General features: G+C 32.9%; 6 protein-coding genes, 1 long non-coding RNA gene, 1 other non-coding gene and 1 pseudogene across 10 annotated transcripts; 5 read left to right on the top strand and 4 right to left on the bottom strand.

Moving 5' to 3' along the window:
• Positions 1–6,458: 6,458 nt before the first annotated feature.
• Positions 6,459–31,803, top strand: LOC132714764 (calcium-regulated heat stable protein 1-like). Its single transcript, XM_060697682.1, has 4 exons — positions 6,459–6,612; positions 28,750–28,882; positions 29,943–30,077; positions 31,459–31,803. The coding sequence occupies exons 2-4, from the start codon at positions 28,755–28,757 to the stop codon at positions 31,634–31,636; spliced, it is 441 nt and encodes a 146-aa protein (XP_060553665.1). The 5' UTR covers positions 6,459–6,612; positions 28,750–28,754; the 3' UTR covers positions 31,637–31,803.
• LOC132714771 (uncharacterized) lies at positions 7,732–9,444 on the bottom strand. Its single transcript, XM_060697690.1, has one exon. It carries the CDS (start codon positions 9,442–9,444, stop codon positions 7,732–7,734), a length of 1,713 nt encoding a protein of 570 aa, XP_060553673.1.
• A 402-nt stretch (positions 31,804–32,205) lies between the features above and the next one.
• On the top strand, positions 32,206–37,541 carry LOC132714765 (uncharacterized). Its single transcript, XR_009623603.1, has 2 exons — positions 32,206–34,363; positions 34,428–37,541. It is a non-coding gene; the product is annotated as an uncharacterized LOC132714765 (long non-coding RNA).
• Positions 37,542–46,507: 8,966 nt separating this feature from the next.
• Positions 46,508–46,578, bottom strand: Trnag-ccc (transfer RNA glycine (anticodon CCC)). The gene has a single exon. It is a non-coding gene; the product is annotated as a tRNA-Gly (tRNA).
• Positions 46,579–46,778: 200 nt separating this feature from the next.
• On the top strand, positions 46,779–50,260 carry LOC132714767 (mapk-regulated corepressor-interacting protein 1-like). 2 transcript variants are annotated; one of them, XM_060697683.1, is made up of 6 exons: positions 46,779–46,932; positions 47,043–47,127; positions 48,540–48,667; positions 48,995–49,039; positions 49,714–49,761; positions 50,044–50,260. In XM_060697683.1, exons 1-6 carry the CDS (start codon positions 46,869–46,871, stop codon positions 50,115–50,117), a joined length of 444 nt encoding a protein of 147 aa, XP_060553666.1. In that variant the 5' UTR covers positions 46,779–46,868; the 3' UTR covers positions 50,118–50,260. The 2 variants fall into 2 exon arrangements, with proteins under 2 accessions (XP_060553666.1, XP_060553667.1); XM_060697684.1 differs by having other exon boundaries at positions 46,815–46,932; positions 47,046–47,127.
• Positions 50,261–53,521: 3,261 nt separating this feature from the next.
• LOC132714770 (uncharacterized) lies at positions 53,522–62,450 on the bottom strand. The gene is made up of 5 exons (XM_060697689.1): positions 62,063–62,450; positions 59,925–60,121; positions 59,481–59,661; positions 55,549–56,100; positions 53,522–54,866 (listed from the first exon to the last, which is right to left on the bottom strand). The coding sequence occupies exons 1-5, from the start codon at positions 62,346–62,348 to the stop codon at positions 53,584–53,586; spliced, it is 2,499 nt and encodes an 832-aa protein (XP_060553672.1). The 5' UTR covers positions 62,349–62,450; the 3' UTR covers positions 53,522–53,583.
• Positions 62,451–62,520: 70 nt separating this feature from the next.
• LOC132714769 (uncharacterized) lies at positions 62,521–76,284 on the top strand. The gene is made up of 5 exons (XM_060697688.1): positions 62,521–62,925; positions 63,585–63,784; positions 65,228–65,429; positions 66,256–67,830; positions 75,931–76,284. The coding sequence occupies exons 1-5, from the start codon at positions 62,646–62,648 to the stop codon at positions 76,227–76,229; spliced, it is 2,556 nt and encodes an 851-aa protein (XP_060553671.1). The 5' UTR covers positions 62,521–62,645; the 3' UTR covers positions 76,230–76,284.
• On the bottom strand, positions 68,866–75,419 carry LOC132714768 (uncharacterized). Of its 2 annotated transcripts, XM_060697685.1 has the most exons (3): positions 75,072–75,419; positions 69,679–74,847; positions 68,866–69,456 (listed from the first exon to the last, which is right to left on the bottom strand). In XM_060697685.1, the coding sequence occupies exon 2, from the start codon at positions 73,744–73,746 to the stop codon at positions 70,390–70,392; it is 3,357 nt and encodes a 1,118-aa protein (XP_060553668.1). In that variant the 5' UTR covers positions 73,747–74,847; positions 75,072–75,419; the 3' UTR covers positions 68,866–69,456; positions 69,679–70,389. The 2 variants fall into 2 exon arrangements, with proteins under 2 accessions (XP_060553668.1, XP_060553669.1); XM_060697686.1 differs by having other exon boundaries at positions 69,679–75,419.
• A 3,601-nt stretch (positions 76,285–79,885) lies between the features above and the next one.
• Positions 79,886–115,019, top strand: LOC132714772 (RAD50-interacting protein 1-like; annotated as a pseudogene).
• Positions 115,020–116,857: the final 1,838 nt, after the last annotated feature.

Raw genomic sequence — 116,857 nt, forward strand, 5'->3', positions numbered from 1 at the left:
AATTTTATTTTTTTGGGCCTGTATGCATTGAGTGACACAACCTTTTCAGCTCACCTATCACATGACGTGGTGAGCTATTGTATCGCTTTTTGTCCGGGTCCGTCTGTAAAACTTTCTTTAAAGACAACTCCTCATAAACTGCTTACTCAATTTTTCATCAAACTTCAAGAATGTTCCATTGGTGGGTCACCTTTAATTTAAATAATAAAGACTGCACCCAAATTTTTATAAATTGAAAGTTACAGATCCATTCCGACGGATAATTACACACACAAAAGCAAAGAAACAATCAATATTTAAAATTATTTCATTATAGGCGTCCGCCTCGTCTCGCGAGTCACGGTCCGCCCCTTTAATTTTGTCCAAATATACGTCCGATCCCGTCCAAACACCGGGCCCGCCCTGAACGGTCCGCCCTGGTACGGTCCGCCCTGTCTCACGGTCCTCCCTGTCCGTAATTCGTTCCTTAATAAATGTTCAATATAAGAAGGGTGTCGGTCCTTCTTCAACATCAACATTATCCAAGTAAAATAAGACCAGATGTATATTATGTTTTCCATCTATATGCTTGAGGTTATATCAATTTCTTTTATCAACCTACACTTTATATGTGAACAATGAAACTAGGCATGACTTTAAACGGATCACATCAAAATTTTACAGAACAATTCAATTCAATACTTTATTGTACAAAGAGGCCTCCGGGCCCAACACATGTATACAATATACAATACAAATTGGGCAATACGAATTTTAATACAATTATAAAAATACAATCTGAATTAATTAATTCAAAAATTTTAAGAAAATTATCCCTTTTTTTCATGCATAAAAATATACATAGCAACATTACGTATCACATGACTCGTCTTCAGTTTGCCATCAAAGAGTAGAACTTTTGAACATCGGTTTGATAAATATTACAAGGTATATATAAGAACGTAAAATTTAAATAAAGAACACACAATAAGAAAGTGATATTCGTCCTCTAACTTGATTACAATAGATGTACATACAATCACGAATGTTCTCTATCAATATTAAAAATGTCTACCCTTTTCAACCATTAAACAAAGTAAGAGCTTTCTAAAGCTAACTAGCAAAAATTTTCTATATTTGTCAATATCTATAAAGAAATATATTTTTCACTTTAAAGGTAGTCTAAAACATAAACATAATGATTTAATAATTTTACATTTTCTAGACATTTTAATTGCCAAATTTTTTGCACAAACTGGTCTTTTAGACGCTTTGTCATATTGCACTAATAAATAATTTTAGGAATTGGCTACAACTGTGCCCCTACATACGTATCCAAATCCTTTTTATAGGTTTTAATCGTATATCAGTCAAGCCAAATTTTTTGTATCCATACTGTAATAATACATCAGCATTTTCATAACATAAGCGTGTATATCTTATCTCTAGGGAGATTTATAAGTCTCAACCAAAATCTAATACAACGTTTTGCAGCAAATATAGGCCTATCATTGGGTAGCTACTAGATCGCCAAGAATAGCGTCATTCAGGCAGAAACATTGACTTAAAAAAACGTTTTACAAGCATATAATTGTACAGTTTCTATAACATTTATTGTCTTTAAGACCCGCAACAATTTCTGATCCATATAGGCATTATGGATGCTACTTTACAATCAAAAATCTTAAAAAAAATGTTTTATGTGGTAAACAAGAAATATGTTGAAATGAACTGAGAAAATACAAAAGTACTTTTTTCGCTTTTGGTGGCCATAGCCTCAGCATTTTGTACAAAGATAATCTGTTACTAAAATATATTCCCAACATATGTGAAACCACTGAACAATTTTTCTAACTGGTTACCATTATACTGCCATTTTTCTCTTCTAGATAACTGACCACCTCTTTTAAATACAATTACTTTAGTTTTTTCAATATTAACTACAAGTTTACTACTAATGCAAAATTGTTTGTAACAAGTTTTAGTTGTTTTTGTAGACCGACAATAGTATCTGAAAAGTAATGCTATATCATCAGCAAACATAAGTAAAAATACTTCAACAATATCAGGAAAAAGTTGGATACCTCTGATATCATTTTCCACCATTAAAATATACAATTCATTAATAAACAAAGCATAAAACAAAATTGGACTCAAACTACAACCTTGACGAGAGTCCTTTTGGACATTCAAAAATATTTGAAAGATTCCCATTTGAACGTACACATGATTTAACAGAAAAGTATATACTTTGAATTGTATTATACAATTTACCCTTAACTCCATCTCTTCTTAAAATATCGTATAATATTGTGTGGTCCACGGAATCAAAAGCCTTCTGAAAATCTATAAAGGCTACATATAAAAATCGACGTTTCATATTAAAAATACCTAGAGACAATTGATTGCAATACAAATGCGTTATCAATAGTACTATATCCGGCTCTGAATCCTGCTTGGGATTCAGAAAGTTTATTAAAAGCTTCGGCGTAAAAAGTAAGCCGTTTAGTAACAATTGTAATATACACTTTACTAAGTACATCAAGAAGTGCAATGCCCCTATAATTATTGGGATCATTTAAACTTCCTTTCTTATGTAAAGGAATAATAATTGAAGTTGCCCAACTAGTTGGAAATTCACCTTTCGTAAAAAGTCTATTAAATAATTTACGAATATACGGTAATATATATTGAATACCGTAGGCAAGTTGCTGCGGCAAAAAAGATTACCCCGAAGCTTTCTTAAGTTTAAGTGATTTGATACTTGTCAGTATCTCTTCATCATGTGTGTTAAATCTACATCTTCTGAGCCGGTTTCACTATGCTGATTTTGTATTAGTATTAGAAAACAAATCTCTAAAATGATTATACAGTCATCTAATGATATGTTAGATTCAGTTTTAGATTTAATAAGTACACTTTTTATTTCCGCGCCAAAATCTACGCGGGTCATGAACACATGAGTCTACTTTTAGATAAATACTTTTTAGTATATAACCAATGTTTATGTTAACATAAATTTCTATAATATCGTTTACTTTTCTAAATAAACTTTTAATGTTTCATTACATTTTCTTTTCTGAACTTTTTAATCAATATTTTGCGATTTTCGTTTTGCTTCTCTACAATTTGAATCAAACCATGCATTTTTTCTCACTCTATATTTTTTTTCTTATTTTTTTAAACTCAGTACAACTTTTATTTATTGACATTTCAAATTCTTGTATAATATCATTAATATCACAATTGTCATTATTTAACATATTGTCAACCGACTGGAAATTACCCTGTAAAATATTTTCAGATAAATTCCTGCGGTATTCTTCGCAATTGCACTATTTAAATCATAATACACAACAGTCGGATACCACATGTTTATCCCTGCTTTGCTTTTGTGACGTAATCATTGATAAAGACAGTGGAAAATGACAACTTTCTGTATTTGATTTGATTTCAAAATTTTTTTACACGATCCATCAAACTTTTTGTGAGAATATAGTAATCTATTGTACTGCATCCATTTTGATTTACAAAAGTATAACCATCACTACCAGTACTTCTGCCAAATCTTCCGTTAATGATATAACAAGAAAACACTTTACAAAAATCTATTAACTCTCTTCCAAACTTATTAATTTTAGTATCACAGTTTTCTTAAACGTTAAATTGTCAATTGATATCTGATTTCTATCCTATTTTACAACATGAAGCGTACAAAAGTTGTTGGTGCTTTTTTTCCTGGGCGCCCTGGACACCTTATTATAATACAAAAATCTACCACGAATCTACCACATCATTATGTACATGTAACATTATTGATAGAAGGTCAAACATAATCTTCAACTTGATTGGACCCCTAGGGTTATTCAATGGTATAATAATGTTGGACTTAGAAAAAAACAACACCAAAACATTTGATTTTGTCAATGATAATATTTTGTCTGATAAATTACATTTATCAGGTGACAAGTATATTTAAGAAATAACATCGGCCTGAGAGGTGTATATCGGCTATTTAACACCGGTTTGGAGTTTTGATGCGTAGGAATTGACCACGAAGGCCGTAGGCCTGAGTGGTTAAAATTTGTCGCATCAAAACGACAAATTTTGAATGCAGATGATAGGAAAATACTGTTTTGCACAAGGATCAAAAAAAATATAGCCCAAAAAGCTCTGATTGGTAAATTGATTATAAATTAAATCAAAAGTTAAAAAAATATTTTTTTTTCTATTTCACAATGAAATCTCTGTCTGAAATTAAATATCTTAGTTTGAATATCGATTTTTCCCTACCATGATAAAACACTGAACATTAAGAGCATTCTTTCAAAGGTGAATAAAAAAGTGATACCTCGGAACCATTAAAACCAGCAAAATTACATAAAAATTGCAGACTCGGTTTGATTGAGTCTGTACATGAGGGATAATGAAACAGTGCAACATCCTCACGCCTCTAGGACAGAGTTGAGCGTTACTCAATTCTCAACACTTAAAAGTCAAGTGCTGGACTCGATGATTCCAAAGGACAAGAAAATTATAACAAAACTGAAGTGATGTATGGGGCAACTTCTTACGGCTGCTACACAGCACTTGACACCTGCTGTTCTGGAGCACAGACTTCGAATAGCTCAAAATTAGGTGGTGCGTTTTATAAAAGACTATATCCGGAGGAATTTTTTTAACAAATTTTTAATAATGTGTCTGATCTTAAAATATCGAATGTCAGCAAAGAGTTAGACAGTAAAGACTTAACCACATTCATAAAGTATACTATAAAAAAGCCCTTCTCCCTTGAATAACTTGCTTATGTTATGTAGAGAACTAAATTTGAGATCTAGTAAATTGAATTTTGTTTTGCAAAAAATTTTTTCATGTTGTGTTGCAAACACGTTTTTCTACGGTTCCACAAAAGACTAAAAATATTTAACAGACAGCATTAGGTCAATTAAAAATACTCAAACAATAAAAAACGAAAGTTAAACTTTTTCTTAAATAATGAAAATGACAAAAAAAGTGAATAATATATATGTTAGATCAATAAGCTCAGGTATACATATATATAATTAATTCACTCTTTAGAAAAGATGGATTTAAATACAAACTGTATGCTTGTCAAAGATACAAGACAGAGTATTATCTCCCTTATGCCATTTCCTCCATATGAAAGTTCTCCCTAATTTTGAAAAATGCATACAGTCCCCACACCCAACCCACCCCCAGAAAGTTAATTTTTATATTTGATCATTTCTTTATTGGTATATATACTCGTATAAATATAAAAATAATGGTAGCAAAATTTCAGACCCTGATATGCTTATTTGCAAAATCCGAAAGTAGTATATTTGATAAAAGAGACAGGGCATTGTATCATAGATAACCTTGTCCTCTCACTATTTCATATATATGATGCTTATATCAAGTCATTGATGTTTTCATATACATTTTATATGTATCACATACATAATAGACTAGATATGTTATAATGAATAAGTATTGACTTTTTAATAGACCTATTTTATGTATAACATGCTATATCATGCCATTGCTGTTATGTAACTGCTGATTGTATTATTACTGTGTACTGATGGGCATATTGCCTTTGTATGAATAAAGTTTATCTATCTATCTATCACGAATTCCTCGAAGCGGTTACTTCCCGTTATTCCCTACACTAACGCCGAAAAATTAAGGGTAGATCACTGCGTAAATATTGTCAAATGACAGGCGCATTAATTTTCAAACCTCTAAGGGACGAAAAAATAGTTCCTGATTGATCGCAGATTTCTAATATTGTACGTGCAATTCTTTAACATTTCCGCAAATTTAATACCGGTTATAGATTCAAATAATTTTGTTACGCGGATGAATATAATTTTAATCAATGAAAATAGCTCAGCTATTTCTGTAAAGCTTCGTATTGTTGTTATTGCCTAAATGAACATTTGTTATTTAGACTTTCTTTAAAATAAAGTAAGGATGTTGAATCTAGGACAGGGATATGGTTATTTACATCAGTGTTTAACAACAAACCCTGCTTCAGGCTGACTTATTATAACTTCCCCTAGTTCCAGGGGTTACACGCAGAGGTCTGGGATTCGAATCCCATATAAGGCAACCATTTTTTTTTTTATTTTTTTAACTGTTCAAGCAAAATAAATATTGAATTGAATATCAGTGTTGCAATTAGCCTTATTGCCAATTTACTACAGTTATAACACTCGAAACAGCATTGCTGACACTATACAAAAACAAATTGGTTTATAATTTCACAACCTTCACCTTTCTGACATTCTGAGACCCAAACAAATTCAGCGCCTTCTGTGCTTTGATTCTATAAAGGTCGGCAATCCAAATGCGGTAAATGGTGCGATATAACAGATTTTAGAGAAGACATGAAATATAGTCTCTAAATAGTATAAATCCGTAAGTTTTCACTTTAAAGTGATATCAATTTTATAAGAAGTAGTAATTTTTTTGTATCTTTTATGAATATTTTTTATGATATATCTATAAATTTTGAGATATTTTCTCATTAGAGTATTATTTTGTATTGGGTTTCAAGGCTATTAACAAAAAGTGTGACGAAAAGTTGAAATATAGAATTTTCATTTGTGAAAACGCTGGATTCAAACGGTAATTTTAATCATGACTAAAAAATAACGAATTAAGACGTTATTGATTTCTGTTGATTGTTTACTAATACCTGTAAAATTAGAGTTACTAGCGTTAGAAAATTAGATCTAGATTCTATTCATACTTGTTGAAGCGGGTGGGTGGGGCGTAGTTTAATACATTAAAATTATCATTAGGTGCGTTGATTGTATTTCAATACGAAAATACCATTGATATCCAATACATTGTAACACTGATATAAAAAAATATTCTAAACAGATTATAACATTTGTGCCATGGATACCAGTATCGGTAATCCTATAACTTAAGATGCTTCCATTAGTATTTTTGGCGCAACTCTATTACCGACATACTCTCAGTATATTGTGTAGCTAAAGAGACTTTATTGAACAGGTTTTATAGTATCCTGTTTTCTCGTATTCTCGGGGGGCTAAGGATTAAATTATAATTTGCAAAAGATTAAAAAAAAAATCTGAAGGAAATTGATGTATATGTCCAACAAAAATATATATTTATCAAATCTAATACGACAAAACTAGTGAAATTGTAAGTTAAACAAGTAATTTTGATGTTACAAATACTGACCTTCACCCTCTTGATTAGCCAGACGCTTTCTCATATTCTCGGGGATTCTGATTGGTTGCTATGGCGGTCGCTATGTGTCATTTACATTCTACACTTCAGTTCATAATTGTTGTGCCACAAGTAATTGATAATTTGGGAACAAATTGAAGAAAATAATTTAAGTTTTAAATGGCTTTACTTTAGATTTTCTTTGGTATCAATGACATTTGAATAATAAATTACTTAAAAATAATAATTATTTTCAGAAAAATATGCCAAATTAATTAAGATAAAATATTTTATGAATATTAATGTTTTTGATTGTGGTGGTGAAGATGTTGATGATGTTAATGATGATAAAATGGTAATATAAATAATAATAATAACAATAACAATTATAATAATGGTAGTAAAAGGAATGATAATTATGATGTTGATAACAAAAAGGATGATGATGATGATATTGATAACAACAAGGATGATGATGATGATATTGATAACAACAAGGATGATGATGATATTGACAAGAACAAGGATGATGATGATGAATTAAATCTATATTTGACAATGAATGCATTTGAAATTGCTGTGACGTCTAACAACACGAATTTCTGTGCAGAAACGTAAATGCACCCAATGACTGCAATTGTCACACTGGGCCCAGGAAACAATTTTAATGTCTGGATTGTTTCGTAGGGTTGGTGGAGTAGTTTTTCCACATACACAACATGGAACATCATCTATGATCTCATCCTCAGAATCAAAATCTACTACAACTGGATCTCGTCGGACATTTACACCACTTGTTGATGGGCGAGGGCTTGACTGTGGTAGTACTTTAGAAAGTGCAGTACTTGTTCCCTTTTTAGGAACCATGTTTTCTTTTTCAGCTTGTTTATCAGTCTCATATTTATTCATATCATCAAGGTAAGTGTCTTCTGTAATTGCTCTGCCTCCTGGTTTTGGTTTCACAAACAGTTTACGTTTGTGACAATGGCACTTTGAGGCATCTGGTTCAGGTGATTTAATGTTCTCAGCTTTCAGGCGTAAAAATTCTTGGACAGCCTCTTTGCCAGATTTGATTGCACATACCTTTTCAATAGGTTTCTCTTCTCTAAATGTTTCGCAAGGGAATAACTTGTCTTGAGATACAATGTCTCTGTTTAAAGGAAGGATACCCGTCTTCCTAAATGCTGACTGTACATTCACTGGGCTCATTGCTTTCAAATTGGCTCTACAAGAAAGCTGTGCCATGTCATACCTTGAGATTATTTGTCCCATGTTCCTCTGCATAAAAGAAGCACATTCCTGGTAATAAAATGTTTTGAAAGGACCAAATACTGCCACGTCTAGAGGTTGGAGAACATGTGATGTATGGGCTGGCAAAACAAAGAGTATAAGATGCCTCTCCTTGGCCCATTCAATTAAAGATGGTGGGACATGAGAAGCATGACCATCAAGAATCAATAAGATGGGGTCATCTTTGGTTCCGCCTCCACCAATAAGTGGGAGAAAATGTTCCTCAAGATATCTTTTAAAAATAGTTGAGTTGGACCACCCAGAGTCTGAAACTACACCACGACTACCAGGACTTGCACCTTCAAGCAGGTCTTCATAATAACGCTTCCCTTTGAAGATGAAATATGGGGGTATGGCATTACCTAATGCATTTGCACATGCAATTAAGGTAGTGGTAGTTGACCTAGGTGATGTTACTGCTTGAGGTTTGCTTCCTGGCGTAGCAATAACATTTGGTGGTCTGTGATCAGGCTGGATACCAGTCTCATCCACGTTATATATCAGTTGGGGTTTGGACTGCAGATCATATTTGGTCATTATCTCTTCTAAATTCTTGAAATAATTATCAACTGCTTCTGGTGTTGTTGATTTAGCACGTGTTGACTCCAACTTGCGTGGTGTAAGAGAAGCTAAACGATGTTTCCATCGAGAAAGGAAAGCATACAACCAGTTATTGCTTAGTGGTTTAGTTTCAGTTCTTCTTCCAAGGTGATTCATTAACTCACCAGCCATCACTTGAAATTGACGATTTGAAAAACCATAACCTAATTCTGCCATAACTTCAGCATGAACCACTAAAGTTTCCTCTTCTTCATAGGTCAGGGTCGTTTTAGGACCTGTTCTGCAGGAATAGGGGTCTATTGCACCTCTAGTTCTATCTCTCAGAGTTTGGGCTGGTACACCAAAAGACCTTGCTGCCTTTTCAACATTCCAACCCTTCTCTTTGACAGCTTGATAAGCAAGTATCATATTCTTGGGGTCATACTGACGACTCTTATGAAGTATTTGATTTGGATGATTCTAAAAAAAAAGTAAAAATAAATAAAAGTTTTGGTGTTGTTAAAATAAATTCAATGCATGTTGACCATGATATTTTTTAGAACAAAAGAAAATGATTAAGAACAAAAGAAAATGATAAAGAACACAAATTTTTTTTAATTGATTTTTAATTGGCGTTTTGGACCACTAACATTAACAGAGTGGAACAGATATTTTGAACAGAACTCTATATATAGTAGTGTTCAACCTAGGTAATTTTACAGCGTCTACCATTACAGATCAGTTTCCTGTTGCTGCGGTAAGAATTTAAATGATGAAATAACGTTAATTTTGGTTTCTATAGCAAATATATACTGTTTTTTGGAGATATTTTAACAAAATCATGACATATTTATAGGTTTTACATGCTTCTGTCTCATTTTCTTTATTTTACTGTTGAATAATGATAAGCGCAAGAAAGTTGATGCGTTTTCGGATATCCGAGATGGTCACGAGCGTGGATTCCTTCCGTTTTTACTCAGTCACGAGAATATGAGAAACCCCGAGAATACGAGAAATAGGGATACTGCTAGACCTGTTCCCTTAAGCCTATTCTGTATTGAAAGTCAACCAGAACTGTAGTCCAATAGATTAGACGTTACAGGCTTGTTATAGTTTTATGTTGGTCAAGCCTGACGTCTAATAGTTATTGCTCATAAACGCGTAGCATTTTGAAAAATTAAAAAAATGTCTGTTGACTTGCCTTTCAAGCTTTATTCAAAAGCTTATCTTCTGTTCTTTCAATTGCATGGTCTATCATTAACAAAAACTTTCAAACAATGAAATTATCAATTAAAAATAAAATATAAATATCAGTCTATTTTGCTCATCGGCCATACTGGTTAAGTAAAGCGTTTTACAGATTGTTTCCAATTTTTTGAACGGAAAAATATATTCGAACCCACGGTGCATGGGCAATAATTTGTTGAAAAAATATTCCGTTAGAAACTTCTGGAATCATTTAAACGCTTGCATTTGAATTAGCCAATCAGATTTCGCGCACTGTATGGCGGTCATTTGTATATCGGCTGTACAAGGAATTTAATTAAATGAGAGGATTTAATCATGACTTTTCGGATGTGACAGTTCAATTTTTTTGTTAAAAGGTATTCATTTTTTACTTTTGTTCATAAATAGGTCAAAATTAATGTAAATACACGCTGTTTTAATTGTTTAAATTCATTAGATCTAAATCGATGTCTAATGTCAATTTTTTGCTACACAATTTTGCAAAGATCTGTTCAGACCTAACGTAACATGGAAAATGAAAAATGTAAAATATCAGATTAATGAATGATAAATATGAAATAGGTTACGTATAGGTCTTATTATTAGGACTACCAGAACTGTGACATATTTATGTCATGCTGTATAAATTCAATAAATTTGTGTGATCTGGACAAGGCTATTTTTATACAGGTAGTTAGATATATTTAGTGCACTTCATTCTATCTATCTTAAGTTAATGCCAAATCCCTCCCGTGGACATATAGTACAGCTCAAGCGATTTTTGCACTTTCCGCTTTCTCACCATGGACATTTTTAACGGGGAGTGGAAAATAGCTTCACAGACATATTATTGTCAGTCACAGTGGAAAATCACCGCTGATAATATAATTCCTGCAATCCCTGGTGGAAAATCACCGAGATTTGCTGTGATAAATATCCCATGTAAATGTTCACGTATATGTACAATGTAGTCTTTTTAGAGAAAAATCATAACAATTATCTATCCTTTAATGACAACCATAACATCATCTGTATATTAAAAAAAATCAGTAGTTTTGAAGTTCCATTTGCGTAAAAAACTATCAAAATCAAAATGCCATTATGATCAATAATATGTCAGTAATTGACACGATAATTAATATGAAATTAGGTGCTACCTATGGCGCGGAAATATCTTATGAACTATGATTTGAGCATAACATGTTTAGTGTACATGTAAACCAGATCTTTCTTGCAGGTATTTTGTACTGTAAATGAAACAAATAAATTGGTGGTGTTCAACCTATCGTCGAACCGCTCAGAATATTCCGAAAATCTCCGAACGTAAAGGGGGACCACTGCGCACGCGTCGGCGTTTGGAAAATCCCGTCCACCATTTTTTGTTAATCTCTAATCACAGTTGTTGTTTTAACGTTATTTTTAATGTGCTAATTTATCAAACAGGATATGTTAAAGTAACTTTTTATATTTATAATCGTTACTATAGTTCTTATCAATGAAATGCATGTTTACTTTCTGATTTTGCACATCATTCTCTCACCGGAAGTGTTATTTAGCAGACGCTAGCAATAGTCTAAATTATGTAGACGCTCATTAAAAGCGCTCTGATATCTATATTTAGCTCAAAAGGATTTCAATTCATTTGAATTGATACGCGTCATACATGTTATCTAAGAGCGCTACAGCCCTCGCGGGGCCTTTGGCCCCGCTCGGACTTTCCGCGTATTAATTTACTTTTGTGCAATAATGAAAATGTGTAATTGTTTCTTGGAGAAAAAAAGATGATAGTTTTTTAGCTCGACTATACGAAGTATATGGAGAGCTGTCCTACTCGCCCCGGCGTCGGCGTCCGCGTCCGCGTCCAGATTTTAGATTAAAGTTTTGGTGCAGTAAAATATTTTTCACTATAACTTTGTCATTTCTTAAGGTATCAACTTCAAACTTCAAATATATGTTCCTTATCATCAACCACATCTTATGTGACAAGGTTCATAACTCTAGCACCAATATTTTCAGATTTATCTCCCCTTGAACTTAGAATTTTCCTTAAAAAATACTATTTTTTACTGTTACTTCTTTATTTCATAAGGGATCAACCTCATACTTCAAATGTATGTACCTTATCATCAACCACATCTTATGTGACAAGGTTCATAACTCTAGCACCAATATTTTCAGATTTATCTCCCCTTGAACTTAGAATTTTCCTTAAAAAATACTATTTTTTACTGTTACTTCTTTATTTCATAAGGGATCAACCTCATACTTCAAATGTATGTACCTTATCATCATCCCCATCTTATGTGACAAGGTTCATAACTCTAGCACCAATATTTTCAGATTTATCTCCCTTTGAACTTAGAATTTTCTTAAAAAATGTTATTTCTTACTGTTTCTTCTTTATTTCTTAAGGGATCAACCTCATACTTCAAATATATTTACGTTATCATCCTCCCCATCTTATGTAGCAAGGTTCATAATTCTAGCACCAATATTTTCAGATTTATCTCCCTTTGAACTTAGAATTTTCCATAAAAAATATTATATTATTTACTGTTACTTATTTATTTCTAAAGGGATCAACTTCATACTTCAAATATATTTACGTTATCATCATCCACATCTTATGTGACAAGGTTCATAACTCTAGCACCAATATTGCAAGAATTATCTCCCCATAAACTTAGATTTTTTTACTAGAAAAATGTTATTTTTTATTATAACTTTTTTATTTTTAAAGGTATCTACCTCAAACTTCAAATACTTATTCCTAATCATCAAATACATTTTATGTGACAATGTTCATAACTCTTGAAGCAATATTTATAGATTTATCTCTCTTTGAACTTAGGATTTTCTTTAAGAAATATAATAACTTCTTTACTTTTTAAGGTATCTACTTCAAACTTCAAATATATATTTCTTATCATTACACAAATGCTGTGTGACAAGGTCCATAACTCTAGCATGACTATTTCTAGAATTATTCCCCTTGATCTTGGAATTAATGTTAACAAATGTTATTTTTTTACTTTAACTTAATACATAATTATACATAATTGATTTTTCTTTCATAGTTTTGTCCTCCTTACTGCGTCCAGTATTTTATTAGTCGAGCTTCGCTGTCTCCTGTGACAGCTCTTGTTTCTGATATATGAAGAAGTTTGGAAGTCAATTGAATGTGGATACTTTTTTGATGATTTGGCAGGTGTGTAAACATCAAAGATTGACAGATTCTTTTGAAGAGCTAACTGTTCATTTGTCAGAGGTTATCTCGTGTGTAAATTTTGTGTATATTATTTAATAATGGAAATATTATATTTCATTTATTATGCTCACCGAAAAATTTCAATTTCATCTGGTTGTCCATCCGTCCGTTCGTACGTCCCGATTTTGTGTCCGGCCCATAACTTTGTTATTTGAAGTTGGATTTTAAAACTATTTCACAGAAATGATCACCATATTGAGACAATGTGTCGCGCGCAACATTTGGATCGCTACCTTGAAGGTCAAGGTCACAGCATGACCTTGCAGCAAAATCGTGTCTGGCCTATAACTTTGTTATTTGAAGTCCGATTTTACAACTATTTCACAGAAGTGATCACCAATTTGAGACGATGTGACACGCGCAACATTTGGGTCGCTACCTTGAAGGTCAAGGTCACAGCATGACCTTGCAGCAAAATTTTGTCCGGCCCATAACTTTGTTATTTGTAGTCCGATTTTACAACTATTTCACAGAAATGATCACCATATTGAGACGACGTGTCGTGCGCATCATTTAGGTCGCTAGCTTGAAGGTTAATGTCACAGCATGACCTTGCAGAAAAATTGTGTCCAGCCCATAACTTCGTTATTTGAAGTTTGATTTTACAACTTTTTCACAGAAATGATCACCATATTAAGATGAAGTGTCACATGCAACATTTGGGTCGCTACCTTGAAGTTCAAGGCCACAGCATGACCTTGCAGCAAAATCGTGTCCGGCCCATAACTTCGTTATTTGAAGTTGGATTTTACAACTATTCCACAGAAATGTTCACCATATTGACATGACGTATCAGGCAAAACATTTGGGTTGCTACTTTGAAGGTCAAGGGTACAGCATTACCTTGCAGCAAAACCGTGTCCAGCCCATAACTGTTATTTCAAGTCAGATTTTACAACTTTTTCACAAAAATGATCACCATATTGAGACAAGGTGTCTCATGCAACGTTTGGGTTGTTTTTACACTTTGAACTTTGTCTGTGACATAACTGACACTGCAAGAGGTATACCTTCCTGTGTCCAAAACCTATTAGGGGAGCATCACCCGGTTCAACCGGCTCTTGTTTATGGATGCTACATTGTGCATAAGTGTTTTTGTGTGTTTTAGCTCTATGGAATTTCAACAATCGGCGATGAATTTCGGTAACTTACAATTTAATATTTTAACATTTTTAAAACAGGCGTGCAAATATCTGCCATTTAGAAATTATAGGGGACAAATCTTGCGTGTGTTATTTTTTTGCAGACGCAATTAAATATGTGTAATAAATTGATAAATGGTCACCAGAGAGAGCAAAATGTCCCTGCAACATTTCACAGTGATCCACGGTGGCGAATTTCACCTGATCGGGTGATGAGCGGAAAGTCACAACTATCGCAGGGAAGTCGCAGTGACAATCCACACGTAAACAATCGCATGGATCGGCAGACTTTGAAAAAATTGTGAAAGCTGTATTGTAGACATGACTGTGCAAAAATCGTCAAAAATTTACAAAGAATTGTTTAAAAAAAAAGACGATAAAAGAATATTAAAAATGTTAAAAAGAGGGGGCTGGAAAACTAGGGTGAGACATGTTCAGTGCAAGCTATGGATGCACTGAACTTTACAATCAGAAGATGATCCAGATTTATTAACCTTTTTAAAGGCCCAATTTTTTTTTCTGATCAGTCTCTTGACATATTGGTAGACCCATGGAAGATAATCCCCAATTGTAGTTTTTTGGATGGAATCCATTTTTCAGTAAGAGAGCTAAAAGTATATCAGGGTTTGAATTTAAGCTTGCATACTGGCAAAATGCCAGTAAAAATCTTAGACTGCCAGCAAAAAATACTTTAGCTGGCATTTATTTGCAAGTAATTGTTCATATTGGACTTTTTATTATTTTGCATAACTTATCTTCTGCACATGCTTAGAAACTGCCTGCTGCAGGAACTGATGATGTTTACTGTGCCAGAAAACTAACTAAAGATGGTTTCTGTAAAAATCTATTTAAGGTTGGTCTATTCAATTTTTCTGTAGATATATTTAGATGGACTATTTATATTATAACAGGCAAACACTATTGGTTACTTAGCCCATCTAAGTTGTTTTATCAGGGTCGAAAATGAGAAGCACTTGTCTGTAAAGTTTAAGTGTTTATTTTTAATTTAAGAACATTAGTACCTCTAAGTTTTGAGTCTGTTGGTATTAAATCAGCTGGTCAAGTGTGCTAAAATTGATAAAGGTCCCAAGAACTTGCATAACATGAAAGTTTATAACTGTACATTATATGTCACTGGTGGTTATAAGTCTACAGGGCTCACGCTGTCGGTCGCCATAGTCGCCATTTGCGATTATTTTATAAGATTGGCGATTATTTTTGCATTTTGGCTACAAAATCTGGCGATTATTTTTTACTTCCAACAGTGTTTATATAAGGTGAAAAATCAATAATGAATGCAGTAGACCCAATTAACACCAGCGGGGTGCATTTAATTGAGTGTCAACTTTTTACTGGTCACGTGCTGCTAACTATATTGCCCGAGGTGATAAAATACATGCGAGATGTATAATTGTATTAGCTCTTTAAAGATATTGTCCAGCATTTATAATGGCCATCAAATATCCGTCAATTAGCCACAAAAATCGTTTTAAAAATGATAAACTGGATATTGACTTACCCAAAATTTACCGTGAATTCCAGTAATTGCAAATTTTGATTTTTTTTGTTTTAATCTACTTGACTAAATCGCCAGTGGAAAACAATGGTAAAATATTTAAAAAGTATTAAATTCCAAACAACTATTTGCACAACAACCAAAATTGTGAATATTTCATCAGAAAACAGGAAAAATCCGATTGTCACATATTTTCGCGACACCGATAATTTTGATATTCATTTAAAGGTGAAATAAGCTATGTTCTGTTTAAAAATCTTTACTACTATGGCAGAAAATTTGTATTACGTTGGTTATGATGATATTTTTCAGTAAATTATTCAGAAAAAAGGCTGCATTCTGTGAATGAGTTTGCAAACTTGTGTTATTTCTATAGGCTAATATGACCTAGATCTACCCCAGTTCTGTGTGAAATGTGGAAATTGACAGTGGTTATAGCTGACAAAATTTGATTAGAACAAACAAAAAAAGTTGTCTGATAACAGCATTATGTAAAGTTATAATGAATCTTTAATATTATTGTTATACAGTAATTATACTAATTATAACGTTTTTCTAGATAGACAGGTGTTCCTCTAATATATATTTAGACCACAGCTGTTTTCTCTCGGCCAATCAGAGAGGCTTAAAAGTGTTTGATATATCCCACACATCACAGTAAAGTGTTTGATATAACTATCATGTTTGTATTCAACTGAAAGGAAAAACCCGTTATGTGCACGCTTTATGAGGGAAAAATTTCTATGTATATTGTAAAGTAAATAGTGTAATTCCCTTCTTAAAAAAACAAACAGATAGCAATAGTCCTTTGACCAATTTATTTCGACATTTCATCATTTTACAAGAATAGTTACTGTGTTTGTAAATAAGAAAAAACTAGCAATAATGAAGTGAAATGCGTTTATCTATCTATTTAAATCTATATATGTATCTAAATTTTACGACGGCTTTTGTGCTAATATTTTCAGGCACTGTGATTTCAATAATCGCATCCTAAATTATGCCCGGCTCACTCTTAATAGCAGGCACTGTAGATGTACATTCATTTACTGGTTTGGGAAGAGAGGATTCCGAGGGTGGGCAAGGGGGTGGAGTTTCCGAACGATGACTGGGCTGCGGTTGCAACGCTAAGGAAATTCTATGCTTTAAGGTTTCAGAGGGACGTTTTTAATATTTTTTCAGTTCATGAATGAAGTAAAAAAGTCAATGCAGGATGTATATAAAGCATACAAGAAATAAACGAATCTATACGTTAAATAAAATATTTTCAACTTCAGCCGAACAACCAATAAATATCCTGAACCTTAGAGTTGTTTAAGCATTAAGGAAAACATTTAACGAAAGTTACCTGCCCGTTTCTCCAACGAGTCCACTCTTGATAAGTAGCCATCGCCCATGATTTCTGTCTAATAGTATATTTCGGTAAGCAGTCTTGCTTCCAAGCGCTGTGCACGGTGTTATGTCATTAAATCATTTAAATGAGGAATCAACAGGAATAACAACAAAAATCTCCCAAGTTTCGAAATTATAATGTTATCACATTCAAAAATGTTAAATTCTTCCCAATTTTCTCCTGACTGCACCTTTGCGATAGAATGTGAAATATTAGATTGTGTATTCAGTAACTTATGAAAGAACATGAATTATGCCATTTTCTCGTGCATTTTTGCCTACAATAAGGCCATATATATTGAATAAGAAATATTTGGATATCCATATGTAACTGTCGGAGAAAAAAAACGTTTATGCATGTTTAATCTTCACCTTAAACAGAGAAAACTACCTGTGGTCTAAGTCAGATAGATCGCTCGTACCAGTTGGATGTGAGATTTATCAACTCGCTTCGCTCGTTGATAAATCTCACATCCAACTGGTACTCATGATCTATCCTATACATTCCTGATCCCTAAACAAATGTTTATAAATGAATGTGTTTTTTGTTTTTGTTTCATTACAAGAAAAGATCAGTGTTTACTAGTGATAAAGATGTTTCTGATATAGACATGTGTCTAAATAACATTTGTCAGTGTGTATAATAATAACAAAAGATATGTGATCATGGAAATGCCAGTTGACTACCTCATATTGCCAGTTAAACATTTGGTTACTTGCAAAAATTAGCAAGTAGAAAATATTGCTAAATTCTATCCCTGAGAATTTTTGGTAACATTTATGTTTTCGTAAGACGAGCACTTCCAGACTGCTATCCCAGCTGATGAGTTCCCAAGTATGTCATATAGCGTGTTACTTATGTTTTGGCAAATGGCATGAAACGATTCATTGCACATGCCACACTGGATCCCTTAACAGTTACAGGTGAGAGGCTGTTGACAATTCCCACGGAAAAACTGGAATTTCCTTCCAGATATATATCTGTTTGTACAGGGCCAGGATTACTCTCAATGTTGTGTGATAGAGCTGTAAGGACGAGGCATAGTATGTCTGTCTTGATGTCTGTCCGTCTGCAAAATTGAATCCCACACTAACTCAAAAAGTACTGAAAATATTTGTATGAAACTTGATACATGGATAGATGGCAGTCTGGAGATTATACACGCCTTTTTTTTTCTTCCTATGTTGAAAACTTTGGTTGCTATGGCAGCAAATAGACTGAAAATATGGCTAATTTAACACATAAACTTGATCCCGCGATAACCCAAAAAGTGCTGAAAATATTATTTTGAAACTTTTTTGAAACTTCTTCCTTTGTTGAAAGATTTGGTTGCTATGGCAAGAAATAGGCTTAAAATATGGCAAATATAACAATATTTGTCATTACTCAAAAAGTACTGAAAACATTTTTATGAAACTAAAAATATATGTTTTTGATCATTAACCTCATCATATGTGATAAGGTTTACAACTCTAGCACAAAACATTTCAGAATTCCCCCCCCTCCCCTGAACTTAGAATTTTCATGAAGAAAATGATGATTTTTTTTTATAACTGCTTTATTTCATAATGTGTCGACTATAAACTTCATATATATGTGTCTTATTCTTACTCAAGTCAAGTTACTCAGCTTGACTATTTCCAGAATTATGGCCCACCCTTGAACTCTGATTTTTTTTCTAGAAATTATTATAGGTACCTGGTGGGCATTTACTTGGTATATTGGAAATAAACTTGTCAACAACTCCCAGCATTAAATTACTATATGTTTACATGTCTAGTTTCTTAGTGTAGGTTAGACTGAAATACCATATCCGTTTTGTGTATTCATTCTATTATGTTTGAGATCCGAAGACTGAAGGAAAGAGACGAAAGAGTTGCTACTGGAAATTTTGCTATTCCATTGCTCGGGCAGATTGTCTTTGAATATAATCATTTGTTATATAAACATCTCAAGAACAATCAATGAAGGACGCATTGCACCAATTTTTCTTTAACATATTTTAAAAGGCTTTTTCTTGTTTTAACAATAAACATTAATGAATATTGCCAGCCATAATGTACTTCTTCAGTGCTTATTTCTATAAACAAGTTTTACTGAGGAAAATTGCAGCATAACAAAGCTTTTAGCTGTTATAAAAAGTCTGATCAGTATTTTTTTACAGGAGAGTAGTCTGATGATAATCATATTTGTTAATACATGCACTGTACATCAACATGAGCACTATACACAAATTTCTATTACTTGTACTTGTATAGGACAAAGAATCTGATTTGTCGATATGTCAGGGAAATTTTCATGTCCAATTAATATTTGCAAAATGTCCTCTTATAAAAGGAATATTCCTCTGGGCACTGGACTAGACTTATATTGATGGGTTTTATTGTCTCCCTGCTATTGTTTGACATTACCATTTATAATAGTGATGTTTTTAATGTGTTTATATTAAGGTATATGAATGGCTTAAAGCTTGTAATATTTTAATTGTAAAGCCTAAAGGTTACAGTATAAGTTATAATTTGTATTAATGAAATATAAATGGTGATTAAATTCAAGCTAACAATACAAAATATATAAGGCAGCCAATACTTGATGTTCCCAATTATCTTTCAGTTGAAATCAATACTTGTTGACATTTTCTTAAGACCTGAATGTTAGCAGAAACTAATGAGAAAGCAGGCTCTGCCCTTAAGTATTCTCTTGTGTAATAGACATACATGTACATATATAGTGTTTTATCTGGTTCTGCTTGTAGTCCAAAATGTTTATTGTGAAATTTCACTCTTATTTCTTACAGTTAGTAGCAAACTTTTATAGTTTGAAAAATTTAGTACCAGTAATACTAGCTTTCCAGAGCTTTTCCTATGAAACATTTTAGTTTTAATGTTAAGTAAATGAACCATTTGGTTTTAGATAGAGCCCTATGTAATTTATGTTGCATGCTTTCTCTAAGAAAAATAAACAATAAAAATGCTGTTTAAGGAATTGTGTCTTTGAAAGAAGATTGTATTGAAACCTGTTCAATGACAATTTTTTTTTTCACTCAAAAAGTGTATCTTATAGAGCCTTAGAACTGAGATACCTACCATCATGGAAATTTATGCTCCTTGGTATTTTTTTTTTATCAAATTTAATTGAGACTTTTAACTTTATATTACTACCAGAGACCTTAAAAGGCCTCTTCTCGATAGAAATTTTCTGTAAAATTATGCAGTTTTTCCAAAAATAAAATCAAACTTATAGCTCCTTTTTACTTTACCTAAATCAGCAAATTTTAGCATTAATTCTTCCCAACATCAGGAGTCTATTAAAGATCTCTTCCCAATTAAGAAAGAAAAAAAAACTTTAAAATTGTTGGATTAGTAAAGTTATCGGCCCTGATTCAGTAATTTAGTAAAAATGACTTTTAAATTGTTGATTAGTAAAGTTACTGGCCCTGTTTTAGTAAAAATGAGCATATTTGGACTTTCATCATGTAGCTCCAAAAGTTCATATGCACCAGAAATTGATTGTACAGATTTTGGTTGTGATAAATCAGTGGAATGTTGGGGCATTTGTGTCCTGTTGATACATTTCTAGTTAACATTGAACTCCACATGTTATATAATAGAATTATTAATTGATCTTGTTTGTACTTTCTATAAGGATAAGTATTAAAAACCATGGTGAGCACTTAAATTCTAATCAATACACTTCCGTAACAAAAATCACAGTTTATAAATGAAAATGTCATACCACATAATGATATATGTTTCTTGATAGGGAATGCTTTAAGGAAATAAAAGTGACTACATGTATAATAACTGGTTTTAGGTTCATTATAATCATGGTATGACAAGATTGATTGAATTGGTATGGTAGTGAGGAAGCCTAATGATAATTACTGGTCTTAGACCTTGTTATATGATAGAACAATGTCACAGATACTGTTATTAGAAAACGAACTTCATTAATGATTGATGTGATGTGTTTGTGATAGTTGGATATCTTCTTATAGTCAGTGATAAAAAGTTAGGCAGGTGGGTAGTTTGAATATCTGTGTATTTGTAAACCACAGAATATTTTACTTGTTTAAATGACTTAAGTATGCAATTCTTATGTAATTTTATTGTGATTAATGCTTCTGAGAGGGGTCACCCTTTGTCCAGATTAAAATAAGTTTTTCAAATGAGACTAAGAAGAGAACTAAATTTTCATATTAAACCTTAGTAATATTTCTTTAATATTATCTAATTCTTTTTCAATGCATTTTACAATTTAAGTGTCACAGTTTTTTCAAATTTTATCTTTTTGTCCATTGCTGTACAGGAGGATAGCCTTTGCTGTATTTATATCATTACAATTTTTTCCTATTTGACAAAATATTGTGATACAAATTCCCAATGTTGAATGTTAAGGCCTCTTCTCAAAGTCTAGGAAAAAAGCCGATGTAAATGCTCAACATTTTTCATGTGCAGGGACTAAAGAGTTCGTAGAAGAAGAATTTAATACTTTTGTGTTTGCATAACATTCTATATACCAGTAAATCTATTTATTTATTTTCTTTTTTTTGTAAGTTAAGCTATTATAATTGTGTCTCAACCCATTAATTGTATTTTTGTGATCCTGTCAAGTCAGAGTTTAACTAGCATGTTCTGTCCTAGTTAGTTAGTTGGTTGTATCATAAAACTTCATTAAAGTTGTCATGTTTGGGTAGTACATGTATATAATTAACAGTGAATTCATGATTTTTAACCTGTATGAATAATTATAATGTCATAGTAACATGCGAAATAACATGTTTATTGGATGTTTTAAGATACGGCTGTCCATTTAGTTGTGTTATGAACATTTATTCACTTACACATTGAAAATGACCGAGAAGTTTGTAGATAACTGGAATTTCTAACTGTAGGAGAAATTAATTTTAAAATAATTGATTTTCTCTTCAAGTCATTACCAATTAAATAACAGACACATGATAATAAGAAGCATTTTAAGTACCAAAAGTTAGTAAACATACTTTTAGGGTTATTTGGGTAACAAAACAGTTGATCACAATTTCCCCATACTGAAGCAAACATAAGTTTAATATCTTTTCAAAAGAAAAAAAAACACACCCTGCGCCAAAGACCACTTCCAAATAAAGACCAAGTTAAAAACTTAAATAAATATTCTTCCAATAAAGGTCAGGCGTTACTTTTATCTCCCTTCCGATCAGTTACAGATAAAAATCTTGCTACTGCTTGTAGAGACCACCCAAAAAAAAGACCATATTTCCTTAGTTTGTTGTTTATTTACAGGATTGAATGGAAGGTTCTTATATATTTTGATTATGAATCATTATGATACTTGTTGCTGAAAGTTTATACTTCAGACTAATTTACAGATAGATGAGATTTATGTGCTTCATTAAACAGACTGTATTCCTAGTAAATGTCACCTTGATTTCACTTTGTAAATTGATACAGGAACTACAGGAAAGGTTAATTGTATACACCTGAGAATTTTGCTGTGGCTACCATCAATGTTTGAGATTACAAATCCTATAATACCATATAGAAATATTGAGTCACCATGATAATTAAAGGTATTGCAATTGATGAAATAATAGTTTCAACATGTGGGATTGATTGAATTTAAAAGCCTGTGTCTCTCAGTAATACATTATTAATTTTTATGCCCCCGCCATGTAATGGCCGGGGCATATAGTGTTACCCTGTTCCGTCCTTCCGTCATTCCGTCCTTCCGTCATTCCGTCCTTCCGTCATTCTGTCATTCCGTCATCATCAGTTTCCGTTCATTATCTTAGTAACCGTTGCACATATTCAACTCAAATTTGACATATGGATATGTCATGAGAAAATACAGGTCAAGTTCGAATTTGGTCATGGTTCGATGATTTTTGGCAGAGTTATGCCCCTTTTACTTTGAAAATAATATGAAATTTTCAGTTTCCGTTCATTATCTCACCAACGGTACAACACATTCAACTCAAATTTGACATATGGATATGTCATGAGAAAATACAGGTCAAGTTCAAATTTGGTCATGGTTCGACGATTTTTGGCAGAGTTATGCCCCTTTTACTTTGAAAATAATATGAAATTTTCAGTTTCCGTTCATTATCTCCCCAACGGTACAACACATTCAACTCAAATTTGACATATGGATATGTCATGAGAAAATACAGGTCAAGTTCGAATTTGGTCAAGATTCGATGATTTTTGGCAGAGTTATGCCCCTTTTACTTTGAAAATAATATGAAATTTTCAGTTTCCGTTCATTATCTCCCCAACGGTACAACACATTCAACTCAAATTTGACATATGGATATGTCATGAGAAAATACAGGTCAAGTTTGAATTTGGTCATGGTTCGATGATTTTGGCAGAGTTATGCTCCTTTTACTTTGAAAGTAATATGAAATTTTCAGTTTCTGTTTATTATCTCCCCAACAGTACAACACATTCAACTCAAATTTGACATATGGATATTTTTTTGGAATGCCAAGGTCAAGTTCGAATTTGGTGATGGTTCAATAATTTTTGGCAGAGTAATGCCCTTTTCACTTTGAAAAAAATATGAAATTTACAGTTTCTGTTCATTATCTACCCAACAGTGTTACATATTCAACTCAAATTTGACATATGGATATGTCAAATGAATGGGCAGGTCAAGTTGGAATTTGGTCATGGTTCGATGATTTTTTGGCAGAGTTATGTCCCTTTCACTTTGAAAATAATATAGATACATCTTAGGAATAGGCAGTTTAAGTTTGAATTTGGTCGTAGTTCAATGATTTTGGACAAACTTATCTTTCTTGAATATTGGAAAAAATTTTGAACATTCAGATTCAGCACTCATACTTTTGTGGAAATGTATGTAGCCATTATTTTGGCTACAAATATGAAATATGCTATTTTCAAAAGGTTAAGACTGAATAATTTCAGTGCTTTGAACATTGTATGAAAATGGTTTGTGTTAACATTGAAAAGTTTTAAGGGCTTTGAACTTAAAATGAAAACAATAATTTGTGCAAACAAATTTGGAACTAAATATAATAACATCTGAAATTTTGGCTGCATGCGGGGGCATCCGTGGCATGATGACACATTTCTAGTTTATCCAGGTTTTAGTAGGGTCTGTGCTAGTCTTTGAATGAAATTATGTTGAATGTTAATGTGTATCATGTTCAAACTATGGTTGTCAAAACAAGTCAGTATAGTCATTTACTGAGTCAGTGATCAATTTCAAAAGTAACATTACATGAGAAATATATAGTATATGAAATAAAGAATTACATTATTGTTGCATCTTTTGTTCCATATAAAATTGCAACAATTATTTAGTCAACTATGATGTCAGTTATCCTCCTTAAATAATCAGTGACCAAAATTACTATCTAGTAACTGTTTACTTTATAAAACTTAAATTATGTTAGTGAGCGCTTCTTATTAGACAAATAGTTTCGAAATGTTTGTTTATGAGTAAGGGATAGATTTCAAGCATAAATAGTTACACTTATTATTATCTAAATTATAAGATATTTACAACCTCTACACAGTATTATTTTGTGAGAACTGTTCAGAAGCCATATCTTATCTTCCCTGTGGTGATTTGCAGTAGAATCGTAAAATATATTTTACTGAAAATGTTCACATTCCTGCACAGAAAGTTAAGATTGGAGAAAAAAAGAGAACAACCTGTTGATAAATTTTAGTTCTTTTCTGAGAGATAATGCTCATTTGTTGGCAAGAATGTTTTTCAATTTCCAAAATATTTAGCATTTTAAGAAATTGAAATATTCAATCCTGTACCACTGCTTTATGTTTGGTAGCTCATTTATTGACCCCTACTGTACTTTGAAGTTTGTAACACCGGAGGTTAGCCAAAGTCATCTGTTGCTGTTTCAGCACCATATGACCTTTACTGTGTTGGTGCACCATAAAACCAAACAAACTGGTGCAGATGATAGAAACACTTTATATATCAGTCTGATAGTCTATGACTGAAATACTGGAAAACCCAACATTGGAAACTTTTACTACATCTCCAAGTTTGACAAAACACTGTGGGGATATTTATAGTTGACATTCCTGGACATTTTAGACAATATCTTATTACATATCTCCATGACAGCATTATAAGGAAAATGTGATTATTTTGTTTGACTATCTAATATGACAGATAGGTGTTGTGACAATTGTTCAATACTTTGGTACATTCAAAAGATAATCATTCTGCACAAAAATAGCTTATCATGATTATTTGAAGCAATTTCTTAGAAATATTGCATTTATCATGACCTTTAGCATAATAAGCCTGAGAATTATCATGTTATTTTCTGCTATCTCTGATATGGATTATAGAGTCAGAGTTGTAATAAAAAACTTTAAGAAAATGAATTTGTCTGTATTTTTATCTTACACTTAGTCTGTTTAAGAATTTCAAACATTTTGATCATTTGAGGATGAGGAACTGTTACTTGCAACTTTTAGAATTTGTGCTTTGAATCACTGTGATATGAGTTTGCATGTAGAGCTGATTTGGAAGCAAAAGTGGCAAATTTTATATGAAAAACCAGTAAAAATAGATTACTCAATAAAATGAATGGTTCAGTAATAAGGAAGTTTAGCTTTGTGTTAATGTAGGGAAAATAAATATCTGTGTGAGTGTATCACTCTATAGTACATACAAATAGGTAAGATTGTGCTATTCCTGCAAGTGTGTTGGGGAGTTACAATACTGTCAGTTTTTATGGAGTAGGAAATATGAGAAATGACAAGAATGGCAAAGTGCGTGCACATGGATAATTGTTTCTACAGATTTTACTGGAGACTGATAGTAATTACATTGAAATTATATTGTTATGTGCCTAACTTTCAGCTTCTCATACTAAAAATAGGTTGAGGGTTACATAAAGCTATTAGTACAGACTGATATAAACTCCTGCATCAGTAACAGTGTTCTCCACTAGGTGTGCTATTCTGATTTACTTCAAACATAATGTATACAATTGTAGCATCCATGTGACACAACAGCAATATGCTTATTGTGCGGGTCTTATTTTGATGGAGGTTGAATTTGAGATTTTAGTCTATAGTATGAAGAATAGAATTGAACAATTCTTATTTCCTCACATTGACTATTTTAATAATTATTGATATTATGTTGATTTTTAGATTTTTCCCCGTAGTTTTCAAGGTGTTTCAAGTTCAAAATGTATATTATTACCTCTTACTTCCTTTATTCTTAGAAAGTCAGTCTATGAATAGAAGTACAGAAATATTCTCTAATAAATATCACTCATATATATTAGCTATGATATCCTCCACATACCTTACACAAATGAAATAGAAAAAAATAACTATAATTGTGCTTGAGCAGATATGATCTTTAACTCATATTAACTATTGTGTGTTGAATTTTTTGGAGTGAGATTATTTTAAGATTGAAGGTGATGATAATAATTCTCCCACACCCACCTCCATTTCCACAAAAACTTGCCCCTGTGACTGGCAAAATTCCTGGTGAAAGGCCTGTGATTGATGTTTTATTTGTAAGCATAATTTATGTTGGCCTGGTCAAGAAAAATTTGCTCTCTGATATTTTTAGCTCACCTGTCACAAAGTGACAGGGTGAGCTTTTGTGGTCGCTTTTCGTCCGGCCGTCCGTCCATCGTCTGTCCGTAAACTTTTGCTTCAAATGACATCTCCTCATAAACCACTAAGCCAATTTCATCCAAACTTCACAGGAATGTTCCTTTGGTGGTCACCTTTAAAAATTGTTCAAAGAATTTAATTCCATGCAGAACTCTGGTTGCCATGGCAACCGAAAGAAAAAACTTTAAATATCTTCTTTTAAAGAACCCAAAGAGCTAGAGCTTAGATATTTGGCATGAAACATCTTCTAATGAGTGTCTACCAAGTTTGTTCAAATAAAAGCCCTGGGGTCAAAATTGGCCCCGCCCCAGGGGGTCATTGATTTTCCCTATATGCATATAGTAAAAACTTAAAAAATCTTCTTTTAAAGAACCCAAAGAGCTAGAAGTTAGATATTTTGCATAAAACATCTTCTAATGAGTGTCTACCAAGTTTGTTCAAATAAAAGCCCTGGGGTCAAAATTGGCCCCGCCCCAGGGGGTCATTGATTTTCCCTATATGCATATAGTAAAAACTTAAAAAATCTTCTTTTAAAGAACCCAAAGAGCTAGAGCTAAGATATTTAACATGAAACATCTTCTAGTGAGTGTCTACCAAGTTTGTTCAAATAAAAGCCCTGGGGTCAAAATTGGCCCCGCACCAGGGGGGTCATTGATTTTCCCTATATGCATATAGTAAAAACTTAAAAAACCTTCTTTTAAAGAACTCAAAGAGCTAGAGCTAAGATATTTAGTATGAAACATGTACTAATAGGTGTCTACTAAGTTTGTTCAAATAAAGAGCCCTTGGGTCAAAATTGGCCCCGCCCCGGGGGTCATTGATTTTCCTTATATGTGTACAATAAAAACTTAAAAAACCTTCTTTGAAAAAATCCCAAATAGCTAGAGTTTAGATATTAAGCATGAAACTTCTTCTAGTGAGTGTCTACAAAGTTTGTTCAAACTAAAGCAATGGGGTCATAATTGGCCCCGCCCCAGGGGTCATTGATTTCCTTATATGTGTATAGCAAAAACTTAAAAAATATTCTTTGAAAAAACCCAAATAGCTAGAGTTTAGATATTAAGCATGAAACATCTTCTATTAAGTGTCTACAAAGTTTGTTCAAATGAAAGCCCTGGGGTCAAAACTGGCCCCGCCCTAGGAGTGTCATTGTTTTTAACTATATGTGTATAGTAAAAACTTAAAAAATCTTCTTTTAAAAAACCCAATGAGCTAGAGCTTAGATGTTTAGCATGAAACATCTTCTTATGGGTGTCTACCAAGTTTGTTCAAATAAAAGCCCTTGGGTTAAAATCAACTCTGCCGGGGGGGGGGGGGAGAAGGTCATTGTTTTTCCTTATATGTGTATAGCAAAAACTTAACATCATGAAACATCTTCTAATGGGTGTCTAAATTCCAAGTTTGTTCAAATAAAAGCCCTGGGGTTTAAACTAGCCCTGCTTCGGGGGCCTATATACAGGTGAGCGACCTCAGGGCCATCATGGCCCTCTTGTTCTTCTAACAAACAGTAAGAAATAATATTTTATATTTTGATATAATTACAGGAAAGATGTCATCAGGGTTACCAGATACCCAGGCTGCTAACAATGCAAAGATTTCACCAGTTGGTTCACCCATTATCAACAAGTTTAGGGAACCAAGTCCTGTACCAACTAGAAGAAACAGAACTTATTCACAGTAAGTTATTAATTGATTAATTAATTGATACTGGGTTGGAGTGATCCATAGATACACATTTCCTGTTGTCTGATTAATTTCACTTGAAAATGGGGTGTCTGTTGCCGAGTTGTTAAAGTTGATGACTCTAAACCACTTGCTTATCACCAATGTGGGAACAAATCCTGACAGAGACTTTGGATTCTTTCATGTGAGGAATATATCCAGCTAGCTTAAGGAACATCGATGGATCTACTTAGGTGCCCATCCTTGCCTGAAATAATGTCAGGAAGGTCACCTGAGGTCATCCTCCACCAGTAAAACTGAAAAAATGCCATCATCATATTATGACCTATACTGTAAAATACAACAAAAAAATTCACAAGAAAATATAAGGCCTAATGTCAGGGTGGTCATTGAAAATATGTTGAGGAGGCTTTAACATAACTTGTGGAGGCCAGAGCTTGATAACTTTTTAGTTCTCAGGTCAAAAGGTCAATTTAATCTTTAATTGAAATTATGTCTTTATCAAGAAACTGTGCAGTTTACTATCCAGCACTGAGAAAAGTCAAGCATGATGCCAAGTGCAGTCTATCATTAAGCATTACAACTGCTTGAATAAATTACAACATCATAATCATGTCTTTTCTATATATCTTTCTTTAGACAGTTTCAGACAACTTTATATGAGCTTAATGTTTTATATTGGTGACCCAAATATCTGTTATCCAAATGTCCTATTTCTAGATATGCTGATTTTACACGAGATAATATATGTTGATGAACTTGTCGCTTTTCCTTACCTTTACATCAATCCAGACTTGATAATTAAGTTTGTGCAAATAAGTTTCCAGGAATGTACTATTTTGATCTTGGCTTATTTCAATTCTACAGGGGTCAGCTCTGTCAGGTTCTTTAATTTGCAACTATTGTATAAGTAATGAGATCCATTAGGAGAATTGTTATTGCTTTCTATATCAGTTGTGTAATGTTGCCATCCCTGTTGGAAACAATCAATATAGAGAGAAGGAAACAAAGATATTTCTTGTCTTAAGATTAATACATGAATTTTCTATTTCAGGACAAAGACAGTTGAGAAATTACGGGAAAGTCCAAAAGTACACCATGGCATTGTGAAAGAATTTTGTAGAAACAAAGGTCATGGATTTATACTTGACACTGAAACAAATCAAAGAGTATTTGTACATGTATCAGAGTAAGTTCAATGCAATTCTAGAACTAGTATGTTTACTATGTTTAATTATAATTAAGTTAAGAATATAAAGCAAGAATCTGGGCAGGTTTGTTCACTTGGTACCATGAAAATCTTGCCCATTTATTTAAAAACTGCCTTTAAGTAGAAAAATATCTGGTATGGAAACATGGGTTAGGTTATGTAGAGTTATAAGATAAACTGTGCTAAAAATAAGATAAACTGTGCTAAAAATTGTCTCCATGTACTCTTTAGTTCAAACCAATAACTTAAATGTTAGGCATGTAGTATCAGTTTGTAGTCTTGTACTAAAATTATATTTATCATCAACCTGAAATTAAAATTGGGCCCTGCCCAGGTGTGGGGAATGTGGGGGGACAGGGTCCGCTTACTTTATTTAAACCAATGTATAGGAAAGTACATCTAATCTTTCTGCGTAAATAATATAAAACAATTTTTCAGACAAGTCTCATGTAGTTCAACTTAATGATAGCATCATCATATCAAAACTGAAAAGGAATAAAATATTTTGGATTACTTTTTTTCGTAAAAAGCGGGGAGCATTATGTAATTGGTGATACATCTGTCATACATATGCATTTCCTCAGCCTGGTCCTGCTATCTTGTCTGATCAATAACTTGAGAAGGATAAGCCATGGTTTTTGAAGGGACATTTCCCAAAGGCTCAGTGACAATGACAAATCCTTGACAGTTCAATAACTTTAGAAGAAATAAGCTGTAGTTTGTGTAACTTGATAGGGACACTGCACATAGCCAGTAAATGTTTTTCCGGTACTGAGGTTATTAGGTCATGGTTAAGACAAGTTAAGGTCTAAGAGACACTTTGTAAAATTTTTGTCTTATCAATAACATAAGGAATAAGCTTAAGTTTTTATAAAGATTGATGTGGTTATTGCCCATGGTCAATAGATGACCCAAATTGATTTTCAGGTAATTAGGTAAAGGACAGTGACACAATATGATTTTATATGTTTGAAATATGTTTGTGTTTGTATGTAAATATGCCAGTGTGAAAGGCAAAATAAGTGAGGCCATAAGTGTCCTATGGACACATTTGAAGATGATAACAATTCTCTCTGTAACCTTGCATGGTTGTCATAATAAGTGCTTGTAATATCTTAAATTCTTTCTTTCAATTTCTTTCAAATTTATTACTTCTTTATAATGCATTTTGTAGTTTAAGCTTTAATAGATGTATATTTGCTCTGTTTAAAAACTTTACATGTTACCCTTGTATATTTTGCTTGGCTATCTTACGCTTAAAAACCACACAAATTAACAAAAAAAGGTAGTTTTTATTATGTGCTTAAATGAAATAATATTTTTGCATTTTTGTTCTGACAAAAGACTTGTTTGTTTTCAGTATCGAAGGCGAATTTGTACCAAAAGAGAATGATGATGTAACATTCAAGATATTACCGTTGCCGTTAAATCCAAAGAAGGAACAGGCAGTACACGTGAAAATTACTCATTTAGCTCCTGGTGTCACGCACGAGACATGGACATCAAGTCCAAGCCCCACACTATCACCCAGATCATGAAGTGCTCTTCTATATTCATATTGACTGACTGTTTGAAATTAAAATGGAAAAATAAGTACGCAAATGATATGCAAATTAGAAAGTTGTTTAAACTGGGACTATTGATTGAATTATAGCATATGATTTAGTGTTATATCTAGAAAAATAAAGGACATGTCTGAAAAATAGCATTTGTTTGATATAATTGAATATCTTTTTGTCTGAACTTACATAAATTTTGATTACATTGATATTATTTATCATTTAAAAAGTTTTTTTTCCAACAATATAAAGCTCTAACTAACAATAATGTCTTTAATTGGATCTATGATAGGAAGTTAATTGAAAAGTATTAGCATTGAATCAGATGTAATATAATATGAAATATTGATTTTACCAGGCAATGTGGATGATATATTATAGACACTCATGACTCTTGTTATAAAAGAATATTATTGTACGTAGGAAATGTTTGTGTATTGATAAAGTTTATAAATTTAAATTAAAATTTACAATGCTGCCTTGACATTAGGGAAGTTAACCATATATATATATGGGTTAGTGTTTTTGTTTTTTTAACTGGCATTTCAAAATTGTTTTCAAGTCTTTTTTAAATGACATAAGATTCCTCAAAGGTTTAAACATTTCAATTTTAATGTTGTCATCAAAATTTTGAAATATACTTTATTCACTTTTTTTTCTCAAAATGTAAGACAGTGATAAACATGAATTACAGACATAGTTTGATGTAATATCATGCTCAAATGTTATCATCACCTTAAACTATCCTGTCATGGATTCTCAGGGTGTTAAAACATTTTCATACCCTTTTCTGTTAGCATGGTGGATAATCATTGAGTTTAGAGTGTTGAGAAAAGTGTGTGGTCAAATAGCATCACATAGACACTGTTCTTGGAAATCAATTCAAATGAATAAGCAGATAAGTTGATTATGAATTTAAAAGTAAACTTTGACAGCTTTTAATTCTGCATGTGCCCGAAGTTTGATTCTAGACATTACCAGTTGGTCATTATAGTTCTTTTGTAAGCATGGGTATACTGAACATGTCTGGTAAATTCTTGTTATAGCGTTGTTGCCTTGGTGACGTTTATGAAAACATGACATACCTGGTATGATGTAACTGTTAAACATATAGTAAATACTGGTAGTAGATAAATAGTTATACCAAGCTAACCATATGAATATACTTGTAAAACTTAGATAGATTCAGTTGTTATTAACAAATTGCCTTAATGTTTTTTATATGCCCGAAAGAATTTCGGACATATAATGTTATACCCCCTGGCGTCCGTGTGGCCGTCCGTACGTCCTCCGTCCGTTAGCAATTTGGTTTCTGGAGCATAACTTAAGTTCCATTTGGCCCACAGTATTCAAACTTCATAGGATGATTGCCCATATTGGGTAGAAGACCCCTATTGATTTTGGGGTCAAAGGTCAAGGTCACTATTACCATAAAACTGAAAATGGTTTCCGGAGCATAACTTAAGTTCCATTTGGCCCACAGTGTTCAAACTTCATAGGATGATTGCCCATATTGGGTAGAAGATCCCTATTGATTTTGGGGTCACAAGGTCAAAGGTCAAGGTCACTATTACCATAAAACTGAAAATGGTTTCCGAAGCATAACTTAAGTTCCATTTGGCCCACAGTTTTCAAACTTCATAGGATGATTGTCCATTTTGGGTAGAAGACCCCTATTGATTTTGGGGTCACAAGGTCAAAGGTCAAGGTCACTATTAGCTAAATACTGAAAATGGTTTCCGGAGCATAACTTAAGTTCCATTTGGCCCACTGTATTCAAACTTCATAGGATGATTGTCCATATAAGGTAGAAGACCCCTTTTGATTTTGGGGTCACAAGGTCAAAGGTCAAGGTCACTATTAGCTTTATACGAAAGTGGTTTCCGGAGCATAACTTAAGTTCCATTTGGCCCACAGTTTTCAAACTTCATAGGATGATTGCCCATATTGGGTAGAAGATCCCTATTGATTTTGGGGTCACAAGGTCAAAGGTCAAGGTCACTTTTACCATAAAACTGAAAATGGTTTCCGAAGCATAACTTAAGTTCCATTTGGCCCACAGTTTTCAAACTTTATAGGATGATTGTCCATTTTTGGTAGAAGACCCCTATTGATTTTGGGGTCACAAGGTCAAAGATCAAGGTTACTATCACCTTTAAACTGGAAACAGTTTTCGCTCAATAACTCAAGCATTAATCAACCTACAGCTAAAGTACTTTCGGGCATATAATGCCCCGCCTAGCGGTGCTCTTGTTTACCATTATGTCTGAGATTAGGCCATATATTTCCACAAAAAAGTGTTATTTTCATTATAATTATTTCCAGTCATAAGCAATAAGCAGTTTTTTAGCTGTATCCTAAATAAATCTGTAACACATAATCTCTTCAAGTTACAGGACAATAAAGTAGGTACAAACTAAAGTATATTAGAGTATTAATTGAGAACATTAAAGTGTGAATGGGTTGTGTACCTGGTACATAGTTGGTGCAGATAGTAACACTAAGTCACATTTACCTCATTTCTATTTATCATTCTTCTTATTATATAGACATGAAATGAAAGTTGTACTTAATTTTTCTCATTGATCCATTCTTATTTCTAAAAACACAGCACTTTATGAATAATCAAACAAAAAACATATTTGAAATTGGTATGTAAGTAATGGTATAGCTTTTAACAGGTCAGTAAAGTCAATATTTGGTATGGTTAAAGCAGCACGTCTCCAGTTTGATTTTATTGAAATAGTTTGACTCATCTGGAGGCATGAAGCTTTAAGAACTGTAAGCACACATGGCTGTTGTATAAATATACATTGAGATCATTACATTGATCGTAACAGCCCTCGTTATATACATCTTGTACCAAGATATTGATGTTGTATGCTATTTTTACAATGAAACATTAAAAAAAGAAGATATTTTTGTATGTATATATTTGTTGCTGTTAGTGACTACTTGTTTACATGTTATATGATATTCAGAATTTGTTTACTGTCAAAATATGTTACGTTAAATACTTCATGTCATCTTTAAGCTTTGAGCATAAATTGAACTTACTATTTTCAATATAGAATAAGAATATTACATTAAATTAACACTGTATTACATAAACCAATACATGGACATAACAAGATAAAGTTAAACTGAGATAAACAATGTTTTCAGCAAATTAAAACATAAATACTATAATGATATGGTATTACTGCTTAATATGAAAAAGCCAAAGAAGCAAAATAGAGTCATTCTGCTTTTAAAAATATAAATTTTGTAATAGGATGTTGTGCTGAATTTGAATGAATTATGAGTGATAAGTATTGTCTTATGATTATAAAACTGTCAACACATTATCTACCTTTTGAACACAACGATGATAATGGCAAACCAGTGTCAGCTATGTAGAACCAGATCAGCAGTGTTACCAGACTTGATACATCGAGTCGCTCTCTTTTAGTATTTAAATGCTGAAATCCACTTAAGTACTCCTGGAATTCTCTATTCTCAAAGTAGAACATGTTCATTATACAAATTCAAAAGTGATATGGTTTATTTTTGTTATTGTACGTAACTTATTCTAATGAAACGGTCAAACTCAAAATTTCTGGGAAAAATGGCAACTATTTTGTTTGTTTGTGTGTATTACATATATGGTTGACTCAAATTGTTTGAAAAGTATTGCTTGTTGTAAACACCGGTAAATTTTACATTGGCAGCTTTAAATGTTTCTGTTGAATCTTTCCTGGCCTACATGTTAAGTGTGGTGAATCTAGGCCTTGATACATTTTTGCCAGTTTTATATTTGTTTTCAGTTTACTGCTGACAACTCATACAAGGTTTGCTGAAAAGTGTATTTACTAATTCTTATTGTCATTTTTTATGTAACTTTTTTTGTTAGGAAACATTGGAGTGTCTGTATTTCCGTAGGTTATATTTAAAAAAAGATACAAAAATACAATGTCTTGTATTTATATTTTGGGTTAAGTTGAAAATTGTTTAAATCATTTTTAGACTTTCAAGGCAGACTTATCAAACTTGAAAGTTGATATATATATGCACTCATCGTATTTTTGTAAGCTGGAAGTTAATGGTGAAGAATTTTGATTTTATTTCCCATATATGAAAGATATATTATAAGGAAACAAAACAAATTTATAGTAACATGTTTCATTAATCTTAGTGAAACTTATATACCATTTCAGAGCTTTTTGGTCGAGAAGCAAATTATTACTAATTAGTGATGGTGTATTTATATATCATTTTACAATCTAAACCAATAACCTGCTGCAAATGTGTAAGCCTTTGCAACTGGTACAATGCCAGGCAAGCCTGTTCATGTAGTCTGGTCAGACTCTGTACTATTGTCAGCTAAAAAAAAGTTGTATTTTGATATTAAATTCCCCTTAAATTTAAATGGACTGTTCTAAATTTAATGCTTGTCAAGTCCATTATGGAAATTCTGCAGGTTAAAGATTCTTTTATGGTTTTATATCATAAATGTGATGTATCAATATTGTAAAGCACTATTTGTAAAGATATTACCGAATTTACATTTCATGTAAATAAAGGGAGATAATTAGAAATTTATTTTCGATAAAGTCTAAGCCAAATTTTTCAATAAGAAATGAATGCATAAATTTTAATGATTACTTATAATGCGAATAAACATATTTAACATATTCTCTGATGTTTGGAAATTGTTTTATAAGAATAATTATATACATTTATTAAATTTCACCTAAGTTTTGTTATGTCTTCTTCACTGGTATTGATAAACTTGATATGATTGTTGTTTCATTTAGACATGAAAAGGGAGAGTCATTCTGTGTTTAAATTAAGTCTTAGTCATTAACATTTGATTGTGTATATTGGTTTATTAACCAATTATTTTCGAAACTTTACTAATAATACAGCAGTAGTGATGACAATATAAATGATATAATTACTTTATGTATATCTTTGAAAATAGTCTTAGTGTTTATGTTAGACAAATAAATAATTTCTCATAACCTATGAAACTTGTTAATTATACTCTTCTTTTTTTCTCCTGGAATTTGATTTCAATTCTTGGTTGATTAAATTGATTATCATGATGGAACTCAATCATAGTGGAATATAAATAAACAATGTAGGACTCACGCAGATGCGCAGGCTGGTCTGGATCCATGCTGGTGGCAAACTCATTATGTTGGTTTTGTCGTGACGCGGCTCATATATCATGCATTACTGTCCCATGTTAAATATGGCAAACATTAATGTTGTAATTGTTTCTGTTCACATTCATTTTAACTTGAACATAACTCTTTGAAGTCAAACTACATAGAGCCAAGTCAGTCTACATATATGTGTAGTATAACCACGCAATATTATAGAAGCTTCTAAAGATTTAGCAATTTGTTGTTTAAAAAAACTCAAATAAAAACATCATTATTATTAATAGACAGTTCAAAAGAACAAGTTCATTACCAGTTCACAATATATACAATATAGCTGATTAACGGTTAAAATATATTGCATTGTGTCCCTGATATACAATAACTATACAATAACAATATAATGGTAATATTGATTTGTAACTTTACAGTTTGTTATTATGTTGACCATTCTATAATAATATCTTTAACTTATTTAGTAGGGGATATTTAAAATGTTTTAAAAATATGAAGAGAAAATCTGATTTCTTCTACCATGATTGACTTTCATTTTAGTAATACATACATGTACTAGTAATTACAAGAATAATTATTATTCTGTGACATTATTTTCTTTGCATGAAAACATAGTTTAATTTTGAGGCTGTTCACATTGTATTATATTTATAAATGTGTCGGTTAAATCACCACAATTACACTCATCTAATAAAACATTTGCACAATTTGTACAGAAAAAATTGCTTTTATTTGTCTTTGTCCACGGAGTACATAGTACACACATTGTAAGCTTACTGTTACTTAATCCTTTGTTATGCTATTATCTTTTTCTCTTGCACCACCTTACCAATTATGTCCAATTTCACAGAAAAATTTGTTATAGTAAGCAGACCTGTTGGAGATATCTTGCTGAATATAGAGTTGTTACATACATGTACTTCATGGCAATGGAAATGGAAACCTAAAAATCATTCAACAGAGACTAGCTACATTTCAAAACGAGTTCATTGTTAGATAGTGCTTGAAACGGAATCAATTTGAATTCTTTATCAACTGGATACTATGAGAATATAGAAGATATGATATATCTGGAAGTTTTCAGCTTTGAATAACTAAAATATTATCCAAAACTTCGCTGTAATTAGCTCACCTGTCACACAATTACAAGGTGAGGTTTTTTGATCGCATTTTGTCTGTCAATAAACTTTAACTTTAAACAACATCTCATAAATCACCATACCAATTTCATCCAAACTTCACAGGAATGTTAATTTGGTGGTCAGCTCAAAGAATTTAATTCCATGGAGAAGTTGGGTTGCCATGGCACACCAAAAGGATAAACTTAAAAGATCTTCTTCTAAAAAACCCAAAGAGCTAGAGCTTAGATATTTGGCATGAAACATCTCCTAGTGAGAGTCTACCAAGATTAAAGCACTGGGCTCAAAATTGGCCCCGCCCCAGTGTGTCATTGTTTTCCTTATAAGTATATAATAAAAACTTAAAAAATCTTTTTAAAAACCCAAAGAGCTAGAGCAAAGATATTTAGCTTGAAACATCTTCTACTCTGAGTGTGTACCAAGTTTGTACAAATAAAAGCCCTGGGGTCAAAATTGGCCCCGTCCCTGGGGGTCATTATACCCCCACCACAACATGTGGCGGGGCTATAATGGATTCGCTTTGTCGTGTGGGTCAGTCAGTCGGTCGGTCCGTCTCCATTTTCGTGTCCGCTCTATAAATCCTACACCAATTGAAGGATTTTCTACAAACTTGGCTCAAATGTTCACTTTAACAAGGGGATGTGCAGAACCCATGTTGCCCATGTGCCAGCTCAAGGTCAAGGTCACAGTTGAAGGTCAAATGTCAAACAATCAAATATTAGACAGTATGTCGTGTCTGCTCTGTAAGTCCTACACTAATTGAAAGATTTTCTTCAAACTTGGCTCAAATGTTCACCTCAACAAGGGGATGTGCAGAACCCATGTTGCCCATGTGTCAGCTCAAAGTCAAGGTCACAATTGAAGGTCAAATAACAAACAATCAAATATGAGACAGTATGTCGTGTCCGCACTGTAAGTCCTACACTAATTGAAAGATTTTCTTCAATCTTGGCTCAAATGTTCACCTCAAAAAGGGGATGTGCAGAACCCATGTTGCCCTTTTCCCGGCTTAAGGTCAAGGTCACACTTGAAGGTCAAAAATTGACTTAGAAAATATCCTTAAATTTTAACATGTATTTGAATATTTCTGAAACTAGAAAAGGTATTTGCTTGAAACTTAAAATATATTTGACATGTCACAATTAAGATATGCTGATCAAGTTTCATAACTGTATTGCATTTTGACAAAGTTATGCCCCTTTTTAAGTCTTTAAATTTACATACACTCAATACTAGACAATATGTTGTGTCCGCTCTATAAATTCTATACTAATGGAAGGATTTTCTTCAAACTTTACTCAAATGTTCACCCCAACTGGGCAATGTGCAGAACTCATCTTACCCTTGTGCCAGCTTAAGGTCAAGGCCACACTTGAAGGTCAAAAATTGACTTAGAAAATGTTTAGTACATTGGGAAAATGAAAGGTTATTTGTAACTGTTTCGAACATGATTTGACAATATATATTTGTACTATTACCTGTACAATTAGTCTTTTTTTCACCAAAGATAATTTCTTTTTATGTATATGTATTTGTGCCACAAAAGTTATTCCCTTAACCACCTTTCCAATTCTTCTCCTGTCAAGGACATTGGTGGGGGTATCAATCGAATTCAGCGATAGTTCTAGTTGTTTTTCCCTGTATGTGTATAGTAAAAACTTAAAAAATATTCTTTTAAAAAAACCCAAAGAGCTAGAGTTTAGATATTTAGCATGGAACACCTTCTAATAGGTGTATCAAGATTGTTCAAAGTCAAAATTGGCCCCAATGGGGGGGTCATTTTTTTCCCTTTAATTATGTGTATTGTAAAAAATTTAAGAAACCCAAAGAGCTAGAGCTTAGATATTTAGCACGAATCATCTTCTAATAGATGTTTAATAAGTTTGTTCAAATAAAAGCCCTGGGTTTATAATTGGCCCTTACTCCGGGGGTCATTGATTTTCCTTACATGTGTATAGTTAAAACTTTTAAAAAAAACCAAAGAGCTAGAGCTTAGATATAGAGCATGAAACATTTATTAAGTTGATCAAATAAAAGCCCTGGGGTCACAATTGATTTTCTTTATATTAAAAACTAATGTTTTTACACATGCACTATTTCAGATACAAATATGAACTTTGTAATATCAGTTTAAGATTTAGATTTGATATTTCCTTTTGTTTATAGTTTACATAAGTTTAATAGATACTTGGTTAAAAGATGTTGACAGTGGAAAAATTATAGGGACTGTATTTTTAGACTTAAAGAAAGCCTTTGATTTGGTTGACCATGAAATACTTTTGCATAAACTTAAACTTTATCATTTTTCTGAAAATGCCGTTAAGTTTTTTTATGTCAAATCTCTCTAACAGAATACAACTGGTTAAGATAGGTGATCTACAATCTCAGACAATGAAAATAATCTCCGGTGTTCCACAAGGCTCAATATTAGGACCTTTATTATTTCTAATATACATAAATGACATAGCTTTCATTGGTAATGATATGAAAATTGATTTATACGCAGACGATTCTACTCTTTATGAGTCCGGAGAAAATATATCAAAAGTAGAAATAAAACTTCAAGATCATTTAAATAACATTGACAAATGGTGCAAAATAAATAATATGGCCTTAAATCCAGATAAATCAAAATGTATGGTAATAGGAACAAGACAAAAAGTAAATATTATGAGAAAATTAATTCTTAAGATAAATGAAATAGCTCTTGAAAATGTATATGATCAAAAAGTCTTGGGTATTTGCATAGATAACAACTTAAAATGGCACTTGCAAATTGACAATGTTTGTAAAAAACTTAACGAAAAAATTGCCTTATTGAAAAAAATATCGTATTTTTTGCACTTTGATATGAAATTATTGTTTTACAATGCATATATATTGCCCATTATGGACTATTGTTGTATTATATGGGGTAAAGGAAACACAAACTACATAAATAATGTTTGTAAGTTACAAAAACGAATTGCTAAAATCATTTTACAGCAACCTCAAAGATCTCCGTCAACAAATCTATTCGAAACTCTTAATTGGTTACCGTTCCTTGACAGATGTAAATACCACACGGCGGTGCTTGTTTTTAAAACTTTAAATAACATGGCACCGACGTATATGACAGAACTGATGACTTTATCCGACAACAAAATATATAACTTAAGATCTAGGTCACGGAAAGATATTGTATTATGGACAAGACCTAAAACAAATTATATTAAAGACACATTTTCTTATTATGGCATGAACATATGGAACAATATACCTTTAAATATTCGTAATGTTAATAACCTTAAATGTTTTAAAGAAAAATACAAAGCATATCTTGATGTTCATATGAATGAATGAGTGAGTGAATGAATGAATGAATAAATATATGAACGAACGAATGAACGAACGAACAAATGATGCAATATACATATATGTTTAAACAAAAATTGTTGAGTGCCTGTCGAAAGTATATGAGTTGTACTATTCTAAAAATTACATATTATACATTCATTTTTCTACCTATGCATGTCCTGTTGTTGTTGTTGTTGTTGTTTTCTTTTTCAGAAGGCCACTTTGGAAATAAGATATATATGATTGTTATTGTATGTTCTTAATGTGTAACCTTCTTTAAATAAAGATATTATTATTATTATTATTATTCCTTATCATGGAGAGTTTCTATATACAGGTGAGCGATTTCGGGGCCATCATGGTCCTCTTGTTTAAAAAGTTGTTTGAGGAGCAAAATGTGATACAAGACAAGCTTGGAAGTGAACTAACACGGACAAAGCACTAGAACAACAGCACTTAATTTGACATAGACACCTCATTTACGCCTTTCACGATAATTTCTTTAATAATATAATCATTACATAAATAACCATTAACAACTCGCTCTTTTATTTCTCTTACTCAGTGTAGCTGTAACTATTATAGTTACGATTCTTACTCATAATTATTATTAAAAATCCCTCATGTAACAAAACGCACAACGTTCTGAATGTTCGAACATTGTTTATTGATATGCACGATATTTTTAAGTTTCTGGTAAATGTTCTTAGCTAAAGAGACTTCAGCGAACAGGTTTTATAGTACTGTTCGCAATGTCGTAGTAAAAGCGACGTATAAAGTTATGGAAGCCAGAACTTAAATGTAGTTGTGTTTTCCCCTTCATCGCACATAGTTTATAAGTCACTGAATATATTGATTAATAAACCAAAAATAACGTGAAGCTTGGAAGTTCAATTCTAAATCTCGAATCCTGAACCCTAAATCTTGAATGCTGAATACTCTAGGAATGCCTTTAGAAGATTTTGCACCAGTATTTATAGAAAATACCTTATCTCTCTTGTTACGAGCCAGGCGTAACGAAAAGAAAAGCCAGCAAGCAAACTTAAGTGAACAAAACAAATTTATTACAGAAAAATTATTAAAAAAAAAAAAAAAAAAAATAACTTTACAAATACCTGAAGTCCAAATAAAAATTACAAATGTCTAGTCTGATCCTAGAATGATCCTTTTTTAATAGCACAGTTAAATCCAAGTTAAATCCAAGAACACTTTAGAATAAAATTCCCACAATAAAATCCACAAGAATAATTAATAATCCAAGCTCCAATAAATCACTTAATTTCCAAGTTGAATAATACTCCAAATATATTGATTTCTAAAAGATCACTGATGACTTAAAAGGTAACTGATGACTTAAAGAGAAGATTAATGAAAAATGTCTCCTTATATTATATTAACTAAGAAGTTTCCAGAAAGGTCTATTATGTTCTCAAGTAATCATAATCTAGCAACTTCAACAATAAAGATCATTCCAGAAGTTTCTATCTAAATATAATGCATGAGTTTTCTACAACGGTTAAGAACCTTCTAGTACATACATGTAGTTTATGTTCTAAAAATAGAACAATGATAATATTGGAAATACCAACTGGTCAGATATAAATTATATACATGTAATATGTTGAATACATAACACTCTATATCTGGATGTTACCCTAGTTTTATTTATTAAACTGACAATGTAAGTATTCTATATTTATGTCGACAAGACTTGTGTTGACCGAGTTACCATACCAGAATCAAACAGACTGATTTCTGGAATATTTATGATGGTAACCGATGATTGCGTTACCTTAACACAACAATTGCAGGTCTCTTGTCAAAAATTTATGAAGGTAACCCTTGACAGCTAGAGTAACATACTAAAATCTCACAGACTGATACACAATCTAGTCACAATAGATTTATAGTAATAAATATAATGACAACACAGATTATTATAAGTAATAAATAATTAAAACAAATGAGGTCTCAATTCTCAAACAATCTCGATCAGTAAATCAAACCTTAACCAGGAGCATTGCTAAAACAACCAGTCACCAGTTACTAATAATGTAAAACAACAGTGTTTATTTGAATGAAATCTACATGAAACAACTGGATGGTCCTCTTAACATTTGTCCAATGTGACCTTACCCATGTTGTACTGTTGATTGTGTAAAACAGTGTTACAGCTTCCTCCTCAGTATGACAGCATATCGTACAACATATTGTCCATAAATATAAACATACTAGTTAGACGTTGTGCTACAAATGCTCATTTTTTGGGATCGAAATGATTTTTTTCATCATTTATAAAAGAAGCAACTGGAACGTTTTTCCACATAATGAACAGCGAACCACTAAGAATTTCGAAGGATAATATGAAACTCCAATTACCACAAGAAAAGGCGATGTGTAATAGTTATAGTAATTGAAACGAGTTGGTTACGGGGTATAACAGTGGCTGAGGCGACATCGAGTGACCCCCACCCCCCTCCTCCCACCCAGGCGAGACGATGTTTTTGCAGAAACTTCCCGAGATGTCGCCCCATCCACTGTTATACCCCCGTAACTTACGAGTTTCAAACATGTATATTATAACTCTTTTTATCGCATTTTCATTTTTTTTTTGTAACAGAAATCAGTAAAAATAAATAAATAAATAATATTATATGAATTACCCTCTCTTGTACGGAATGCCGTTAGGGCCATCGCCTATGAATGTGTTGATCTAAAACGCGATAGTCGATAGTACGATGGTGAAAACGCGAAATCACGAAACTACGATGGTGAAAACGCGAAAGCACGATGATGAAAACGCGATAGTACGATGATGAAAACGCGACAGTACGATACTACGATGATGAAAACGCGATAAACTATCGTGTTTTCACCATCGCACTGTCGCGTTTTCACCATCGTAGTTTCGTGATTTCGCGTTTTCATCATCGCACTGTCGAGTATCGCGTTTCAGATCAAACCATTCATTGGCGATGGCCCTAACGGCATTCCGGAATGCCGTTAGGGCCATCGCCTATGAATGTGTTAATCTGAAACGCGATAGTCGATAGTACGATGGTGAAAACACGAAATCACGAAACTACGATGGTGAAAACGCGATAGTACGATGATGAAAACGCGATAGTACGATGATGAAAACGCGAAAGTACGATGATGAAAACACGACAGTACGATGGTGAAAACGCGATACTACGATGATGAAAACACGACAGTACGATGATGAAAACGCGATAGTACGATGGTGAAAACGCGATAGTACGATGATGAAAACACGACAGTACGATGATGAAAACGCGAAATCACGAAACTACGATGGTGATAACGCGACAGTACGATGGTGAAAACACGATAGTTTATCGAGTTTTCATCATCGTAGTATCGTACTGTCGCGTTTTCATCATCGTACTTTCGCGTTTTCATCATCGTGCTTTCGCGTTTTCACCATCGTAGTTTCGTGATTTCGCGTTTTCACCATCGTACTATCGACTATCGCGTTTCAGATCAACACATTCATAGGCAATGGCCCTAACGGCATTCCGTACTCTTGTGCCCTTTCACTTTTGTTTCAAATGGAAACACCAGATAAAATGAACCAATACCAGCTAATTATGGTGGCTGATTTGTGCCATTTCGCGTTTTCGCCCCGCGATCCCGCCAAGCGAAAAGTCGAGAATTAACAAGTTAAAATGGCGGGGGCGCGGAGCGAAAACACGCTAATTAGCGGGGTCGCGGGGCGAAAAGTCGAGATTTAATTGTAAAACCGCGGGGCCGCGAAGCGAAATATTTATTGTTATAGGGCGCTAATTAGCGTGCTGTTGTTCGCGCCCCCGCCAAATTATTCTTTAAAAACTCAATTTTTCGCTCCGCGCCCCCACTAATTAGCGTATTTTCGCTCCGCGGCCCCGCCGTTTTTGTAGTTAAAATCTACATATATAAAGAATAAAACAATATTAGAAATCTTCGACCATTCGTGAACTATTTTGCTTGAAAATTAATGCGCCTGTCATTTGACAATCTTTTCGGCGTTAGTGTACATATAAAGGGAAGTAACCGCTTAAAAAAAAGCGGACTAATTTCGGCATTTGCAATTAACAGCATCAGGGTCAGAAATTTCGCTACCATTATTTGTTTGGTCTGACGACCCAAACATCGGTTACTTTGTAGCTCTCTCTCTGTTTATGCCTGAAAGTCGAAAAAGTTGTTTTGGGTGATGAGTTCAATGGCCGAACAGGTACTATAATACCTTGTTTTCAGTAAAAGAAACGCATTTTGAGCAAAATTAACAATGACATCTTGTGCACAATTGGAAGTTTGCCCGTCAAGAACAATTTCCATCCTTTGTAAAGTTGCATAACGAAGTTGTGCATCTTTTTAAAAACGAGTACAACCAATTAAATTTAATGAGTACAATGGCCGAACGATTTTATTGCCTGTCCTATTTCGTTAAAATTTTCATTGAATTATGCTTGTTTCTTGCTTCTTGGTTACTTTTTTGTGGGGTTTCATATTGTGGTATCTGGGAACGTGGTAGTTCTGGCTTCCAAAACTTTATAAGCCGCTTTTTAACATTTTTGTTTTTCATCTGATGCGGCATCACGTCATGTCATAGTATATAAACGGGTACGCTGAAGACCTTAAGCTAGGAACGTGGTTTTATGTTTGACTATGATACAAAAGAGAAAGAACATCAAAAAACTCGGCAATCTGATTTATACTCGGGGGCCTCTCGTATAAATCAGATAGCCTCGTGTTTCGATTCTCTTTCTATTACTTAATATAGTTATCATTGAAATAAGGCATGATAGATTTACCGTGCATTGGATTTCACAAGCAATACATCCTGTAATTAAGATATTTGGAGATACATGAAGCAATTAAGAGACCAAAAGAGATTGTCTTTGTTTGTTTGCTTTACCACCAAGTATCTATATAATTATGTTGCCAGAGATTTATCAAAAATTATCTATCTCCCATCGCGATGAACATAATGAAATGAACCAAAACATATGATTTATATACAAAACATTTCAAACTGTAATTAAGAATTTAGAAAATGTGGGACAATTTTATTCCTTGCACTCATTTGTATTCCGATTTTTCAAGAAATGGATATTTCTAAAATTAAATTCCTTATTAATACGTCATTAGGATTTTGTAGATGCAATTGATATGAACAAAGTATAAACAGGAATTAAAAAAAAATAATAATTTGCGCCGCCCGGGAATCGAACCCGGGTCGCAAGAATGGGAATCTTGCATGATACCACTACACCAGCGGCGCTGTTGGCAATAACGTGTTCTTAAAAAAGAATATAAAGTTATAATTTAAAAAACATTTTTTCGCATTTGACGAATAAAAATTGGTTTGTCCAAGAAAATTAGCTTATGACCTTAATTAAAGCTTTAATGTTTCAGTATCTCTTTATATTTTCGTTAAAATCAATCCATGTACGTATATTTAAGATCTTAAACTGTTTAATTGGTACTTCTTTTCCGTTTACGAACTAATTGAAATAAATGTATAGAAACAAGAACCAGTCAGTTTTAGTTTGATAACCGGAAGTCACACAAATGGGACGGGGAATGTATGCATTGCCGAGTAGACCCAACAAAATTGTTGCAAATGCGCGCATTGGTATGTTAATTTTAGATTTTCTCGGTTGTTTTTTAACACAATTTGATAGTTTTTATACGAAAAGAAAGCACGTGATTCAGAGACGCTAATTAAATTGTTTTTTTCCTCAGTAGGTCCTTCAAAGACATTGAACAACCTTGAAATTTCGAGAGATACAGAGAAACAACAGCTGTCACATGATACAGTGGGGATGAGGTATACATTTTTTATCGTTCAAAATGAATTTGAGTGTAAAAAAACATGGTTATCAGTTAAAAAACCCATTTTTTATCATTTGAAATTGAGTATTATGCAACCGCACTTCGTTCAAGATCTGTTTGTAAACAAGTTTGACCTAGATAATCCCCACATGGCACTTGTATGTTAATTTTAAACCTACTCGTGATTTTGAATAATAAATGGGCTAGAGCTAATAATTCCTTCATAAATTGAAATTTATTGCTCTGAAATAAACATAACTATTTAATTTAACATCTGAATATACTATACTATACATAATTATAGTACAGAATAGTACAGTCCCACAAATACTAGGCGTAACAGTTAGTAAAGATCTATCCTGGACCAATCACATAAATAACATAACAGCAAAAGCAAATAATTCACTCAGATTTATTAAAAGAAATGTCAAATCTTCAAACAAAAGAGTCAAAGAAACTGTCTACAAAACTAATGTAAGGCCCCAGTTAGAATTCAGTAACGTTCCACGGTTTGGCATCCTTGGCAAAATATCTGGTTTAAAAAATAAAACAAGTTCAAAGGTCAGCTGCCAGATATGTATACAACGACTACAATTACACCAGTAGTGTATGTAAAATGATAAGTGAACGTAATTGGCAAACCCTGAAATAGAGGAGCAACATCAGCTCTGTTACCCTCCTCTACAAAATCCAACACAATCTTGTTAGGGTCGACTAGCACCATCTGACACCCACTAGAAACCTGAACTTCCTAATACCATATTCAAAGACACAAAACCAGTCCTATTCATTTTTCCCCAGAAGTATTTGTTTGTGGAATGGCCTACCCCTGTCCTTACCAAGCTAGTCCCAGTTTAGACGTCTTTATTGGACAGCTGCATCCTTTTTACCAGTTCTAAGCCAGCTTTGCTTTTAACTTGTAGTTCTTTTTAACTTGCTTTTCCCTAAACGTCTATAAATTTGCACATAACATATTTGTTTTTAACAGCTATTCCCAGACAATGCGTGTGCTTAGTGTAATCATAACGATTTTGAAGCAGTATATAATGTAGATGTAGAATATTCAAACAGTTAAGCTGTTTTCAGTAATAAATGGAAGAGGAAATTATGCTTTAAATTCACTTTAGCTATTAATTGGTCATTCTATATTTATTCATTTTAAGGTTGGAATATTTTCATTAGGTCTTGATCTTGCCAAGTAAATGAGTAAAGAAATAAAAACTATATGACCCCCTTCTGTGGACTGACAAAATAGGTGGAATAGGGGTGAGGGCATCTGTGTCCTAATTAACTCCTTTTGACGCATATAGCTTTTTGTGATACATGTATTTTTGTAAATTTTTATAACAGGGAATTGTTTTCATTGAAAGTGAATTATTGATTATTGGGTACATTGTACATTTTCAGCTCCCCAAAGCCAGTGTTTAATGGAAACAGGAATAGATCATATCCTAATCCTATGAGACAGAATAGCAACCCACAGCAGCCACAATATACTGCACAACATGAGGAATTTGTTAGAATATTATCTGATTGTAAGTATTTACCTTAAATGTACTTAATTGCGTACATGACATTGCATTTTTAATGAAATATTTAATGTAACAATAGAAGCAAAAAATTACACGTTTAATCTTTATTAAATGATATTTTGGTTTTTTTTTTAGGAAAATGTGTTATCAAAAAAATTTAATATACCCATAAGATATGACTTTTGGAATAAATTAATTTTTCATTAAAAACATACCCATGCATACAAGAGATATGAGTCAGTTTTATTTCAGTTATTTTTCTAGTGAATAGAATGGACTTAATGGTATTTGATATATGATCACATCAATATTGTTGTTGTTTTTTTCCAGCATGGAACCGAGTAAATCATGAACTTGAACGGAACCAAAGAGAAGGTACGAATCTTAAACTAAATTAATATCTCTTGGTCCACAATACATCCATTTCTATAAGTTTTGTATAAAACAATATAGAGAGTATTTTTTTGTCTCAGTGGAAGATTGTGATATATATTTCATTGAGTGTACATTTGATGTAAAGTCAGAGTATCTTAGCTACAATTTGAAATTTTAAGTAGTGTTGTACATGAATGAAATGAATAATTTAATCATTCATGTAAAACAAACAAATTTTCCATATATGCCATACTTGTGGACAGTTTTAATATATTTAAAACTGATTCTGCCTAAAAAAGTAGCAATTTCATGATCTCCCCACTCAATGTGACAATGTTTTAGTGTTTAAAAAGTTATTCAGTAAGGAATTGCAAGTATGGAATTTATAGAAAATTTGTTTAAACAATATTGCTCAATGAATATTATTTTTTGCAAGATAATGTGTCAAGTGCAAAAGCCCAGATCATGTAAAGGCACAGTGCATTCACATTTAATATAACCTTCAAATTGTCAAAAATGTAATTTTGTGTAACATACCATGTAGCTTTATTTTATCTCTTGGTTAAACTTCTAGTTTAATCTTAGATAGGTATATTAAATGTATTAATAAAATTGAATTCATTATTGCTAGTAACATAACTATTGTCTCAAACTGAACTTGACTATGTTTTCAGGTGGACCAATTGTATACAGGGAAAAGAATCCAAATCCAATGCTAAATGGTTTGTACTTTTGTTTAAATCTGCTTTTAGATATTAATGTAAATAATTACAGCTTCCTTCATTACATGTAATTAACTTATTGATGTTTTACTCCCTAATAAGTTAATTGATAATTATTCTGCAAAATGAAATTAAAAATCAACTTTTAATTACGTGTAGTATGTTATGATTACTTACACCATTTCAAAACGAGGTCAGAAAATGTATAAATATTTAAGCATGCAATTATTTTTAGGTATATGTACATGTAATAAAACTGAGTTGTGATATATTTCATTTCAGGGTTCAAACCATTTGATCTAGAGCAGTTCTGGGGGGACCGGTACATGCAGCAAGTGACTGGCTCAACAAGTTGACACTGTTGCCTTGGAAACAATATAAACTCTGTGATTACAGTATTCACATTCATATTGAATCGTCCTCATTACACAGTCATTATGTTATTGTAAATAAAGTGCAGTCTGCTATTTGAAGTGTAAATAAAATGTACAAAGTCTTATTTCGCTATTTTCATTTTCTTGTATATTTCTTCAAAAACTGGACATTTGTTAGTCAATCTGAATTTCTATCTTGAGTATAACTTTAAACTTAACAAATGTTCACCTCATGAGTCAATGCATCATAAGCAATAATCCAGTGATCAGGTTCATAAGACTGAATTTATTCTTAGCTTGACTTTTTTCCGAAGATTTAAAATAGAGGTATTGTCAAGTCCATGCAACTTAACGTTGATCATAACTTCTAAAGTTAGTGTTTTATTATCCTAATACTTGGCCACAACAACACCTATAAGTTGACCAGACTTAACTTGACTTTCATTCATAAAAGACCTTGACCTTGAAGGTCAAGTTTCTAAACATGCTTGATTTTGGCTATTAGTTGATAAAACTTAGTTATTTTTGAATGGATTTTCTTCAAACTTGAACACAGCAATCTTTTAGGATATGCCAACAAATAAAGCAGACAGATCTGGACAATCACTGACAAATGACCTTGACCTTGAAGGTCAAATTTTTTAAATTTTCTCTATTTAACTCACCTGAACTCTCCATCATCGTTCACATTTGTTCGTTAATTTAGTGGTCACATTTTTGCCTAGATCATCATCAAACTTTGTCAGGATTTTTGTCTAGGTAATTGCTTGGATGAGTTTAAACATGGGTCATCTCTAATGAAAAACTAGGTCACATTAGCTAAAAATAGAAAAATCTTGTTATCAATAGTGGCTACTATTTGATCCAAATATGTTGGAAATTGGTCTGGAAGTATGTTTCGATGATTTCTAGGTCAAGTTTGAATATGGGTCCGTTTGGTTCAAAAACTAGGTCACACTGCCCAAATATGGAAAAAACCTTGTTAACACTATTGGTCACTTTTTGCCTCAATCATCATTAAACTTGGTCAGGATGCTTGTCTAGAATGAGTTTGAACACCCAGTCATCTCGGATGAAAAACTAGGTCACAGGAGCTTAAAATAGAAAAATGTTAACACTTTAGTGGCTACTGTTTTGATTCAAATACTTGGATTTATAAAACAAAATGTGAGTGCTTATAGCGTCTCCTCAACATAAATCCCAGTTTGTATACTTACAATGCAGAAACATAAGACAGTGTAAAGATGTTATTCTTATTGACAGAAGTTGCTTCCATGTTAAGTATGGTATGTATTTTTTTATAGTTTTTAAAAAATAACTTGGCGCAATTGATCATCATTATAAGAACATGATTGTGCAGAGCGCAGTAATTGGGTTGCCACCCCAAGGTCAAGATCACACTTTAAGGTCAAATGTATAAAAGTCTACATTTCGTGTCCCCTCCATAACTTTTAAACATCTGTTGCTTTTTAAATAGCTTGGCACAAGTGATCACCATTATGAGACAATATGTAGAGCGCAATAATTTGGTTGCTATCCCCCAAGGTCAATGTCACACTTAAAGGTCAAATGTTAGAAAGTCTACATTTCGTGTCCGTCCATAACATTTAAACCGCTGCAATGTTTTTAAGATAACTTGGTAGAAATGATCACCATTATGACACCATTGGCAGAGCACAATAATCAAGTCACAACCCTGAAGGTCTGGGTCACACTTGAAGGTCCAATGTAAAAAAACATCTATTTTTCATGTCCAGTTATTGACAATTCTAAGGTTTTAAAATAACTTGGCTCAACGGATCACCACCATGACACAGACTGCAGAGTTCAACATCCAGGATGCTACCCCCAAGGTCAAGGTTATATGTACTCCATAACTTTGTTTACTATGTGGAAAATTTTAAATTACATGGCACAAATAATCACCATCATGAGCCTATGTGCTTATGATATTCATGGCATAACATCAAGGTCGTGGCTGGTAAAAGGTCAAGAAGTACACATTCATGTTCATTGCGGAAGGGGATTAAGCTGTCATTCAGACTGCATTGTTTACTTTTACCTGGTCTTTCTCTCTTTTTTTTACTTTCACATGTGGACTCACAATTTACACTTTGATGGGCATAACGTTATTCTGACGAATTTTTAAGCTCGACTTTTTCTGAAGAAAAAAGGAGCGATATATATTAATTGCTACTGAACAGTCATGTTGTTGTCCGAAAACCTTTACTTTGGTCATAGTTGTTTTTAAATTTCTCAGTGGATTGCTTCTATACTTGTGCACTACAACCCTTTAAACAAACGTTGAAATTGTCACCATACTGAAATTGACCTTCACTCACAAATGAACTTGGCTTTCAAGGTGAAGTTAAATGTTGCTTGATATCTGCTATAATTGGCTATTACTTCAATATTTATTAATGGTTTTCTTTATAGCAAAACAAAAGAACCATTATGGTTGAATAATTCAAATATGACCTTGACCTTTATTAGACATTGACTGCCAATGTCAAACTATTGAAATTGATTTTAATTTCCATAACTTTATTTATTTTAAAAATGATTTATACTTAGACAAATTAAGAACATGTTGAAGATGTCAAGATCAAACTATAAAAATGCTGTAATAACTGTTATTTATTTACAAATTTGATTATACTTGGACAAAATAATACCTATGACAAATACGACATGTTGAATTATTGTAATATGACATTGACCTTTAATTGAACTTAACCGTCAAGGCCAAATAAGTGAACTTCGCTTTGTTATTTATTTATTGATTTAATTCATTTTTGGATGAACGAACACTTATGACAAAACTGAGATGATGATTTCTTTGCAAATGTGACATAGACTTTTGATTGACATTGACTGTCATGGTCAAATATGAAATTTGAATTATATATTGTTCAAGAATTTTTGATTATTCTGTTTACTACTCTGTTCCTCCTCCGATGTGTATGACTTAAAAAAGTCGAATGTTATCCTCTCTTGGCGATTGCTCTTGTATTTAATATTGGCCGCGAAAGTTAGCTTAATTTCTTCACACAATCTTACCTTACAGATCAGTTTCATGCTTCTTCCACATGTTATGTAGCACAGCCGGGCTGGATAAGACGCTTTGATCTGATATATCCCCTACTGCTTTTAAATGTGGAAATTGACTTTAAATCATATTTTAAGGGGTTGTTACAGGGACTGTGAGGGAGGGGGTAGCGGTAGGGGATACTGTTAGTTCAAATCGCCATAACGATCTGTCTACTGTAAAATTTTCAGTATAATGTCATCCGTGAGACATTTTTTTAAATTTGTTTTTGTTAATCGCAACACATGATTTAATAAACTCATATGTACCATAATAATAACAAAATGATAGATTTTATTTTAAATTTTTTTATAGTTGATTTTCACAATCAATTTAAAATTGATATAACTTTAAAAACTTTTATTGATGCACTGAATACTTACTAGAGGTAAATACTGATTTTTTAGTAAAAGTCAAAGAAACCAAGGTCTTGCCATTGTAGTCAGAGATGACAATTTCTCTTCGTACCACGAAATCTTTTAAAGCTCTCTCTAAATTTTCACAAAAAAGATCCATTGGATAATTATTAAACAGAGATTTCAACTGTTCACTTGACGGAGTTTTTGCTTTCTCATTTGCCTCTAGAAATGCAAACTTTTTCAGTTTTCCGACATTCACAAACGCATTACATTCTGGTTCAATATTTTCAGAACTTTTGGGCGTTTTCTTCTTTTTCTTCTTTATACTGGTGCCGAAAGGTAGACCAGCAACAGATGATTTGTGCCGTTTCTTTTGTGGCCCACTAAATGCTTTAAAGACAGATTGCATGCGGCAATATTTTTTCAATAAATCATATATGTGACTCTTATTTCTCCTTTCCTCTGCCCTTATTGCTGCTTTCACTTTCCTCATTCTCTCTGTGCTGTATTTAATGTTCAGTTTTTTTGAATTGAACTCACCTTCATCGATATCTTCAGCGTCTTCTTCTGAATCTTGTTCGTCTGGAGATTCCATTTCGTTCGAAGGAACCAGTTTAATTTTTGGAAATTTAGGTCCTGTCTGTCCTATGTATGCTAGATGTCGTTCCTCTACATTCTTTTTCTTCAGCAATGGTGTACTTACTGGATGTAGAAAGGTAAGCCCCGACGGCGTTGATATATAAACAAGTGGAACTACAATTTTATTTGTTCTTTCAGGTACCTTCTGTTTTTTCTTCCTTGCCTTCATCAGTGTCTCAATCATAATCATTCTTTGTGCGGAAGTTTTATTATTTAAACTTTTCACATCTGTACCAGCCTTAAGACCAGTAAATGAAAACGCTATTCCAAATTTACCGAAATTAATGGCACTTTTCTTTGCAGTCCTGCTTGCCATCGCTTTATCTTTGAGTCTTGCTTCGCGTTTTAAGTCAGCCTCTAAATTTTCAGCATATTCCTCAAGTGTTGGAACTGTCTCATTCTTTGGTACTGCTATTATTTGTGGTACTTCATGATCTTTCACGTACTTCTTGACGTCAAGTTCAGAGAACTCAGGCATTATTTTGTCACCACTTTGCTTTCGTTGAGCAATGAGACCACTTTGCTTTCGTTGAGCAATGAGTTGTTTCTTTTTGTTACGATTTTGCTGAACAATTTCTTTTCTTTTTCTTAATTTCACCATTGCTGACTCGGGTACGTCCCCTTTGACTGGTTTATCGGCACCACCTTTAATCACAAAAATAAGGTGATCATATAAAATCTGATAGCATGTGGTGAATGATACTATATGTACTATTGCCATACGACCATAATTTAAGGTACAACTTACCCGTTTTAGTTTTACCATATGCTGACTATTGTAAGTATTGTTTATTCGCAGTTATAAATTTAGCATACTTTAATAATATATTTTTATCTTATGAAATATTTTCATAAACTTTATCAATAGTAAAAGGATATTGTTTTTTATATAGAATAAAATGTTCCGGAACAGAATATTTTGTATGGTTACGCTTTGATTTCGTGCAAGCGCCATTTGATTTTAAGGCAACCTACTACCACATTAAATTTTATTTCATACATTTTTGTAATATCCCTTTTTAAAAAAATCAAACAATATTTTTTTGCAGCAAAGATATTGCTTTATCTACTTTAATAATATGTACAGTCTTTTTTAAAATTTTAATTTATTGATTATTAAAGAATTTTACTGTCACTAAAAAGTTTATTAAATTTTGTAATTTGAAACTCAGTAGACGGTTAGAAGTGTCAGCCCATGCACTACGTCTTGTACATAGATACCAGTCTAAAATGCGTCTGCGACAAATTTATACTTAGCATGAGTTTATTTATTTATATACTTGGCATGAGTTTACTTATTTAATCAATGACAGAAACTTAATCTTACCCAAGTAAAAATACTGTCCAAAGTTCTCATCGTCGTCATTGTCATCATCGTTGTAATCGTCATTATCGTTGTCATCGTCATTATCGTTGTAATCGTCATTATCTTTGTCATCGTCATCGTTGTCATCGTCATTATCTGTGTCATCATCATTATCGTCATTGTCATCCTCTGTTGAGTCTTCTGGTGGCAATTGGAACTCTCCAAGGTACACCGCTGACTCTCCTAAATACGAAACTTTCTCGGTGCAGATGAAATGATTTAGATCAACTTTTGGAGGTAAACTCTTGTAATCGTCACTTGCGTTACTAAAGTTGCTGCACGTGTAACGGTAGTTACTGCCACGTTGTATTTGAAGATTTGGTAAAAAACTGTCATTTTGGGATGTAAATCTTGACATCGATACTCTTTCATTTTCTAATCGAAAAAATGTTTTACTCGACGCCCTAACTCGCGCCTTCCTTGGATGATGATTAATACTGTTTACCTTTATTGGTGGAGGAGAAGGCGACTTTAAATCAGACGTCCTTACACAAATGGTTGAACTTGTTTCACCTTAAACATAAATATAAATGTTCATTCTTAAACATTAAGTTAGAGGAAGAGTAATGCTGAGTACCAGTTAATGGTACACTTATGATAAATTAAAAGAACAAGAAAAAAAAAACGCAGCTCAACTGAAATGTTTGCTATAAAGATTTATTATATTATATACTTAATTACATACTTATGAATGAAATATTGAGAAATATTGATGAAATAAAATGCGTATTTTCATTTTCCGTATTTCACTTTAAAAAATATTTTCCATTGCAGTGGAACATAATTTCCGCATTTTCACTGGTGTCTTGCTGGACTTCTTTCTTCTTATTTCTGCCAGTACACAATATTTAAAGGAAGGTCTATCAAATTCTAATATCAAAAAAGAAGAGAAAAATGTTTATAATACACATAAAATTCAAGTTTTTTTTCTGCGAAAACATGATTTATTGTCATCTTGTGGTATGAAATGATTATGCTTCACTCGTGGCTACCGCCACTCATGAAATATTTATTATCATACCACTCGATGAAAATAAATCTTGTTTTTATAGAAAAAAAAACTGGAATATTCTCTATATATTACAATTTTGGCACAAATAAAAGAAACCTTGTGACTCATGCATGGTTTTGTCACTTCATTATATTCGTGAAATCTCTAAAGTGTTTTTTATTATATTTCAATTTAAGCAACTGCTTAGCATAGAGCAGAGGCCCAACTTTTTCCAAAACCATCCGGTGAAATGGAGATACAGCAACACAGATATCAAATTCTAGCTAAATGTACATTAAAATCTGATATTGTTCAATACTTAATTTTTTGAACAATTTCAATGAAATTATAGCATTCGGGATATATAGAGGATATTGCATGAGTGTGGGCTCAATACTAAATACGCGTGCCGATTTTGCGACTCCGTAAAAATGGTATTGCACGGCCGTGACGTCATTTGCGTTATACAAATATAGTGTAAAGAGGTGCTTTATACTATATGCGCGACCATGAAAAATAACTCTTTTTTTTCACTTTTAACGGTTTATTTGCGTATGTGATAAATAGAATTTTAAATTCGTGCAAGTTCAATAAATTTAGTGAAAACAAAAAACTACACGGAAATAATATTATATTATTTATATATCCAAAAAACAATAAAATTTAGCATATACGTGCCGCTTTTGCGGCTCCGTAATAATGGTTATGCACGGCGTGCATATATCTTGACGTGACGTCATTTGCGTAATATAAACATAGCGTTAAAATAGCATTAAGACGCGCTAAATGTTAGCGTTATACTATAGGCGCGTGAATGAAAAATGGTTTATTATGCTCACCGAAAAATTTCGGGGGAGCATATAGTCGTCGGGTTGTCCGTCCGTCAGTCAGTCCGTCCGTCCGGACGTACGTCCCGAAATTCGTGTCCGGCTCATAACTTCTATATTTGAAGTCGGATTTTTAAACTATTTCACAGAAATGATCACCATATTGAGACGACGTGTCGCACGCAACATTTGGGTCGCTACCTTGAAGGTCAAGGTCACAGTATGATTTTGAAGCAAAATCGTGTCCGGCCAATAACTTCTATATTTGAAGTCGGATTTTTAAACTTTTTCACAGAAATGATCACCATATTGAGACGACGTGTCGCGCGTAAAATTTGGGTCGCTACCTCGAAGGTCAAGGTCACAGCATGACCTTGAAGCAAAATCGTGTCCGGTCCATCACTTCGTTATTTGAAGTCGGATTTTTAAACAATTTAACAGAAATGATCACCATATTGAGACAATGTGTCGGGCGCAACTTTTAGGTCGCTACCTTGAAGGTCAAGGTCACAGCATGACCTTGCAGCAAAATCGTTTCCGGCCCGTAACTTTGTTTTTTGAAGGCAGATTTTACAACTATTTCACAGATATGATGACCATATTGAGACGACGTGTCGCGCGCCACATTTTGGTCGCTACCTTAAAGGTCAAGGTCACAGCATGCCCTTGCAGCAAAATTGTGTCCGGCCAATAACTTCGTTATTTGCAGTCGGATTATACAACTATTTTACAGAAATGATCACCATATCGTTATTTGAAGTCGGATTTTAACTATTTAACGGAAATGATCACCATATTGAGACAATGTGTCGGGCGCAACTTTTGGGTCGCTACCTTGAAGGTCAAGGTCACAGCATGACCTTGCAGCAAAATCGTTTCCGACCCGTAACTTTGTTTTTTGAAGGCAGATTTTACAACTATTTCACAGATATGATCACCATATTGAGACGACGTGTCGCGCGCAACATTTGGGTCGCTACCTTGAAGGTCAAGGTCACAGCATGACCTTGCAGCAAAATCTTGTCCGGCCCACAACTTTGTTATTTGAAGTCGGATTTACAACTATTTAGATCTCATTGAGTAGAAGTGCAGTGCAAAGAACAGTAACTCTGCCTTGGAATTATCACTCATTAAACTTTATCTGGGACATAACTCTGAAACTACAAAAGATATACTTTTCTGTGACCAAAACCTAGTCGGGGAGCATCACCCGGTTCAACCGGCTCTTGATTTTACTCTAAACGGTCTTTATTATTGGTATGTGATAAATAGAATAATATGAAAAAAGGCAAAGCCTCAAAGCGAGCTCGATTTACTTTTAATGTGAAATAGTATAAATTAATCGTTCATTTTTATTTTACATTTTCCGTTTTAAAATTTACACACTGCTTCCGTTTGTCCAATTATGGATCTCATATAAGCGCGCAGGACACAAGTCTACGCTTCCGTTTTCAATCAGAATACCTCGGTTCTATGTAATAGAAAGAGCACCGAAACACGAGGCTATCTGATTTGTACGAGGGGGCGTAGCCCCGAGTATAAATCAGATTGCCGAGTGTTTTGGTGTTCTTTCTCTTTTGTATCATAGTCAAACATAAAAACACGTTCCCTGTTGTCACAATTGTAAACCCCGGGAAAAAGTAACCAATGATCGAGCATCTGAATATGATATTTCTGCCGCTTTCCCTTTCTCTGCCGTCACAATATGTAAACCCCAGCAAAAATGAGCCAATCAACGGGCATGATCTGGAGTGCGGGTAACTGATACCTGCACTCCAGTTACCGCACTGTGCATGTATATGTATACGATTTAACTCTGACACTTTTTCAACAGAAAGGTCCCCAAACTATGATACAACTTAATCTTGTAATTCGAAAAGTTGCGATGTGCCAATTCAGTTTCAAAACCATCACTATCTAGCAGGTACTCGCGTTACCGCAAAGCTCGCTTTGGGAGCAGCTCTTCGAGCTCGCTATAAAATCCGTGTAAGTAATGACGTCATGTCAAAACATATATATGCACGGCCGTGCAATACCGTTTTTACGTAATAAACGTTATTATGAAAATGCCATACCATAAACTTTACTGTCTTTGGCGATTGCCTCATGGTGCCAGGAACTGTTTGTTGCCGTTGTTGTCATGTCGGGATACCCAAGTGAACTCTCTTGGTCGAAAAAGGTTGGTTTAACCACGTGACCGTAATATATAAACTTGAGAAGCAACGTCTCTGTACAAAGTATTTGATCCGCTTCTGTCTGAAAGATTATATCAATTTTTGTGTGGAAATATAATTTTATCATCCCAAACATTATTTCATTATTTTCCAATTTAAAGTTTAAAAAAAGAACGAGAAAAAAAAACAACAACAACAAAAAATACAACCCAGAGCCGTTACTCTGGTCGTCGCAATCTCATTTAGCAGCAACCTATATGTCTTTTTTCTAAGTTAATGGGGGGGGGGATGAAATATATGTTTACAGTGAAAATCGGCTAAATTGGCTGAAATTAATATATCTACCTTTTTTTCTTGTTTCATCGTGGAATATTTTAGTCGTTTGTTTTTTGCGAAAGCTTTGGTTTCGTGTTGAACAACTTTATAAGAGTGCGTCAATGACATGAGACACGAAAATATCATGTCCAGGAGCTGACCTTCAAATACCCGCACATAATGGCCGCTTGACCAACTATCAGAGAACAAGAAATCCCAAAATTCACCTGAAATAGAGCAAAATAAAGGTTCATATATATGTAAAAATGTAAAAATGTTTCGAAGCCAATTTGCAATGCAGACAATGATGCTACGGATTAGACGGATTAATAATTTTAATATTATTTGTAATGGTCACACTATTGAATCTACTAAGACAGTCAAATATCTTGGTTTGAAAATTGAAAATTTTCTGTCTGGAGAAGAAATTGTTAATACAGTCATATCTAAAGTAAACACTTAACTTAAATTTTTGTACAGAAACAGTAAATGTCTATCATTTAACTGTAGAAAATTGCTTTGTTCTGCTTTAATCCAATGTCATTTTGAACTAGAAACTGCAAGTAGCTCAAAACAAAGTCATAAGGTTTATAAAAAATTAGCATCCAAGAACTAGTTTAACTCCTTCTGATTTTACAGATTAACATGTTAAATATTGAAAACAGAGTTAAACAATTAAGACTTAATCATATGCATAAGATTTTTTTTATAATAAGTGTCCAACTTATATGAAAACAAATTTTGTTCGGATGTCTGATATACACAACTACAACACTAGATCAAATAAGTTTAATTTTTCAATTCCTCTTTGTAATAAGACATGTAATAGCACCTTTTTCTATAATGGTATTAAAGATTGGAATAGTTTGCCAGATGATGTAAAATGTATATCAAATCCTACTTTATATAAAAATTCTGTTAAAAGCCATCTTGCTTCAATATGGGCTGCGCAACATCAAAGTGACTTTTTATATTACTAAGTACTAAGTTCACCAAACTTTATTATTTTTTAGTTATCTTATTTTTTCCTGTGCCTTTCTTTCTGTGATAATGCAAAACTACTGTGATTGAATAATTTGAAGGTTATCTCATTGTCTATTTTTATTTGAGGAATGAATGTCTCTCTGGTTTCATCTTGTTTCCATCTATTTGGTTAACAGGACCCCATTGGAAATAAGCACACCAGCTTAATGGGCTATCCTTGTAACCATAGATCACTATTAAACTAAACCTTTGTATTGAAATTCTATTGAAATTCTTTTATTTCTTTTATATCATGTTTATTAGTAACTTTAAACAATATTCTGTGATAATTATAATTCTGACTGTTGTAGTATTAATCTGAAATGTGATTTTATTAATTTATTTATTTAATGTTTTTGTTGTTGTTTTTTTTAAATACATTTATCCAATGCCTCATCTGATCTCAGTCATTAACTAAATATGTTTTATTTATTATTATATATATATGTCTTATTATGTAACTGTGACCTATGTTGTTGCTTAAATAAATAAAAAAATAAAAAAATAAATAAAAAATAAAAAAATAGACATCGCATTATATATAGTTGCGTCGTGGAAATAAAATATGACCTAGTATTGTCGCACCACTACTACACCTGTCTTTTACACGGGGATTGAACCCGATGTGGATCTCAAAATTGAGCATCGGTAAAAAATATATGTGAATTTCCGCTTCTCCAGATTATACTGTGTATACTGCACATGTTGAGCAGCGGAAATTCACATATATCTTTTACCGATGCTCAATTTTGAGATTCATATTGGGTTCCATCCCCATGACAGGGCAAGTTTTCAAAATTTTAAACATTTATATAAAATTCAAAGCTTTTTTTAAGAAAATAGAAATGTGATTCTACCCTCCTGGCTTTCCTCTATATTTACCCATTTTTGTTCGGGCTCAAAATAAAGGAAATTCCAGTCGAGCTTCATAATTATGTGCTTGAGAGATCCATAGGTGATATAGGAAACCATCTGCAAAACTACGGATCACTTTTATATAGTAATTGAATAGCCAATCTAAAGGAACAATTTAAGTTCCGTAGCATTGACTGAAAGCACATTAGTCCGTAAGTTTGGTAATTAAAGATCACTACCTCAACTGGCTAACTAACTATCTGTAAAAGAAAATTAAGAATATCACTTACTGATGTTGAATTCTTTGATCAGCTGTGGCGCGTCGCTGAAATAATCTTCGACAATGACTAAAGATTGCAACAGTGATAATTCAGTGTCATTTTCGGGATCATATCGGTCTATATTCTCCCCTTTTCTGACTCCTTTATCTGTGCACGGATTCAAACGAAACCATGGCTTTTGCTTGTAACGCTGGTTGAAGCTGTTTCGAGCGCCGCTGTATAAAATATTATGTTTATCATTGAGCGGAGAGTAGCTAAGATAATTACTTCCAGATATATCCACAGCCACTGCCATTAAGCAGCTTATATTTCGTGTAAATCTGGCATTTGTATTTTTGAGTGTTACATTTTACTTTATGCGACGCGGTAACTATGTTTCCTGACGTTAAACCCAACAAATGCCCACGTCACACGTCAACAATAGTACCGTCTGCGCATGTAATATGCGCACCGCATGTTTTGATGATATCATAACGTTGCTACCACTTTAGCAACAGTACCATCATACTTAAATTGTACATTATTAAATTTGTTACAGGAAATTAATTACTATGTAGAATAGAGAACACATATAGGCCTGAACAAACGGAATATGCGGAGGGCGGTGTCAGGTGAAAATCTGACACTTAAACCAAAGGTCCCCTCAGAGAAACATGATGTGTTGTTTTCTAAGGCCAGATACTTTCTAAACCAGAGACATATCAAACGGCCCTGGTTTAACCTGAATCCTTTCTTGGAGAAGACAGATGAAGATATAGACCTCGAGAATTTTCTACCAGGAGAAAGCAAATATATTCAACCACTCGAGTCTCTGGTTTTATGTGAGAGCGTTCATAGTGAGAAGCCTGTAGACACAAAGGAAATATCTCTTGGCAAGTTCTTTTCAAATTAATTAATTTAAGAAACTCAATTTGTATTACTTTATCAGATATATAAATATATCTTAATTAATTGACCAGTGATGGATATTATACACTATATTATAAACTGAGTGTGCATGAAAATGATTAAGCTGGTTGCTTTGCACTCATTGATAATTTATATATATATACATTTTATATCTAGTATTAAACGTTGTTTTTATTAATTTTGAATATAAAGGTTTTAATAAATAACTGTTGTGAAAGAATGGAAATTGACGGATCCCGGCGGTATTAACAAACCCTTTATATACATATATGTACATGAAGGGGAGGGGTTCCTGAAAACCTCACGAGCTAGCATGCGTAACATTTTATTTATTTTAAAGATAACAACAGACTATTTTATAAAGCTCATGTTATACGTTGCAAATTGATGTTTTAAACATTGGTAGACGGTCATTTATCAAATAATATTTGTTATTTTACTAAAAATGCAAATGTTCTAAATAATGCGCCCGGACTTTTATCGTGGAGGGCGAGGACTTTACCAATGGTTTAAACATTCGAAAGTCAAAGTCCCCGCTCTGCCGCGGAATTAGGGGGCGGGTTACAATTGAAAAGTGGAAAGTCTTTAGCCCGAATATGATTCTTTTATTCTGTGATTTCAGATGTCTTTTTCCCTTACCTTTTTTCCACTGCATGGGACAAGGGCTGTTCCCTCCGGATTCTAGAAGGTCAGCTCCTTGATGAGATTCTCCTCGGACTTTATCGTTTAGAAAATGAAGAGGAGGCGGTCCGACACACCACACATGCTCTTGCTAAGAACCGACGCCCAAGATCCGGGTGTTACAAACTGCATGATGAAAGGGTATGTATGTTGTCTGTAGTTATACATGTAGTTGGCAATATGTATATGAAATTGATAACAATTACGATATATACAAAAAATAAACGAAAGTGAGGGCTGTTTTGCATATGCTGAACACTTTTTGGTACTTTTCGTTGATTGTAAGTGCCGATTGCAATATGCACATTACTTTATTTGTTTACCTCACATTATTTTACTTTTAAATACATTTCCAAAATATTTGATGAAAACTAACATGAATCTGGAGGCGTATACATAAATTAAATACAATAAAAATGAATATAGAATCTGACAGACAAGTATTTGTTTTGGTTAATTTGATGGACATTCAATAATTGTAATTGAAAATTTGTAAAGTACTATTTGGCTAATGCTTGTTTTTATACGCCCATTAAAAAATGCTTTAATATTTATCTGTTTTATTTTTTTTATTCTTTGTTGCAGTTATAAAACAGTTTCTTCTATTGCTCATTTGCAATTGGTGATTTAGTATTTGGTATGGAAGTCAAAGTGACATTAAATTCATTTTTTGTTACATGTTGCATGAGCATCATTAGTTATGTATCTCAAAAGATTGACCATCAAAATTATTATTTACCAAAAAAAATAATAAAATACAAATGTTGAGGAAATAATCACGCAAATTTGCATAAAGATAAAGACTGTCGCATCTTTTTATCAGCTAGTTAAACTTAAGAGATATGTTCTGAAATATATCTTTAAAGTTTTCCGTAAGTCACGCGGGTAATTGTTTTTTCTGAAGTAGAATACAAAATTAAAAACAATTATTACAAAATGTTTTTGTTGTTGTTGTTTTTTTACTTTACTTTTACCTGTGCTCTCACCTCGACATAGAGTCACTTTAAATTTAAAATACTGCTTTCTATACATTTTGCAACCTTTACGACACATCATTAACATTATATATTATTTAAACATGATTAAACTTTTGACCTTTCTAAATGATTGTTGAGACATAATTACATTGTGTAGGACCGAAAGTAACTTAGTATATAGTGTAGTCTGACGAGGTTGTCTAACTTTATATTTTCATATCTTCATATCTTTCATGATTCATATATTGATATAATGGACAGTCTGGTCAAGTTCGCTTAATAAATTCAACAGGCTAAGGATAAAAACCCTAACAAAACAGTTTAATTAATTGAAAGTAAATTGCAACGAAAAAACTTTTTTGAAGCATATAATTCAACAAGTATACAATCCAAAAAGCAGATTTGATAAATATCTGTAACCAAATTAATAAACTCGGGATTTCTACTAAAACGCTATGTTGTTGATGTGCACAAAGAACAAAATGGTTGACAAGGACCCCAACAAACTATCGTAGAAATATGGACAATGTTAAATTGTTATTGTATAAACAATCCCTTTTGATGAAAGTAAATATGCCACTATTCACTTTGCATTTTTCTTCTACAGTATGCGGGCAATATAGAAGAAACGCTGTTAATTGAATTTGCACATTTTGGACGCTTGATAAAGGAAACACCGAATAAGAAGACACTGGATGCATTTGAATACCTGAAAACTGATCTAAACACAGAGGAAAACACATCTGACACACAAACGCTTCCAAGACTCTTAGAAAAGACCGAAGAACCAGCCAACTGCCAGGGAAAAGGTATGTTTTAGCTCATCTATAACACAAATATTGTTGTTGCTTTAAACGATAATTTCTCCTAAACAACTGAAACATTACACGTATGGTACCTTGGTACGATAGTCTTGTGCAAAAACTTAGCGGCAAAAATCTTTACAGTCTACTGATATTTCAATCAATAAAATAAAATAAATAAATAACAGAGCTATATTCATTTCGGTCCATTGAACAATTAAGATGGCTGCCAGATGTAAATATCCATGTGGTCATTGCAAAATTTGATCAATTTTACAAGGATTATCCTTTGTTGGCCCTATACAAAAAATAATTGATATCGTTTTGTCCTTCTTAATAAGATAACCACCACTGCTGATATTGAAATAAGCCACGTCACGACAAAACCAACATAATGGGTTTGCGCAGGCTGGTCTGGATCCATGCTGTGCGCAAACCCATTATGTTGGTTTTGTCGTGACGTGGCTCAAATAAGCTTCAAACAAATTCGATTTATTTTGAGATGAGTTAAACCATAAAATCCCTGTCTTCATTCTCAGAAGATCTACCTTGAGCTCTTTGGTTCCTCTTGTTTTTATATGGCTGTAATTACCAGATTTTGTAAATCTACATATATTAGAGGTATTTTCCACAAGGATGATTGCAAGGCTGTATTAATGATAAATCATACATAATAAATATCAAGTGTTAGCTATTAAGCATTCGTAAGTTTTGAACTACCACTTGCCCCACTTATGACATGTAAAATTTTCATACATGTATTGATATTGATGTCTTTAAAAAATACCGGCTTTTATAAATCATAAAACATTTTTATGAATCACTATTTCAGGAATTGACATAAACCAAAAGAGGGAAAATACAACACGTTTAGTTCCACCTAACGAGTCGCATAAAACCAAAACGGGCATCTGTAAGTCTATGATAAACAAACATGTGAAAGCGATGAGTTTCTTGAAAGCAATGGCTCCTAATAATAAGCATCAACCATACCAAGTCCTGCCTCCAATTCAACAAAGCAAACATTATTCTCACAAGTCAGTTGATCCCCAGCCTTTTCGTCTTCAAAATTCTATACCCGGTACATCGCCGTCGTCTGAAAGCAGACAACACTCTGTCATAGACAGGTCATACTTTCCATCAAACAGACGACATCCTCTTGCGGTACCCAAATCTGTATCGGAAAGAGCACAATTGACCTCTAAGTATTTGGATCAGAAGAGGCAAGGAAAGGCGAATTCGAATAGCTTTGACAATCAGGACTTCAAATGTAAAATATATTCCATCAACTTTGATGACGATTGTATATCAGAAAAAAGTGGTGTAATAGAAGAAGAGAACCAGCAAAAAGAAACAAAGGATGAATTCTTCGGTGAAGAGTTTTATCTTTCGGACCATAAAGGAGAATGCAATAAGTATATTAAAAGTGCCAAACTGATTCTTGAGAAAAAGAAGATGGAACTGCAAGCCCGGCGCAAAGAAGCTGAATGTCGTAAAAAGATAGAAGCAAAAGGTAGGAATGTTCTCAAGCTCCCTGAACTACCAAAAATAGATATGGAAAATCTAGAGCCATACAGAATGTTCAATGAAACGATAAAAATGCCTGATGAAGTACCTACACTTGAAGAATTTGTTCAAATTCTTAAATGTGACGAATACTACGATCCAAGATACAGAAATAAAGGCCGTCAAAAGAGTAAGAAAATTGCTGACAGGTACTACATGGCTAAGGAGATGTACAGGCCATCCAAGGTGTGTAACACTGACGAATTAAGAAAAACTAATGCAAGTCGCCGTGGTTCACGCAAATCAGTTTGTTCAATGTCAAGTAAAATGAAAGATTTGAATGAGGATAAGAGCAAAGGACGCCCTGTTCGCTTACCAGCTTTGCGTGACTCGTGTCGATCTACAGACAACTCTCTTAAACTACCTGATATAAAGGAATCACGCTCTATAAAAAGTATGAATAAACGTGGACTAGAAGTTTTGGGAGTTACAGGCTCTGAACCATGCAAAAATCACTTCATAAACTGTAGGAGACAAACAAAAGCTTTCGTTGCTGGTCATTCTCATGCATCGATAAATGGTAAACTATTTCCAAAGATGATACAGATTGTGTCCGATGGCGACATGGAATCTTTAGATACAGACTCAAATGAGTCATTGAGTGCAGAAAGTTTAGAGGAGGAAAATTTTGATACTAATAAACTTAACATGAAATACAGCATTGAACGCATTAGAAAGAAACGACGCGGTAAAGCGAAAAAGAAAGCGGGAATCATCGGAGCTCTTGCTAAATATTATAACATGCAGAATATGTGTTATTCGTTGAAAAAAAGTCCTGACAATAAAGAAAGTAATAAGGGGATAACGAAGATGAAAACGTTTGGCAGGAATAATCAACAAGGTAAACTTTTGGTGTTCTTAATTTGTATAGGTCATGATAATTTAATGTGCGTTTGCAGCAAAAAAGTCTTTGCCCATTTCAACAAACCACATTTTTGTCTTAATCATACTAAAAAGTGTTATTTGAAATAGAGTGATAAAAATAATATAAAAAAACTAATAAAATACGATAACAAGTTATCGTTTAAACTTTATACATATATGGTAAATCGTCAAACCGCAACTTTTAAATGGACCTCGTACGTTAAGAGAATACTTGATTTAGCTGGCCGTTCATACCTGTGGTTAAATCAATTTTATACAAATATACCGTTAAATACACGTGCATTGGTAAAACTCACGTTAATAGATCAGTACAAGCAACAATGGTACGGGAATTTGCAATCTTCTAATAAAGGCAAAATATATAATTCATTTAAATCCACATTAGAATTTGAATCATATTTTAACTTATTGCCGCATAGTGACGCATTAAATTTGTTTACATTTCGGTCTTCTAATCATAAATTTCCTGTTGAAACCGGCAGGTGGAACGGAACAGTATACAATGACAGAAAGTGCACACTTTGTGACCTAGACGATTTAGGCACCGAAAAACATTATTTATTAAGCTGCCCTTCCTTTATATATCAACGGTCAATTCTTACCAATAAGTTAAATTTAGCAGTTTCAAACACTGACAGTTGTTTTAATAGTTTGTTGAATATGAAATCACCTGACAAATTAAAGCATTTGTCTATTTTTTGTAAAACCTTAATGGCCAAATTTAAGTAATTATTAGAATATAGGCATAATCTTACATTACAGTTCACATATTTTTGTTTGTTTTTATACAGTATCTACCTATACGGATTATGTTCTACTTTCAAACTTTATTACGGTCTCCCCCAATGTATTACTTATACACCTTTGTCAAACTTAAATCTGTGTTTTATTATTATTTTCCTCATACTGTACTTATGTACCTGTGTCACAAGTCAGAGATGGCCAGAGTGGGTAGTTCTATCATCAAAATAACTATTTTACAAAAAAGACCTTTTACATTTATATACACATTTATTTATACAATAAAATTCAATACATTTACTAAAATTACATAATTTTATCAAATATTAAAGTACTTGTTTGATAGTTATGAAATTCTAAGTTCACTTAAGTAGTTAAAAGAATTTAAGTATTGTCACTGGAGAATATTCTTAGAAAAATATATCAAAACACATAAATTGTCTCTAATATCGTTGTTTCCACTTAACAATTTATTTTGCCGTCCAAAACACTATATAAAATGCCACACGAAGTTATCAACTGCTCCGACCTTAAAAAGGTCAATATTCACACTAATTTTGAAAGTCAATCACACCGACCATGTAAGGTCATAATAATAAATGTTACCTCCGACCTATAAAGGTCAATTATTGTAATAACAAAATGTCACCTCCGACCAACAAAGGTCAATGTAGAACAGCAAAATAAAAGGTTACGATTCTGCGTAGACGATACAATTAATGTTGATCCACTCTCAGCATAATACAAAATACTGTGTGGTATTCAGTTGCTGGTACTTCACGCTAATAAACCATAGCACCATGCATGCTTTTGACATTGACACGTCCTTCAACACCATGACCTATCAATGAAGACATTTTCTTACTAAATATTTTACACACATTAAATTTGAGTAGTAATACAAATGTATGAAAGAAAAGTATATGAAATAAACCCATATTTACAATTAAACTTATTCAACTTATTCAATATAACAACTTTACTTTTATCAAATAATTTTCCATGTACAAAGGAAATCAATGAAAACATTTACAATTTGCAAATAATTAAATATTTCACTTACCCTGATATCTAGGTAGACAGTCACTGTTAAATAAAGCTTGTCATTAGAATGGCTTTATAAAATGAACACCATTTTCATTAAATTTAAATAATGAATTCTGCCAAGCTCTAACATCATAATTCTTCATAAAACTGAGCAAAACTGACTGAGTGTAAACCTATATGAACTATAGATAACAGTACATTTTTAACACATTGGCCAACTAACTAATACAGGTAAGTGTTCACTCAGGTATGAAGAAAACTATTTACACTGGTCAGTATTGTAACTGTCTATCCCTAGAAACAGGTTTATAAGATATTATATTTAAAAATAGATAAAATATAATTGATTTTGTGACATATCCCCCTTGTTAAGCAGTGTTCACACTGTTCAAAACACAAAATCAAAAATACTTAACACAGTACGTATATACTTTCTAAAGACGTGACAAACAATCAGCACCCACATTATCTTTACCCCTTATAGCTACAATACGGAATCTGTATGGCTGTAACAGTAAAGCCCAACGCATTAATTTTGGTGTTGGTCACTTTACTACTCCTCAAATAAACTAACGGACGATGATCAGTTTCGAGCAGAAACTCTTTACCATAGAGATACTTTTGAAACTTTAAAACACCCCAGACAAGGGCCAAACATTCTTTCTCAATTGTTGCATAATTAAGTTCTGCTTTCTTAAGCTTCCTACTGGCATAGGCTAATGGTTTCTTAATACCATATTTCTTCCTGTAACAAAATTGCTCCTATACCAATATCACTACTGTCTGTCTGCAAAATAAACATAGCATCAAGATCAGGCAATTTTAAAATTGGAAATGAACATAGAGCCCTTTTCAAAGACTCAAACGCCTTTTGTTGTGACTCTCCCCATATGATTCTGTTCGGTTGCCCTTTTTTGGTGAGATCTGTAAGCGGAGAAGCAATTGTAGCAAAGTTAGGAACAAATCTCATATAAAAACCAACTAAACCCAAAAATGATCGAACCTGTTTCTTTGTAGTTGGTATCTTGGCATCTCTTATAGCTTCAAGCTTATCAGGTAACGGTTCCAAACAACCTTTCCCAATAATATGACCAAGACATTCTGTACTTTGATAACCAAAACAACACTTACTTGGTTTCACCGTCAAATTAGCTTGTCTTAATCTCTCTAACAAGTCTTTCAACACTTGTAAATGATGAGAAAAAGTCTCAGTGTACAGGAAAATGTCATCAATGAAATTTTCTACTTCTGATATTCCATCTAGAAGTTTGCGCATCAGCCTACTAAAACTTGCACTAGCACAAACTAATCCGAACGGCATAGTTCTAAACTGAAACAATCCAATTGGAGTACGGAAAGCTGTACAAGCCTTCGCAGAATCTGTGAGAGGTAATTGCCAATACCCTTTGGTTAAGTCAAGTCTGGAAATGTATTTTGATTTTGACAGCTTAACAAAGATTTCTTCTGGGTTCGGAATCGGCTCGCAATCAAATACAGTAACACGGTTTAGAGGACGAAAATCTATACAAAACCTATTTGTGTTATCACGTTTTTTAACAATCACAACATTACTACAATACTCACTTTCAGATGGTTCTATAACTCCTAACTGAAGCATTCGTTTCACCTCTTCAATGACAGTCTGCCTTGTAGCAAAAGGTACTGGGTATGCTTTGGCTCTTATTGGTTCATCAGTGGTCAATTTGATGTCATGCTTTGCTAGATTTGTAAAACCTGGTTTGTCAGACAAAACATCAGAATATTCTTTTAGAATTTCATTCAACTCATTTACCTGCTCAGGATTAAGGTTATGAGATATTTTACAATCTTTAAATGATTCAGTAGGCACCAACGATGGAGTATCTATTTCAAAATATCCATCTACATCAGGATCGATTTCTGAGTCACAGTTTTCATCTACAACTGCTACATTTACAGTAGCGACATCTTTAACACTGACACTAGAACGAACATAGTACTTCTTTAACATATTTGCATGGAAGATTTTTACTTTATCATGAACTTGCACTTTATAATCTAAAGTACCTACCTTCTCTACAATAGTATACGGACCTTTCCATTGCATCAATAATTTGTTGTTATCTGTTGGTAACAACACCAATACTTTTTCACCAGATTTCAAATTTTTCACCCTTGACCTTTTGTTATATATCTGTCTGTACCTATGAGATGAAACTGCCAAGTTTTTCTGTGCTAATTTACATGTTTCTTCTAGCCTTTGCTGAAGATCTAATACGTACTGATATGTAGTCTTTACCTCAGAATCAGGAATATCTTTTGTCCATAACTCTTTGAGAATAGTCATAGGACCACGGACTGATCTACCGTATATTAATTCAAACGGTGTGAAACCCAAACTCTCCTGAGGAGAATCCCGATATGCAAACAACAAGGGGTTAAGGTACTTATCCCAGTCCTTCGGACGTTCAGCACATAATCTTCTCAACATCATCTTGATTGTCCCGTTCATTTTCTCACACAATCCATTACAGATTGGGTGATATGGTGTTGTTGTCAACTGCCTGAAAGATAAAAGTCTACTTACTTCTTTCATCATGTCCGATGTAAACTGTGTTCCCATGTCAGAAAGAATCTCTTCTGGTACACCTATTCTGCAAAACATGTCTAACAAAGCTTCTGCAACACGCTCTGTTTCAATTGACGGCAATGCAGCAGCCTCTGCATATCTCGTGGCGTAATCAATCAAGGTTAAAATATATCTGTTACCTTTATCTGAACGTGGTTGTAAAGGGCCAACCAAATCTATTGCCACCCGTTTAAATGGGACATCTATTAAAGGCATTTGTCCAAGAGGAGCTCTGACAACTTTACCTTTTGATACTGTGCGCTGACATATATCGCATGACTGACAAAACCGTTTCACATCAGATGACACTCCAGGCCAGTAAAATTCAGACAAAACCTTTGCAAGAGTTCTTCTTGTTGCCAAATGGCCGGACAAAACTGATTCATGCGCCAACCTCATAACTGTATTACGGAACTTTTCAGGCACAACTAATTGATTAAACACCTTACCTTTTTCCACACTTGGTGACTGAAACTTTCTAAATATTAATGACCCTTTCATGTAAAAGTATGTGTTACCATTTTGTTTCCCTTCTAAAATGAGCCGCTTTATCTTAGCTAAAGAAGAATCAATTTGCTGCTCTCTTTGTATATCATCAGGACTCACACTATCCTTTACAACATCAGGAACTAACATCTTCCGATACTCAACATTACCCTTTTCACGTGATTGCTTTCTTGTCTGAACAGCACTTACTTGAAGTTTCCAATTTGGGTCTGGAGATTCAGGATTTCGAGCACTTGAAATATTACCAATTATCAAGTCATAAATTGGATTTTCCATACACCACGCTTCTACTTCACCTGAAAAATATGGCGTGTCTATATATATACATGCAATCGGCACCTCTATCTTTGTACCATCAGCTAAAACACAAACCTGTTTCCTATCAGTAATTTGGTTTTTCTGGATGCAACTCCTTCGTACGACAACACCACTACAGCCAGTATCTCTTAAAACAGTCACAATTTCATTACCTATGATTCCATGAGAAGTTGGCATTGAAATAGGCGATGTTGATACATCACAAGCTGAACTTAATGTTGTGCTAGATCCTGGTGAAGTATAAGAAACACTATCAGTAAACGGCATAAAAGCATTACAAACCTTAACATCCTTACAATCTGGTGTAGGTGATCTTGATCTTGACTTACTTTGTTCTACTTTCTCATCGAAATGTACACTGCTTTTGTGTCTGTCTGATACCTTCATGTCTACCTCTTGAGATACTTTATCAGTCTCATACTTAATCTGAGCCATCTTCACTTCATACTCTTGTCTTTCACGCTCTACCTGTTGTTCCCTTTGAACGATATCACGTTTCTCTTTCCTTTCCTCTCGCTGTCTGTCTTGTTGATCCTTCACAAATGCTCTAAGCTCCTCCCCATCATACCCCATCTGTCGACCTAATTCTGTTATTGCTTTTAAAGATTCCATGATTATAAAAACACTATAACATATATACAATATATACATTGACTAATTGTCAATAAGAAATAAGATATCCCTTTGCTAATGTTTCGCTCATTGAAAATATATCATAAAATACCATTTCATAGATTTGTACAGCCACACAGAAACCACAAGTATTTATAACATGTATATACCTGTTCCACTTATCAACACAATTTAAATCTAGGTGAAGTGTAAAACCAATTTTCAAAACTAGATGAACCTGGCAGAATTCTAACCTCCTACCTTTATTAGTACCTGTACTTACTACACACAGAACAGTGACTGAACTCTAGACATCAGGGTCCGACTGTAAAATAACACAACTCCAATCACTTCCTTTGTTCATAGATTACAACCAATACCTGAAAAGAATGACCATAATTTCTAAAATAAAACACAATATTTTTTTTTTATTAATAGTTACTTTCATGGAGAACTACTTATCCCACTTCTGACACCAAATGTCACAAGTCAGAGATGACCAGAGTGGGTAGAACTAACATCAAAATAACTATTTTACAAAAAAGACCTTTTACATTTACATACACATTTATTTATACAATTGAATTCAGTACATTTACAAAAATTATATAATTTTATCAAATATTAAAGTACTTGTTTGATAGTTATGAAATCCTAAGTTCACTTAAATAGTTAAAAGAATTTTAGTATTGTCACTGGAGAATATTCTTAGAAGAATATATCAAAAACACATAAATTGTCTCTAATATCGTTGTTTCCACTTAACAGTTTATTTTGCCGTCCAAAATAATATATAAAATGCCACACGAAGTTATCAACTGCTCCGACCTTAAAAAGGTCAATATTCACACTAACTTTGAAAGTCAATCACACCGACCATGTAAGGTCATAATAATAAATGTTACCTCCGACCTATAAAGGTCAATTATTGTAATAACAAAATGTCACCTCCGACCAACAAAGGTCAATGTAGAACAGCAAAATAAAAGGTTACGATTCTGCGTAGACGATACAATTAATGTTGATCCACTCTCAGCATAATACAAAATACTGTGTGGTATTCAGTTGCTGGTACTTCACGCTAATAAACCATAGCACCATGCATGCTTTTGACATTGATACGTCCTTCAACACCATGACCTATCAATTAAGACATTTTCTTACTAAATATTTTACACACATTAAATTTGAGTAGTAATACAAATGTATGAAAGAAAAGTATATGAAAATAAACCCATATTTACAATTAAACTTATTCAACTTATTCAATATAACAACTTTACTTTTATCAAATAATTTTCCATGTACAAAGGAAATCAATGAAAAACATTTACAATTTGCAAATAATTAAATATTTCACTTACCCTGATATCTAGGTAGACAGTCACTGTTAAATAAAGCTTGTCATTAAAATGGCTTTATAAAATGAACACCATTTTCATTAAATTTAAATAATGAATTCTGCCAAGCTCTAACATCATAATTCTTCATAAAACTGAGCAAAACTGACTGAGTGTAAACCTATATGAACTATAGATAACAGTACATTTTTAACACATTGGCCAACTAACTAATACAGGTAAGTGTTCACTCAGGTATGAAGAAAACTATTTACACTGGTCAGTATTGTAACTGTCTATCCCTAGAAACAGGTTTATAAGATATTATATTTAAAAATAGATAAAATATAATTGATTTTGTGACAACCTGAGAGAATAAAGAGTATGTTCTGTTCTGTTCTGTTCTGATATTAAAACTAATCAGAACAGAACATGCCTTTATTTGGCTGAAAATATTATAGATAAGTTTGTGTTCCATGCCTTTGAAGAAAGAAAAAGTTATTATGTATTAGAGCATGAATAAATATGATTAACACCACTAGATATAGTAACAAGATTTTGTTTAAACATAATGATATAATGTACTATTCCATTGTATGTAATTGTATTGCTATGTATATGTTGTTTTGGGCTAGAGGCCTTGAATCAATAAACTCTTTGTCATTGTCATTACTCAAAACTGTTTACAAAGTAATGAGTATACAGAGCAATAATACATAAAACAATTTAATTTCACATTCATGAATGGTATTTTCATTTACGTCATATAACAACAAAGAACAAGATTGAGGGAAAAGTAATAGAAGAAACTTTAGAATAAAAACCAAAGAAGCGCAGTGATTTGTATTGTGTGAAGTTTATTGGATTAATTTGTATTTTTTAGTGAAACAAGACGAAGAGGAAGAGATGGTTATCGGAGAGCTAAAAAAGTTTAAGTTTTTGAATGTCCGAAACAAAAAGAAATTAAACTTGGAAAAAATACCGCGTGGGGAGTTCACATCAACAAATCTTGAAAACTTTCATCAGCAACTTAAAGAAGCATTAGACATGTTTGTTGTCAGGCGGGAAATAGTTGTTTCTGACATAAACACTTTTTATACTGCAACTACGACTGTTACTTTTACAAAAATATCATGCTTCCAGTTCGAGCAAAAGAGAAGAGAAGAGTTACAACCATGCTGATCAAAGCAGCCTTGTATCCACATCGTTGCAAAATAATAAAATATATAAGCTTTAACTTTGTCTTTTTTTATTTGTAGCTTTTGTTTTCTGGTTATACGTATATACCTATATTGTAACAATTTTTGAATTCATATAACCATACATTTAAACATTTTCTGGGTTCATAGAACCACACGTTTTAACTATTTTCTAAGATCACGTGTGATAAAAAGATTCAAAATATCACGTGTGATAAAAAGATTCAAAATATCAGTTTATCGATTATATTACATGTTTCGCTTTATTAAGCTTCTACAGCACTACATGTAAAGAAGAATATAAAGGATTATTTTCTGTGTGACATACGTTTGTAGATTATATTAATTATGACCATTCTGTGATCTCATATAAACATTAAATGAATTGGCATTTTCTTAGGTTATATCAGCTGAGTTCATTTAAACAGATTGAGTTCATATAATTATAACAATTTTCTGAGAACATAATAACCGTCATAAAGACCATCTTTTGATATCACATATACATACATACATTAATTACTTTATATAGCTATTTCCTGTGATCATATACACAGACAGTATGATAATTTAAGCTCATATAAATGAAGAACAGCATGCATAAAATTTGTTTTGTGATAGAACTTTATTTAGAAATCGTTTATTAAGCCTGCATGACTGTCAGAGCTGTCATCGTAACTAGTACAGTGCTGTACTTATGTATTGTTTTGTGACGCCATATGTTTATTTCATGCTTTCCAGTGTTTTATTGTAATATATCAGATGATTATATTCTGATAAACCACTAGTGAAATTTATAAAATATAATTTTCACTGTAGCCGGACTATATCTGAATGCGGATGAAAAGAAAATCATAACTAAATGGAATAACAGGCAAAAATAAATGCCGTCGTACGTAAATTTTGCTTCTTTAGGAAAAGTAAGTCGAACTCACCATAAATCATGTTAAAAATGTAACAAAATTAGAGAAATTTAACAGAACTGTATTTCAAAATTGATGATGTGACGTCATGGTATGATGACGTCACAAAGGAGAATGCGTGACGTTACGCGGCAAAATCAGTAAAAAAAACTTAAAATCACTTAAAAAGCATGAAATAAACAGAAAATTTATTTGTTTTACATATAAGATTGAAATATATTTCATTCGTGAACACCAGCTATTATATTTTCACTCGTGGCTACGCCACTCGTGAAAATATTGCATCTGGTGTTCACTCAGTGAAATTATATTTTAATCTTACATGCAAAACAAACAAATATCCTCTATATATTTGTTTATTTATTCATCTATTTATTCATTTATTCTGTACTTATAAATGACATATTGAGACATATTGTTGAAATAAAATGCATATTTTCATTTTCCATATTTTCACGGTAAAAGTTTTATTTTTCACTGCAGTGAAACATATTTTACGTATTTTCGCTGGTATCTTGCTGGACTAGTACTATGCACAAAATTAAGCTGGGGTTCTTTCGAGGTCGATAGAAAAGAAAGAAAAAAAGTATATAATAAACAGAAAATTTAGGCTACCATCACTCATGAACTGCATGTACATCTATGTACATTATACTGCTCATGCAGGTTTCTAGTGGGTGTCAGATGTTGATGGTCGACCCTCACAAGATTGTGTTGGATTTTGAAAAGTAAAGTAACAGAGCTGATTTTGCGCCTAGAGCTGCTCTAGAGTTTGCCAATTAAGTTCACTTAATATTTTAGGCAGCTGGCCTTTGAACTTGTTCTATTTTGTAAATCAAACAGTTTCAAACCAGAATGCATTTATTTAATACCACTCGATAATTATGAATCCCGTATTTATAGCGAGCTCGACGAGCTGGCCCGAAGGGCCTGCTCGCAAAGCGAGCTTTACGGTAACGCGAGTACCTGCTGAGTGATGGTTTTGAAAACTTTCGTCCGAAGTAACGAATTGGACACATCGCAACTTTTCGAATTTAAAGATAACGATAAAAACTGAGGAATTCTGACTGAAAACGGATGTGTAGACTGGTCCCCCGCGTACGTCTATATGATTGGAGAGGGAACCGGAACAACGGAAACTGTGTATAAAATATCGAATGACCGTTTTAAAACGGAAAATGTAAAATGAAATTTGAAGGCGCCATTTTGTTTGAAAAATCTGATAAATAAAAACAATTTTTTGTCGAATTTTGTTGTGAAAACTATCTAGAATAAAAGAAAATGGTCTAACTAAGAAAATGAATCCGAACACCAATATCTTTTATTCAGTCGTTAACGCTGTACAGACGTTTAAAGTATTGTTTACGTGACGTCACAATGTAGCGCCAAACAGCACGTGCAAAACAATCAAATCAAGTACGCTATTTTAATGTCGCAAACGTTTTAAGTTTTACATTTATTTCACTTTTAATAGCGAGCTCGACGAGCTGGCCCGAAGGGCCTGCTCGCAAAGCGAGCTTTACGGTAACGCGAGTACCTGCTAAGTGATGGTTTTGAAAACTTTCGTCCAAAGTACCGAATTGGACACATCGCAACCTTTCGAATTTAAAGATAACGATAAAAACTGAGGAATTCTGACTGAAAACGGATGTCTAGACTGGTCACCCGCGCACGTCTATGGGAACCATAATTGGACAGGGAACCAGAATAACGGAAGCTGTAATGATAAAATGAAAATCGAAGGCGCCATTTTGTTTGAAATCTGATAAATAAAAAACAATTTTTTGTCGAATTTTGTTGTGAAAACTATCTAGAATGAAAGAAAATGGTCTAACTAAGAAAATGAATCCGAACACCAATATCTTTTATTCAGTCGTTAACGCTGTACAGACGTTTAAAGTATTGTTTACGTGACGTCACAATGTAGCGCCAAACAGCACGTGCAAAACAAACAAATCAAGTATGGCTATTTTAATGTCGCAAACGTTTTAAGTTTTACATTTATTTCACTTTAAATAATGTTTATTTCGTTTGAAAAAATATAGAGTGAAATAAAATAAACAAAGTTTTATCAACGTTTTCAAAACTCGTTATTCATTTCACGACAGGGGCGGAGCCATATTTAACAGTACGTGTGACGTCACACGCACTCGTCACTGCATTTGAAATAAAATTGAGCGATTATTTCATACTATATCACGTAAAAAGTACATCGAGCTCGCTTTGAGGCTTTGCCTTTTTCATATTACGGGGAAGTCAAAGACCGGGCCCGCGAAGCGGGTCCGGGCTTTGGCTTGCCCGGCTATAGACTACACGTGTATATTTAAAAGAAAATCACATAAAAAACAATTAAAAAATATATAAAATTCTATACCTATCAAAGAAATTTTCAGTGTCAGTTCTAGTCGGGCGCTGCCATTTACAATGTAACTCAATGATAAATGGCAGGGTATTCCGATAACGGAACAAATCTCCACTTTTCGGATAAATGTTAATCGCCGCGTGTTCCGAATGAAAACGGAAGCGGTACATGTAATACCGAATGACACCTTTAAAACGGAAAGAATGAAAGGAATTTTTAACGACTTCCCCGTCCATAGGCTTTGCCTAATTTCATATTATAAAATCTTGAATGTCCTCTACGTATTGTATTTGAGATAAACATCTGTATATGTTTATCAACAACATAATATTTGTTGTACAAGGTACAGAATATATTCTAATCTTTATTTCAATCAAACAAGCATTGCCAACATGGCAGCGCCCATGAAAAAGACAGAATCTGAAAAATTTGCTATTGAATTTGTAAACGAGAAGTTTAAGGATGACTTAAAAACATTGAAATCGGTTAAGGAATTGTATATGCAATATAAAGATCAGCAAAAATCACTTGAAAGCCAGGTAACCATTTCATTTTTAAGCAACATTTTTCGGACAAGACCACTTTTCGTATATAATTGACATCTCGGTGCATAAAGATTTCATTTAAGTTGTCAACAGTCTCTGACTCTGAAATTTTTTTCTTTTTTAATAGTACAGACACCATGACCAATAATTCAGAGCTCCAGATAATTTTTAAGGCCAAGGGGTTAGAATTACCCCAACGAAATTTAGAGTAAGGAGTAAAATGCAAAATGAAGTTCTTCAAACAGACTCATACATGTGATATCCCGGCGGGATTTTAAAAAAACCCGATATTTCGACACTGATCCCAATTCCCGATAATATGAAATTAGGCAATGCCTATGAATGGGGAAGTCGTTAAAATTCCTTTCATTCTTTCCGTTTTAAAGGTGGCATGTCATTCGGTATTACATGCACCGCATCCGTTTATCGGACTACCACGCCTAATATGAAATTAGGCAAAGCCTATGAACGGGGAAGTCGTTAAAAAATTTCATTCTTTCCGTTTTAAAATTGTCATTCGGTATTACATGCACCGCTTCCGTTTTTACTCGGAACACTCGACGTTTATTATTTATCCGAAAAGTGGAGATTTGTTCCGTTATCGGAATACCCCGCCTATTATTATTGAGTTACATTGTAAATGGCGGCGCCCGACTAGAACTGACACTGAAAATTTCATTGATAGGTATAGAATTCTATATATTTTTTAAATGTTTTTTATATGATTTTCTTTTAAATATACACGTGTAGTCTATAGCCGGGCAAGCCAAAGCCCGGACCCGCTTCGCGGGCCCGGTCTTTGCCTTCCCCGTATTATCATTGACATACATTGTAAATGGCGGCGCCCGACTAGAACTGACACTGAAAATTTTATTGATAGGTATAGAATTCTATATATTTTTTAATTGTTTTTTTCTTTATTTTCTTTTAAATATACATGTGTAGTCTATAGCCGGGCAAGCCAAAGCCCGGACCAGCTTCACAGGCCCGGTCTTTGACTTCCCCGTATTACAGCTTGAATTCCCGATATTTAAAAAAAAATCAACATAAAAAAATATCAAACACAGCACCTGTACCGTGCCTCCGGGCATTGATTGTTATCTGTCCATATCCTAAATTATAGCAGATTAAATGTTGTGTTGCTAATTGACAGCAAGATGACGTAATAAACAGTTCCATCACCCGAAGTTATTCTCACATGTTTAACTTAACACATGTCGTGAGTCAGTCAATTAACCTCTATTATAATTTGACAGTAGGTATTACAAGCTATGTTATAAATTCGGCTCAACCTTTGATTTTCTTTAATAAAGATTATAGGTGAGCAGAATCATTTAAAGTGTATCATTCAAAAACCTGTTTGAGATGTGACAAAACCATGTCTTAGTGAGTGGGTAATGTTTTTTTGTTTTGTTTAGGAATTACACAATCATCGAGGTTAAAAAAATGTTGATTTAATTAACTGAACGATTCTTGCATTTATTAGTCTTCTACTTACGTTACATTATTTAACTGTCAGAGTCTTATGTTCATGAATAGTTGTTGCACGTTTTCAAATAGCTTGCGTTTTAAATTATTAGCCAATTATTAGTCAATTATTGTATGATTGAAAAAACAGATATAATTATTCAAACTGAAAAGATAATATGCAACCCCCTACTTTGTTTCTTAATAACCAAGAAATAGAATATACAAACACTGAAAAACTACTTGGAATGTATGTAGACGACAATCTTAAATGGAAAACACAGGTCCAGTCAACTATAAAAAAATGCAACTCACAGCTGTATTTACTTCTTAGACTTAAACAGTATCTTAATCTTCATTCAAGAAAACTTTTTTTAATGCATACATACTGCCTCACTTGGACTACTGTTATACTATTTGTGGAAACTGCAATAACGAATTACTATCTGATGTCATTAAATTTTAAAAAAAGGGCAGCAAGAATACTCCTTGACAAAAATTTTGATACACCATCAAGTGAATTATTCAAAGAATTAAACTGGATGTCTTTTGACCAAAGAATCATATACAAAAAGTCAATTCTTATGTATAAATCAATTAATGAACCTGACTTTCCAACATATATGAAAAATAAATTCCAGACAGTAAACGAAAGGCACAACTTAAACCTCAGATCAGCACAAAATGCAAAGCAAATTATACCAAAACCTTAAACAGAATTCTTCAGAAAATCATTTGCATACTCTGGACCAAAAATATGGAATGACATACCAGTACATATAAGAAATTCTGATACTCTTCGGAAATTTCAGTCAGCTTATATCAAATGGCAGTTTTCACCTTAAACTAGCTGTTGATTTATTCCTGTTGTATAAATTACTTATATGCATTTTTATTATTACTATATTACTATTGTTATCGTTTCTTTTACTTTTGTCCCATATTTTCCCAATAGGAAAATTTATGATTCAATGATGCCAAATGATGATTTCCTACTCCAATTGAACTTATATTTATGTATATGTATGTATATGTGTGTATGTATATGTATGTATATATATGTATATATATGTATATATATGTATGTGTATGTATGTGTATATATGTGAATATAATTATATATGTATATATATATATATATTTTTTTTTTTTTTAGTTATATTTTAAAATAAATCATGAGCCAATATGTATTAGATAATAATATCACTTAAATTATCATTTGAATTTTCATGGTGTATTTATAAGTATAAATATTGTTTTAAACAGGTACTAAATATTGTTTTAAACAGGTACATGTACTAAATATTGTTTTAAACAGGTACTATGTTAGTTTTACCTATCTGTACATATTGCACTTTTTCTCTGTATTGTTGTACAATCATATCATTTTTTGCTTTATTAAACATTACTTCAATATAATTGATCTATTTTAATAATATTTGTGTATATATGTTGTGTACATGTAAATTGATTGTAATAATGTTATGCTGAGGCCCACATGGAAGATCGGGAAACTGAATGTGTAAGCCTCGTTAAATAAAGTCTTTACTTACTTACTAAAATAATGAAATGTGAAAATGTGACTGTTTTAGAAATAGCCTGTATGACTACACTTATTTATCTATTTATTTATTTTTTGGTGAAATAAATTAATATTGATCAACAAAAAAAATCATAAAAAATATAATCATTCAGTGATTTTGAGGGCAATATAGATTCTTTGAACCAAATGTGCCAAACAGGCATTCAGTTAAAATACACCAAAACAACACATATTTCTTTAATCTTTACTAGTTTCGACTGTTGTCTTCATCAGAATAACGTACAAAGTATTTGATGTCACATCCGTTAGGACGCCAACGTCAACGTGACAAATTTGCGCAAAAACGTGAATGTAAAGTAATTAACAAATAGATATGGATCAAAAAGATACAGCGGGTATTAATAATAGAACTATATTTCTACAATATAAAGCAGAGAAAAATGATAAAACCCAACATACAGGCATTGAAATTCGAGTCAATAAAAAAATCCAGATTTGGCCCATTTCATTTGTCACATGTATGCAAACTTCAAATATATCATCAACATTATCTTATGTGGCAAGGCTGATAACTGGAGGCAATATTTATAAAATTATCAAGTACACTTTATCACATATTGAGTTTATAGCTACACACATTGGGGCTGGACTGTACCTTTGTCATGCATCAAAGGATTTTAAAATAACTAGGCATAATTGTCTACCACATCAAGACGATGTGTTGTGGCTTAGGCTCATGTCTGTCCATCTGTCTGTGCGTCTCTATTTTCACAACAATAATGTCCAGACTGTAACTTTGTCATGCATCAAGAAATTTTGAAATAACTTTACACAAATGTCTATAACATGACAACATTGTGTCACCTCAAAGAACCATGTCCCTTCTTCAAAGGTCAAGGTCACACTTATATTTTGAAGGTCCACACTCTCACAATTAGAGATTATAGGTACACACAATAGTGTCTGGACTATAGCTTTGCCATGCATTAAAGAGTTCTAAAATAACTTTGCTCAAATGTCTACCACATCAAGATGACATGTGATGTGTTAGACCTTTGTTCCTACCTCCAAAGTCAAGGTCAATAATAGTTTGAAGGTACTTATGCTCATATTATAAATTATTAAAGAAGAGTTTGAATGTACACATTAGTTTCCAAACTGTAACATTGTCATGCATAGAAGGATTTTAAATAACTTGGCATAAATGTCTACCACATCAAGATGATGTGTCGCATCCAAGACCCTTGTCCCAAGGTGTTAAATTTGCTATAAATAGCACAATATTAAGAAATAAGTTACTTTCATTCTCTTTTACTTTTCATGATACCTGCATGCTTAAGAAACATTTTCGGGGGCATTCGTCACTTGTTTTACTCTACCTTCTTTATTTCATAACGGATGAATTTCAAATGTTTGTTTTTTACCATCAACTATATCATGTATGTGAGAATTTTATCTCTAGCAGGAATATTATATTAGAATTATCTCCCCATGAAATTAGATTTCCTTAAATAACATTTAAAAAATGTTATTTTCTACTATAACTTCTTTATTTCTTTAGGCATCTGCTTCAAACTTCAAATAAGATAAGATAAGATAAGATATAGTTTATTATCGTGACATGTGCATAAATGACATAGATACATAATATACAGATGAAAGAAAAGGCACCTGGCCCTTTGGGCCTATATGTCACCTGGAAATCAATGATGTCATTATTTACATAATTCAATAAAGTTACTTCTTTTATACATAGGATGATCTGAAGTACATGTACAAAATACTGGTAATATATTTTCTTACGTTGTCAAATATCAACAACTAATTAGTTACTATGTAAAGGTACTTTGAGCGGCATATTACAATTATTGTGCTTATTATTATACATATATAATTTAGGCGACATATTACAAATATTGTAATTATCATAATACATATATATACATTATTCAAGTACATAGCATTATATACATTTAAATTACATATAACAACACTCGTTACTGAGAAGGTTGGGATTTGGAAAACAATTTACTTTTGAAAGTTTATATCACTTAGAATGTGTTACTGAACTGGTGAAAGAGTGATCACACTATTTAATATTCAAATAACAACAATATTACGTTACTGAACTTGCGTTAAATATATCATGTATATGTATATAAAAAGAGGTATGGTTTCAATAATAGTACGGACACAGACATATAGTGAAACAAAGAAAACTTTGAATTACAATATTACATAATTATATTATTCACACATTCATTGCAAAATGGGTTCATTTTAATTACATATACAAAACTATATGTATATAATGGTTTAAGTCAAAATTAGTTATCAAGGTTAATTGATTACTAAAAGAACAAGACACTTCTTCTTTTAAGGTATGCGGATATAAGAAATTTTGCAAGTTTTCTAGGGTAGTTTGAAACAATATGAGATAGTCTCTGATTCATGTCCATGAGAGGATCGTTAACGAAATTAAAAAGAGTTCTGAACGTATTTTCACGCAAGTCTTTATACTGTTCACACTGAAAAAGGAAGTGTTTCTTGTCTTCTACACGATTCGAGGTACAAAGTCTACATAATCTCTGATCAGGCTGTTCTCCAATGTAACGTCCTGTTTCAATTCTTAACGGTAGAATACCAGTTCTAAATTGACACAGTATCGATCTTTCGTTCTTGTTCAAGTTCAACAATACATAGTCTTCGCATTTAAAGCTGTCTTTTAAATATTCGGTAAGTTCTTAGTTTTGGCACTGTTTGGACATCTTCTGACCAAAATATTGGAATATTTGGTCACTATTAAACCGTTAGCATGTGATAAGTTGATAACTGTTCTATTGTCGTAATTTGAGTTTAATCCAAGTGTAGTCATAAACATGTTTTATGTCGGAAGACCAATTATTGTTGCATTTAGCGTAGTCAATATTGAACAACTTTCTTTGTAATTCTCGAATCGTCCATCAATATTAATCTATTCCAAAGTCGCAGAATATTTCCCCATCGTCTGTGAACACTAGGTATCCACCCAGTGTCACCAACCATCGCAAGAATAGGCGTGAAGCGATGGACACCAAGGAAGTACCGCATGGCTCTGTTTTGGACATTGTCTGTTGCTTGATATTTCTTAAAGCCCCATACTGATGATGAGCAATAGTCCAGTATAGGCACAACACAGGAGAGATACAATTTTTTCGTATGACTTGAACCAAAGTCTTTCAGGTTGTGTATCTTGTTAATGATGCCACCGAGAGCTCGACCGGCTGCTTTACCAAGAGATTCACTGTTTAAAGTAAAGTCATTCTTCTCATGGAATATAACCCCTAGGTATTTGTATTTTTCCACTGTTTCCAGAGTACTGTTGCCGATTTTGAATTCAAAGTCACTTCGTTGTGCCCGGCCCTTGCGAAAATGCATGCATTTAGATTTATCTGCATTGATAAGTACTCTCCAGCGTTGGCACCAGTTACTAACAGTGTCTAACATGGACTGTAATTTCTCCTCACTATCCGCCATTAAGACAATATCGTCTGCGTACATTAACAAGGAATGTTTAATGTCACCAATCGTTACTCCAAGGTCAAGGTCGTTGATTTCACGTGCAAGATCGTTAGCGAATACGGAGAACAATGTAGGGACACAATTACAGCCTTGTTTCACGCCTGACAAGCAGCTGAACCAGTCTGTAAGCTTGTTTATTTATACGTATGCACGACACTGAGCTTGCGTATATATTCTTAATCGAGTTATACAGTTTGCCGTCTATGTTATTTATCAACAGTTTGTATAGTAGCATGTCTCTATCTATGTAATCAAAACATTTTTTAAGATCAATATAGGCTGTGAACACTGATTTATTGTTCCGTATAACACTGTTTAGCGTAAACACGTGGTCTTCACATGACCGTTGCTTCCTAAATCCGTTTTGCTCGTCTGCGAGAATGTCGTTATTTTCCAAATAACCTGTAAGACGTTTGTTCAAGAAAGATGTGTACAGTTTGCTAATACAACACAACAGACTGATACCGCGGTAGTGCATTGGAACACGCTTATCAGAATTTGGGTCTTTCAGTATTGGGCAAATAACTGCCTTTCGCCACACAGAGGGTATAATACTGCAGTCAAAAAATAAGTTGAAATAGATGGTGAATTGTCTCTATAACAGCAGGATTTTTCAGTACATCATAAGGGATCTCGTCGATTCCACATGCTGATCCACTTTTCGCTTTTTGCACTATACACATTATTTCCTGTGGTGTAATATTGTAATTGAGTTCTGTGTTTGACTCGTATAATGGGTCACTCATATCATTCTCGAGCAACAATTTGTGAATTTTCACTCGATCATAATGTATTTCATCGAATTCATTATTTTCATTGCAGTTATACAGGTTTGTAGAAGTCGTTTCTCCACCGCTCAAAAACCACATGTTCCTCCTTAATCGTGTTTCCGCTACCATCCACGATCTCAACCGGAATACTTTTGTCTTTACACGGACAAGTTGCTGAATTTTTTGCCAAAACTCGTTAGGGTTTGATGTCGACATTTCCTCGATGTCGAGTGCCTTTGACCTCCTATTAAAACCGTTCAGTTTGCTTCAAGCATTTGTCAAATATATTTTCTGGCATTTGTATAGTTAACACGCAGGCGCGTCCTTGTTTGGTTATCCGATCGGCATTTAAGGAATTCATTTTCTGCGATACGCATAGAGTTCCACAGTGTTTGTAGTTCCTCGTTCCAGTACGGTTTTCTGTGCTTAAAGCGTTTATTAGTCCGGTTAGTAATTCCGTATTTGGGTATTTTATCCTCCATTTCATTTTTTATTGCGCAGCATAGGTTGTCATAAATACAGTCAATATCATCTTGATTATCTCGCGCTCTTTCAATACCAGTTATTATATTCGTGATTGCCCTGTCTAGACATTTCGCTGGTCATGAAATCCTCAGGCATTCGCCGCAGATTATAACGGGCTTTTGCTGGGGGTCGTCTCATCTGAAGATCTATGATCTTTATAGTCTGTTTCAAAAATCTGTTATCAAAACAGAGTGGTCTGGTAACTTGGATCTTGCCCGAGTAATCCGTGCAAGGAATGCGTGTCAACAATAGACTGCACAGTTAATACCGTAAAATTCTTACACTTCACGAGAACATCGTGCGGAAACACAAATATAGTCTACAACCGATTTTCCTTTACGGGAAATTGAGGTAAAATTATTGTTCGTTTCATCGAAGCGACCATTAAGTACACAAAATTTAGAGTCGGTTAAAAAATCCAGGAAATCATGTCCATGCTGATTAATGCTAGTGTCTATGCATTTTCGTGCAGGTGTTGAATCACAAATGTCAATTACATCAGATAGGGCCCCGATTCTAGCGTTGAAATCTGCAGCGATAAATATACTATCACACTCGTTGTGTAAGTAGATCTGCGCCAGTAAAATGAGCGTAAAATGACTGGGCATCACGACCTCTGGTTGAGTTTTCAGGAGGAAGATAACATGAGAACACCATAAAGTCAAAGTCCGTTTCTTTATGAGTAAATTTTAACGACCATAATGCCGTCATACGTTTTGTCTACCACGTTAATATTATAGTTCTCACAAACCCATGATTTCACAAGTAAATCCTACGCCGCCTGATGATTTCGGAGCATTCACGATGAATATCCATTCTATTAAATCCTAACCACATATAGTCTTGCATATTGATAACGTTTTGATCACTAAGATGCGTTTCACAAATTGACGTTACGTCAGCGTCTATTGCGCGTACAATGCTTTTCGCGTACATATGAATTTTCTTTAGTCCATCCACATACATTAATATGTGCAAGTCTTATGGACCCAGTGGACCGGGAGGTCTCCTATTCATGTTGCGAGCGTTCATTTTGTAGTGGTGCGGTCTGACCCTGACGTGCACGAATACGTCCGTTGGCATCGACGCGAAGTTATTTCCTTGTGGCAGCTGGCGGGGTAGAGTTCTTGCATTGAGTTCTATGAGCCTTTCTGCGTGGGATTTACTGCTTTTAAGGTAGATGTCTTTGTGGTGGTCAGAGTCTTTCAATGCCATTTTGTTTCTGAGAACTAGTATTTTTTGGCGTACGTTACGGAAACTGATTTTTCACATGACCGACCCTTCCCGAATACGTGACTTAAATCGTGTAGCTCCTGTAATGTCAACGGCGGACGAGACGTCGATACCCAATGCGCTAATGATACCACTGACCTTCTCCAGAAGTTCTCGCCCTCTTGATTATGGTTATTCACGCTAGCTATTATACATAAATCTGGGTTCATTGCTATCACACCTGGTAGCCATGGAAACCACCACCCTGACCTTCCTATTCAGTGTCATGTTCAGGCCATGTGCTGTCAACAGAGTCAGTCGTGTCTGCATAGTTTGCAGCGTTGCCGTAAGCTGATCTATACCGGTTGCTTTTCGACTGAATATCCATGCCAATTTCATCGCGTATTGCTCTCATTTTGCTGTCGATTTGTTGTCATGCAATTCATTTCTCATTCTGTCAAGGTTTTTCGAATCAAAGGATTTTTCTCAGTTCCATTGCTTTGGCTGCTTCTTTATTTCATTGACACGTTGTAACACTCAGTTCATTTCGCCTCTCATTTCGCTCAGTGAAACTAGTGCAAGTCATTCCTGATTCGATTGGCTGATGGAGTCATAGTTGACGTCTGATTGCCTCTTTTTCTATGCCACTAGCCATAATCGTTGTGAGGCTGTAGGTCAAAAGTACACTATTTGCTTCTGATAACGCGTCACTCACATAATGTTTAAATGACCTTCATATTTCGACTGTTTATATATCTTTCCTTCGGTGTCTGAACTACTGCTTTTTCTTCGATTGTCCTTTTTCCTTTTTCCCATTGATACACCAAAGTACAATTTAATCAGATTTATATGTATGTATTGTCATAATCCACAATTATCCTATTCGTATTGATAACCGGTAGCAATATAGTCTATATCAATAATCCACTAGTGAGCGTAGAATATAGAAGTGGATGCGTCCCTCTCATGCGTGACGAATTTTTGGTCAGAGGGAGGTGAACACATATCAGTCTTTTTCCCAAAAATGACCTCTGACCTCTATAACCGTGTCGCAAACAAAGAAAGTATCTACTGTCGTCAACTATCGCCTAATAACATGAAAATTCATAAAGATTCCTAGGCTACATAGTCAAATATCACTTATCTCATAATCCTGGCAAAAATAATCCGTAAAATATCCGTATATTCCACAAAAATCAACACTTTTAGCTCACTATCAAAAATTCGCGTTTGTTATTACCGGAACCGGAAGTGTATTTTTTACCATCAACTATATCATGTATGTGAGAATTTTATCTCTAGCAGGAATATTATATTAGAATTATCTCCCCATGAAATTAGATTTCCTTAAATAACATTTAAAAAATGTTATTTTCTACTATAACTTCTTTATTTCTTTAGGCATCTGCTTCAAACTTCAAATATGTGTTCCTTATCGTCAACCACATCATGACTGTGAGATAACTTGCACACATTCTGTCAGAATTATCCTTCTTGTACTTGGAATTTATGTTAAAAATTGTTCGTTTTAACAATAACTTCTTCAGTTCAAACTTCAATAACACCCACATCATGTGTGACAGGATTTATAACTCTAGCATGAATATTCCTAGTATAATTCCCTCTTTAAACTTAGAATTCTTTTTCTAAATTTTGTTTAAAGTTCAATATTTTCAAAATTATCTTCCCTTTAAACTTAAAGTTTTCCCTTTTTTCTGTATTCTTTATTTCTTCAGGGATTTAATTCAAACTTCAAAAATATGTTTATGATCAACACATCTGTCATATATGATTAGATGTTTAACTTTACTTTAGCTTCTGTATTTCCACGATTATATCCATTTATGTTTTGAACATGGAATTGATTTGAAAATAGTTATACCACTGTTTATATTTGAGCCGCGTCACGACAAAACCAACATAGTGTGTTTGCGACCAGCATGGATCCAGACCAGTCTGCACATCCGCGCAGTTTGATCAGGATCGATGCTTTTTGCTGTCAGTTTCTCTACTTGTAATAGGGTCTGTAAGCGAACAGCATGGATCCTGATTAGACTGCGCGGATGCGCAGGCAGGTCTGGATCCATGTTGGTTGCAAACCCATTATGTTGGTTTTGTTTTGACGCGGCTCATTTCTTTTTAAGTACTGTCTTTGTTATTATAAATTGTATCTACTTCAGACATAAGATAATTGTTCTTTGTCATTACTCACATTATGCATGACAAGATTTATAACTCTAACATCTTTATTTCAAGAGTTATTTCTTTTTTGAACATATAATTTTAATTTAAAATCCTTATATACTTTTGCTCATATACTTTTTGCTACTGAAAGGATTGACTCCAGATTTCAAATTGTTGTCTTTTTCATTAGAGCATAGAAATGTCTGTGTAACTTTTATTGACACGGTCACATCCATATTATGTGGTGCAAAAATATTGAACATTTGAGTGCTTTCTTGATACTGATACAGAAATATAATTATGTCATAATTGATTACTTTTTCATAGTTTTGTCCTTCTTTACTACATCCAGTATTTAAATATCATATATCATATATAAAGTGTGCCAATTCCTCTGACATATTTTGTTTGAGATTAAATCAATTTCATTTATCTGCACATAACATATACATGTATACCTATCCATAGTGCTTTAGGAATTAAAGAGATCTGATTTTCATGAAACAAAATGTGATTTTTATATTTTCATAGCTTTCTCTTGCAAGCAGTGAAGTACCAAATGAAATTGATAAAGCAATTAAAGATGCAGAGAGGGCTGGTAAAGATGTGAAAAGACTCGGTACAAGGAAAGAAGAGCTATATCATCAGATACAGGATACTGGTAGAGATGCCAGCTCTTTGATAAAGGAGACCAGTAAACTTACTGTAGAACTTGGTGAACTAGAACATTTGACGAAATATCTGTCATGTCTTGTACAAATTGATAGTTTAAGGTGAGTAAATAGTTTAAGGTGAGCAATTATGAACTTTCAGAGTTAGAAGTATTTAAATGCTTTTTATTTTCAGGTCTTTTTTCACAATGAAAAAGTTAATTCTTGGAAAAAATGGAGTGAATAATAATTTAAAAATGTACTAAGATTTAAGAAAAGTAAAAAGATGAAAGATTTTCAAGTAAAAATTTATATTTATGTTGTTTATTTGCAATTTAATACTGATTTTGCAGTATTTATTACTATATTTCTACTGCGTGACTAATCCATTAAGGGCTATTTTTGCATATTTTAACCTTTACTTGTAATTTATGTGGTTGTAAGTGCCATTTTCAATATGCAATTAACTTTCTTTGTTGTCAACATCACAATATTTTACTTTTAAATACAAAATACTTTCAAAATTTTAATGAAAATTAGCATTAATCTGGAGGCATGCTTCTTTAATTATTCAAGTGTTCTGTCTCCTTAGCTTTTTTTAGGTCATGAAAGCACCGAATAATAATTTATATACATGTATATCTAATGACAACTATACTCTGTAATTGATGTAGAATTATAATTAATATATTTAAATTCTGTTTTCAGTTCTAAGATAGAGATGTTATTACAGTCAGATAAACTACTAGAAAGTGTGGATATGTTTACAGAGTTATCTACCTTGTATATAAAACTAGAAACTTCATGTTGTCACAATATGGTGAAATATCTAAAAGAAACAACCCTCTATTGGTATAAAATATTGAAGAATAAAATAGCAAGGTATTTATCATTTCAGGATAATTTATCAATGGTAAAAAACTGTCTATTTAAAAAAATAAATGAAAGAAAATTTTGCCTTGTAGATCATATTAATAATTTGTTTTTCTGAAAATAAGTGTACAGTATAAGCTTATACAAAATGTGAGTGCTCCATGACTCCTGTGTAGATATATAAGTGCTGTATTTTATCTAGACAAACACTGTAGGAATAGCCTTGTGTGAGATATCTTATAGAATTACTTGTTATTTTAAGTACCGGTAAATGCTATTATCTTTAATGATTTTAAAATGCATTAAAAGATAAATCTCCATCAGTTTGAGAACTGCTATCCAAATAAAAATTCTTGTTAAACATTGCTTTAGAAAGTTTTTTCTTTAGAAGTACAGAAACATAATCTATTAATTATTTCAGTGAGTTTGAAGAAGTTTTAAAGTTGTTACGATGGCCGCATGTTGCTATGACAATAAAAGCACCAGCAGTACAGAACCCAGCCGAGGCTAAGGCCAAAATGGAACAATTGTTTAGACAGTTACTGAAATTACAACTTCCGTATCCTTTTTTTTTTTAGATTGCTCAACCTAGTCTTTTTATTCCTGTAAAAAAAGTGCTACCTTATACACAAAATTTCTACAGATGGTAATTAGCGCTAAATACTTGATGAAGTTTTACCAATGCAGACATAATTTGGCCAGCACCATATATGGGCTGCCAGAAAAAAGGGTAGATGTACCTTAAAATGATTTTTTTCCATTAAACCAATGAATGCATGGATCATCAACAGATTTAGTTTTAATAATGTAATAATAATGGAAATCATGTTTTATAATTTTGTATAAATTTCCCTTCAGTCTCCCACCCCCTAACTTTGATCCCCTAACTATTTCCCCTCAAAAAAGATAGAACAAATAAACAACAGAAAAAACAAACCTTAACAATGAATCAGTGAATCTATGACAAAAGAGATAGATGAGTTACATCGCCAGCTGGCACAGTTCAGTGGGATGAGACATCCTATATTACCTCTACAGTTGATGATTAAACCACTCCGTAGGCGATTCAAATACCATTTCCATGGACATAAACAAACTAATGATATTGGCAAGGTTTGTTGCTTTTGTTTTACAAATTTCAAGGTCATTTTACATATATTGAATTTTTTTGAAAACTTTTGTTTTATATAAAAAAATTGGTCTGATCTTGCTTGACAATGTACCAGTATATATAAGGATTATAACAGTATTACAAGATTTGAGGATGGAACATTTTGATCAGGTTAATTATTCCTCAGGTAAAAAGTTTCTCTGTATTAAACAAATGTACCTATATGCTGTCTATTCATTACTTATTCACTATTCTATTATTAGATTGATAAATGGGCAGCATGTCCTTTAAATAAAACCTTAACATGTTTCTTTAAATGCTGCAAAAATGATTTATCAAAAATGACATGTAAATGATTGTTTTAAAACACAAGGTATTTATTGTTTTTAGCCTGAGTGGTATTTCACACAGATTTTAAGCTGGATCAGAGATCATCTGGATTTCTTGGACCAGAAAATTCAGCCACTGTTAAAGGAAGCAGGCAAGGGATCGGTGGATGCAAAGGTAAACATTAAAATCTTGAAGCTAAAAGACTGGTCTATGCCATCAATATAAAGCCGGGCTTGCCTTTTGTGACATAAGATTCTCATGGCATGTTCACATATTAATTGATAATTTATATGTACAAGAGCACTATGATTAGATGGGGTTTCCTACTGTTCATTGTAGCTTGGTCTTGTTTATAGTATTGTCAGAATTGTATTAATGAACAGCTATATGTGTTATTGGTATGCTTGTTTATTTCAACAAAATATTCTCTAAAGCAATTTGTATGGATTATGTCCTGATGTTTTAAATTGTGCTAAATGAGTTCTTCCTGGATTTCGAAACCCTTTGGGCCCGTTTTAATTTTTGGAAATCAAAAAAGAAAACTCACCTCAGGGGTTCTGTTTAGTTATCCCTACATATATTTTCCCCATCTTTTAACCCCCCGTACTGTATTTACTGAAAATACATTCATTTACCCAAAAGAAGGGGGGTATATGTTTAAAATGATTATGGGTTTCCCAGGGGCTTTTAACCATTCTGTCACCTTCTTGGGGCTATTTAATTGTTTTGCAACTCCCGTTGTGATATTGTTTAAAAATTTAACCAAAGGAAATTTAAATTAATTTTAAATTTTTTTTTCTTTAAAATATAGCCTAGTGTTTAAAAAGTACCCTCCAAATATTTTACTTTTTTAAAATTTTCAATTTTTGGGTGGTTTTGGGGAATTTTAACCCTCATCATTCAAAATTTTCTAAACTGTATTGTCTCTTCACACGATAAAAGATGGTTTTAAGTGTCCTGCACACATTGTCTGTATCCTTGAAGACAGCAAAATAGAAAAAAATCAAATCCCTAAAGAACGGTCAAAATGGCAAAATAGAAAATGTTTAAGACTCTTGTTAAGCAAAATACAACATTTAGATATGAATATGGCAAAATTGTGGATTTAGAAACATCTTAGATGTTTTCATTCGGCAATAAAGCTGTTAAGGTCAAACTGTTTGCCCTCTCCGCTGTGGTTACTAACCCTGCTGGGGAATTTGAATTCTTTCATGTGAGAAAGCTGTTCAGCTAGTCTACATAATGTTAGTGGTTTTACCGAGGTGCCCATTTGTGCCTGAAGTAATGCAAGGAAGGGCACCAGAGGTCTTCCTCCAGTAGTTAAGCTAGAAAGTTGCCATATGACCTTTGCAGTACGAGGGTTATGTAAAAACCAAGAAAAAAAAAAACATGGAACCTTCAATGTGACATGTATGTTACATTACATTACAATAAACTTGAAACTTGTTTGAGTTTGCCTTTCCATGAAAAGTGTAGTATGGTCCCCAAATAAAATAATGCAAGTTTGAAAATGTTTGTTTTCTTAAACATTTAGAAATAGAGGTTATTGAATGAGTGTAGATTTAATGCTGAATTTATTGAATGAGTTTAATAAGATTATATTATGCGAGCCTTTAGCGAGCACAATGTTACTTTATTAGTCCCCTACCGGTTTACCGGAGGGGACTTTAGGTTTACCCTCCGTCCGTCTGTCTGTCAGTCCGCACTCACAGGACAGTAATTATGTGGCTAGAGGGACAATAGGTAACTGTTCTTTCTCTTTGATGTCATTCATTCCGTAATGCTTTTATGTGGCTATTTTCTTTTGTGTGGCTAAAAAGAACAATAGAAAGAACAATGGAGAAGCCACATAATTACTCTCCTGTTAGAACGTCCGTCTGTCCGTCCGTCAGTCCGTCCGTCCACAAAACTGGATCCCGCGATAACGCAAAAAGTACTGAAAATATTTTAATAAAAAGAATAAGGAAAGTGAAACACACGAAACAAAGTGGGTCAGGTTTCTATAATTTTATTTAAGACCTACGTTTCGGCTATTCAATAGCCTTCATCAGGGTACAGATATATCAGAATTTTTCATCTAAGGTACAGTTTTGACGGTTCTTTTTGTCACGTGATCAAATCTATTTATAGAAATTATTGTTCGGTGGTTCTTTTGTCCGTATAAAGTTATTTGTATGAATAATTAAGAAATAATAATAATAAATGTTTATAGTTTATTGTGAAGTTGTTGTTCATTTAATTAAAAATACCATAGATCGAGTAAATCATTATGTCCTGTGTTTTTGTGTATAGAAAATCGTCTTTTTCGTCTTGGCAAAATTGTTACATCTGAGATTGTATGTGTCGGCGAATTTACGCTGCGATCTAAATGGAGAGTCCGGTAATGGTGATAGTGGTTCTTCTACTGTCATTTCCTTTATCATTTGTGTGCAATTAACTTCTGGTGTAAATTTTTTTGCTAGCCAATTTTTTTGTCCTTTGAAACGATTCGAAATTTTCGGTATAATTGTTTGGTTTCGTGTTTAATGTACATTCAAAAGGTGGTTGCCATGGTTTTACTGGTTTGATTTCGTCTAAGTCAGGTGTTCTTTTCTCCGTTTTGGTTTTTGTATCTTTGCATTTCCCATGCCGTGTATTTTACGGGCAGTGTCTTTAAGAATGTCCCTTTGTGTATTCTTGATCACAATGGAAGCATATGAACATGTAATTGGTTTTCTCATGTGTCTTGTAGTGCGGTTTTTGAAGTTTGATTTGGATCCTTTGATGAATTTTATTACATTTTGAACATTGCCGTAAATTTTGATATAAGTTTGAATGAATCTGCCGGTGCTGGTACTTGTTTGGAATATTTTTTTTCATATCTGTTATTTCCATTATTGTATTAAGTAAGTCCGTTAGGTGATTTCGTTTTTGAATAATTCAATGTAGGTTTCTTCTGTTCTAAGGCGGAAATGTTTACTTGTTCCTAGGTGTCATTGTTAGAACTGTGACGCTCGACGTCTTTATGTTGTGTCCGTTGCGGAAAAAAAATGTTTAGGACAGGTTTTAACGTCATTTTTATTACGTATGTCATTAATATCGTCCATACAGACGTTCTCGAATTGTGTTACCCCCGACTGACCTCCTATTATATTGGATGCCGCATTTTAGGCAATGAAATTAAGTAGATTGATGCTGCTACTTGTACAATCATAAGATCCTTTAATTTGAACGTTTTTTTCCAGTTGTGTTAATTTTTACATTAAGCTTTGGTTTTAAGAGAGAACATGCTATACAATTTCGGTAGCAGATATTGAACCTGAGGGATGTGTTTATGATTTTAGGATCGGAAAGATCTCACTAAGATGTTCCTAAGATTGTCAGGTTTACGATAAACTGTTAAAATTCTGTGCTTAGTTAAATCTGTTAGGGTTAGAAATCGGTTTTTTAGTAATGTTCATATTTGTTAATGATTGTTGTTTAATGTTAGGTAATCTTGGGTTGTTAGTGACGATTAACGGTATTATTTCGTGTGAAGAGTTTGTGTTTTGTGTCGTTAAGATGTTGATTTTCGCCTTTTGATAGCTTCTAGTATAAGTGTTTTGATAGCCAGCGTGCATTGGTAGATTATCGGTAAGTAGTTTGCTGGCATTCAGAAATGATTCTTCAGTGCTGCATATTCTTCTAATTCTAAGAGCTTGACTGTATGGTATACTTTTCTTTTGTGTTCGGATTGGAACGATGTGTAGTGGAGGTACATGTGAGCATCATAGGTTTAGTGTATAGTGTGGTGGATAAGTTCCATATGTATCGTTTTCTGACAGTTACGTCCAGAGAAGTGATCTCTTTATCGCTGATGTCAGATGTAAATTTTATTGTGTTGTGTTGACTGTTTTAAGGCCATGAGAAGGAGTTCAAACTCCTGTACGAGAAGTGGCCCATATCAAAAAGATGTCGTCTATGTAGCGCCACCAGACCGATGGTGTAATTGGGTACGTTTTTAGGAATTTTTGTTCAAATTCGTGCATGAATATATTGCTAGACTTGGTGCACATTTGGTGCCCCATGGTGGTTCCCGATATTTCGTTCGTAAGTAATTTCGTTAAATTTTAAAGCATGTTTTCTTTAGTATTAAGTGTAAGAAGCTAAAAGTATCCAAGTTTTCGGTTTCTTTTGAGACTACGTTTTTCCAGTGCGTGTTTTACTGCTAATATACCTTCTCTGTGTGGAATATTTGTTATAAGGCTGTGACGTCAATAGTGACAAGTAGAGCATCTTTGGGTACATTTTTTATTTTCCTAATACATTCTAAAAAATGATTTGTGTCTTTGATGTAAGAAGGTATATCTCTTGCTAGGGGTTGTATAAAATAGTCGACGTATTCAGATAATTTTTCAGTTGGACTGTTGCATGCTGATACTATGGGGCGTCCAGGGTTGTTGGTTTTATGTTTTCGGAAGTAAATAAAAGATAGGTGGTTCTGCAATTTTTAGCAGTGAGATATTCAATATGTTTATGTTCAGTAATGAGTGTTTTTTAAGATAGTTTAAGAAGGAGTTAATTTTCTTTACATGTTTTTATTGGTTTGGTCAGTATTAATTGATTTGTATACTGTTGTGTCTCCCAGTTGTCTGTTAGCTTCTGCGATTTGTAATCAGCTTTGTTGAGAATGACGACGGAGCCACCTTATCTGCTGGTTGAATTACTGATTTCTGTGTTGTTTCTGAGGGTGGTGATAGCCCTGTATTCGTCTTGAGTTAGATTAGGTTGTTCCGGTGTCCGTTGTGTCTTGAGTGTATCCTGTTGTAACATGGTAAGAAATGCATCTAGATGTGCAGATTTCCTGGTTGTGGAGTCCAGCCTGAAGAGGGTTTGAATGGGTCCGTTCTTTCTTGTGTGTGGTGTTTTTCATAAAAAAATGTTTAAGTCTCATGCGTCTGTCAAATAATAGGATATCGCGGTGTAGTTTCTAATTTATCAATTTTAAGTGGTGTGGGGCAGAAAGTTAGTCCTCTGCTAATATCATTTTTTTCCGCAGGTTAGGTTGATAGTTAGAGAGGTTGTTACATATTTGGTGTAATTCTTAAGTAGGAAAAATATTTTAAAATGAAACTTGATATATGGATATGATGGCAGTATGGAGATTATGCACGTCTTTTCTTTTCTTCCTATGTGAAAATTTCTGGTTGCTATGCAACAAATAGAACTAAAAATATGGCAAATTTTACACATAACCTGGATCCCCCGCAATAACGCAAAAAGTACTGAAAATATTTTTTATGAAAACTTAATATATGGATAGATCGCAGCAGTATGGAGGATTATGCACGACTTTTCTTTTTTTCCTTGCTGAAAATTCTGGTTGCTATGGCAACAAATAGACTGAAATATGGCAAATTTTACACATAACCTGGATCCCACGATAATGCAAAAATACTGAAAATATTTTTATGAAAAACTTGATATATGGGATAGATGGCATTATGGAGATTATGCACGTTTTTCTTTTTTTTCATATACTGAAATTGGGTTGCTTATGGCAACAATAGACTATGAAACATATGGCAAATTTACACATAACCTGATCCATTGATAATACACAAAAAGTATTGAAAATATTTTTATGAAACTTGACATATGGGTAGATGGCAGTATTGTGGAAATTATGAACCCCTTTTTTCTTTATGCTTCCTATGTTGGAAAATTCTGGTTGCTATGGCAACAAATAGACTGAATTTCAAGATTTCTGATTCTATTTTTTAAAGTTTTTTCACTATAAGTTCTTTATTTCTTAAGGTTATTTTCTTAAAACTTTAAATATAAGTTTGCTAGTCATCAACCACATCATATGTGACAAGGTTTACAACTCTAGGACAAAATTTATCAGAACTTACCTCCCTTGAACTTAAAAATTTTCATGAAAAAATATTGTTTTTTTTAATAACTTCTTTTTTTCTTAATGTATCTAGTCTACTTCAATCTTCATATAAATGTTTCTTATTATCACTCAACTTTTGTGAGAAAGTTCAATACTCTAGCAAGACTATTTCCAGAATTATGCCCCTTTTGAACTTAAACTTTGAGAAATTGGTAATTTTTACTCCAACTTCTTCAGTCATGATAGGATTTTCTTCAAACTCCCACATCATAATAGTAATTATGACAAGGTTTATAAATCTAGCATCCATATTTCCAGAATAATCTCCTCCCTTAAACTTTTAATTTTTTCCTATTCGTTCTTTTAACTTTCATTTACTTCAAATTCAAAATAAACATTCATTAATCATACCTTCATTACTAATTGTTCTTTGTTACACTCACATCATGTATGACATCTTGCATCTTTATTTCAAGAGTTATCTCCTTTTTAAAAATTTTGCTTTTCAAAATGTTATATTTTGATAACAGGGATGTTAAAAAAATAATTTTAGAGTGTCCTTCAGTCCGTCTGTCTGTCTGTACATAAAAACTGTTTCCTGTGATCACTTTTAAAGAACTTTTTCAACAAATTTACTCAAAATAGAAACGTGAATGGCCAATGGCCCTTCACAATGTTGCTGGGGTTCTAACCGGTAGGGGACTTATGGATTGCTTGCAATACTATGATAATTGCTTGTTAATTGAGTTCAATAAATTTAGTAATGAATGCTGTAAAAAGAATCTCTTTTTCAATGATGTGCTTATATTGTTAGGCAAACATTTAGCACATCTTTAAGCTTATGTTGTGTGACACAAATGACATCATGTAAAAATACATTTGTATATGCACAAACATGCAATACCATTTTAACAGAGTCGCAAAAGCATTGGCATGTGCTTTTCCTTTGATGCCATTCATTCTGTATGCTTTTATGTGGCTATTTTCCTTTGTATGGCTTAAAAGAACAAAATATAGCCACATAAGTACTGTCTTGTTAGAATGTCCATCTGTAAAACAATTAGTTTCTACAACATAACTTTTGAAGCAAAAGAAAAGTAATGTTCCAACCTGTTTTTTTTGTTTTTGAGTCTCTAGTATTGTGTTGAAGTTGTCACATTTTAGATAGGATTTTCACTGTAGACAAGACCTGGCAACATTATTTTGATCAGCAGACTCAAAACTATTTCAAGTGCTTTAAACTGCCATAAAAAAAACTTGGATCCAGAAAACTGCAGTCAAAAGATGTTATTTTTCATAAATTCCTTGGTGCAAGCAAGGAACTTTTCCAAATGAAATAAAATTTTTTTATGGTCATATGTCCAGCATCAATGCAAATCCGAAGATAATTTTATGAATAAATGTTCTTGAACCCATAATTTTGAATTTCATGTAGAGAAAGAAACATAAATATGTTGGATTGTTCTGTAACATGTCATATATAAGCTATAGGCAGTGATATTGATTAACTTCAGTATTTTAGTGGTATGATCATTTTAAGTTCATGACATTTTGTTGACATACAATTGGTCAAATTGAAATTATGTCGATTATTTGTTAAAAGTGTCTCAGTAATTCATAAATACAATGCCTGAAATATTGCACGGATGGGCACCTGACGTCTTCCTTGGAATGTCGCCAAATGACCTATACTGTGTCGGTGTGACGTAAAACCCAAACAAACAAACATAAAAGTGTAGTTTTTGATTCTTACATAAGCAGGCAATAACGTAACTTCATAAAGGGCCTATCAATGCACCATCTAATGAAAAAATCAGAAGCAACACTGGATGTTCTGTTACATTATCATATTTTGCTGTAACAAATATGCTGTTGATTTACTTCTTTGAAACAATATGATGCTTTTAGTTGAATCATGGTCAAATAGTACAAACTAGTTTCTGTAACTGTTTTTAGGCACAAAATAAGACAATTTGTGGCATGGCCTTCTGTAATTAGCTACAAACTCCTGAAATTAAAGATTTCATGCTTTAAGAAGATTTACACTATTTTAAATGATAGAGTGATAAAGAACTACTTACACTAAACTTTCACTTATGACAACCTGATTTTTGGGACCTATCCACTTGGCAAGAATTGGGTAGACATATTTTTATTCAATCAAATGTCTTTTATGAAATTGCTGGCCACCAAATCTTATTGATAACCCAGCAAATCCAGTATAATTGTTACACAAGGTGTTAGGCAACAGTATCTATCATGATTAATTTTGAACAAAGTTATTGCAGGAAAAACAAAAAGGAGTGAAAATTCCTTTCTTTTTTAATTGTAATAAGTTGAAATAAAAATATTTAAAATGGGAATTATACAATTGCCCAATATGTTTAAATTTGTGGTCAGTTTTATAGAAAATGATTGTCTTCTTGACTCTAGATGAAATTTGAGATATCTTGTTTGTAGAGCTTACCATATTTGATAAACACTTAATAATGTCCATGTATTTTTTTTATTATTTCCTTTTTTGAAAAAATAAGATATGTATTTTTCATATACATGTAGTACATTCATTTTTTACACTGTATACTGTAGCCTTATATTGTCATTATGATGCTTTTATTTAATATAAGATTTTTTTTTTTTTCATATTACAACATCACAATAATTATTCATTGTATTTAGATAAATTTATCTTTTACAAAAATGAGAAAAAAATATTGAAATTATAAAGAAAAGTTAATACAATGTTCTATTTCTGTTTCCTTGTGTAATAATTATTATTTTTGATGGAGTTGCTTGTTCACACCTTTGATTAGAAAAGCTGATCAAAGGCACACACAATATATCACATTTCTTTATCATGCAATCAACAATAATCAGCTGTGATCAAGATTTAATCCAATCATCCTTGATTATATACAAACTTTACAACAAACATGTTAATTAGGTGTAATTATAGTTATTAGGATGGTAGCCAGTGCTGTGATGTACTGGTTAAGCTGTGAGGTGATGTCCGTCTTGTTTGTAACATATCTCGGCTTTGAACCTTCATCTTACCTGCAAGGTGGGTTGTATATAAGGACCGGGAAATGTTTGTACATCACCAATTACCAAATTGTGTTCTAATCAACTACAACTATTATATTACAATTATAGAAGTAATTTAGATTCTGTGGATTGTTATAACTACTGTATAAAGGTAAGAACATTATTACAATTAATTAATTAATTAATTAACTAATTATGCAAATTCTGAAATACCTATTTATTTTTAAATTAAGAACTCTTATTATATCTGATATTGTTTAAACTACAAATCTGATGAAATAATTTAAGGAACTTACAAATATGATTTTTCAAAAATATGAAAGATTTTGATAGGGTATATCAAAATCATGTGTTCCTTTTCAATTAAATCATAAAATATATAAAGAAAATAGAACTTCCCATTATATATGAATGGTGCACAACATTACGTTGGAAGATATTTGATAGAACACTACAATAAAAGTTGGGAAAAATGGTCAAAGTATGGATAGGAAATTTCATAAAAAAGAATGTTATGTTGTATATTGTTGAAAAAATGTTGAAAAAATGTTCAAAACACTTCAAAAATACAGGAATATAGTAAAACGACAGATGTAAATGGGGGCAGTTGATTCATTATTCATTCTAATTTATGTTGATATATAATCAGTAATGATAATAATTTTTTAAAGCCCTGATACTGGTTTTTTCTAAAACATTATTGTATATTTTATTACAGATTATGGATGCGTTAATGTCACACATCTTGCTGAATGCAGCCAGAGCTAAACAGACTGGTTCTCACACACCTGTAGATCTAACATGGAACAAGTTTACACGTCATACCTGTGATCGTCTAGTTGTCCAGGAAGATCTCCGTCCTGCCACTGATGTAGGTTATTCATGGTCGCCTCACCACGCTGTATCTACACAGGGATCTTGTGACTCAGATAGTTCTGAAAGCAGTGTCTCCTCAATGTGTTCTGATGAAAGTATCTACATTAAACATGAAGTCTCTTCTCCGCAACCTCAGGTGGTACCTCACCCGTTCTCCATCGCAGCATTGTTAGGTAGCTCTGACAACAGTTCTAGTGATATTCAGTCAGCTCCTGCTGTTGTTTATAGTGCATATAGTGAGAACCAGGTTTATCATTGTGACTCTGTGCCAGGATTTGTAGCTTCTAATGATATATCTTTCTGGTGTCATGTGTGTAATGCTCTATGTACTGACTTTAAGGATGCTCAGGGACATCAGTATCTCCATCAGATGCAAGGAATAAGAAGTAACCTGAATAAAGTGTTATTCAGTAAGTTTGGATATGTTACGAAGCACGTGAAGCTTGATGATGAGAGAATTCAGTGTGGGCTGTGTGATAAGGTTGTAGCTCATTGTTTCTTCACAAAACATCAACGTCTTCATGACGGACATTTCTGTGATGTCTGTCACCATGAGTTTGCTAGCAACAGTCGTTTACAGGATCATATGAATATCCATACTGGTAAGACACCTTTTACATGTAAGATCTGTGACAGGATGTTTTCTAAAAGATCGTCACTCACACAGCATCAACGTTACCATAGAGATCATCAGAGTTTCCACTGTAACTTCTGCCCAAAGTCATTCAACAGTAAATATGCTAGAGCAGTGCATGAGAGATTACACACAGGTGATAACCCGTTCAAATGTAAGGTACCAGGCTGTACCAGAGCTTTCCCACAGAAAATTCAGCTGAAACTTCACATGAACTCTCATTGATTTGTGAACAGTATTTGTGATGATCACTATTATATATGACTATAACAGAACAATATATGACAATGTAATATAAATGTAATAGTTGTTTCTGCATTATACATATATAATATATTTATATATTTGATTTGATTGTTTTTGTTTTGAAAATAAAGGACAACATAATACTTTCTTTATATGCTTTTTTGTGTCATTTTAAATGAATCCTAGTTATATACCAATATACCAGTAAGTACGATAATGAAGCAGTTACTCAGTTTACTGGGAGCCTAAGGGCAGAATTTAAAAAAAAAATGAGATGGTGATAAAAGAAAAATAACTTCTGAGATGAATATTGGGCATAAAATTTTGAAGAACAGTGAGAAGCCCAATAGTATCTATTGTAGATAACAATTGAACATTGTTTGCAATGGTTTTGTGAAACATTAAAATTTCAAAATCTGTTGGCATGAGTAAAATGATGAACCTGGTATTCCACCAGTACAATGTATCACTTTCCTTGTAATTTATTGAAAGATGAAAAAGAAAATGTTCATGATATAGATAAGCCCATTATTTGCTGACGGAAACAACAGCTTGCCACTGTGACATGGCCAACAATCAAGGTGACATATTACATTCTCTTGTACCTATACCTTTTACAATACAATACAATACAATACAATACAGTTTATTTCCTTTAAATATTATAACAACGTTTCTAGCATAATAATAGACAGGTAACATAGTTATTAGCAACAATATGCAAAACATCACGAAATCTGTATTAGCGGAGGAATATTTGTTATATGACAAAAATATAAATCTTTATTTGATTTTTTTTTTTGATGAAAAACATAAAGATTACTACATAAATTAAGTTAAAAATGTTAAATACCTCTTCTTTTAAAGGCAAAGTATAAATATCTTGATAAATTTTGAGTCATTTTTCTAGAATTATATGATAAGATACTTTCAAACTTTGTGATTGTTGGCCAATGGCAAAAATAACATGGCAAATATTTTATTCTCTCTATAGTAATGGCAGACCAACAAGAAATGACATTCGTCCTCAATTTGATTAGAATTGCAAAAGGTACATAGTCGACTTTGCCTGAGTGTGTCGTCATATCTTCCAGTTTCAATACGTAAATTATGTGCTGATATTCTGTATTTAGTTAAAGCTATTATATAAAGATATTATTATACCTCGTCAATTATGTCACAGGTAACATCTCATTGAGAAGAAGTGTTGTGCTGTGTAACTCTTTTGCCCATTGATCTTTGCTGCAATTTCCTATTGGGCATAACTCGAAAAAGTCTAGCATGTATTAACTTTAAACTACATAGATTAATTAGATGTTATATTGGCAAAGGGCAATGTTTTATTAGTTATTGCCATTTCCTTTCTTTCAAATTTAATTTAAGTTTAGGGAAAAACTTATGATTATAAGTATTGAAGATTTAAATTTAAAATTTTAAATAAATAATGAAGTTACTTCATTAAGTGGGAGCCTGACTATTAACTAAGTTGTTGGTAATTAAGATAAAAATAGACACGGTGCCCCAATACTCACCGATTTGTCAATCTTATGTTTCTAGGTCAAATTTTTTTTCGCTACATGTGCCAAAGTTGAACTAAAAATCTTTAATAAGTAAAGGGCAAATACTACAAATGTGCAAAAGTACACATGCTGACCAACATTCTTGTAAACTTTCAGGCCTATAGGTCATAAACTTTTTGAGTTAACACAAGTTAAATATTTTTAAAATTTTTAGCTCACCTGTCACAAAGTGACAGGGTGAGCTTTTGTGATTGCTTTTCTTCCGGCGTCTGTAAACTTTTACTTTAAATGACATCTCCTCATAACCCATTAAGCCAATTTCATCCAAACTTCACAGGAATGTCACCTTTATAAATTGTTCAAAGATATTAATTCCATCGGAACTCTGGTTGCCATGGTAACCGAGAGAAAAAACTTAAAATAGCTTCTTTTAAAAAACCCTAAAGCTAAAGCTTAGATATTTTGCATGAAACATCATCTAGTTAGTGTCTACCAAGTTTGTTCAAATAAAAGCCCTTGGGTCAAAATTGGCCCTCCCCATGGGGGCATTGATTTTTCCTATATACATATAGTAAAAACTTAAAAAATCTTCTTTTAAAGAACCCAAAGAGCTAGAGTTAAGATATTAAGCATGAAACATCTTCTAATGAATGGCTACCAAGTTTGTTCAAATAAAAGCCCTGGGGTCAAAATTGGCCCTGCTCCAGGGGTCATTGATTTTCCCTATATGCATATAGTAAAAACTTAAAAATCTTCTTTTAAAACACCCAAAGAGCTAGAGCTAAAATATTTAGCATGAAACATGTTCTAATGGCGGCCCGGTGTCTACCAAGTTTGTTCAAATAAAAGCCTCTGGGTTAAAATTGGCCCTGGTGGGGGGTGGGGCAGGACGGCAGGTTGGAGGCCTATATACAGGTGAGCGACTCTTGTTAACTAAGTCAACGGCAATAACTTTAAAAATACTAAATTATCCACACTAAAATGCTTAAGTGCACAACTACTCATGCTGAGCAATATTCCTGTAAGGTTTCAGGACACCAGGTCTGGTCAAATACAAATTTTTTAGTTAGGTGTGACACAAGTTGAAAATTGGAAATTTTACTAATTCAAGTGCAATAACTGTAAAAATACTAAATATATCCACACAAAAATACCCAGGTGCACATCTACAGTCATGCTGATCAACATTCCTGAATGGTTTCATGACTCTAGGTTAAACATTTTTTATGTTTTGTGCGAAACAAGATTTTTACTAAGTCAAGGGCGATAACTCTAAAAATACTTGTCAGGGTATGAGATAAAAATAGTTGATGAAAATAAGAATATAAGCTATTGAAATAACTCTGTTGAAATGACTGTTTTGATATCAGACAAGTCTTATCAGGTAGTTACTATAGCAGTAACTGTTGTATCATAAAATTTATAATATCCATTGAACAATATTATGTAAGAAAAACAACTTTGTAAACTGGTCTTTTTGAGTGTTTTTCTTGTTGGATTCCAAGAAACCAAATAAAGTTGGCTTTTTTGTTGTTGTTGTTGTTGTTTTTTTTTTTTTAAAGTAAAACATAAAGATGGTCAATAACTATTTACAATGACCACAATTGTTTTTGACACTTTCTTAAACCTCTTAGTAATGTTAAGTGCTACTTGTACATGTACCAAAAAATATATATCATCAGTAAAAGTATCATCAGTAAAAGTATCATCAGAAAACTTCACAAAGCTTCATGAATATTTTTGTTTATCACATACATATAATAAATTTTGAATCCAGCTATCCTTTAAAATTTCAGTTTAAGCCTCAGATGGCTTTTGATGATATCACTTGACATTTTCGCAGTTGCATATAATTATTAAGTAGATTTATTTAGTATTTAGAATTATTTAGTATGTACTCTATAAGATTAAGGTGTGGGGTTTTGTTCACTCTATAAAATTTGGGTATGGGGTTTTGTCCACTCTATTAAATTTTGAAGTGTGGGGTTTTGACATGAAGGCTTTTGTCTGTCTTCCCGATTATGATAATGACTGTTCTGACCCAGACCGAAAACTCCTTATTGTCACACAGTACTCATTATCAGTTGAAGACAAGGCTAAATTTGTAACTAGTGTATAGATGACAATTACTTGATAAATTCTTATTCAAAAGATACTGTAGATGTTACAAGAGGTAGTGTCTTGGTAAGCTTTAAAGTAAATGGGTTATATTATAATGACTGTTACATTGTGTATTTCCAGTTGGAGTTTATGATTGGCATGATAACATTGGCGATGGAGAAAATGTTGACTGATCTTCCAGAGTTAATGAACGATGACCACCAGTTCTGTCACTTGGTGGACGAAGCTTCTGTTATTTGATATAAAGAGATACGTAGCTCATACCGGTACCCGGCAACATATCCTGGTAGTCTACATGTACTCTCACTTGATAAATATTTTCAAAAGTGGCTTCAGATTGAGAAAAAATGTAAGTACTTGTGTGTTATACAACCAATAAATGACAGGTAAGAGAATTGTTTTTGGTATGACATTGTTTTAAAAACATTTTGAAGTGAACATTGCCCTTCAAAAGGGTATAAAATGAGTGTGCAGGTGAAAGTCAAAATAAGTTTACATTTTGCAATAATTCCTTTCAATTTTATAATTAACTTCGCATAAAATGACAAATAACTCACATGGCCCAAACAAATTTCTGTAAATATCAAAACGGAATTTGCCTGTAACATTCAATTTAATAAAAAAGTGTGGGGCAGCCTTTTTATATTAGTGCAGATTGATATCTTTATCCAAAACATTTTCAAATATCAATTGTTGGTCAAACACCATTAGATAAGTCAATCTTTTGAAATATAGAGTCAATTTATCTCAACTTCACAATGAAAAATGAGCTTAATCTCATACCCATTTACTTGTATTGTTATATTTGATTGTAGTTAAATGATTGAGTGAAGTGTTCAATACTTTAAAAATTTTATGCCATTTTGATAAATGTATTCAGTTTCTTTTACATTATAACTGACAGTAAACTTCAACATAACTTTTTTCCCAGAACATGCAAGAATCATGAAACAAATTAATTAAAGAACTAAATTTATACACCAATAAGTTATACAGTATATATATATATATTTTACAGTTTGCCATAGAGAAGTTGGATGGCATGATGTCATCAACCAACAGCCTGGGATTCCCAGTATAGACAATAGGCTGACGTAGACGAGCTGAAAGTGCCCGAGTGTGGGGAAAGTTTCATGACTTTAATGCTTACTATTACAGGTATAATGCTTACAAATGTGTTCTATACTGGTTTTAATGGATGTAGTGATGGATATAAGATAGGTTTAAAAGTAACCTTGATGGGTGCAAAGCTGTTGTAACGCAACAATGTCAAAATACAATGTATCACAAACAGGAATAATATGATTTTTGTTTTCCAACAGTCATATTGTTAATAATAATACATTTGTAAGTTATAATATTGCAATTCCCTTATTCTTTAACATCATCTGAGAATTTTGGTAGGTTTAGCACTGATTTGGGTGCAAAGCTGTTTAAGCTTTTATTTGGAACTTAAAAAACATCTTTGTTTAATTTTATAGGAACTTTTCTTTGTTATTAGTTTTTAGCTTTGAGAGCTATTTTATGTACCTTCACCCCAGTGTCCAGTGTTGGCTTTTCCGTGATAACTTTCATTTAAGTTTTTTGTGTTGCAAGTTGGATCTACAAAAGTAACTGAAAGAAGGAAAATGGGTTTGCAAAAATTCACACACTTTGTTCTCTGTGGATTTATCTGATAAAAATGGGCAACAGGTCCCATAACTCTTTGAGTTAACTTTTTTACAGGGATTTATTGCTGCTTTACTCTCACACATTAAGAATATAGTTGAGGGTGCTTTCTTACGAACAGCTCTTGTTATCTTGTTACCATTAAGGCATTATAGATATTTAAAAAATCCACAAAAAATCACACTAAAATAAACTCAACCTAAATAATTGCTTGGCAAATTAAAACAAGATTTACCTTCAGGAGAATTGAGTTTGATTGATACATCTGTATTTTATCAACCATAACATCTGAAGGGGCCATCCTGAGATCATGTGATTTAGCATGCCTAAAAAGTCAACCTTGTTTATTTATTTACAGATAGATATAAGACATTGCCACATTCTTCACAGAAACTCAGTTTTCTTGACCTTCAACTTGAACTTTTAGAGGACTTCCGGGTGAGAATTATACAGGTCAAGGACAATACCCACAATCCCTTTCAGTGACTGTTTCTGTTCTATTTTAAAATACAGCACATTATGTAACAGAAGTCCTACGGAGAATGGAGTGAACTCGTGGTCAGTAACTTCTAATACTTAACATGTGTTTGCTAGAGTGTATGGAAATATTCATAGATTTTAATAATTATTCATGTTGTCTATAGTTAGTTGATAATCTTGCTGTATGGACATCTACATGTAGCTCTCATTTTGGAACTGACTTCTGTTAGTTGTTAGTTTAAAGGAATTCAATATAAGAATAATAAAATGTTAGGCTATGTATTAGCAAGCCACAGCTACAGATCAAAGTGATTGAGAATAACTATTGCATACACATAGTATTGGTCCAAATCTTTGCATGATATTGCTAAAAAAAAAAAGCAGCTGTAGATCCACTTCCTTTATATAATGTTTTATATTTAACTGTATTGAATGAAAGGAGATTAAAATTCAATATTTTTTTGTGGTTTATCCATAGACCTTTTTTGCACACAAAATCCCCAGAGACTGTACTATTAACCTGTTTGAGAGAAACAATATTTGACATGTATGATATTCTTTTCCAGTAATATATTTGAGCCGGTCATGACAAAACCAACATAATGGGTTTGCGACCAGCATGTATCCAGACCCAGCCTGCGCATCCGCGCAGTCTGATCAGGATTCATGCTGTTTTGCTTACCAACCCTATTACAAGTAGAGAAACTGATAGCGAACAGCATGGATCCTGATCAGAGCTGCGCGGATGCGCAGGCTGGTCTGGATCCGTGCTGGTCCGCAAACACACTATGTTTGGTTTTGTTCTGACGCGGCTCATTTTATAATATTCCCTGCAGTTTCGCAGTCAATGATAAATATAACATGTATATTTATAATATTACTTTTTCAGTTTTTTCCTGCAGTTTGCAATTTTAACAGAAATGGAAAATGCAGTGAACACGGAACTTCTGAGGTATGATAATATAAATTATAGGATATATTATTAAAAATTATTACCAATGGCAAATTTAACTGTTTAAAAATTATAAAAGTAAATGCTCTCCAAGCAGAAATATGCTACAGGAAGGTTTATAAGAATTGGCTTTACTTTATATATTTACTTTCACAGTTAATTTTGCTAAGAACAAGTAAAGTCATTCGGTACTTACCCCCTGATCTCACATTGCTTAGAACACGAATTTTTTTTTAATGTACTTGTAGTTAGATGTTAAGATGTTACAATTACGTTTTTTAAAATAATGAAAAAGTTAACATAGTTGACTTTTACTGAGTTTAAAAAAAACATGCATAATGTTCTTTGATAATTGATATGTATGTAATCAATGATAAAAACTACATTTTTATCATGCCAATGATAAGTTTATTTTTACTTATTTAACCTATCTTTACAAAGTTTAAACATCTGATAATTACAAGTTATAATTGACACCATTTTGTTAAAGTGCTATATAACATATTTCCAACAGTGTCATATTTTCCCTTGAAAAATTATTATGAATTGAAAAATAAAATTTTTTTATTTGTATGATTTTCTGTATATTCCTTTGATATTGACATTTTCAGTCTGCAGAGAGTGCTGATATTCCATTTGGTTATACAACAGTGTTTGAAGATATAATAGCATTATATGACCGACTAAGACAAGATATGTTGAAGGCCATAGTGAATCATGTATTTACTGATGTAAAAGCTCGCAGTAAACCATACAGGGATGACAGGTTACTCTCATTCTATTTATATGATATACTAAGGCAAAGAATCTGAAGTCTTCCTCGAACCTAGAAAGTTGCCATATGACATATACTATGTTGGTGTGATGTAAAACCCAACTAAAACAAATTGGATTGGTCCACAATGGGCACATTTTCAGTAAATATTTCAAATATTGATTAAAATAATAGAACTTTATCATTTGGATATTACACAATGTATTGCAAAATATTTCTTGAAAAAGAAATAATGATGGTGTTGCAAGTGTTGTACCTCTTTGTTTTGTGTTGTCATTTTGTGTTTGAGTTGCCAGTCTGTGTACATGTGGATTATAGCCGGTGGGATGATAACAGATGTTAAATGTTGCCAGGGATACAAGTATTAGAGTTATATACATGTATGTTGTAGATGGATATCCCTACCATATCAGAAGGATGTTCAACCTTTTGGTTTGTCTACATCAGCTTGTGAGATGTTTTACTTGTGTTGAAGGATCACTTGCTGGAAAGTTGGGGAGCTTATCAGTAAAACCGCTTTTTTTAATATGTTCTGGGAGAAGATGGCACAAGAACTTAACATTTTTATATATGAGGAGGTGAGTTTAGAATAAGAATGTACATGAAATACAATTTTGTCATCTATCATGCCTGAACAAATTCAATTAGTAGATCACAATGGAATTTTAGCATCTGTATAAATTGTACTTTACTTAAAATTGTCTAAAATAAATGTATCTCAGTCTTTTTTTTCACAGATCATCATGGTCTTTTTAACCTGTCAACTTAAACTTATCAACATAATTATGTAACATACAATGTATATTATTTGAAGCAATTAAGTGCTGCCATCACCTTCTTCTATTGATTAATGGAGTCATCAAGGAGAACATTGTTTATGATCATCAAATTTTCAGATTTTTTTAGTTCTGAGCATGGCTTTTTTTTCTTTGACCACACTGTGTCTACGCCATACATCCTCTACCATTTATTTTTTGTTACAGTAAGTAACAGAAAAAACAGGTCAGTACCGGTGTCCAAAAATACCTGTTGCACTATTTGATTGTTCAAACTTTTACAAATTTATGTGGATGTTAGATTTTTTGTTGCCTTTATTACAGGTGATTTTAAGGAACAGGTTTAAACCAGGTGGTGCAGTACAGCTACAATTTGACATGTACAGAAACATGTTTCCCTTGTTTTGGGGAATATACTCCAAAAACCTGACAGCTATTTAAGAGTAAGTGCATTTCTCTTTTTATGAAACTAGCTCATGTATGTTAAGTCTCAAAAAAAAGTCACTTGTGTTATGACCTTGATCCCAGTGAAAACTGAATGTTAATTTCATTTTAAGACTTGTTATGTATATCAATCAACTAGCAATAAAAGCTGTGTTTTAATGTACAGTGATATGACTAGAAGAATTATCCCAGGAAAGACAGTTTTACAATGTATTACAATATTACACTGGACCATAGATTAAATTTGTTCTTGCAGATCAAGTCATGGATACAAGTGTATGTGTTATAAAAATTTAATCAAATAAAAACACAAAAACAGAATGTATACTTTTATAATTTGCACCAAGCTTTCTGACTCCCCCTGAGATTATATTACAGACTGGGGTAAAAAATAATTTTTCCAAAAAAATTTAAATCCTGATTTTCTTTAATAATTTAGTCACTTTTTGGGCATGTTACATATCTCTTTCTTTTCATTTTTTTTAAAATTAGACCCCTTTTGAAAATTTTTACAAAAAAAAAGATAGGGTTGCATTTAGATTTATTATTTCACCCAAATTGCTATCATTTATTTTTCCCAAAAAATATTTTTTGGAATAGAGATAAACTGGAAAAATCGGCAAAAAGTTGGTTTTCCCCTCCCAAACCCAAAGGTTTTACACAAACTTTTACAGTTAAAAACAAATACCTACATAAAAGATTTTAAAGGGGAACTTATTTAATTTACTCTATTTTAAAAAACTGCATTTTTGAAAACTATAATGGGGAAAAAATTAGTTTGTAACCCCAGAATTAGAATAGAAAAATTACCCCACTTTTGCTCTGGATAACATAGATTTTACTATGTTTTCTATATTTATCATTACACATTGTATTTCTGTATTTATTACCTTGTTTTTAATTGTTTTTGTCTCAATATTTCAGAGTGAAAGAAGCCTGCACAATTCTGAATTTGAATGTGGGTTCAGCCATTTTACTGAAGGAAGTTTTAAAGTCAGCCCTACATGTAGCAAAGAAAAGATGTTGACAAGATAACAGAGGCTCGAACTGCTCTACAAGATGTAGGAGTTTTATAAACTGACACTTGAACAGGCAGAACTTGTGCTGAATCTGAGGACTAACCTTACAACATAGCACTGGGTGTGCTAGATATGTAGAAGTGGAACATATATTATATAATTTTGAGAATGCTATATGATATATGTAGAGATTATGCATTTGAAATATTTTATGGAAATGGTGCGTGTGATATCTATGTGCTTTACTTGTGATGTTCTTAAAGAGTTAAACAGCAAACTGTACAAATATATGAACAGTAGGATCTTCTTTTATACCCTCATTGACTAGTTTTAGATATAGAATTTTATTTGATACTATTGTCTGTCTGTCAGTCCATCAGTCTGTTTTTCCATTTCATCCTTGGAGAAATAACCCAGAATTTTATTGGACTACAATTAAGGATAACTTAAGTACATTATGTAGCAAATATGAAATGTTATAATTTAAAATCTGGTCAAAGTTTTGTATTTAGTTTATCAGAAACTTGCTGACATCTACAAATATTTTTAAAAATATGCAAAGTGAAAACCCCAATGTGACCTTATTACTGACTATCATTGTAAAATGTTTTCTAACAGTGTATCTCAGATTAGCGACCCAGGATGAAATTATTCTGTTTTGATACAGTCTAGAAATTGTATTGACTTAGATTGTTTTCTATTTTCTTCTTTTAATTTATTTGATGTATTTATAAGAAAAAATAGTAAGATACAGGTGACCACTTTGCAATTGTACTTTGTTGTACATTGTTTATGCTGTAGATAAATGGATATGTTTTCAATATAATTGTGAAAAAAAATTAATGAACTAATAATTGCATCTATCAATAACTTTTCAATTTTATATTGAGAAATAATTGCATTTTAGAGAAGTTTAAAAGTGCTTATGTAAACAAACAGTTGTTGATGTGCATTGCATATACATGTAATATAATCAAAGAAGTGTGCTTTATTGTCATGTGATCTAAACTTCAGTTTTAGTCGGTCATTAGCAGAATGATTTCCTTCTTATAAATTGTTTGTGTTTAATGTATTTGTTATTGTTATGAAGAGAATTATAAAGTTATATGCTAAATGTGGTAGACTTCATTTTTATTTAAAAAACTGAACTGAGAACGAAAAAAAAAACATGACTTGATTCACCGAGACTAACACAGACCTCAGTTGATTGATACATTGTACATCTTTAGAAAGGATTGTGTGTAGATTATTGGCAGATAATTCACAGGTGAACATAAAAGCCAGTTTAACTATTAGAAGAAGCTTAAACATTATCAAGTTATAGTGCCTAGTGGATCTCAACAAGTGGATGTGTAAAAAAAGGTCCTGCTCTGGGGTCTCGTTTGCTACTAACTTTACATGTACATGTATATGAATCGTGGCCTTAAAGTCAAATGACTCGGTATTAATGTAAACCCAGTGGTTTACTACTACAATGAAGAGGCATGACCTTTTCCAGCAATGAATGTCAGGTGACCGATCTAGGGGTATAATAGCCCTCTTATTCTAAGTAATACGATGACAATTGTACCTTATAAAACATATGTACTACCACCCTTATAAAAGGGGTGGTACTTTCGGGGAAATGAGCCCATATACCTTCAAAACTGTCCTTTTTATTTGTATCAAAAGTAGGGCCGGGGCAATCCTCCCCTTTTTTTTAACCCCAACACCGGACGGGATTTTACCAGGGTTTTCGCCCTGTTAAGGCCAAGGCTTTTTTTTTGGACAGGGGATGAAGTTTAACAAATTACTTCCTAAGTTCCTATTAAACTTCTCTCCAATTTTATATGTGTGTTATTAAATGAGCAAATCTCATATAAAAAGGCATTTGATTTTGGGTTCGCCTATAAAAGTGGGAAATAGTTTATTTTAAAACGAAGTTTTGAAAAGAAAGACACGGGGGATTTTCACCAAAAAAAAAATTTGCAACAAAATTTTACTTTCCTTAAGAAAAATAGAAAAAGTTTGGCTTAAAAAGCCTAATTAACATAAATTCTTTGTTTGTTTGGGAAGCACGAATTATTTTCGTAAATGTGACCCGGAAGTTGTTGGCTTTGCTGAAATCGGTTTGGTTCAGTGGACAAACAAATTTCGAAACGT

Source organism: Ruditapes philippinarum, unplaced genomic scaffold (assembly GCF_026571515.1).
Source record: "Ruditapes philippinarum isolate M1 unplaced genomic scaffold, ASM2657151v2 ctg3898_1_1_1_1, whole genome shotgun sequence".
Classification (NCBI taxonomy): domain Eukaryota; kingdom Metazoa; phylum Mollusca; class Bivalvia; order Venerida; family Veneridae; genus Ruditapes; species Ruditapes philippinarum.

Excerpts from the sequence above, each read along its gene's own strand:
- LOC132714770 (XM_060697689.1), bottom strand. The coding sequence starts at position 62,348 with ATGGCAGTGGCTGTGGATATATCTGGAAGTAATTATCTTAGCTACTCT. Across the intron at positions 60,122-62,062 it reads GATCAAAGAATTCAACATCA|GTGAATTTTGGGATTTCTTG; the intron begins GTAAGTGATATT and ends GCTCTATTTCAG. Across the intron at positions 59,662-59,924 it reads CGATGAAACAAGAAAAAAAG|ACAGAAGCGGATCAAATACT; the intron begins GTAGATATATTA and ends ATAATCTTTCAG.
- LOC132714771 (XM_060697690.1), bottom strand. The coding sequence starts at position 9,444 with ATGATACTTGCTTATCAAGCTGTCAAAGAGAAGGGTTGGAATGTTGAA.
- LOC132714768 (XM_060697685.1), bottom strand. The coding sequence starts at position 73,746 with ATGTATATATTGTATATATGTTATAGTGTTTTTATAATCATGGAATCT.
- LOC132714764 (XM_060697682.1), top strand. The coding sequence starts at position 28,755 with ATGTCATCAGGGTTACCAGATACCCAGGCTGCTAACAATGCAAAGATT. Across the intron at positions 28,883-29,942 it reads AGAAACAGAACTTATTCACA|GACAAAGACAGTTGAGAAAT; the intron begins GTAAGTTATTAA and ends TTTCTATTTCAG. Across the intron at positions 30,078-31,458 it reads GTATTTGTACATGTATCAGA|TATCGAAGGCGAATTTGTAC; the intron begins GTAAGTTCAATG and ends GTTTGTTTTCAG.
- LOC132714769 (XM_060697688.1), top strand. The coding sequence starts at position 62,646 with ATGCGGAGGGCGGTGTCAGGTGAAAATCTGACACTTAAACCAAAGGTC. Across the intron at positions 63,785-65,227 it reads ACAAACTGCATGATGAAAGG|TATGCGGGCAATATAGAAGA; the intron begins GTATGTATGTTG and ends TTTCTTCTACAG. Across the intron at positions 65,430-66,255 it reads AGCCAACTGCCAGGGAAAAG|GAATTGACATAAACCAAAAG; the intron begins GTATGTTTTAGC and ends TCACTATTTCAG.
- LOC132714767 (XM_060697683.1), top strand. The coding sequence starts at position 46,869 with ATGGGACGGGGAATGTATGCATTGCCGAGTAGACCCAACAAAATTGTT. Across the intron at positions 49,040-49,713 it reads TGAACGGAACCAAAGAGAAG|GTGGACCAATTGTATACAGG; the intron begins GTACGAATCTTA and ends CTATGTTTTCAG. Across the intron at positions 49,762-50,043 it reads TCCAAATCCAATGCTAAATG|GGTTCAAACCATTTGATCTA; the intron begins GTTTGTACTTTT and ends ATTTCATTTCAG.